Genomic DNA, 140,192 nt, shown 5'->3' with positions numbered 1-140,192 from the left:
TCTACCCCAGATAGACCCTCTGGGCTGGCTGAGAGAGTTATGGGAGGGGAAGACCTCCCTGGATGGAGCTTCGGGGGTGGAAGCCGCCCTGGTTGTCCAGAGAAGGCTCACTGGGCTCATGGCCCCGGCCCGAGAGACCCTGGCGAGAGATCAAGGCCAGCGGAAGGGTGGGTGTGACCCCCGAGGACAGGCCTGTGCCAGTCGCCCTGGAGCAGGGTGGCGAGTGGACAGAGGGAAGCCAGCTCATGTGGGGCCTTGCCATGGCCGGCCTGAGTCAAGGGGAGCACCTATGTCCCCAGGGCGGGTTCCCACGCAGAGGACCCGAACTTCCCTAGGTCACGAGCGGAGTGACCCTGCTCAGTTCGCTCTCGGAGGGGGGAGAACTGTGACGTAGTGGGGGTACTTGCTGGGCTGTGGTGACCCCTGCTGTCTGGAGCAAGACCCAGCAGGGAAAACCTCGCTAGGCAGAGGTAAGGCCAAACCTGTTGAGCCAGGGGCCAGACACCCCCCATGGAGAGGAACAAAGGAAGGTGGAATGCTGCCCTGACTGGGGGGGCAGGGCTGCAAGGGAATTTAGTTAGTAGGTGGGTGGCTGTCTGGGAGGATGGATGAGACAGCCTAGGGAGAGGAGCTGGAGTTTTAGGGGCCCAGTCTCCCCCATCTCAAGGGGGCCTGAGGCATCCTAGCCCAGTTCCTGTAACCAGATTACATCTGTGCTGCGCTGTGCTGGAGGAGCAATAAACCACCCTCAATTCCACTGGCTGGTACAGTCTGTTTGTGCCATTTCGGGGTGCAGGAGACGGGGAACCCCCAACGCGCCGTCACACCCCTATAGAAAAACAATACAAATACCGTTAATTCCATTCTATTCCTCCTCTTCCCGGCCTTATTCAAGCCCTTGTCTTGCCTCCTAAAGGCAGTCTCTCATCTGCCTTTTAATAAGAGAGAATTTGTCTCCGTCATATTCCTGTGCAGCAGGGAAGGACAATTATCCCCATTTGGCAAAGTGGAAACTGAGGCACAATCTGCTCTGGAGGCTTTTCAATGCTGTGTACGGGATTCTTAATACGGAGTAATGAAACCTGGGCATCAAACCCCACCATCTGGCTTTAAAACTCCATCCCATGCGATCTGCTCAGAGCTGGGATTTTGATTCCAGAGTTCCTGATCCACCTCCTACATCTTCATCTTCAAACCATCTTTGCTCTCTCGGCCCAGCTGTGCCCAGCAGACACCTGCATCCATCCCCTTACCTGAGACAGCCGCCAGAAGGAAACAGAACCCCAGACCGATCATTGTCATTCTCCTCCACCACCTTGTGTGCTACAAAGCAGGAAACCCGCCGCCTGTTGGGGAGGCGCCCTGGCTGTTCTTTATCAGGCACTTTCCCTACTTAATTTGCATATGAGCGTGGCTACATCGGGTGACGAAAGCGCGGCTTTGCCCGGAAGTGCAAATAAACGGCCTCAGAATCTGGAGGGACACAGCCACGGAGGAGGCCAGAGCAGAGCTATGGAATCTGGGCCCCGATCTAGGACAACATGGAAGCTACTGTGACCTCAGCGAGGCGTCCGTGGGAGCTAAGGGACAATTGGTGAAGCTGAATGTTACGGTGCCCTGTGGCGGGTTGTCACAATGTCACACCCAGTGGATGTGAAACTGACACAACACAGAGTCCAGTAATGTGTAAACACGGGCACTCTCCAGTGGGGAAATCTACCTGTGAGCGGTGATCTTAGATCTTCCAAGGGGCGCTGGGCACCGAACTCGTGCTGAATGGGAAGGGATTAGGCTGCGTAGAGCCTCGCGCTCAAGATCCAGCCCAGCCTGCAGAGCTGAAGCCAATAATTCCTGGTGATTATTCCCCGATTCAGTCTCTGGGCAGAAACGTTTCCGAAGCGACCGTGACACTTTGCTGCCCCCGTGCGGATCTGTCCCTTCAGTAACCACAGAAACGATCCCCCCTCTTCGTCCTTTTAGCTTCGTGTCACTTGGTCACTTGTGTCTCCTGCAGGGCCTGGAGAAGGGGGAGGGGGTTTAATTTGCAGGCTACTTCAGTTTATCGCTGTATCCAAGGCCACTCACTAACCCGCTCAATGTCTGTCTAGCTTCATAGTCTCTCTTCCAAGTGCCCCTCCCCCTCCCCACCCTACCCCGTTCTCTGGCAGCTCGCTGCTGCGGGGAGGGTGGCTGGGAAGTCACCAAGAGCGGTTCCGAGGAACATTCAGTGCGCATGTCTGACCCCGACAGAGGGGGAGACTAGCTGGTTGTGACGTGGGACCTGGACCTGGGCTGTAGGAATCCAGGGAACAATTCACTGAGTGTCTGGCAATGTGTGTGCGCGCCCTGTGACGTGATAGACACACAAATCAATGTCACCGCTGACTGAGCGTGTCCGCTTGTCTGTTACTTGGGCAGGCTCCGAATTTCAGAGCCAGGGAAGTGAGTTGGATCCCAAATGGAGCCTCCAGCTGCTGTAGTTGAAGGGGGAGGAGGGAAAATCTCACTCTTCATCGCGAGGAGGTGCCCGCCTTTCTCTGCTTTGCTCTCAGGGGTTTCCTGTAACTGTGAGTCTCTGGCACAGTAATAGCGGGCGGTGTCCTCGGGCTCCAGGCCGGTCATTTGCAGGTGCAGCAGGTTGTTGGGATTGTCCGTGGAGACGGTGAAGTGCCCTTTGGCCGACTCTATAAAGAACATTTTCTCCGAATCACACTGCAGCGAGTTCCCGGGAACCTGGCGCATCCAGCGCTGCTGGAGGTGAGCCCAGAGGCTTTGCAGGGTCTCAGGGACTCTCCGGGATTCTAGACTCCACCCCAGACGCCACCAGCTCCACCTCGCACCGGGCACCTACGAACACAAAACACCCCAAACACTTACTGAGCGCAAACACTTCGGAGCTGGCGGCGAGCGAGGGAAGGAATCTTCCTGCGCAGAACATGGCGAGGGCCGAAGGGCGAAGGGCAACAGACCCAGCAGGGGCTGCGGGGCGAGGGCCGTTTGGGAAGTGTCTCTCGGCGCCTGGGCTTTGAACAGGTAGCGTCCGCCCGGAATGTGCCTAGCTCGTTCGCGGTGTAGAAAGGGCCCCTGGGCTGGGGGCTGGGGGCTGGATCACACCCACAATTATTGCCCTGCACGGGGGGTTGTTTCTGTTGCGCCTTGTCAAGCCGAAGATTGAATCAGACCCCTTGTCAGGAACCGGACGGAGGGTGCACGCGCTGCCCGGCTCCTCAGCCTGGACGGTTCTGCAGGGAGCGGGGTGGAAAAGGTGTAACGTGCACTGGGGAGTCAGTGGGCCAGCCAGGCTGAGAGTCTCAGACCGGTACCGTTCTCTGGCCTCTGCCATGCAGCAGCTCAGACCGGGCCCTTCATTCTCTGACCCTACGAGAGTGTCCTAAGGGGGTTAGGAACAGACATTTCATTTCTTTCTGCTTTCCTGCAATTTGGACACCTAACTCTCGGGTTATGTACCAGCCCGGGGCCTTTACGTATCGGGGCCCATTTACTGTAACTACTGAGGCTGATAAAGAAGCAGGTTTGTGCTTAGTGGGATTTTCAAGAACGCTGGCACACCCAGCCTGCACTGAGATCTATGGGATTTAGGCACCCAAGTGATTCTGGAAGCTTCACCAAGGAGCTTGCGAACAGGTGATTGCGAACAGGGAGTTTTGAGAGGGAGTTCTCCAGGTGAAGGAGAAGCAGATACAGGACTCTTGAGGGAAGTGTGTTTTGTCATTGGGGCTTTCTTAGTGTGTGCAGAGCTTGTGTTTGTTTGGTATGTGAGGGTGTTGGTTTCCCCCCCCCTTTGAGTGAGGCTTTAGAGGGGGAGTTCTCCAGATAGAGGAGAAGTAGATACAGGAGTCTTGAGGGAAGTGGGTGTTGTGCTTCGGGCTGCTTGCTGTACGCTGAGCTTGTGTTTGTGAGTGAGGGTTGGTGTGTGTTCTTTTTTGTTTTTTGTTTGTTTGTTTTATTTATTTATTTTCCCCTGTGTTTGAGAGTGAGGCTTTTTTTTCCCCTTCCCAACCCTCCCCTTGATAGAGTTTGTGCTGTGATTGGTAGGGGCTGTGATTGGCAGGTGGAAACTGTTGGCTTCTAATTAAAGTTTGAATTCTAGAAGCCTCTGCTGATTGGCTGAGCCTTGGTAGGGGGAGGGGCTGTATAAGGCAGTGGGCAAGGGACCAAGGAGCTTGCGCTGTGATTGGTAGGGGCTGTGATTGGCAGGTGGCAACTGTTGGCTTCTAATTAAAGTTTGAATTCTAGAAGGCTCTGCTGATTGGCTGAGCCTTGGTAGGGGGAGGGGCTTTATAAGGCAGTGGGCAAGCGACCAAGGAGCTTGGGAACAGGGAGTTTTGAGAGGGAGTTCTCCAGATGAAGGAGAAGCAGATACAGGAGTCTTGAGGGAAGTGGGTGCTGTGCTTTGGGCTGCTTGCTGTATACTGAGCTTGTGTTTGTGAGTGAGGGTTGGTGTGTGTTCTTTTTTGTTTTTTGTTTGTTTGTTTGTTTGTTTGTTTATTTTATTTATTTATTTTCCCCTGTGTTTGAGAGTGAGGCTTTTTTTTCCCCCTTCCCAACCCTCCCCTTGATAGAGTTTGTGCTGTGATTGGTAGGGGCTGTGATTGGCAGGTGGAAACTGTTGGCTTCTAATTAAAGTTTGAATTCTAGAAGCCTCTGCTGATTGGCTGAGCCTTGGTAGGGGGAGGGGCTTTATAAGGCAGTGCGCAAGCGACCAGGTGATTGCTAACAGGGAGTTTTGAGAGGGAGTTCTGAAGGGGAGAGGGAAGGGCGGGAGGTTCTCTTGTCTTTCTTTTTAAATCCCTTTTCCAGGACAGCAGCGATGGTTGATGATGGGTCTGCTGTTGTTGTTACCTGCACGGCGTGTGCCATGTTTGTCTTCCTCCTGGAAGAAAGAACGGATTTCATCTGCACGAAGTGCAAGCTGGTCGAGATTTTGGAAGAAAAAATTAGAGGACTGGAGGCCCAAGTGTCGACCTTACGCTTGATCAGAGAGGATGAAGACTTCCTCGATAGAAGGCAGCAATTGATCCTTCAAGCACGGCAGGCAGAGGAGCCAGTGAGGGCAGTACGTGACCAAGAAGAGAACTGGCAGCATGTAACTTCTAGAAGGGGAAAAAGGCCAGCACGGGATTCCCCCGATGCTATAGAGGTAAGCAATCGCTTTCAAGCTCTCTCCACAGGCTCTGCAGTGCTGAAAGCTCTGGAAGGGACCTCACAAGGTAGAAACCAGAAGGGGGCACCATCTACTGAAAGGCATGGGATGCGTAGTCCTAGGGATGGGGGTTCGACGGCCACCACCCCCAAAAGGAAACGACGGGTGGTGGTGGTCGGGGACTCCCTCCTAAGAGGGACTGAGCCATCCCTCTGCCGTCCGGACCTGGAATCTCGAAAGCATTGGAATGGGTTACCTAGGGAAATAGTGGAGTCTCCATCCCTAGAGGTATTTAAGTCTCGGCTTGACAAAGCCCTGGCCGTGTTGATTTAGATGGGATTGGTCCTGCCTAGAGCGGGGGGCTGGACTTGACGACCTTCTGGGGTCTCTTCCAGTTCTATGATTCTATAAGGGGATGGTTGGATGAAATAACATGATCTTGGTAACTAATTGACCATTCATTATCAGTTGGAAATAGGTCAATGGAGGGATGATAGGAGTTGCTATAGGGAACTTTCTGGGTGTCTGGCTGGTGAGTCTTGCCCACATGCTCAGGGTTTATCTGATCGCCATATTTGGGGTCGGGAAGGAATTTTCCTCCAGGGTAGATTGGCAGAGGCCCTGGAGGTTTTTCGCCCTACTCTGTAGCATTGGGCACAGATTACAGCTGAAGGACTCTCTGCATGTTGGGTCCTTCAAAGTATTTGAATGCTTCAATATCTTTGATATAGGTGAGAGGATTATTCTAAGAGGGGTGGTTGAGATTCTGTGGCCTGCACTGTGCAGGGTGCAGACTAGATGATCATAATGGTCCCTTCTGACCTTAAAGTCTATGAGTCTATGAGAAATCCCACCCGGTGCCTGTTTGATTCCCCAGTCAGCTACGGACAAGAGTTTCAAGTATTTGGACAAAGAGTTCCCAGGTGACCTGGCATCGCTGCATTCGGCGGTGCGAGGCCCGATCGATGGAGAAGTCTGAATCTCCTGCTCTAATCCCGCGAGACCTGGTGCCATCCGCCCTGGCGAGAGAGCTGCAGTTTGCCTTCTACGGAAAGGAGCGATCCCGGCCCCGGGGCCTCAGGGACAGGAAGACCAATCGGTGCTTGAGGGGCTGCGATTTGGAGTCCATGGATCCGGGCAATTATCCAGGCTGAGCTCCGACTGGGCGAGTCCCAACTTCTGTGTCACTGACAGAAAAGGCCTCAGGCCAATGGGGTAGATAAAGAAGCAGGTTTGTGCAGGCAGAGTCCCTGCCACGATCTGTGCCTCTGTCCCCCCCCCCCTCCGCCCCTTTCCTTACATAGGGGAGGGGAGTTGCTGGGGAGGAAAGATGGCTCCGAAAGGGCCCAGCTGGGTTCAAAGCGAGACCCTCATGTGAACAAAGACTGGGATGTTTCAAAGGCTGCTAAGGCTTTTGTTCAGCTTTGCAACTCCCCTCCCCTGCATAAGGAAAGGGGGAAATAGAGGCACAGACCGTGGCAGGGGCTCTGTCAGCAACCAGTGAGTGACAGAGCCAGGGACCAAATCCCTGCGTCTGACTCCCAGCCAGCAGCCTCACTCCCCGTGCGCATCGTGGGATCCCAAGCAGCCCCGCCCCGCCCCGCCCCGCCCCGGTACAAAGCAGAGCGAGTTAGTTCTATTGGCATCGTCTGGATTTTCATGTGTAGCGGGGACCGGGCGGTTTCCCAGACCCCTTATATCCCGCGGGAAGAAAGACCCGGGACTCAGACTATCCCTGCGCTCTGTGTTCTCCTCTGACAGACAATCGCCCCGCTCCGGTCACTGCCCGACAGGAGCGTGTGGGCTGTTCGCATCCATCCCCGAGTGTGTCCTGATCTCTGAGGGGCCCCGCTCGCCCTGCTCGTCTGGCCACGGCATGCGGCTTGGAAACCGCTTCTCCTTTTTGTGCTGGGCCTTGCGTTGCGCTGTGTCACTGTGTCTCTGGCGCAGTAATAGGTGCCGCTGTCTGCAGCTGTCAGCGAGCGGAGTTGCAGCGAGACCTGGTTCTTGGCGGTGTCCCCAGAAATGGTGACTCGGCCTTGGAGAGACGGGGCGTAGCCTGTGCTCCCATCATATGGATACGCGTTCCCCACCCACTCCAGTCCTTTCCTGGGGGGCTGCCGGTTCCAGTGCCAGTAGTAGTACTGATGGAGTAGTAGATGGAGAACCCGGAGACAGCGCAGCTCAGGGTGAGGGTCTCTCCGGGCTTCACCGCCGCCGGGCCGGACTGAACCAGCTGCACCTGAGCGAGGACACCAGGGGAAAGGAAACAAATCCAGGAAGGAATTAGCCGCTGAATGTGTGTGGGACCCTAAACCCCTCCCTGCCCCAGGAACACTCAGAGCGGGGGGCGGCGAGCAGGGCGAGGAAAAGCAGCAGAGGTTCCATTCTCGTTCCCAGGCACTGAGGGAAACTCCCCAGAGAGCAGGGCAGAGCAGGTCTGTGTCTGGACAGAGACTGAGGTTCCGAGACGCAGGGCTCCGTATTTAACCGCTCAGGAATTTACATGCGGGTTCCTCAGGCGGGTATAAAGTGCTATGGGGGTGAGAGCTCGGCACGTGGCGATGTCCCCGCGGGGACAGGTCTCTCCTTTACACTAGAGAGACGCTCCGCTCAGCTCAGCGCACGCCGCACTGCAGGCGAGGCTGGGGCAGGGCGGGTGTGAGTGCAGAGGGCCGGGCACTGGACTGGGGCGCAGCAGAGCCCGCTGCGTCAGGGATTTGCAGGCGGGTGTGAGCAAACGGAGATAAACCACCGAGGAAGGACCGACGTCCGGTGGATTGGTGCTCAGGGGACGCCTAGAGTCATCCTTCGGCTTTTCGCCGTGCTAGCTTTGCGAGGATAAATGTCCCTGGCTGGCACCTCTGGGGATGTGGGCCTAGAAGTTGGGGTCTATTGACACCAACTGGGGAACTCGCTCATTCACACCCCCTGCTCCTGCTGTGGCCAGGGTGGGATCACTGCTCACTGACCGCCACCATGTCCCACGGCAGGAGTTATATGGAGTTTGATCCAAAATTACCTCCCGCTTGGTCTCTCGGGTGCCTTGAAATGCTCGTCTGCAGCAGCTCCCCGTCCGGTCACTCCCAGCGAGCAGACAAGTAGGAACTGAGCATGTGTGATTGACAGCCCTGGTTTAGCAACCCCCCCTGCAGCAGCCTGCTTGGTACCTCCCACCGTGCTCTTGTCTCCACCAGCCTTGGTTATCACTAGCCAAGGGTTCTCTATGCCCTTCCAGCCTGAATTCCCCCAACCGGCCTGCCATGAACCGTTCAGCTTCCTCCACAGCCCCAGGTTGGTTGGTTTAGGTTGAAATAAACCAAGTTTATTAACAGTGGATTGCAGGTTAAATGATGCCAAGTGAAGGGAAACCAGGCCAGGTATGGTAACAGGGAAATCACGGTGAACACCTGCAGCTGAAAGGCTAAAACTCGATGTAGCAAGGCCCAGCTAGCGTTGTAGATGGGTTCGCTCTCCAGCCTGTCCCCCTAGTTCTCGGTCAGAACCTTGAACCCAAGTGTGAGGTGCTGGTTTCCCGTGTCCCTTTGGAGGAAGGAATGGAAGGGTTCACGGCCCCTCCTCGTCCCGCCCAGGGGCACAGGTCTCTCTGTGCGCACTGAGCCTGCATCAAGAAGCAGAAAGGTCTCCTGGGGCTGCCATCCACCCTCCTCCCCACTACCGCTAAGGGAGTCCTCACCGCCTCTCCTTACAGGCTTGATGGTTTTGTTTATTGCCCATCTGCATCCTAATCAAGACCTGGCCCCACCTGGCGGGACTGAGGCGGGACGGATGAGAGTTTTGCGGGGCCCAGGACAGCACAATTTCCCGGGCTCCCCTTTGGAGAAAAAATAGAAAAAAAAAGTGTCAAATGAGCAAATTGAAGCTTTTTTCATATTACATGTGAATTGGGTAAATTTTATAGAAACTTAATTTAGTTGGATAATTTTTATTTTAATTCTATTGTGATTCATTGTTAAACAAACTTCTACATTAATAATTAAACATTTCCATTGGTATTCAAGTCTGTTACAGCTGTCTAGCTCTTTTGGCAGCTGGGTCTCTAACAGCCGGTGGGAAAAGGCTTCTCCCCAGCATCAGCCCCTTCTCCAGACCCAAACACGGAAGCAGCGAGGCGCCCGCGGAGCAGGGAAATCCTGACCCGGTTTAGAAGGGGCTGGCTGCTGTGTCCGAGCCAGCAGACCCTCAGGAGCCTGCAGAGCAGCTGGAGGGAAAGGAGCCGGCACCTCAGGCTCCATACAGGGTCAGAGGAGGGGCCATAGAGGCTGCCCCGACTGGCCCCTGCCGAGAAAGGGAGCTTGGACACAGCAAACGAGCCTGCCACTGTTGCCCCCCCCCCCCCGACAGCTGGCTCCCTTCTGGCGGGGGGCAACCGCCTGGCTCAGTCTCCCTGTGTCCGCACCAAGGCAGCTGTATGGGCCCCCGCTGTCCGGCTGCTGCGGCGCATTGCTCTAGGACTGGGTGCCGGGGGCAGGAAGGGAACAGCCCCCGATGCGCAGACCCCGCCCAGGCACCGACCAGCTAGTGTGGGGCTCACGGGGCTCCCCCACACCGAGACCACCCCTTCCCATGCTGGGGCAGAGGACTCTGGCTGCAGGATCCGGCGGTAGCTGGGGGGCAGGAGATGTGTGGTGGGGCGGCGTTAGGCACAGCGCCGCGCTGAAGGCTCCTGCGCCTCTCAGGAGAGTCGCCCCCAGGGCCAGGCTGCAGAAGCTGCCGCTTTACTCTTTCAAGGAGTTGGCCTGGTGTCTGGGTCTGCGGAGCTGGGGAAAGGCGCCGCACGGTACCCACCCGCCAGCAGAGACCCCCCCTTCCGCCAGCGCCTGCGGGCCGGCCGGGCTGCTCTAGAGACAGAACTGCAAAGGCTGGGGGACGCTCTGTGGGACAGGGCCCTGAGAGCGCTGCCCACACGCTCCGACATCTCCCTGCTCGGCTCCCACCCGCTCCCAGGATTACCTGGCTTTCGTGTGAGGCGCGGGGCATCGGCGCCCTCTAGTGGCGAAAGCTAGAAAGTGACAGCGCTGGCGCGGGGTCTATTGAAGCGCGGGGCCCGGGGCACCCGCCCCGCTCCTCCTGCCCTATATCCGCCGCAGAGGCTGAGAGAGGCCCGAGAATCCGGTGAGAATCCGCCTCCCCTTTTTGGGTGCCCGCAGCGCTCAGATCTAGTTTTTGGAGGAGCCAAGGGAGACAGTGACCCGGGCTCTGGAAGGAGGAGCTGTTCTCTGTGTGCCCGGTGGAACCGTCCTAATATTCCTCTCCCAGCCCACTGCAGCCCTGTCTCGGGAGCTGCCGCCCCTCAAGGCGGAGGGCTGAGAACGACAGTGAAAGGGATTTGCTGTTCCCAGCCTCTCTCTGAACTCGGTTTCATTTCCATGCACGGAGCTTGGGCGCCCCCAGCGCCAAACGGCTTCGCTGCTCACTGTAAGGGGAGGCTTGTGTCTGGGCTCAGACCGGCTTCTCCTCGCTGTGTCTCTCGCACAGTAATAGCGGGCGGTGTCCTCGGGCTTCAGGCCGGTCATTTGCAGGTGCAGCAGGTTGTTGGAGTTGTTCCTGGAGATGGTGAATCGGCCTTTCACGGAATCCGCCTATGCGTTCCATAAACTGGGGTAGAATGTACCAACATCGTCGAAGAGGATAGCAGCGACCCAGTCCAGCCCCTTTCCGGGAGCCTGCCGGACCCAGTTCATGGGGTAGCTGCTGAAGGTGAAGCCGGAGGCTTTGCAGGAGAGGCGCAGAGAGTCTCCGGTTTTCTTCAAACAGCTTATCAATACCTCTGTCAAAGGAGCCATATTTCTACTAACTCCGCCAGTTATTCAGAAATAGAAAAAACCTTCCAAAGCCGCTACAGCGACACATAAGAGCAGCAAAAATCCCATTGTCCCTGGCGCTGGCGGGGAAAGTTCTCAGGGGACTGGCTGGTCGCTGCCCAGACCCAGGGGCTGCGGGTGCAGGCTGCGTGGAGGGACGGACAAATTTAAACTGGAAACTGGTTTCCTCGTTTGCATACTTGACTCCCTAAACCCGCCCTGCTCCTGCCAGAGATCTCAGAGGCTCGACCCCGGGCTGCAGTTGCAGGAGTCAGACCAGAGCGGCCTGCGTGTCTGTGCAGCGCCGGACACGGGGCGCTGGGACGCTCCTGACACTTTCGGACCTGGAGGAGGAGCAGCTCCCTGCAGTGACTGTGATTCCTCGCGCAGGGACTAAGGGGCTGGTGACTCAGGTGATGCGGGGAGGGAAGCGATCTCTGGAGCCCCTCCCATGCTCACGAGGGCCACGCAGCGCCGGTCACAGCTTCCCATTTACACTGGGGTTGCGGGCGGAGAGAGCTCTCACGGGCTGTGCCGCTACCGGGCCTAGGATAATGGGATCCTAGATTGTGACCAGAGACCCTGGGCGCTGGGACCGCTACCCCCAACTGCTCCGCCCTCGTTGGGCGTCATCTTCCAGCTCATTTACTGAGTTCAGTATTAACCAGCCGCAAAGCGGAGACAGAAGGTTTCCCCGTGTCGGGTTTAAAGCGCTTGTGAGGTAGTAAACCTGCAGCTTTCAGAGCCCAGCCCCGTGGTGCGACATGGCAGGATTCAATTGGTACTAACTATTCATCATCATCATCATTCCATGCCCATTCCCAGGCACTGGAACCAGCCTCGCTGCGGACACATTTCTGTTCCCACCGCCCCTGCCACGCCTGTTCCATTCCACACCCCCCCCCATTACTCCCATTCACATACAGGCTGATGCTCCCTTCACATTCCTGCTCCTGTTCATATTCCCTTTCCTGTATCCCGCACACTCCCGATCACATTTGCCACCCCATTCTTGTTCCTGTTCCCCTTCCCGCTCCCGTTCGCATGGACACTCCCGCTCCATTCCCGGCGCACCAACGCCGGCCGGAGCCTAAGGCCCGGGGTTCATTCCCGGCGCTAGCAGCATCCGGGCGTGGTGGGAGTGTCCGCAGCGGGCTGTCGGTCAGGGCAGAGGTCACACGGGGGAGCACAGTGGGCGGGGGGGGGGAGGGCACAGTAGGTTGGGGAGGGGGAGGAGGACGGGAAGAGCCGGTCAGTGTCTGAGATGGAACCGCTGGATTCGTACGGCTCGTTCTCACTCGCGGGCCTGGGGCGCCACCTGGCGGAGCAGCCCAGCGCTGCTGCCGAGGAAGGGTTTTGTCTCAGCTCCGGCTGGTTTGCACTCGCAGTGGCGGCTGCGCAGTGACACCGGGCGGGGTCCTCGGGAATTTACGAATCCCAGCATTCTGTAAGTTCAGCATAACGGAGTGTAGCTAACCCTAGCAAGACACTGTTGCACGCCCATTCTTAGGCAGCTTCACAGAAGAGCCCAAAACTTAGCAGCGCAGTTTCTGCCTCCGAATATCCTGACTACATGAACGCCACTAACTCAGCATTGTCCAATAGAGCTATTACTAGCCAGACTCCGTTTCACACAAATTCTTATATGGCTTCAAGACATTTGCTACATACCGGCCTCATGGGCAGGAAGACTGCAGAACTACATTCGAACACGAGATTGCCTTGCGACGTTCTCACATGCACGAAAATCATCGAATCGTTCGACTAGCACTGTAAAGACATGATTTACTAATGCAATCCTGTTATCAAAGCCCCCCACCTCTCCGTATACATCAAGTTTCTTTGAAACAGAACGGAGCGCATTCTATGCTGCTTGTGCTCCTTAGAGTGGGCAATGCTGAGCTATTGGTTTAAAAGTAGGATCGCATTCTAACGCAGATGTAGTTTGGACTGTGCTGCGTTACGCCTGAGAGGATAAGTGCTCTTTGAGGGGGCATTGAAAACAAGCATCAAGCTTGGAGAGCATGTCTTTAGAGAACTAATGAAGGAGTAGGTGCTTTTCCTTCATGTAAGAACGTCCCAAGCAAATGGGGTGTGCGAATGTACTTCTGCAGTCGTCCAGTTCGTGTGTCCCGGTTTTAGGCGCATTTCTGAAGCCATATAAGAATTGGTGTGAAACAGTGTCAGCTAGTAATACCTACATTCGGCAATGTGGTGCGCGAAGCGTCCTAGCATTCTGACGCACATACAGCATAAACTGCGCTGCCTTTTTTAAAGGAAACTTGATTGTTGAGGCGTCATTGAAACGGGGCTCAATGTTGTAAAAGAAGACTTTATAGAACTAGAGATCGATTAGGGTTTTTTTCCCCATGCAGGTAAGAACGTCGGAAAGACACCTCGTGTGCGAAAGTAGTTGTGTAGTTCTCGACTACGCGTGGCAGGTTTTTAGCGCATTTCAGAGATCATATCGGAATTCGGCGAGACTAATGCCTCGGTAGGAATGCTGACATGGGGCAATGCTGACATAGTGGTGTACAAGTTGCGAGGACATTCTAAAGCACCTACCCCATAATACTGCTGCACTTTACTGCAAAAGAAGCGTGCAGTTCGCGGGTTGGGCGGAGTCATTGAGATCAGGAGTCAATTTTCTACAAAAAAATGCCTCTAAACAGCTAATGAACGAGTCGGGTTTTTTTCCTGCACGTGAACACTTCCCAAGCAAATCAAGTGTACGCCTCGAATTTTAAAGTCCTCCGGTATCATTCGATGGTAGTTAGCGCACCTTTGAGGCAAGATAAGTCCTCTAAAACCGTGTTTTGCTAGGATTACTGATATTGGTCAAGACGGTGATCGGGGTCTACAAGTATTGGTAACAATTTACGAATCACAGCATTCTGTAAGCTCAGCATAACCGAGTGTAGCTAACCCTAGCTAGACACTGTTGCACGCCCATTCTTAGGCAGCTTCACAGAAGAGCCTTCTACTGTCCCAAAACTTAGCAGCGCAGTTTCTGCCTCCGAATATCCTAACTACATGAACGCCACTAACTCAGCATTGTCCAATAGAGCTATTACTAGCCAGACTCCGTTTCTCACAAATTCTTATATGGCTTCAGACATTTGCTACATACCGTGCTCAGGGGCAGGAAGCCTGCAGAACTACATTCGCACACGAGATTGCCTTGCGACGTTCTCACAGGCACGAAAATTACCGAATCGTTCGACTAGCACTGTAAAGACATGATTTACTAATGCAATCCTGTTATCAAAGCCCCCCCCACCTCTCCGTATACATCAACTTTCTTTGAAACAGAATGGAGCGCATTCTATGCTGCTTTTGCTCCTTAGAGTGGGCAATGCTGAGCTATTTGTTTGAAAGTAGGATCGCATTGTAACGCAGATGTAGTTTGGACTGTGCTGCGTTACGCCTGAGAGGATAAGTGCTCTTTGAGGGGGCATTGAAAACAAGCATCAAGCTTGGAGAGCATGTCTTTAGAGAACTAATGAAGGATTAGGTGCTTTTCCTTCATGTAAGGATGTCCCAAGCAAATGGGGTGTGCGAATGTACTTCTGCAGTCGTCCAGTCCGTGGGTCCCGGTTTTAGGCGTATTACTGAAGCCATATAAGAATTGGTGTGAAACAGTGTCAGCTAATGATACTTACATTCTGCAATGTGGCGCCCGAAGCGTCCTAGCATTCTGCCGCACATACAGCATAAACTGCGCTGCGTTTTTTAAAGGAAACTTGATTGTTGAGGCGTCATTGAAACGGGGCTCAATGTTGTAAAAGATGACTTTATAGAACTAGAGAACGATTAGGGTTTTTTTCCCATGCATGTAAGAACGTCGGAAAGACATCTCGTGTGTGAAAGTAGTTGTGTAGTTCTCGACTACGCGTGGCAGGTTTTTAGCGCATTTCAGAGATCATATCGGAATTCCGCGAGGGTAATGCCTCGGTAGGAATCCTGACATGGGGCAATGCTGACATAGTGGTGTACAAGTTGCGAGGACATTCTAAAGCACCTACCCCATAATACTGCTGCACTTTACTGCAAAAGAAGCGTGCAGTTCGCGGGTTGGGCGGAGTCATTGAGATCAGGAATCAATTTTCTATAAAAAGCCTCTAAACAGCTAATGAGTGATTGGGCGTTTTTTTCCTGCACGTGAACACTATCCAAGCAAATCAAGTGTACGATTCGAATTATAAAGTCCTCCGGTATCATTCGATGGTAGTTAGCGCTCCTTTGAGGCCAGATAAGAAATCCTCTAAAACCTTGTTTTGCTAGGATTACTGATATTAGTCAAGACGGTAATCGGGGTCTAAAAGTATTGGTAACAATTTACGAATCACAGCATTCTGTAAGCTCAGCATAACCGAGTTTAGCTATCCCTAGTTAGACACCGTTGCACGCCCATTCTTAGGCAGCTTCACAGAAGAGCCTTCTACTGTCCCAAAACTTAGCAGCGCAGTTTCTGCCTCCGAATATCCTAACTACATGAACGCCACTAACTCAGCATTGCCCAATAGAGCTATTACTAGCCAGACTCCGTTTCTCACAAATTCTTATATGGCTTCAGACATTTGCTACATACCGGCCTCAGGGGCTGGAAGACTGCAGAACTATATTCGCACACGAGATTGCCTTGGGACGTTCTCACATGCACGAAAATCGCCGATTCGTTCGACTAGGACTGTAAGGACATGATTTACTAATGCAATCCTGTTATCAAAGCCCCGCACCTCTCCGTATACAGCAAGTTTCTTTTGAAGCGGAACGGAGCGCATTCTATGCTGCTTCTGTTCCTTAGAGTGGGCAACGCTCAGCTATTTGTTTGAAAGTAGGATCGCATTCTAACGCAGATGTAGTTTGGACTGTGCTCCGTTACGCCTGAGAGGATAAGTGCTCTTTGAGGGGGCATTGAAAACAAGCATCAAGCTTGGAGAGCATGTCTTTAGAGAACTAATGAAGGAGTAGGTGCTTTTCCTTCATGTAAGGACGTCCCAAGCAAATGGGGTGTGCGAATGTACTTCTGCAGTCGTCCAGTCCGTGGGTCCCGGTTTTAGGCGCATTTCTGAAGCCATATAAGAATAGTTGTGAAACAGTGTCAGCTAGTAATACTTACATTCGTCAATGTGGTGCCCGAAGCGTCCTAGCATTCTGACGCACATACAGCATAAACTGCGCTGCCTTTTTTAAAGGAAACTTGATTGTTGAGGCGTCATTGAAACGGGGCTCAATGTTGTAAAAGAAGACTTTGTAGAACTAGAGATCGATTAGGGTTTTTTTCCCCATGCAGGTAAGAACGTCAGAAAGACACCTCGTGTGCGAAAGTAGTTGTGTAGTTCTCGACTACGCGTGGCAGGTTTTTAGCGCATTTCAGAGGCCATATAAGAAGTTGGCGAGACTAATGCCTCGGTAGGAATCCTGACATGGGGCAATGCTGACATAGTGGTGTACAAGTTGCGACGACATTCTAAAGCACCTACCCCGTAATACTGCTGCCCTTTACTGCAAAAGAAACGTGAAGTTCGCGGGTTGGGCGGAGTCATTGAGGTCAGGAATCAATTTTCTATAAAAAAGCCTCTAAACAGCTAATGAGTGATTGGGCGTTTTTTTCCTGCACGTGAACACTTTCCAAGCAAATGAAGTGTACGATTCGAATTATAAAGTCCTCCGGTATCTTTCGATGGTAGTTAGCGCACCTTTGAGGCCAGATAAGAAATCCTCTAAAACCGTGTTTTGCTAGGATTACTGATATTGGTCAAGACGGTAATCGGGGTCTAAAAGTATTGGTAACAATTTAGGAATCACAGCATTCTGTAAGCTCAGCATAACCGAGTTTAGCTATCCCTAGCTAGACACTGTTGCACGCCCATTCTTAGGCAGCTTCACAGAAGAGCCTTCTACTGTCCCAAAACTTAGCAGCGCAGTTTCTGCCTCCGAATATCCTAACTACATGAACGCCTCTAACTCAGCATTGTCCAATAGAGCTATTACTAGCCAGACTCCGTTTCTCACAAATTCTTATATGGCTTCAGACATTTGCTACATACCGGCCTCAGGGGCTGGAAGCCTGCAGAACTACATTCGCACACGAGATTGCCTTGCGACGTTCTCACATGCACGAAAATTACCGAATCGTTCGACTAGCACTGTAAAGACATGATTTACTAATACAAACCTGTTATCAAAGCCCCCCACCTCTCCGTATACATCAACTTTCTTTGAAACAGAATGGAGCGCATTCTATGCTGCTTCTGTTCCTGAGAGTGGGCAATGCTGAGCTATTGGTTTGAAAGTAGGATCGCATTGTAACGCAGATGTAGTTTGGACTGTGCTCCGTTACGCCTGAGAGGATAAGTGCTCTTTGAGGGGGCATTGAAAACAAGCATCAAGCTTGGAGAGCATGTCTTTAGAGAACTAATGAAGGAGTAGGTGCTTTTCCTTCATGTAAGGACGTCCCAAGCAAATGGGGTGTGCGAATGTACTTCTGCAGTCGTCCAGTCCGTGGGTCCCGGTTTTAGGCGCATTTCTGAAGCCATATAAGAATAGGTGTGAAACAGTGTCAGCTAGTAATACTTACATTCGTCAATGTGGTGCCCGAAGCGTCCTAGCATTCTGACGCACATACAGCATAAACTGCGCTGCCTTTTTTAAAGGAAACTTGATTGTTGAGGCGTCATTGAAACGGGGCTCAATGTTGTAAAAGAAGACTTTATAGAACTAGAGATCGATTAGGGTTTTTTTCCCCATGCAGGTAAGAACGTCGGAAAGACACCTCGTGTGGGAAAGTAGTTGTGTAGCTCTCGACTACGCGTGGCAGGTTGTTAGCGCATTTCAAAGGCCATATAAGAATTTGGCGAGACTAATGCCTCGGTGGGAATCCTGACATGGGGCAATGCTGACATAGTGGTGTACAAGTTGCGAGCACATTCTAAAGTACCAGCCCCGTAATACTGCTGCACTTTACTGCAAAAGAAGCGTGCAGTTCGCGGGTTGGGCGGAGTCATTGAGATCAGGAGTCAATTTTCTACAAAAAAAATGCCTCTGAACAGCTAATGAACGAGTCGGGTTTTTTTCCTGCACGTGAACACTTCCGAAGCAAATCAAGTGTACGCCTCGAATTTTAAAGTCCTCCGGTTTCATTCGATGGTAGTTAGCGCACCTTTGAGGCCAGATAAGTCCTCTAAAACCGTGTTTTGCTAGGATTACTGATATTGGTCAAGACGGTGATCGGGGTCTACAAGTATTGGTAACAATTTACGAATAACAGCATTCTGTAAGCTCAGCATAACCGAGTGTAGCTAACCCTAGCTAGACACTGTTGCACGCCCATTCTTAGGCAGCTTCACAGAAGAGCCTTCTACTGTCCCAAAACTTAGCAGCGCAGTTTCTGCCTCCGAATATCCTAACTACATGAACGCCACTAACTCAGCATTGTCCAATAGAGCTATTACTAGCCAGACTCCGTTTCTCACAAATTCTTATATGGCTTCAGACATTTGCTACATACCGTGCTCAGGGGCAGGAAGCCTGCAGAACTACATTCGCACACGAGATTGCCTTGCGACGTTCTCACAGACACGAAAATTACCGAATCGTTCGACTAGCACTGTAAAGACATGATTTACTAATGCAATCCTGTTATCAAAGCCCCCCCCACCTCTCCGTATACATCAACTTTCTTTGAAACAGAATGGAGCGCATTCTATGCTGCTTTTGCTCCTTAGAGTGGGCAATGCTGAGCTATTTGTTTGAAAGTAGGATCGCATTGTAACGCAGATGTAGTTTGGACTGTGCTGCGTTACGCCTGAGAGGATAAGTGCTCTTTGAGGGGGCATTGAAAACAAGCATCAAGCTTGGAGAGCATGTCTTTAGAGAACTAATGAAGGATTAGGTGCTTTTCCTTCATGTAAGGATGTCCCAAGCAAATGGGGTGTGCGAATGTACTTCTGCAGTCGTCCAGTCCGTGGGTCCCGGTTTTAGGCGTATTACTGAAGCCATATAAGAATTGGTGTGAAACAGTGTCAGCTAATGATACTTACATTCTGCAATGTGGCGCCCGAAGCGTCCTAGCATTCTGCCGCACATACAGCATAAACTGCGCTGCGTTTTTTAAAGGAAACTTGATTGTTGAGGCGTCATTGAAACGGGGCTCAATGTTGTAAAAGATGACTTTATAGAACTAGAGAACGATTAGGGTTTTTTTCCCATGCATGTAAGAACGTCGGAAAGACATCTCGTGTGTGAAAGTAGTTGTGTAGTTCTCGACTACGCGTGGCAGGTTTTTAGCGCATTTCAGAGATCATATCGGAATTCCGCGAGAGTAATGCCTCGGTAGGAATCCTGACATGGGGCAATGCTGACATAGTGGTGTACAAGTTGCGAGGACATTCTAAAGCACCTACCCCATAATACTGCTGCACTTTACTGCAAAAGAAGCGTGCAGTTCGCGGGTTGGGCGGAGTCATTGAGATCAGGAATCAATTTTCTATAAAAAGCCTCTAAACAGCTAATGAGTGATTGGGCGTTTTTTTCCTGCACGTGAACACTATCCAAGCAAATCAAGTGTACGATTCGAATTATAAAGTCCTCCGGTATCATTCGATGGTAGTTAGCGCTCCTTTGAGGCCAGATAAGAAATCCTCTAAAACCTTGTTTTGCTAGGATTACTGATATTAGTCAAGACGGTAATCGGGGTCTAAAAGTATTGGTAACAATTTACGAATCACAGCATTCTGTAAGCTCAGCATAACCGAGTTTAGCTATCCCTAGTTAGACACCGTTGCACGCCCATTCTTAGGCAGCTTCACAGAAGAGCCTTCTACTGTCCCAAAACTTAGCAGCGCAGTTTCTGCCTCCGAATATCCTAACTACATGAACGCCACTAACTCAGCATTGTCCAATAGAGCTATTACTAGCCAGACTCCGTTTCTCACAAATTCTTATATGGCTTCAGACATTTGCTACATACCGGCCTCAGGGGCTGGAAGACTGCACAACTACATTCGCACACGAGATTGCCTTGCGACGTTCTCACATGCACGAAAATTACCGAATCCTTCGACTAGCACTGTAAATACATGATTTACTAATACAATCCTGTTATCAAAGCCCCCCACCTCTCCGTATACATCAAGTTTCTTTTGAGGCGGAACGGAGCGCATTCTATGCTGCTTCTGTTCCTGAGAGTGGGCAATGCTGAGCTATTGGTTTAAAAGTAGGATCGCATTCTAACGCAGATGTAGTTTGGACTGTGCTCCGTTACGACTGAGAGGATAAGTGCTCTTTGAGGGGGCATTGAAAACAAGCATCAAGCTTGGAGAGCATGTCTTTAGAGAGCTAATGAAGGATTAGGTGATTTTCCTTCATGTACCAACGTCCCATGCAAATGGGGTGTGCGAATGTACTTCTGCAGTCGTCCAGTCCGTGGGTCCCGGTTTTAGGCGCATTTCTGAAGCCATATAAGAATAGGTGTGAAACAGTGTCAGCTAGTAATACTTACATTCGGCAATGTGGTGCCCGAAGCGTCCTAGCATTCTGACGCACATACAGCATAAACTGCGCTGCCTTTTTTAAAGGAAACTTGATTGTTGAGGCGTCATTGAAACGGGGCTCAATGTTGTAAAAGATGACTTTATAGAACTAGAGAACGATTAGGGTTTTTTTCCCATGCCTGTAAGAACGTCGGAAAGACATCTCGTGTGTGAAAGTAGTTGTGTAGTTCTCGACTACGCGTGGCAGGTTTTTAGCGCATTTCAGAGATCATATCGGAATTCGGCGAGACTAATGCCTCGGTAGGAATGCTGACATGGGGCAATGCTGACATAGTGGTGTACAAGTTGCGAGGACATTCTAAAGCACCTACCCCATAATACTGCTGCACTTTACTGCAAAAGAAGCGTGCAGTTCGCGGGTTGGGCGGAGTCATTGAGATCAGGAGTCAATTTTCTACAAAAAAATGCCTCTAAACAGCTAATGAACGAGTCGGGTTTTTTTCCTGCACGTGAACACTTCCCAAGCAAATCAAGTGTACGCCTCGAATTTTAAAGTCCTCCGGTATCATTCGATGGTAGTTAGCGCACCTTTGAGGCCAGATAAGAAGTCCTCTAAAACCGTGTTTTGCTAGGATTACTGATATTGGTCAAGACGGTGATCGGGGTCTACAAGTATTGGTAACACTTGTCACAACCCACTTCACCGTATTCACCTCAGCCTCCTTGGGTACGGTGATCACAGAGCTAGGCGGCTTACCAAAGCCACCGCACCGCCGAGAATGGGGCGGGTACCACCTGCGAAAGGGAGTTAGGTACGGAGCTCCAGTTGGGATTCACAGCCTTGGAGGTAAGCTGATAATAGCGCCCCCAAATCCCTTGACCACAGAAGGAGTTGATGGTGCTTCCTATTGCCTAGTGGTTAGATCACGTGCCTAGCAAATGATACAGCCAAGATCATCCCTCCTCAGCCTGATGTGGGAGCAGGGATTTGACACCCCATCCTCCACCGTGTAAAGGGAGGGTGACATGGGGGTGCCGACACCCCCTTATTTTTTCAGACTTCATGGGTATTAGCTTCAACAGGAGATACTGAAAGATTCTCCCCCCAAGTCTCCCGTTGTCTGGCATTCACGACATTTGCTCAGGGATGTTTTGTTGCTGTCACAAGTGACACAGGGGCCTAATTCATACTTTGAAAAGTGACTTAGCGCTTCAGCCAGAAAACTCTCGTTGCCATGCGACTTAAGTGAGTCACGGGGCTATGAAGTTTGGGGCGAAATTATCCCAGGCTGTTGACCCGAGCAAACGCTCTCTGGAGGGACTAAAGCTGCAGCCAGGCCGTGCTTCCAGAATTGTCCCTGGTGATGGTGAGTCGCCCTTGGAAGGCCGGGGTTAGGGTTAGGGTTAGGGTGAGCTGGACTTGTGAATAAAAAGCGACACAAATTCAGTGAACTCTATTCGTCCTCCTTCTGCCTTTCGGGCCCACTCCAATGGAGAAAATCTGCCTGTGAGCGGTGCTAGGCGAACTTCCAAGGGCATCGAACTCGTACTGACTGGGAAGCGATTAGGCTGGGCAGAGCCTCGCGCTGCGGTTCCATCCCAGCCTGCAGAGCTAAGGCCGAACATTCAGTCTCCGAAGCGAACGTGACACTTTGCTGCCCCGGAGCGGATCTCTCCCTTCAGTAACCACAGAAACGATTCTCCCTCGTCGTCCTTTTAGCCTCAGAAAAGGGGAGGAGACGTGAGTGTGTCCGAGTCTCTCTGTGTCTGAGTGACTGTGTTTGATTTGTTTGTGTGTCTCCGCTGTGTGTTACTGTGTGTGCGGTTCGAGTGTGTGTGTCCTGTCCCAGCTGCGGACAATCACTCCTGTTCTGTAACAGGCACAGGGGCGCACCTGGACTCAAGTCCCCGTCTGCTGTCCTAAATAGACCAGCCGCTCTTGCTTCCTAAGGGCTCTGATAACTGACTGTGGCCTGTTTGCGTGTTTCCTTCCGTCACCCTCCGCCCCCCGGGCTCTGGCACAGAGCCGAGGGGCAGAAGGAACCGCTGCCACCTCTCTGCGTGACTTGCTGCAGAGCGCAGGCCACGGGGGACCTTCTCTCCCGGGCCGGGTGGCTCCGAGGAAGCTGGACCCGGGTCTCTGTGGGGGAAGGGGAGCGCAGGAGCCACGTTGGAAGGAGTCCAATGAATCCCGGTTTACATCAGTGAAAGTGCCCGATCAGCAAGCCGAGCCGGGCCGGGGGAACAGGGCTCCCGCCTCAACGGGACTGGCTGAGGCAGCCGGCGATGTCTGCCGCGCAGGCCCAGGGGAACACCGTGATGCAAACGGGAGGAGAGGGGGCGTTTCTAGGCAACGAAAGGGTTAAAATCTCCCCGCGGGTTTGTATTTCATCCACCGAAGTTTGTTCTCGGTTCTGTGCGCAGCGCCCGGTTGTTTGTGTCTCTGCTGCCCCCGCGTGGCGGCCGCGGGTTCTGCAGCCTGGGTTTTTGCAGGCGCATCACTAGGTTTCGTGTCGCTGTGTGTCTCGCACAGTAATAGCGGGCGGTGTCCTCGGGCTTCAGGCCGGTCATTGGCAGGTGCAGCAGGTTGTTGGGGTTGTCCCTGGAGATGGTGAATCGGCCCCCAAGTGCATCAGAGTAGAACGTGCTGCTCCCACTGCCGGTGCTGATAGCAGCCACCCACTCCAGGACCTTCCCGGGAGCCTGCCGGAGCCAGTCCATCCCGGAGCTGCTGAAGGTGAAGCCGGAGGCTTTGCAGGAGAGGCGCAGAGAGTCTCCGGGCTTCTTCACATCCCCTCCGGACTCCACCAGCTGCACCTGGCACCGGGCACCTGGGAATAAAGGGATGTTAGAAGAACCGGCATAAAACCAGCGAGAATTGTCTGGGCTCTGCCACTTGATCGGGGAACTAAATACCTTCCAGAGCTGCTAGGATGAAAACAGCTGCGACCCAAAGTCTCATTGTCTCTGCTGCTGGCGGGGAAAGTTCTCCGGGGACTGGCTGGTCCCTGCTCTGAGCCAAGGGGCTGCGGATTGTCCCTGCGGGTGCAGGCTGGGCAGAGAGAGGCACAGATTTAAACAGGAACCTCTCTCCCCTATTTGCATGGCCCGCTGCTTATAACGGACCCAGGCTCCTTCCCTTAACTCTGAATCGCTGGCTCGGGGCTCAGGGCGGAGTCAGACTCTGCCCCGCTGTGTCTGTGCAGCTCCCAGCTCCAGGGAGGTGGGTTAAAGGGGAGAAGCAGCTGCCGGGTTCGAGCCCGGTTCCCCGGTATTGAATTTAGGGCCCGATTGTCACGTAGTTATCCCGTTACGTGGAGGTGTCCGAGGTCCTGTCCATGCGGACAGCGGGTCAGGAGGTCGGTGCCTGGAAGGGGCGGGGTCACAGGGTTGCACGGGGCTGGGTCACTCACTGGAAGGCTACAAGTAAGGGGCTGGGGAGCGCGGTGAGTCCGGCAGCCTCTCCCCGGGCGGGGAATGAGGATTTGGAATCAGTCCGGGGGGTGACCCAGGCTCACACAAACCGAAGGCGAAGGAGACAAAGGATTCGTCACCGGAGCGGGGATTTGTGCAAAGGGGGCTCGGGGCGGGAGACTGGGGGCCGGCTCCCCCTGGCTGGGTCTGTGCAGCCGAGAGGCCGCCCCGTGTGACCGGCAGAGCGAGCCAGGCTGGATTTGCCCCAGTCACAGCAGCGAACAGCGGGAGGGAGGGAAGTTGGGAGGCTGGAAAGTTCTGGGCTGTAGCCGAAGGAGGCCTGGGTTTGTGGCAGGTCGGGAGCGGGGCTGGGACACACAGCGGCGTGGGGGGAGCTTTGGGCGGGGGTGTTAAACCTCGTCCCGCAGGGCTCGCACCAGGGACAGCGCTCAGGGATTCAGGAGGCGAATTAACGACCAACTCTGCCCCTAGAGCCACAGTCCGAATGACCAGGGACATAGAGAGACCCGGATAAATATTTATATTTATATCGAATATATTATAACTTATATCGCCCAGGCCCAGATTAAGAAAGGTGCTTCCGTGGCTGTCCTGGGCGGGCGGGGGAGGGGGGGTGAGAAGAGACATTACCCGGCCACTACAAGTGCAGATCTTTTTGCAGGCGGCCCTTATCCTGGGGCCCTGGGCTGCAGCCACTAACCCCTAGAGCGCGTGACAGGGCTGGAGCCGCATCCCCGAGCGCCAAGCTAGCGGGGTCCCCTCTCTGCCCTCACCTGCAGGCTCCGCCCTCAAAGCGCCCATTGGCTGGGACTCATGGAGCTCTCGCGTGAATCACCTGGCTCCCCAGCTCCCTATCCCAGCCCTGAGCCCCCTCCCGCACTGCCCCGTTTGGAGCTGGAACTCGGCATGTCCGGTGAATTCCCCGGACAATAATATCTATTGTTATGATCAGTTTCCATGGTTACTAGGCTTGGGAGGGGCGAGTAGGTCCTAGCGTCTCAGGCCTCCACTCTCAGACCCAGGTCCGAGCACCGTGCAACCCTGTGAGCCGCTCCCTCCCCAAGCACTGACTGTGACGTAGTGGGGCGTACCTTGCTGGTTGCTATGCTGGGCAGTGGGTTCTGAGTGACCTCCACTGGCTGCCGTCTGCAGCACGGCCCAGCAGGGCAGGGTATGAGTCATTATGCAAGGGGGCTTCGAAACTCTTCAGACAGGTGGAACAATGGGAAGAAGGGGAGTGGAGCCCTGGCTGGGGGCAGGGCTGGAGGTGAGGGGGTTAGTTTCTGTCTGGGAGCATGGAGGAGACAGCCTAGGGAAAGGGAATGGAGTTTAGGGGCCCAGTCTCCCCCATCTCAAGGGGGGCTGAGGCATCCTAGGCCTGCCCTGGAACCAGATTACATCTGTGCTGTGCTGTATCCTGGAGAAGCAATAAACACCCTTTATTCTACTGGCTGGTGGAGTCTATCCATGCCATTACGGGGGTGCAGGAGACAGGAAAACCCTGACGACATGCCATCACACATGGAGAGCAGGGAGGTTGCACTGCCGTGGTCCCCATTTACCAAAAAAAAGGGACACCCAGGTGCTAAGATCCTTTAGTCTGGCCTGCAGCCCCACAGGACTCATGCCTGCCCTCCTGGATATGGAGCTGACTGATCTGTGATGTCAAACAGGGCTGGCCTTACCATCAGTGGAACTGAGATGGCAGTCTCAGGTGCCAGACTGGGTGGGCCACTAGGACCCAGTGTATAGAAAATTGTGTCTGCTGCTGGTATTCTCTCTGCTCTAGATGCATAGAGATGGTGGAGTGCTGTGCTGGAGGAAGGAGGGCACAAAGAACAGGAAAAAGGCAGTATTGAGACCTTACAAAGTTTTGGCCAAAGCGACGGAGCATGGGGGCGTCATTTGAGCTCCCTGCTTCACATGCCAAAATGTTGTGGGTCGGCCCTGACACCCAACCACCAGGTTGGGGCTCAGGAGACGTCCATGCGGTTCCTGGTTTTGTCCCTGACCTGCCGGGTGACAGCAGCCAGGTCCCTTCTGCTCCCTGAACTTCATTTTCCCAATCTGTGACCTCTCTTTAGATGGAGCATCCACATCTGATGAGAAGCAGGGACTGCCAGGAACAGACACGTTTCCGGTGTTTGTCCATGAACACACGGGTAAGGTAAATACACCTTGTAGCTTCCTGTCTCTTGTAACTTGATGGAGCCCAGAGGTGGGCAAATACTGGCCCGGGGGCCGGATTCCGATAGTCAGAGTTAGCTCCTGATCGGCCCCCACATGCCGTATTTACCTGCGCCTCCACAGGTACGGGGATCACAGCTCCTGTTGGCTATGTGGAGAGTTAGGAGCCTGGGTCCCCTCGCGGGGTTTTTGAACGGCGGTAGCTGCGGTTTGTGTCACTGTGCACCGAGCACAGTAATACGTGGCAGTGTCATCGGCTCGCAGGCTGCCCAGCTGCAGCCAGGTCGAACTTATGGAGTTCTCCCTGGTGATGGTGAATCGCCCCTGGAAATTTTGGGCATAGCCTGTTTCACTATCTCTGGGATCAATGTATCCTATCCACTCCAGGCCTTTCCCGGGAGCCTGCCGGACCCAGCTAAGGTAATTGCTGGTAAATGTGTAGCCGGAGGTTTTACATGTCAGCTTCACGGACTCTCCAGGCTTTTTGATTTCTACCCCAGACTGAGTCAGCTGGATCTGGGAGCTGGCACCTGTCAATAAAAAAAAATACCGTTAATTCCATTCTATTCCTCCTCTTCCCAACCTTATCCAAGTACCCTTCCCTGCCTTATCACAGGGTCTGATCTGCCTTTTAATAATAAAGAATTTGTCCATGGCATATTCCTGTTCAGAAGAAGTACAGTTATCCTTCTTGCAGAGGGGAAACTGAGGTATAACTGGGCTGGAGGTTTTTCAGAGCTGCGTACGGCATTCCTACTACAGAGTAATGAAAATTGGGCATCAGAATACCCTATTTGGGTTTAAAATTCCAGCGTGTGCGATTTCCTCAGAGCTGCGATTCCTTAGAATCCCGAGTTCCTGATCCACCTCCTACGTCTTCATCTTCAAACCATCTTTGCTCCCCCAGCCCAGCTGTGCCCGGCAGACACCGGCGTCCATCCCCTTACCTGAGACAGCCGCCAGAAGGAAACAGAACCCCAGAGCGATCATTGCCATTCTCCTCTCCCACCTTGTGTGCTGCAAAGCAGGAAACCAGCCGCCTGTTGGCGAGCCCCCCTGGCTGTTCTTTATCAGGCACATTTCCCCCCACATTTGCATGTGGGCGTGGCTACATGGTATGACAAAACCTCGGCTTTGCCCGCCTTTACTCATGAATGGCCTCCGAATCTGGAGGGACGCAGCCACGGAGGCGGCAAGAGCAGGTCTATGGAATTTGGGCCCCGATCTAGGACAAAACGAAAGCTACTGTGATGTCGGCGGGCCGTCCGTGTGAGTAAAGGACAATTGGTGAATGTCAAGGTGCCCAGTGTCGGGCTATGACAATGTGACAGCAAATGGGTGTCAAACTGACATAACACAGAATCCAGGGATGTGTGAACACGAGCGCGCTCCTGTGGGGAAATCTCCCTGGGAGCGGTGATCTTCCAAGGGGCTCTGGGCACCGAACTCGTGCTGATTGGGAAGGGATTAGGCTGGGGATAGCCTCGCGCTGAAGATCCAGCCCAGCCTGCAGAGCTGAAGCCAATAATTCCTGGTGCTTATTCTTCTATTCGGTTTCTGAAGCGAACGTGACACTTTGCTGCCTCCGTGCGGATCTGTCCCTTCAGTAACCACAGAAACGATCCCCCCTCTTTGTCCTTTTAGCTTCGTGTCGCTTGGTCACTTGTGTCCGCAGGGGCTGGAGAAGGGAGGGGGGGCTGTTACACTCTTGCCCTTCACAGTGTCCTGTGACAGAGGGTGACACAGGCTGACTGGGTGCTGGGTGATGATGCTTCGTTGTGTTTGTTTGGAGCTCGCTGGCTGGTCACCCCATGTGCTGAGCAAAGCTCCGAAGCAATGAAGGTAACTTCATAGAAGGTGCTCAGGGAGGCGCCTCCCTCTGGCAGTGACTCCTAGGCGGGTGGTGCAGGGGGTCTCAGAGTACCGCTGCCTGCAGGCTCTGCCCCTGAAGCTAGTTCCCAGCCAATGAGAGTGCGGAGTTGGTGCTGGGAGGGGGCAGCCCGCAGAGACATCCCACCCCCAGATGCCGCAGGGACGGTGCTGGCTGCTTCCATGTGTGGAGGGTGCTGTCAGCAGGAGCGGCTGGGGGGCCCTAGGCCCTTTAAAATTGTCAAGGCCCTTGGGAAATTGCCCCGTCCCCCCGCCCCATAGGCAGGCCGGTCTGAAGATCATGCAGGGGCACATGGAGCCCTCCTAAAGATAAGGGCAGGGTGGGGGGTCGGCTGATAGATTGGGACGATTCCAGGAAACCAAGGTAAAGGTTGAATCCGCATCAACTTTTTACCGCCTGCCGCTGCCTCAGATGTGTAGCAACACTGCCCCCTAGTGCCTCCGCGCGAAGCCTGATCCACACCGGCGCCATTCCAGCTGGGAATGGGCGATTCTATGTTTGGCTCAGCTGTTGGGATCTGCTCAAGAGTTGGAGACCGAGAATATGCAAATATGCAAATTAACTGTTACCGGTCTGCTAAAAGTTTGTGAATGGGTTTGCGGTCCCTGGTATTAAAAAGTTTGCTCTAGTCTTACCTGCAACCCCGCACGGTCACGTCCGCATTGCTGGATATGGAGCATACTAATCTGCGAGGACAAAGAACCAGGCTGGGACTCAAGAGACGTGAATGCGGTTCCTTGCTTTGCTCCTGGGTGCTGGGGGACTGCGGGCAAGTCCCTTCTGCTTCCTGTACCTCAGTTTCCCCCTCTGTGAAACGGGGCATAATAGCACTGACCGCTCCTTAGAAAGAGCTTCCGAGACTGATGAGAAACAGGTACGAGGGCTTCTGGGAACAGACATGTACGTGGAGTTTGTCAATGGATACCCGGGCGAGATAAATATCCCACGTGCAGTCACTTGTGACTGGCTGTAAACCAGCGATGGACAAATACTGGCCCACAGGCCGAATTCCATCTGCCAGGGGTAGCCCCTGGCGAGCCCCCGCATCACCTTATTTAACTGCGACTCCCCAGGTACGGGGGATCACACCTCCTGTTCGCTGTGCGGAGTGCTGGGGGCTAGTAGGAGGGCTACAAAAGGCAGCAAACTGGGTAGTAGGGCTGTCTGGTGCAGCTTCTAGTTTTAGCAAATGCGGAGGAGGGGTCCCACCTGTGAAAGGGAGTTAAGTATCTAACTGCATTTGGGATTCACAGCCCTGTCCTAAAGGTAGGTGCTTCAGATGATACTTAATAACGCTCCCAAGCCCCTTGTGCCAGGGAAGGAGTCGGTGGGGTTTCCTATAGTGGTTAGAGCACTTACCTAGGAAATGAAACAGCCAGGATCATCCCTCCTGAGCCTGATGTGGGAGCAGGAATTTGAGACTCCACTGTCAAAGGGAGGTTGACATGGGCTACAGGCACCCCTCTTCTCTTTCAGTCCAGTATTTTTTTATTCACTGAGGAACACCTTCAAGCAGAGATATTGAAAACCCCTCCTTCAAATCTCCTATCGTATATCACTCAGGGCATTCGATCCGGGCTGTTTTGCTGATGACACAGATGACTGTCACAGAAGCCTGTTCTGAAAACTGATTTAACGCTGCAGCCAGAAATAACTAAACAACTGACCGTGACGGGCCTATGAAATTTGGGACAAATGACCCCGGCTTGTTGATCTGGGCAAATGCTCGCCGGAGGGACTAAAGGCTCCAGGGTTGGCAGGACACCTGGGTTCTCTCACTGGGGTTTTTGAAGGGCTGTTGTTTTGGTTTGTGTCACCGTGTGCCGAGCGCAGTAATACGTGGCGGTGTCATCGGCTCGCAGGCTGCCCAGCTGCAGCCAGGCCGTGGTTATGGAGTTGGCCCTGGTCATGGTGACTCGCCCCTGGAAGGCCGGGGAGTAGCTAGTGCCACCATTACCGGGATAGATGTATCCCAGCCACTCCAGGCTTTCCCCGGGAGCCTGCCGGACCCAGCTAATGTAATAGTCGGTAAAGCTGTAGCCGCAGGTTTTACATGAGACCTTCACGGACTCTCCGGGCTTCTTGATTTCTGCCCCAGACTGGATCAGCTGGATTTGGGAGCTGGCCCCTGTAGAAAAACAATACAAATACCGTTAATTCCATTCTATTCCTCCTCTTCCCGGCCTTATTCAAGCCCTTGTCTTGCCTCCTAAAGGCAGTCTCTGATCTGCCTTTTAATAAGAGAGAATTTGTCTCCGTCATATTCCTGTGCAGCAGGGAAGGACAATTATCCCCATTTGGCAAAGTGGAAACTGAGGCACAATCTGCTCTGGAGGCTTTTCAATGCTGTGTACGGGATTCTTAATACGGAGTAATGAAACCTGGGCATCAAACCCCACCATCTGGCTTTAAAACTCCATCCCATGCGATCTGCTCAGAGCTGGGATTTTGATTCCAGAGTTCCTGATCCACCTCCTACATCTTCATCTTCAAACCATCTTTGCTCTCTCGGCCCAGCTGTGCCCAGCAGACACCTGCATCCATCCCCTTACCTGAGACAGCCGCCAGAAGGAAACAGAACCCCAGACCGATCATTGTCATTCTCCTCCACCACCTTGTGTGCTACAAAGCAGGAAACCCGCCGCCTGTTGGCGAGGCGCCCTGGCTGTTCTTTATCAGGCACTTTCCCTACTTAATTTGCATATGAGCGTGGCTACATCGGGTGACGAAAGCGCGGCTTTGCCCGGAAGTGCAAATAAACGGCCTCAGAATCTGGAGGGACACAGCCACGGAGGAGGCCAGAGCAGAGCTATGGAATCTGGGCCCCGATCTAGGACAACATGGAAGCTACTGTGACCTCAGCGAGGCGTCCGTGGGAGCTAAGGGACAATTGGTGAAGCTGAATGTTACGGTGCCCTGTGGAGGGTTGTCACAATGTCACACCCAGTGGATGTGAAACTGACATAACACAGAGTCCAGTAATGTGTAAACACGGGCACTCTCCAGTGGGGAAATCTACCTGTGAGCGGTGATCTTAGATCTTCCAAGGGGCGCTGGGCACCGAACTCGTGCTGAATGGGAGGGGATTAGGCTGCGTAGAGCCTCGCGCTCAAGATCCAGCCCAGCCTGCAGAGCTGAAGCCAATAATTCCTGGTGATTATTCCCCGATTCAGTCTCTGGGCAGAAACGTTTCCGAAGCGACCGTGACACTTTGCTGCCCCCGTGCGGATCTGTCCCTTCAGTAACCACAGAAACGATCCCCCCTCTTCGTCCTTTTAGCTTCGTGTCACTTGGTCACTTGTGTCCCTGCAGGGCCTGGAGAAGGGGGAGGGGGTTTAATTTGCAGGCTACTTCAGTTTATCGCTGTATCCAAGGCCACTCACTAACCCGCTCAATGTCTGTCTAGCTTCAAAGTCTCTCTTCCAAGTGCCCCTCCCCCTCCCCACCCTACCCCGTTCTCTGGCAGCTCGCTGCTGCGGGGAGGGTGGGTGGGAAGTCACCAAGAGCGGTTCCGAGGAACATTCAGTGCGCATGTCTGACCCCGACAGAGGGGGAGACTAGCTGGTTGTGACGTGGGACCTGGACCTGGGCTGTAGGAATCCAGGGAACAATTCACTGAGTGTCTGGCAATGTGTGTGCGCGCCCTGTGACGTGATAGACACACAAATCAATGTCACCGCTGACTGAGCGTGTCCGCTTGTCTGTTACTTGGGCAGGCTCCGAATTTCAGAGCCAGGGAAGTGAGTTGGATCCCAAATGGAGCCTCCAGCTGCTGTAGTTGAAGGGGGAGGAGGGAAAATCTCACTCTTCATCGCGAGGAGGTGCCCGCCTTTCTCTGCTTTGCTCTCAGGGGTTTCCTGTAACTGTGAGTCTCTGGCACAGTAATAGCGGGCGGTGTCCTCGGGCTCCAGGCCGGTCATTTGCAGGTGCAGCAGGTTGTTGGGATTGTCCGTGGAGACGGTGAAGTGCCCTTTGGCCGACTCTATAAAGAACATTTTCTCCGAATCACACTGCAGCGAGTTCCCGGGAACCTGGCGCATCCAGCGCTGCTGGAGGTGAGCCCAGAGGCTTTGCAGGGTCTCAGGGACTCTCCGGGATTCTAGACTCCACCCCAGACGCCACCAGCTCCACCTCGCACCGGGCACCTACGAACACAAAACACCCCAAACACTTACTGAGCGCAAACACTTCGGAGCTGGCGGCGAGCGAGGGAAGGAATCTTCCTGCGCAGAACATGGCGAGGGCCGAAGGGCGAAGGGCAACAGACCCAGCAGGGGCTGCGGGGCGAGGGCCGTTTGGGAAGTGTCTCTCGGCGCCTGGGCTTTGAACAGGTAGCGTCCGCCCGGAATGTGCCTAGCTCGTTCGCGGTGTAGAAAGGGCCCCTGGGCTGGGGGCTGGGGGCTGGATCACACCCACAATTATTGCCCTGCACGGGGGGTTGTTTCTGTTGCGCCTTGTCAAGCCGAAGATTGAATCAGACCCCTTGTCAGGAACCGGACGGAGGGTGCACGCGCTGCCCGGCTCCTCAGCCTGGACGGTTCTGCAGGGAGCGGGGTGGAAAAGGTGTAACGTGCACTGGGGAGTCAGTGGGCCAGCCAGGCTGAGAGTCTCAGACCGGTACCGTTCTCTGGCCTCTGCCATGCAGCAGCTCAGACCGGGCCCTTCATTCTCTGACCCTACGAGAGTGTCCTAAGGGGGTTAGGAACAGACATTTCATTTCTTTCTGCTTTCCTGCAATTTGGACACCTAACTCTCGGGTTATGTACCAGCCCGGGGCCTTTACGTATCGCGGCCCATTTACTGTAACTACTGAGGCTGATAAAGAAGCAGGTTTGTGCTTAGTGGGATTTTCAAGAACGCTGGCACACCCAGCCTGCACTGAGATCTATGGGATTTAGGCACCCAAGTGATTCTGGAAGCTTCACCAAGGAGCTTGCGAACAGGTGATTGCGAACAGGGAGTTTTGAGAGGGAGTTCTCCAGGTGAAGGAGAAGCAGATACAGGACTCTTGAGGGAAGTGTGTTTTGTCATTGGGGCTTTCTTAGTGTGTGCAGAGCTTGTGTTTGTTTGGTATGTGAGGGTGTTGGTTTCCCCCCCTCCCCTTTGAGTGAGGCTTTAGAGGGGGAGTTCTCCAGATAGAGAAGTAGATACAGGAGTCTTGAGGGAAGTGGGTGCTGTGCTTCGGGCTGCTTGCTGTACGCTGAGCTTGTGTTTGTGAGTGAGGGTTGGTGTGTGTTCTTTTTTGTTTTTTGTTTGTTTGTTTTATTTATTTATTTTCCCGTGTTTGAGAGTGAGGCTTTTTTTTCCCCTTCCCAACCCTCCCCTTGATAGAGTTTGTGCTGTGATTGGTAGGGGCTGTGATTGGCAGGTGGAAACTGTTGGCTTCTAATTAAAGTTTGAATTCTAGAAGCCTCTGCTGATTGGCTGAGCCTTGGTAGGGGGAGGGGCTGTATAAGGCAGTGGGCAAGGGACCAAGGAGCTTGCGCTGTGATTGGTAGGGGCTGTGATTGGCAGGTGGCAACTGTTGGCTTCTAATTAAAGTTTGAATTCTAGAAGGCTCTGCTGATTGGCTGAGCCTTGGTAGGGGGAGGGGCTTTATAAGGCAGTGGGCAAGCGACCAAGGAGCTTGGGAACAGGGAGTTTTGAGAGGGAGTTCTCCAGATGAAGGAGAAGCAGATACAGGAGTCTTGAGGGAAGTGGGTGTTGTGCTTTGGGCTGCTTGCTGTATACTGAGCTTGTGTTTGTGAGTGAGGGTTGGTGTGTGTTCTTTTTTGTTTTTTGTTTGTTTGTTTGTTTGTTTATTTTATTTATTTATTTTCCCCTGTGTTTGAGAGTGAGGCTTTTTTTTCCCCCTTCCCAACCCTCCCCTTGATAGAGTTTGTGCTGTGATTGGTAGGGGCTGTGATTGGCAGGTGGAAACTGTTGGCTTCTAATTAAAGTTTGAATTCTAGAAGCCTCTGCTGATTGGCTGAGCCTTGGTAGGGGGAGGGGCTTTATAAGGCAGTGCGCAAGCGACCAGGTGATTGCTAACAGGGAGTTTTGAGAGGGAGTTCTGAAGGGGAGAGGGAAGGGCGGGAGGTTCTCTTGTCTTTCTTTTTAAATCCCTTTTCCAGGACAGCAGCGATGGTTGATGATGGGTCTGCTGCTGTTGTTACCTGCACGGCGTGTGCCATGTTTGTCTTCCTCCTGGAAGAAAGAACGGATTTCATCTGCACGAAGTGCAAGCTGGTCGAGATTTTGGAAGAAAAAATTAGAGGACTGGAGGCCCAAGTGTCGACCTTACGCTTGATCAGAGAGGATGAAGACTTCCTCGATAGAAGGCAGCAATTGATCCTTCAAGCACGGCAGGCAGAGGAGCCAGTGAGGGCAGTACGTGACCAAGAAGAGAACTGGCAGCATGTAACTTCTAGAAGGGGAAAAAGGCCAGCACGGGATTCCCCCGATGCTATAGAGGTAAGCAATTGCTTTCAAGCTCTCTCCACAGGCTCTGCAGTGCTGAAAGCTCTGGAAGGGACCTCACAAGGTAGAAACCAGAAGGGGGCACCATCTACTGAAAGGCATGGGATGCGTAGTCCTAGGGATGGGGGTTCGACGGCCACCACCCCCAAAAGGAAACGACGGGTGGTGGTGGTCGGGGACTCCCTCCTAAGAGGGACTGAGCCATCCCTCTGCCGTCCGGACCTGGAATCTCGAAAGCATTGGAATGGGTTACCTAGGGAAATAGTGGAGTCTCCATCCCTAGAGGTATTTAAGTCTCGGCTTGACAAAGCCCTGGCCGTGTTGATTTAGATGGGATTGGTCCTGCCTAGAGCGGGGGGCTGGACTTGACGACCTTCTGGGGTCTCTTCCAGTTCTATGATTCTATAAGGGGATGGTTGGATGAAATAACATGATCTTGGTAACTAATTGACCATTCATTATCAGTTGGAAATAGGTCAATGGAGGGATGATAGGAGTTGCTATAGGGAACTTTCTGGGTGTCTGGCTGGTGAGTCTTGCCCACATGCTCAGGGTTTATCTGATCGCCATATTTGGGGTCGGGAAGGAATTTTCCTCCAGGGTAGATTGGCAGAGGCCCTGGAGGTTTTTCGCCCTACTCTGTAGCATTGGGCACAGATTACAGCTGAAGGACTCTCTGCATGTTGGGTCCTTCAAAGTATTTGAATGCTTCAATATCTTTGATATAGGTGAGAGGATTATTCTAAGAGGGGTGGTTGAGATTCTGTGGCCTGCACTGTGCAGGGTGCAGACTAGATGATCATAATGGTCCCTTCTGACCTTAAAGTCTATGAGTCTATGAGAAATCCCACCCGGTGTGTGCTGCCTGTTTGATTCCCCAGTCAGCTACGGACAAGAGTTTCAAGTATTTGGACAAAGAGTTCCCAGGTGACCTGGCATCGCTGCATTCGGCGGTGCGAGGCCCGATCGATGGAGAAGTCTGAATCTCCTGCTCTAATCCCGCGAGACCTGGTGCCATCCGCCCTGGCGAGAGAGCTGCAGTTTGCCTCCTACGGAAAGGAGCGATCCCGGCCCCGGGGCCTCAGGGACAGGAAGACCAATCGGTGCTTGAGGGGCTGCGATTTGGAGTCCATGGATCCGGGCAATTATCCAGGCTGAGCTCCGACTGGGCGAGTCCCAACTTCTGTGTCACTGACAGAAAAGGCCTCAGGCCAATGGGGTAGATAAAGAAGCAGGTTTGTGCAGGCAGAGTCCCTGCCACGATCTGTGCCTCTGTCCCCCCCCCCCGCCCCTTTCCTTACATAGGGGAGGGGAGTTGCTGGGGAGGAAAGATGGCTCCGAAAGGGCCCAGCTGGGTTCAAAGCGAGACCCTCATGTGAACAAAGACTGTGATGTTTCAAAGGCTGCTAAGGCTTTTGTTCAGCTTTGCAACTCCCCTCCCCTGCATAAGGAAAGGGGGAAATAGAGGCACAGACCGTGGCAGGGGCTCTGTCAGCAACCAGTGAGTGACAGAGCCAGGGACCAAATCCCTGCGTCTGACTCCCAGCCAGCAGCCTCACTCCCCGTGCGCATCGTGGGATCCCAAGCAGCCCCGCCCCGCCCCGCCCCGCCCCGGTACAAAGCAGAGCGAGTTAGTTCTATTGGCATCGTCTGGATTTTCATGTGTAGCGGGGACCGGGCGGTTTCCCAGACCCCTTATATCCCGCGGGAAGAAAGACCCGGGACTCAGACTATCCCTGCGCTCTGTGTTCTCCTCTGACAGACAATCGCCCCGCTCCGGTCACTGCCCGACAGGAGCGTGTGGGCTGTTCGCATCCATCCCCGAGTGTGTCCTGATCTCTGAGGGGCCCCGCTCGCCCTGCTCGTCTGGCCACGGCATGCGGCTTGGAAACCGCTTCTCCTTTTTGTGCTGGGCCTTGCGTTGCGCTGTGTCACTGTCTCTGGCGCAGTAATAGGTGCCGCTGTCTGCAGCTGTCAGCGAGCGGAGTTGCAGCGAGACCTGGTTCTTGGCGGTGTCCCCAGAAATGGTGACTCAGCCTTGGAGAGACGGGGCGTAGCCTGTGCTCCCATCATATGGATACGCGTTCCCCACCCACTCCAGTCCTTTCCTGGGGGGCTGCCGGTTCCAGTGCCAGTAGTAGTACTGATGGAGTAGTAGATGGAGAACCCGGAGACAGCGCAGCTCAGGGTGAGGGTCTCTCCGGGCTTCACCGCCGCCGGGCCGGACTGAACCAGCTGCACCTGAGCGAGGACACCAGGGGAAAGGAAACAAATCCAGGAAGGAATTAGCCGCTGAATGTGTGTGGGACCCTAAACCCCTCACTGCCCCAGGAACACTCAGAGCGGGGGGCGGCGAGCAGGGCGAGGAAAAGCAGCAGAGGTTCCATTCTCGTTCCCAGGCACTGAGGGAAACTCCCCAGAGAGCAGGGCAGAGCAGGTCTGTGTCTGGACAGAGACTGAGGTTCCGAGACGCAGGGCTCCGTATTTAACCGCTCAGGAATTTACATGCGGGTTCCTCAGGCGGGTATAAAGTGCTATGGGGGTGAGAGCTCGGCACGTGGCGATGTCCCCGCGGGGACAGGTCTCTCCTTTACACTAGAGAGACGCTGCGCTCAGCTCAGCGCACGCCGCACTGCAGGCGAGGCTGGGGCAGGGCGGGTGTGAGTGCAGAGGGCCGGGCACTGGACTGGGGCGCAGCAGAGCCCGCTGCGTCAGGGATTTGCAGGCGGGTGTGAGCAAACGGAGATAAACCACCGAGGAAGGACCGACGTCCGGTGGATTGGTGCTCAGGGACGCCTAGAGTCATCCTTCGGCTTTTCGCCGTGCTAGCTTTGCGAGGATAAATGTCCCTGGCTGGCACCTCTGGGGATGTGGGCCTAGAAGTTGGGGTCTATTGACACCAACTGGGGAACTCGCTCATTCACACCCCCTGCTCCTGCTGTGGCCAGGGTGGGATCACTGCTCACTGACCGCCACCATGTCCCACGGCAGGAGTTATATGGAGTTTGATCCAAAATTACCTCCCGCTTGGTCTCTCGGGTGCCTTGAAATGCTCGTCTGCAGCAGCTCCCCGTCCGGTCACTCCCAGCGAGCAGACAAGTAGGAACTGAGCATGTGTGATTGACAGCCCTGGTTTAGCAACCCCCCCTGCAGCAGCCTGCTTGGTACCTCCCACCGTGCTCTTGTCTCCACCAGCCTTGGTTATCACTAGCCAAGGGTTCTCTATGCCCTTCCAGCCTGAATTCCCCCAACCGGCCTGCCATGAACCGTTCAGCTTCCTCCACAGCCCCAGGTTGGTTGGTTTAGGTTGAAATAAACCAAGTTTATTAACAGTGGATTGCAGGTTAAATGATGCCAAGTGAAGGGAAACCAGGCCAGGTATGGTAACAGGGAAATCACGGTGAACACCTGCAGCTGAAAGGCTAAAACTCGATGTAGCAAGGCCCAGCTAGCGTTGTAGATGGGTTCGCTCTCCAGCCTGTCCCCCTAGTTCTCGGTCAGAACCTTGAACCCAAGTGTGAGGTGCTGGTTTCCCGTGTCCCTTTGGAGGAAGGAATGGAAGGGTTCACGGCCCCTCCTCGTCCCGCCCAGGGGCACAGGTCTCTCTGTGTGCACTGAGCCTGCATCAAGAAGCAGAAAGGTCTCCTGGGGCTGCCATCCACCCTCCTCCCCACTACCGCTAAGGGAGTCCTCACCGCCTCTCCTTACAGGCTTGATGGTTTTGTTTATTGCCCATCTGCATCCTAATCAAGACCTGGCCCCACCTGGCGGGACTGAGGCGGGACGGATGAGAGTTTTGCGGGGCCCAGGACAGCACAATTTCCCGGGCTCCCCTTTGGAGAAAAAATAGAAAAAAAAAGTGTCAAATGAGCAAATTGAAGCTTTTTTCATATTACATGTGAATTGGGTAAATTTTATAGAAACTTAATTTAGTTGGATAATTTTTATTTTAATTCTATTGTGATTCATTGTTAAACAAACTTCTACATTAATAATTAAACATTTCCATTGGTATTTAAGTCTGTTACAGCTGTCTAGCTCTTTTGGCAGCTGGGTCTCTAACAGCCGGTGGGAAAAGGCTTCTCCCCAGCATCAGCCCCTTCTCCAGACCCAAACACGGAAGCAGCGAGGCGCCCGCGGAGCAGGGAAATCCTGACCCGGTTTAGAAGGGGCTGGCTGCTGTGTCCGAGCCAGCAGACCCTCAGGAGCCTGCAGAGCAGCTGGAGGGAAAGGAGACGGCACCTCAGGCTCCATACAGGGTCAGAGGAGGGGCCATAGAGGCTGCCCCGACTGGCCCCTGCCGAGAAAGGGAGCTTGGACACAGCAAACGAGCCTGTCACTGTTGCCCCCCCCCCCCCGACAGCTGGCTCCCTTCTGGCGGGGGGCAACCGCCTGGCTCAGTCTCCCTGTGTCCGCACCAAGGCAGCTGTATGGGCCCCCGCTGTCCGGCTGCTGCGGCGCATTGCTCTAGGACTGGGTGCCGGGGGCAGGAAGGGAACAGCCCCCGATGCGCAGACCCCGCCCAGGCACCGACCAGCTAGTGTGGGGCTCACGGGGCTCCCCCACACCGAGACCACCCCTTCCCATGCTGGGGCAGAGGACTCTGGCTGCAGGATCCGGCGGTAGCTGGGGGGCAGGAGATGTGTGGTGGGGCGGCGTTAGGCACAGCGCCGCGCTGAAGGCTCCTGCGCCTCTCAGGAGAGTCGCCCCCAGGGCCAGGCTGCAGAAACTGCCGCTTTACTCTTTCAAGGAGTTGGCCTGGTGTCTGGGTCTGCGGAGCTGGGGAAAGGCGCCTCACGGTACCCACCCGCCAGCAGAGACCCCCCCTTCCGCCAGCGCCTGCGGGCCGGCCGGGCTGCTCTAGAGACAGAACTGCAAAGGCTTTACCTGTGAGGCGCGGGGCATCGGCGCCCTCTAGTGGCGAAAGCTAGAAAGTGACAGCGCTGGCGCGGGGTCTATTGAAGCGCGGGGCCCGGGGCACCCGCCCCGCTCCTCCTGCCCTATATCCGCCGCAGAGGCTGAGAGAGGCCCGAGAATCCGGTGAGAATCCGCCTCCCCTTTTTGGGTGCCCGCAGCGCTCAGATCTAGTTTTTGGAGGAGCCAAGGGAGACAGTGACCCGGGCTCTGGAAGGAGGAGCTGTTCTCTGTGTGCCCGGTGGAACCGTCCTAATATTCCTCTCCCAGCCCACTGCAGCCCTGTCTCGGGAGCTGCCGCCCCTCAAGGCGGAGGGCTGAGAACGACAGTGAAAGGGATTTGCTGTTCCCAGCCTCTCTCTGAACTCGGTTTCATTTCCATGCACGGAGCTTGGGCGCCCCCAGCGCCAAACGGCTTCGCTGCTCACTGTAAGGGGAGGCTTGTGTCTGGGCTCAGACCGGCTTCTCCTCGCTGTGTCTCTCGCACAGTAATAGCGGGCGGTGTCCTCGGGCTTCAGGCCGGTCATTTGCAGGTGCAGCAGGTTGTTGGAGTTGTTCCTGGAGATGGTGAATCGGCCTTTCACGGAATCCGCCTATGCGTTCCATAAACTGGGGTAGAATGTACCAAGAGGATAGCAGCGACCCAGTCCAGCCCCTTTCCGGGAGCCTGCCGGACCCAGTTCATGGGGTAGCTGCTGAAGGTGAAGCCGGAGGCTTTGCAGGAGAGGCGCAGAGAGTCTCCGGTTTTCTTCAAACAGCTTATCAATACCTCTGTCAAAGGAGCCATATTTCTACTAACTCCGCCAGTTATTCAGAAATAGAAAAAACCTTCCAAAGCCGCTACAGCGACACATAAGAGCAGCAAAAATCCCATTGTCCCTGGCGCTGGCGGGGAAAGTTCTCAGGGGACTGGCTGGTCACTGCCCAGACCCAGGGGGCTGCGGGTGCAGGCTGCGTGGAGGGACTGACAAATTTAAACTGGAAACTGGTTTCCTCGTTTGCATACTTGACTCCCTAAACCCGCCCTGCTCCTGCCAGAGATCTCAGAGGCTCGACCCCGGGCTGCAGGTGCAGGAGTCAGACCGGAGCGGCCTGCGTGTCTGTGCAGCGCCGGACACGGGGCGCTGGGACGCTCCTGACACTTTCGGACCTGGAGGAGGAGCAGCTCCCTGCAGTGACTGTGATTCCTCGCGCAGGGACTAAGGGGCTGGTGACTCAGGTGATGCGGGGAGGGAAGCGATCTCTGGAGCCCCTCCCATGCTCAGGAGGGCCACGCAGCGCCGGTCAAAGCTTCCCATTTACACTGGGGTTGCGGGCGGAGAGAGCTCTCACGGGCTGTGCCGCTACCGGGCCTAGGATAATGGGATCCTAGATTGTGACCAGAGACCCTGGGCGCTGGGACCGCTACCCCCAACTGCTCCGCCCTCGTTGGGCGTCATCTTCCAGCTCATTTACTGAGTTCAGTATTAACCAGCCGCAAAGCGGAGACAGAAGGTTTCCCCGTGTCGGGTTTAAAGCGCTTGTGAGGTAGTAAACCTGCAGCTTTCAGAGCCCAGCCCCGTGGTGCGACATGGCAGGATTCAATCGGTACTAACTATTCATCATCATCATCATTCCATGCCCATTCCCAGGCACTGGAACCAGCCTCGCTGCGGACACATTTCTGTTCCCACCGCCCCTACCACGCCTGTTCCATTCCACACCCCCCCATTACTCCCATTCACATACAGGCTGATGCTCCCTTCACATTCCTGCTCCTGTTCATATTCCCTTTCCTGTATCCCGCACACTCCCGATCACATTTGCCACCCCATTCTTGTTCCTGTTCCCCTTCCCGCTCCCGTTCGCATGGACACTCCCGCTCCATTCCCGGCGCACCAATGCCGGCCGGAGCCTAAGGCCCGGGGTTCATTCCCGGCGCTAGTAGCATCCGGGCGTGGTGGGAGTGTCCCCAGCGGGCTGTCGGTCAGGGCAGAGGTCACACGGGGAAGCACAGTGGGCGGGGGGGGGGGGGGGGAGGGCACAGTAGGTTGGGGAGGGGGAGGAGGACGGGAAGAGCCGGTCAGTGTCTGAGATGGAACCGCTGGATTCGTACGGCTCGTTCTCACTCGCGGGCTAGCACTGTAAAGACATGATTTACTAATGCAATCCTGTTATCAAAGCCCCCCCACCTCTCCGTATACATCAAGTTTCTTTGAAGCGGAACGGAGCGCATTCTATGCTGCTTGTGCTCCTTAGAGTGGGCAATGCTGAGCTATTGGTTTAAAAGTAGGATCGCATTCTAACGCAGATGTAGTTTGGACTGTGCTGCGTTACGCCTGAGAGGATAAGTGCTCTTTGAGGGGGCATTGAAAACAAGCATCAAGCTTGGAGAGCATGTCTTTAGAGAGCTAATGAAGGAGTAGGTGCTTTTCCTTCATGTAAGAACGTGCCAAGCAAATGCGGTGTGCGAATGTACTTCTGCAGTCGTCCAGTCCGTGGGTCCCGGTTTTAGGCGTATTTCTGAAGCCATATAAGAATAGGTGTGAAACAGTGTCAGCAAGTAATACTTACATTCGGCAATGTGGTGCCCGAAGCGTCCTAGCATTCTGACGCACATACAGCATAAACTGCGCTGCGTTTTTTTAAAGGAAACTTGATTGTTGTGGCGTCATTGAAACGGGGCTCAATGTTGTAAAAGATGACTTTATAGAACTAGAGAACGATTAGGGTTTTTTTTTCCCCATGCCTGTAAGGACGTCGGAAAGACATCTCGTGTTCGAAAGTAGTTGTGTAGTTCTCGACTAAGCGTGGCAGGTTCTTAGCGCATTTCAGAGGCCATATAAGAATTTGGCGAGACTAATGCCTCGGTAGGAATCCTGACATGGGGTCATGCTGACATAGAGGTGTATAAGTCGCGAGCACATTCTAACACACCTACCCCATAACTATTGCTGCCCTTTACTGCAAAAGAAACGTGAAGTTCGCGGGTTGGGCGGAGTCATTGAGGTCAGGAATCAATTTTCTATAAAAAAGCCTCTAAACAGCTAATGAGTGATTGGGCGTTTTTTTCCTGCACGTGAACACTTTCCAAGCAAATGAAGTGTACGATTCGAATTATAAAGTCCTCCGGTATCTTTCGATGGTAGTTAGCGCACCTTTGAGGCCAGATAAGAAGTCCTCTAAAACCGTGTTTTGCTAGGATTACTGATATTGGTCAAGACGGTAATCGAGCTCTACAAGTATTGGTAACAATTTAGGAATCACAGCATTCTGTAAGCTCAGCATAACGGAGTGTACCTATCCCTAGCTAGACACTGTTGCACGCCCATTCTTAGGCAGCTTCACAGAAGAGCCCAAAACTTAGCAGCGCAGTTTGTGCCTCCGAATATCCTGACTACATGAACGCCACTAACTCAGCATTGTCCAATAGAGCTATTACTAGCCAGACTCCGTTTCTCACAAATTCTTATATGGCTTCAGACATTTGCTAGATACCGGCCTCAGGAGCTGGAAGACTGCAGAACTACATACGCATACGAGATTGCCTTGCGACGTTCTCACATGCACGAAAATCACCGAATCGTTCGACTAGCACTGTAAAGACATGATTTACTAATACAATCCTGTTATCAAAGCCCCCCCACCTCTCCGTATACATCAACTTTCTTTGAAACAGAATGGAGCGCATTCTATGCTGCTTTTGCTCCTTAGAGTGGGCAATGCTGAGCTATTGGTTTGAAAGTAGGATCGCATTGTAACGCAGATGTAGTTTGGACTGTGCTGCGTTACGCCTGAGAGGATAAGTGCTCTTTGAGGGGGCATTGAAAACAAGCATCAAGCTTGGAGAGCATGTCTTTAGAGAACTAATGAAGGATTAGGTGCTTTTCCTTCATGTAAGGACGTCCCAAGCAAATGGGGTGTGCGAATGTACTTCTGCAGTCGTCCAGTCCGTGGGTCCCGGTTTTAGGCGTATTACTGAAGCCATATAAGAATTGGTGTGAAACAGTGTCAGCTAATGATACTTACATTCTGCAATGTGGCGCCCGAAGCGTCCTAGCATTCTGCCGCACATACAGCATAAACTGCGCTGCGTTTTTTAAAGGAAACTTGATTGTTGAGGCGTCATTGAAACGGGGCTCAATGTTGTAAAAGATGACTTTATAGAACTAGAGAACGATTAGGGTTTTTTTCCCATGCCTGTAAGAACGTCGGAAAGACATCTCGTGTGTGAAAGTAGTTGTGTAGTTCTCGACTACGCGTGGCAGGTTTTTAGCGCATTTCAGAGATCATATGGGAATTCGGCGAGACTAATGCCTCGGTAGGAATCCTGACATGGGGCAATGCTGACATAGTGGTGTACAAGTTGCGAGGACATTCTAAAGCACCTACCCCATAATACTGCTGCACTTTACTGCAAAAGAAGCGTGCAGTTCGCCGGTTGGGCGGAGTCATTGAGATCAGGAATCAATTTTCTATAAAAAGCCTCTAAACATCTAATGAGTGATTGGGCGTTTTTTTCCTGCACGTGAACACTTTCCAAGCAAATGAAGTGTACGATTCGAATTATAAAGTCCTCCGGTATCTTTCGATGGTAGTTAGCGCACCTTTGAGGCCAGATAAGAAGTCCTCTAAAACCGTGTTTTGCTAGGATTACTGATATTGGTCAAGACGGTAATCGGGGTCTAAAAGTATTGGTAACAATTTAGGAATCACAGCATTCTGTAAGCTCAGCATAACCGAGTTTAGCTATCCCTAGCTAGACACTGTTGCACGCCCATTCTTAGGCAGCTTCACAGAAGAGCCTTCTACTGTCCCAAAACTTAGCAGCGCAGTTTCTGCCTCCGAATATCCTAACTACATGAACGCCACTAACTCAGCATTGTCCAATAGAGCTATTACTAGCCAGACTCCGTTTCTCACAAATTCTTATATGGCTTCACACATTTGCTACATACCGGCCTCAGGGGCTGGAAGACTGCACAACTACATTCGCACACGAGATTGCCTTGCGACGTTCTCACAGGCACGAAAATCACCGAATCGTTCGACTAGGACTGTAAGGACATGATTTACTAATGCAATCCTGTTATCAAAGCCCCGCACCTCTCCGTATAGAGCAAGTTTCTTTTGAAGCGGAACGGAGCGCATTCTATGCTGCTTCTGTTCCTTAGAGTGGGCAACGCTGAGCTATTGGTTTAAAAGTAGGATCGCATTCTAACGCAGATGTAGTTTGGACTGTGCTCCGTTACGCATGAGGGGATAAATGCTCTTTGAGGGGGCATTGAAAACAAGCATCAAGCTTGGAGAGCATGTCTTTAGAGAGCTAATGAAGGATTAGGTGATTTTCCTTCATGTACCAACGTCCCAAGCAAATGGGGTGTGCGAATGTACTTCTGCAGTCGTCCAGTCCGTGTGTCCCGGTTTTAGGCGCATTTCTGAAGCCATATAAGAATAGGTGTGAAACAGTGTCAGCTAGTAATACTTACATTCGTCAATGTGGCGCCCGAAGCGTCCTAGCATTCTGCCGCACATACAGCATAAACTGCGCTGCGTTTTTTAAAGGAAACTTGATTGTTGAGGCGTCATTGAAACGGGGCTCAATGTTGTAAAAGAAGACTTTATAGAACTAGAGATCAATTAGGGTTTTTTTCCCCATGCAGGTAAGAACGTCGGAAAGACATCTCGTGTGCGAAAGTAGTTGTGTAGTTCTCGACTACGCGTGGCAGGTATTTAGCGCATTTCAGAGGCCATATAAGAATTTGGCGAGACTAATGCCTCGGTAGGAATCCTGACATGGGGCAATGCTGACATAGTGGTGTACAAGTCGCGAGCACATTCTAAAGCACCAACCCCGTAATACTGCTGCACTTTGCTGCAAAAGAAGCGTGCAGTTCGCGGGTTGGGCGGAGTCATTGAGATCAGGAGTCAATTTTCTCCAAAAAAATGCCTCTAAACAGCTAATGAACGAGTCGGGTTTTTTTCCTGCACGTGAACACTTCCCAAGCAAATCAAGTGTACGCCTCGAATTTTAAAGTCCTCCGGTATCATTCGATGGTAGTTAGCGCACCTTTGAGGCCAGATAAGAAGTCCTCCAAAAACGTGTTTTGCTAGGATTACTGATATTGGTCAAGACGGTGATCGGGGTCTACAAGTATTGGTAACACTTGTCACAACCCACTTCACCGTATTCACCTCAGCCTCCTTGGGTACGGTGATCACAGAGCTAGGCGGCTTACCAAAGCCACCGCACCGCCGGAGAATGGGGCGGGTACCACCTGCGAAAGGGAGTTAGGTACGGAGCTCCAGTTGGGATTCACAGCCTTGGAGGTAAGCTGATAATAGCGCCCCCAAATCCCTTGACCACAGAAGGAGTTGATGGTGCTTCCTATTGCCTAGTGGTTAGATCACGTGCCTAGCAAATGATACAGCCAAGATCATCCCTCCTCAGCCTGATGTGGGAGCAGGGATTTGACACCCCATCCTCCACCGTGTAAAGGGAGGGTGACATGGGGGTGCCGACACCCCCTTATTTTTTCAGACTTCATGGGTATTAGCTTCAACAGGAGATACTGAAAGATTCTCCCCCCAAGTCTCCCGTTGTCTGGCATTCACGACATTTGCTCAGGGATGTTTTGTTGCTGTCACAAGTGACACAGGGGCCTAATTCATACTTTGAAAAGTGACTTAGCGCTTCAGCCAGAAAACTCTCCTTGCCATGCGACTTAAGTGAGTCACGGGGCTATGAAGTTTGGGGCGAAATTATCCCAGGCTGTTGACCCGAGCAAACGCTCTCTGGAGGGACTAAAGCTGCAGCCAGGCCGTGCTTCCAGAATTGTCCCTGGTGATGGTGAGTCGCCCTTGGAAGGCCGGGGCATAGCCAGTCCCAGACCGGGTGAGCTGGACTTGTGAATAAAAAGCGACACAAATTCAGTGAACTCTATTCGTCCTCCTTCTGCCTTTCGGGCCCACTCCAATGGAGAAAATCTGCCTGTGAGCGGTGCTAGGCGAACTTCCAAGGGCATCGAACTCGTACTGACTGGGAAGCGATTAGGCTGGGCAGAGCCTCGCGCTGCGGTTCCATCCCAGCCTGCAGAGCTAAGGCCGAACATTCAGTCTCCGAAGCGAACGTGACACCCTTCAGTAACCACAGAAACGATTCTCCCTCGTCGTCCTTTTAGCCTCAGAAAAGGGGAGGAGACGTGAGTGTGTCCGAGTGTCTCTGTGTCTGAGTGACTGTGTTTGATTTGTTTGTGTGTCTCCGCTGTGTGTTACTGTGTGTGCGGTTCGTGTGTGTGTGTCCTGTCCCAGCTGCGGACAATCACTCCTGTTCTGTAACAGGCACAGGGGCGCACCTGGACTCAAGTCCCCGTCTGCTGTCCTAAATAGACCAGCCGCTCTTGCTTCCTAAGGGCTCTGATAACTGACTGTGGCCTGTTTGCGTGTTTCCTTCCGTCACCCTCCGCCCCCCGGGCTCTGGCACAGAGCCGAGGGGCAGAAGGAACCGCTGCCACCTCTCTGCGTGACTTGCTGCAGAGCGCAGGCCACGGGGGACCTTCTCTCCCGGGCCGGGTGGCTCCGAGGAAGCTGGACCCGGGTCTCTGTGGGGGAAGGGGAGCGCAGGAGCCACGTTGGAAGGAGTCCAATGAATCCCGGTTTACATCAGTGAAAGTGCCCGATCAGCAAGCCGAGCCGGGCCGGGGGAACAGGGCTCCCGCCTCAACGGGACTGGCTGAGGCAGCCGGCGATGTCTGCCGCGCAGGCCCAGGGGAACACCGTGATGCAAACGGGAGGAGAGGGGGCGTTTCTAGGCAACGAAAGGGTTAAAATCTCCCCGCGGGTTTGTATTTCATCCACCGAAGTTTGTTCTCGGTTCTGTGCGCAGCGCCCGGTTGTTTGTGTCTCTGCTGCCCCCGCGTGGCGGCCGCGGGTTCTGCAGCCTGGGTTTTTGCAGGCGCATCACTAGGTTTCGTGTCGCTGTGTGTCTCGCACAGTAATAGCGGGCGGTGTCCTCGGGCTTCAGGCCGGTCATTGGCAGGTGCAGCAGGTTGTTGGGGTTGTCCCTGGAGATGGTGAATCGGCCCCCAAGTGCATCAGAGTAGAACGTGCTGCTCCCACTGCCGGTGCTGATAGCAGCCACCCACTCCAGGACCTTCCCGGGAGCCTGCCGGAGCCAGTCCATCCCGGAGCTGCTGAAGGTGAAGCCGGAGGCTTTGCAGGAGAGGCGCAGAGAGTCTCCGGGCTTCTTCACATCCCCTCCGGACTCCACCAGCTGCACCTGGCACCGGGCACCTGGGAATAAAGGGATGTTAGAAGAACCGGCATAAAACCAGCGAGAATTGTCTGGGCTCTGCCACTTGATCGGGGAACTAAATACCTTCCAGAGCTGCTAGAATGAAAACAGCTGCGACCCAAAGTCTCATTGTCTCTGCTGCTGGCGGGGAAAGTTCTCCGGGGACTGGCTGCTCCCTGCTCTGAGCCAAGGGGCTGCGGATTGTCCCTGCGGGTGCAGGCTGGGCAGAGAGAGGCACAGATTTAAACAGGAACCTCTCTCCCCTATTTGCATGGCCCGCTGCTTATAACGGACCCAGGCTCCTTCCCTTAACTCTGAATCGCTGGCTCGGGGCTCAGGGCGGAGTCAGACTCTGCCCCGCTGTGTCTGTGCAGCTCCCAGCTCCAGGGAGGTGGGTTAAAGGGGAGAAGCAGCTGCCGGGTTCGAGCCCGGTTCCCCGGTATTGAATTTAGGGCCCGATTGTCACGTAGTTATCCCGTTACGTGGAGGTGTCCGAGGTCCTGTCCATGCGGACAGCGGGTCAGGAGGTCGGTGCCTGGAAGGGGCGGGGTCACAGGGTTGCACGGGGCTGGGTCACTCACTGGAAGGCTACAAGTAAGGGGCTGGGGAGCGCGGTGAGTCCGGCAGCCTCTCCCCGGGCGGGGAATGAGGATTTGGAATCAGTCCGGGGGGTGACCCAGGCTCACACAAACCGAAGGCGAAGGAGACAAAGGATTCGTCACCGGAGCGGGGATTTGTGCAAAGGGGGCTCGGGGCGGGAGACTGGGGGCCGGCTCCCCCTGGCTGGGTCTGTGCAGCCGAGAGGCCGCCCCGTGTGACCGGCAGAGCGAGCCAGGCTGGATTTGCCCCAGTCACAGCAGCGAACAGCGGGAGGGAGGGAAGTTGGGAGGCTGGAAAGTTCTGGGCTGTAGCCGAAGGAGGCCTGGGTTTATGGCAGGTCGGGAGCGGGGCTGGGACACACAGCGGCGTGGGGGGAGCTTTGGGCGGGGGTGTTAAACCTCGTCCCGCAGGGCTCGCACCAGGGACAGCGCTCAGGGATTCAGGAGGCGAATTAACGACCAACTCTGCCCCTAGAGCCACAGTCCGAATGACCAGGGACATAGAGAGACCCGGATAAATATTTATATTTATATCGAATATATTATAACTTATATCGCCCAGGCCCAGATTAAGAAAGGTGCTTCCGTGGCTGTCCTGGGCGGGCGGGCGGGGGAGGGGGGGTGAGAAGAGACATTACCCGGCCACTACAAGTGCAGATCTTTTTGCAGGCGGCCCTTATCCTGGGGCCCTGGGCTGCAGCCACTAACCCCTAGAGCGCGTGACAGGGCTGGAGCCGCATCCCCGAGCGCCAAGCTAGCGGGGTCCCCTCTCTGCCCTCACCTGCAGGCTCCGCCCTCAAAGCGCCCATTGGCTGGGACTCATGGAGCTCTCGCGTGAATCACCTGGCTCCCCAGCTCCCTATCCCAGCCCTGAGCCCCCTCCCGCACTGCCCCGTTTGGAGCTGGAACTCGGCATGTCCGGTGAATTCCCCGGACAATAATATCTATTGTTATGATCAGTTTCCATGGTTACTAGGCTTGGGAGGGGCGAGTAGGTCCTAGCGTCTCAGGCCTCCACTCTCAGACCCAGGTCCGAGCACCGTGCAACCCTGTGAGCCGCTCCCTCCCCAAGCACTGACTGTGACGTAGTGGGGCGTACCTTGCTGGTTGCTATGCTGGGCAGTGGGTTCTGAGTGACCTCCACTGGCTGCCGTCTGCAGCACGGCCCAGCAGGGCAGGGTATGAGTCATTATGCAAGGGGGCTTCGAAACTCTTCAGACAGGTGGAACAATGGGAAGAAGGGGAGTGGAGCCCTGGCTGGGGGCAGGGCTGGAGGTGAGGGGGTTAGTTTCTGTCTGGGAGCATGGAGGAGACAGCCTAGGGAAAGGGAATGGAGTTTAGGGGCCCAGTCTCCCCCATCTCAAGGGGGGCTGAGGCATCCTAGGCCTGCCCTGGAACCAGATTACATCTGTGCTGTGCTGTATCCTGGAGAAGCAATAAACACCCTTTATTCTACTGGCTGGTGGAGTCTATCCATGCCATTATGGGGGTGCAGGAGACAGGAAAACCCTGACGACATGCCATCACACATGGGGATCAGGGAGGTTGCACTGCCGTGGTCCCCATTTACCAAAAAAAAGGGACACCCAGGTGCTAAGATCCTTTAGTCTGGCCTGCAGCCCCACAGGACTCATGCCTGCCCTCCTGGATATGGAGCTGACTGATCTGTGATGTCAAACAGGGCTGGCCTTACCATCAGTGGAACTGAGATGGCAGTCTCAGGTGCCAGACTGGGTGGGCCACTAGGACCCAGTGTATAGAAAATTGTGTCTGCTGCTGGTATTCTCTCTGCTCTAGATGCATAGAGATGGTGGAGTGCTGTGCTGGAGGAAGGAGGGCACAAAGAACAGGAAAAAGGCAGTATTGAGACCTTACAAAGTTTTGGCCAAAGCGACGGAGCATGGGGGCGTCATTTGAGCTCCCTGCTTCACATGCCAAAATGTTGTGGGTCGGCCCTGACACCCAACCACCAGGTTGGGGCTCAGGAGACGTCCATGCGGTTCCTGGTTTTGTCCCTGACCTGCCGGGTGACAGCAGCCAGGTCCCTTCTGCTCCCTGAACTTCATTTTCCCAATCTGTGACCTCTCTTTAGATGGAGCATCCACATCTGATGAGAAGCAGGGACTGCCAGGAACAGACACGTTTCCGGTGTTTGTCCATGAACACACGGGTAAGGTAAATACACCTTGTAGCTTCCTGTCTCTTGTAACTTGATGGAGCCCAGAGGTGGGCAAATACTGGCCCGGGGGCCGGATTCCGATAGTCAGAGTTAGCTCCTGATCGGCCCCCACATGCCGTATTTACCTGCGCCTCCACAGGTACGGGGATCACAGCTCCTGTTGGCTATGTGGAGAGTTAGGAGCCTGGGTCCCCTCGCGGGGTTTTTGAACGGCGGTAGCTGCGGTTTGTGTCACTGTGCACCGAGCACAGTAATACGTGGCAGTGTCATCGGCTCGCAGGCTGCCCAGCTGCAGCCAGGTCGTACTTATGGAGTTCTCCCTGGTGATGGTGAATCGCCCCTGGAAATTTTGGGCATAGCCTGTTTCACTATCTCTGGGATCAATGTATCCTATCCACTCCAGGCCTTTCCCGGGAGCCTGCCGGACCCAGCTAAGGTAATTGCTGGTAAATGTGTAGCCGGAGGTTTTACATGTCAGCTTCACGGACTCTCCAGGCTTTTTGATTTCTACCCCAGACTGAGTCAGCTGGATCTGGGAGCTGGCACCTGTCAATAAAAAAAAATACCGTTAATTCCATTCTATTCCTCCTCTTCCCAGCCTTATCCAAGTACCCTTCCCTGCCTTATCACAGGGTCTGATCTGCCTTTTAATAATAAAGAATTTGTCCATGGCATATTCCTGTTCAGAAGAAGTACAGTTATCCTTCTTGCAGAGGGGAAACTGAGGTATAACTGGGCTGGAGGTTTTTCAGAGCTGCGTACGGCATTCCTACTACAGAGTAATGAAAATTGGGCATCAGAATACCCTATTTGGGTTTAAAATTCCAGCGTGTGCGATTTCCTCAGAGCTGCGATTTAGAATCCCGAGTTCCTGATCCACCTCCTACGTCTTCATCTTCAAACCATCTTTGCTCCCCCAGCCCAGCTGTGCCCGGCAGACACCGGCGTCCATCCCCTTACCTGAGACAGCCGCCAGAAGGAAACAGAACCCCAGAGCGATCATTGCCATTCTCCTCTCCCACCTTGTGTGCTGCAAAGCAGGAAACCAGCCGCCTGTTGGCGAGCCCCCCTGGCTGTTCTTTATCAGGCACATTTCCCCCCACATTTGCATGTGGGCGTGGCTACATGGTATGACAAAACCTCGGCTTTGCCCGCCTTTACTCATGAATGGCCTCCGAATCTGGAGGGACGCAGCCACGGAGGCGGCAAGAGCAGGTCTATGGAATTTGGGCCCCGATCTAGGACAAAACGAAAGCTACTGTGATGTCGGCGGGCCGTCCGTGTGAGTAAAGGACAATTGGTGAATGTCAAGGTGCCCAGTGTCGGGCTATGACAATGTGACAGCAAATGGGTGTCAAACTGACATAACACAGAATCCAGGGATGTGTGAACACGAGCGCGCTCCTGTGGGGAAATCTCCCTGGGAGCGGTGATCTTCCAAGGGGCTCTGGGCACCGAACTCGTGCTGACTGGGAAGGGATTAGGCTGGGGATAGCCTCGCGCTGAAGATCCAGCCCAGCCTGCAGAGCTGAAGCCAATAATTCCTGGTGCTTATTCTTCTATTCGGTTTCTGAAGCGAACGTGACACTTTGCTGCCTCCGTGCGGATCTGTCCCTTCAGTAACCACAGAAACGATCCCCCCTCTTTGTCCTTTTAGCTTCGTGTCGCTTGGTCACTTGTGTCCGCAGGGGCTGGAGAAGGGAGGGGGGGCTGTTACACTCTTGCCCTTCACAGTGTCCTGTGACAGAGGGTGACACAGGCTGACTGGGTGCTGGGTGATGATGCTTCGTTGTGTTTGTTTGGAGCTCGCTGGCTGGTCACCCCATGTGCTGAGCAAAGCTCCGAAGCAATGAAGGTAACTTCATAGAAGGTGCTCAGGGAGGCGCCTCCCTCTGGCAGTGACTCCTAGGCGGGTGGTGCAGGGGGTCTCAGAGTACCGCTGCCTGCAGGCTCTGCCCCTGAAGCTAGTTCCCAGCCAATGAGAGTGCGGAGTTGGTGCTGGGAGGGGGCAGCCCGCAGAGACATCCCACCCCCAGATGCCGCAGGGACGGTGCTGGCTGCTTCCATGTGTGGAGGGTGCTGTCAGCAGGAGCGGCTGGGGGGCCCTAGGCCCTTTAAAATTGTCAAGGCCCTTGGGAAATTGCCCCGTCCCCCCGCCCCATAGGCAGGCCGGTCTGAAGATCATGCAGGGGCACATGGAGCCCTCCTAAAGATAAGGGCAGGGTGGGGGGTCGGCTGATAGATTGGGACGATTCCAGGAAACCAAGGTAAAGGTTGAATCCGCATCAACTTTTTACCGCCTGCCGCTGCCTCAGATGTGTAGCAACACTGCCCCCTAGTGCCTCCGCGCGAAGCCTGATCCACACCGGCGCCATTCCAGCTGGGAATGGGCGATTCTATGTTTGGCTCAGCTGTTGGGATCTGCTCAAGAGTTGGAGACCGAGAATATGCAAATATGCAAATTAACTGTTACCGGTCTGCTAAAAGTTTGTGAATGGGTTTGCGGTCCCTGGTATTAAAAAGTTTGCTCTAGTCTTACCTGCAACCCCGCACGGTCACGTCCGCATTGCTGGATATGGAGCATACTAATCTGCGAGGACAAAGAACCAGGCTGGGACTCAAGAGACGTGAATGCGGTTCCTTGCTTTGCTCCTGGGTGCTGGGGGACTGCGGGCAAGTCCCTTCTGCTTCCTGTACCTCAGTTTCCCCCTCTGTGAAACGGGGCATAATAGCACTGACCGCTCCTTAGAAAGAGCTTCCGAGACTGATGAGAAACAGGTACGAGGGCTTCTGGGAACAGACATGTACGTGGAGTTTGTCAATGGATACCCGGGCGAGATAAATATCCCACGTGCAGTCACTTGTGACTGGCTGTAAACCAGCGATGGACAAATACTGGCCCACAGGCCGAATTCCATCTGCCAGGGGTAGCCCCTGGCGGGCCCCCGCATCACCTTATTTAACTGCGACTCCCCAGGTACGGGGGATCACACCTCCTGTTCGCTGTGCGGAGTGCTGGGGGCTAGTAGGAGGGCTACAAAAGGCAGCAAACTGGGTAGTAGGGCTGTCTGGTGCAGCTTCTAGTTTTAGCAAATGCGGAGGAGGGGTCCCACCTGTGAAAGGGAGTTAAGTATCTAACTGCATTTGGGATTCACAGCCCTGTCCTAAAGGTAGGTGCTTCAGATGATACTTAATAACGCTCCCAAGCCCCTTGTGCCAGGGAAGGAGTCGGTGGGGTTTCCTATAGTGGTTAGAGCACTTACCTAGGAAATGAAACAGCCAGGATCATCCCTCCTGAGCCTGATGTGGGAGCAGGAATTTGAGACTCCACTGTCAAAGGGAGGTTGACATGGGCTACAGGCACCCCTCTTCTCTTTCAGTCCAGTATTTTTTTATTCACTGAGGAACACCTTCAAGCAGAGATATTGAAAACCCCTCCTTCAAATCTCCTATCGTATATCACTCAGGGCATTCGCTCCGGGCTGTTTTGCTGATGACACAGATGACTGTCACAGAAGCCTGTTCTGAAAACTGATTTAACGCTGCAGCCAGAAATAACTAAACAACTGACCGTGACGGGCCTATGAAATTTGGGACAAATGACCCCGGCTTGTTGATCTGGGCAAATGCTCGCCGGAGGGACTAAAGGCTCCAGGGTTGGCAGGACACCTGGGTTCTCTCACTGGGGTTTTTGAAGGGCTGTTGTTTTGGTTTGTGTCACCGTGTGCCGAGCGCAGTAATACGTGGCGGTGTCATCGGCTCGCAGGCTGCCCAGCTGCAGCCAGGCCGTGGTTATGGAGTTGGCCCTGGTCATGGTGACTCGCCCCTGGAAGGCCGGGGAGTAGCTAGTGCCACCATTACCGGGATAGATGTATCCCAGCCACTCCAGGCTTTCCCCGGGAGCCTGCCGGACCCAGCTAATGTAATAGTCGGTAAAGCTGTAGCCGGAGGTTTTACATGAGACCTTCACGGACTCTCCGGGCTTCTTGATTTCTGCCCCAGACTGGATCAGCTGGATTTGGGAGCTGGCCCCTGTAGAAAAACAATACAAATACCGTTAATTCCATTCTATTCCTCCTCTTCCCGGCCTTATTCAAGCCCTTGTCTTGCCTCCTAAAGGCAGTCTCTGATCTGCCTTTTAATAAGAGAGAATTTGTCTCCGTCATATTCCTGTGCAGCAGGGAAGGACAATTATCCCCATTTGGCAAAGTGGAAACTGAGGCACAATCTGCTCTGGAGGCTTTTCAATGCTGTGTACGGGATTCTTAATACGGAGTAATGAAACCTGGGCATCAAACCCCACCATCTGGCTTTAAAACTCCATCCCATGCGATCTGCTCAGAGCTGGGATTTTGATTCCAGAGTTCCTGATCCACCTCCTACATCTTCATCTTCAAACCATCTTTGCTCTCTCGGCCCAGCTGTGCCCAGCAGACACCTGCATCCATCCCCTTACCTGAGACAGCCGCCAGAAGGAAACAGAACCCCAGACCGATCATTGTCATTCTCCTCCACCACCTTGTGTGCTACAAAGCAGGAAACCCGCCGCCTGTTGGCGAGGCGCCCTGGCTGTTCTTTATCAGGCACTTTCCCTACTTAATTTGCATATGAGCGTGGCTACATCGGGTGACGAAAGCGCGGCTTTGCCCGGAAGTGCAAATAAACGGCCTCAGAATCTGGAGGGACACAGCCACGGAGGAGGCCAGAGCAGAGCTATGGAATCTGGGCCCCGATCTAGGACAACATGGAAGCTACTGTGACCTCAGCGAGGCGTCCGTGGGAGCTAAGGGACAATTGGTGAAGCTGAATGTTACGGTGCCCTGTGGCGGGTTGTCACAATGTCACACCCAGTGGATGTGAAACTGACACAACACAGAGTCCAGTAATGTGTAAACACGGGCACTCTCCAGTGGGGAAATCTACCTGTGAGCGGTGATCTTAGATCTTCCAAGGGGCGCTGGGCACCGAACTCGTGCTGAATGGGAAGGGATTAGGCTGCGTAGAGCCTCGCGCTCAAGATCCAGCCCAGCCTGCAGAGCTGAAGCCAATAATTCCTGGTGATTATTCCCCGATTCAGTCTCTGGGCAGAAACGTTTCCGAAGCGACCGTGACACTTTGCTGCCCCCGTGCGGATCTGTCCCTTCAGTAACCACAGAAACGATCCCCCCTCTTCGTCCTTTTAGCTTCGTGTCACTTGGTCACTTGTGTCTCCTGCAGGGCCTGGAGAAGGGGGAGGGGGTTTAATTTGCAGGCTACTTCAGTTTATCGCTGTATCCAAGGCCACTCACTAACCCGCTCAATGTCTGTCTAGCTTCATAGTCTCTCTTCCAAGTGCCCCTCCCCCTCCCCACCCTACCCCGTTCTCTGGCAGCTCGCTGCTGCGGGGAGGGTGGGTGGGAAGTCACCAAGAGCGGTTCCGAGGAACATTCAGTGCGCATGTCTGACCCCGACAGAGGGGGAGACTAGCTGGTTGTGACGTGGGACCTGGACCTGGGCTGTAGGAATCCAGGGAACAATTCACTGAGTGTCTGGCAATGTGTGTGCGCGCCCTGTGACGTGATAGACACACAAATCAATGTCACCGCTGACTGAGCGTGTCCGCTTGTCTGTTACTTGGGCAGGCTCCGAATTTCAGAGCCAGGGAAGTGAGTTGGATCCCAAATGGAGCCTCCAGCTGCTGTAGTTGAAGGGGGAGGAGGGAAAATCTCACTCTTCATCGCGAGGAGGTGCCCGCCTTTCTCTGCTTTGCCCTCAGGGGTTTCCTGTAACTGTGAGTCTCTGGCACAGTAATAGCGGGCGGTGTCCTCGGGCTCCAGGCCGGTCATTTGCAGGTGCAGCAGGTTGTTGGGATTGTCCGTGGAGACGGTGAAGTGCCCTTTGGCCGACTCTATAAAGAACATTTTCTCCGAATCACACTGCAGCGAGTTCCCGGGAACCTGGCGCATCCAGCGCTGCTGGAGGTGAGCCCAGAGGCTTTGCAGGGTCTCAGGGACTCTCCGGGATTCTAGACTCCACCCCAGACGCCACCAGCTCCACCTCGCACCGGGCACCTACGAACACAAAACACCCCAAACACTTACTGAGCGCAAACACTTCGGAGCTGGCGGCGAGCGAGGGAAGGAATCTTCCTGCGCAGAACATGGCGAGGGCCGAAGGGCGAAGGGCAACAGACCCAGCAGGGGCTGCGGGGCGAGGGCCGTTTGGGAAGTGTCTCTCGGCGCCTGGGCTTTGAACAGGTAGCGTCCGCCCGGAATGTGCCTAGCTCGTTCGCGGTGTAGAAAGGGCCCCTGGGCTGGGGGCTGGGGGCTGGATCACACCCACAATTATTGCCCTGCACGGGGGGTTGTTTCTGTTGCGCCTTGTCAAGCCGAAGATTGAATCAGACCCCTTGTCAGGAACCGGACGGAGGGTGCACGCGCTGCCCGGCACCTCAGCCTGGACGGTTCTGCAGGGAGCGGGGTGGAAAAGGTGTAACGTGCACTGGGGAGTCAGTGGGCCAGCCAGGCTGAGAGTCTCAGACCGGTACCGTTCTCTGGCCTCTGCCATGCAGCAGCTCAGACCGGGCCCTTCATTCTCTGACCCTACGAGAGTGTCCTAAGGGGGTTAGGAACAGACATTTCATTTCTTTCTGCTTTCCTGCAATTTGGACACCTAACTCTCGGGTTATGTACCAGCCCGGGGCCTTTACGTATCGGGGCCCATTTACTGTAACTACTGAGGCTGATAAAGATGCAGGTTTGTGCTTAGTGGGATTTTCAAGAACGCTGGCACACCCAGCCTGCACTGAGATCTATGGGATTTAGGCACCCAAGTGATTCTGGAAGCTTCACCAAGGAGCTTGCGAACAGGTGATTGCGAACAGGGAGTTTTGAGAGGGAGTTCTCCAGGTGAAGGAGAAGCAGATACAGGACTCTTGAGGGAAGTGTGTTTTGTCATTGGGGCTTTCTTAGTGCGTGCAGAGCTTGTGTTTGTTTGGTATGTGAGGGTGTTGGTTTCCCCCCCCCCCCCTTTGAGTGAGGCTTTAGAGGGGGAGTTCTCCAGATAGAGAAGTAGATACAGGAGTCTTGAGGGAAGTGGGTGTTGTGCTTCGGGCTGCTTGCTGTATACTGAGCTTGTGTTTGTGAGTGAGGGTTGGTGTGTGTTCTTTTTTGTTTTTTGTTTGTTTGTTTGTTTGTTTATTTTCCCCTGTGTTTGAGAGTGAGGCTTTTTTTTCCCCTTTCCAACCCTCCCCTTGATAGAGTTTGTGCTGTGATTGGTAGGGGCTGTGATTGGCAGGTGGAAACTGTTGGCTTCTAATTAAAGTTTGAATTCTAGAAGCCTCTGCTGATTGGCTGAGCCTTGGTAGGGGGAGGGGCTGTATAAGGCAGTGGGCAAGGGACCAAGGAGCTTGCGCTGTGATTGGTAGGGGCTGTGATTGGCAGGTGGCAACTGTTGGCTTCTAATTAAAGTTTGAATTCTAGAAGGCTCTGCTGATTGGCTGAGCCTTGGTAGGGGGAGGGGCTTTATAAGGCAGTGGGCAAGCGACCAAGGAGCTTGGGAACAGGGAGTTTTGAGAGGGAGTTCTCCAGATGAAGGAGAAGCAGATACAGGAGTCTTGAGGGAAGTGGGTGCTGTGCTTTGGGCTGCTTGCTGTATACTGAGCTTGTGTTTGTGAGTGAGGGTTGGTGTGTGTTCTTTTTTGTTTTTTGTTTGTTTGTTTGTTTGTTTATTTTATTTATTTATTTTCCCCTGTGTTTGAGAGTGAGGCTTTTTTTTCCCCCTTCCCAACCCTCCCCTTGATAGAGTTTGTGCTGTGATTGGTAGGGGCTGTGATTGGCAGGTGGAAACTGTTGGCTTCTAATTAAAGTTTGAATTCTAGAAGCCTCTGCTGATTGGCTGAGCCTTGGTAGGGGGAGGGGCTTTATAAGGCAGTGCGCAAGCGACCAGGTGATTGCTAACAGGGAGTTTTGAGAGGGAGTTCTGAAGGGGAGAGGGAAGGGCGGGAGGTTCTCTTGTCTTTCTTTTTAAATCCCTTTTCCAGGACAGCAGCGATGGTTGATGATGGGTCTGCTGCTGTTGTTACCTGCACGGCGTGTGCCATGTTTGTCTTCCTCCTGGAAGAAAGAACGGATTTCATCTGCACGAAGTGCAAGCTGGTCGAGATTTTGGAAGAAAAAATTAGAGGACTGGAGGCCCAAGTGTCGACCTTACGCTTGATCAGAGAGGATGAAGACTTCCTCGATAGAAGGCAGCAATTGATCCTTCAAGCACGGCAGGCAGAGGAGCCAGTGAGGGCAGTACGTGACCAAGAAGAGAACTGGCAGCATGTAACTTCTAGAAGGGGAAAAAGGCCAGCACGGGATTCCCCCGATGCTATAGAGCAGGGGTCTCCAAACTACGGCCCGGGGGCCGGATGCGGCCCGCGAGGCCCTCTCATCCGGCCCGTCGAGACCTTTTTGGATTCAAAGGCAGAAGAAGTGAGATTGTTTCAAAACCCATTTGAAGCAGATGTGGCCAGTTGCCCAGATGAACTGCAGCTGGAAGTCATTGAGTTGCAAGCAAATGACCTCCTTAGGGACAAGTTCAACATAGGACTGGTGGGTTTTTACCAGTTTTTGCCCAAGGAAGACTTTCCTAATGTCAAAACTTTTGCATCAAGGTACCTTTCAATCTTTGGAACAACATACCTGTGTGAACAAACATTTTCAAGAATGAAATACGTGAAGAACAATTTGAGAACAAACTTGTCCGATGATAATCTCAGGTCACTGTTGATGTTAGGGACAACAAATCTAAAGCCAGAAATGTCTGCTATTTTGGCATCCAGGAAACAATTTCACCATTCACACTAATACAGGTGTTCATGTGTAGTGTATGAATGTGTTATTAAATAATAACTGAATAAAATAATATTAAATAAATAATTAAAAACAACATCCATGTTTTGATTGTTTTTTATTTGGACCTCAAGTGTGTAGTCGGCCCCCGAACTGCTGTTTGATAGTTAATGCGGCCCTCGGGCTGAAAAGTTTGGAGACCCCTGCTATAGAGGTAAGCAATCGCTTTCAAGCTCTCTCCACAGGCTCTGCAGTGCTGAAAGCTCTGGAAGGGACCTCACAAGGTAGAAACCAGAAGGGGGCACCATCTACTGAAAGGCATGGGATGCGTAGTCCTAGGGATGGGGGTTCGACGGCCACCACCCCCAAAAGGAAACGACGGGTGGTGGTGGTCGGGGACTCCCTCCTAAGAGGGACTGAGCCATCCCTCTGCCGTCCGGACCTGGAATCTCGAAAGCATTGGAATGGGTTACCTAGGGAAATAGTGGAGTCTCCATCCCTAGAGGTATTTAAGTCTCAGCTTGACAAAGCCCTGGCCGTGTTGATTTAGATGGGATTGGTCCTGCCTAGAGCGGGGGGCTGGACTTGACGACCTTCTGGGGTCTCTTCCAGTTCTATGATTCTATAAGGGGATGGTTGGATGAAATAACATGATCTTGGTAACTAATTGACCATTCATTATCAGTTGGAAATAGGTCAATGGAGGGATGATAGGAGTTGCTATAGGGAACTTTCTGGGTGTCTGGCTGGTGAGTCTTGCCCACATGCTCAGGGTTTATCTGATCGCCATATTTGGGGTCGGGAAGGAATTTTCCTCCAGGGTAGATTGGCAGAGGCCCTGGAGGTTTTTCGCCCTACTCTGTAGCATTGGGCACAGATTACAGCTGAAGGACTCTCTGCATGTTGGGTCCTTCAAAGTATTTGAATGCTTCAATATCTTTGATATAGGTGAGAGGATTATTCTAAGAGGGGTGGTTGAGATTCTGTGGCCTGCACTGTGCAGGGTGCAGACTAGATGATCATAATGGTCCCTTCTGACCTTAAAGTCTATGAGTCTATGAGAAATCCCACCCGGTGCCTGTTTGATTCCCCAGTCAGCTACGGACAAGAGTTTCAAGTATTTGGACAAAGAGTTCCCAGGTGACCTGGCATCGCTGCATTCGGCAGTGCGAGGCCCGATCGATGGAGAAGTCTGAATCTCCTGCTCTAATCCCGCGAGACCTGGTGCCATCCGCCCTGGCGAGAGAGCTGCAGTTTGCCTCCTACGGAAAGGAGCGATCCCGGCCCCGGGGCCTCAGGGACAGGAAGACCAATCGGTGCTTGAGGGGCTGCGATTTGGAGTCCATGGATCCGGGCAATTATCCAGGCTGAGCTCCGACTGGGCGAGTCCCAACTTCTGTGTCACTGACAGAAAAGGCCTCAGGCCAATGGGGTAGATAAAGAAGCAGGTTTGTGCAGGCAGAGTCCCTGCCACGATCTGTGCCTCTGTCCCCCCCCCCCCCGCCCCTTTCCTTACATAGGGGAGGGGAGTTGCTGGGGAGGAAAGATGGCTCCGAAAGGGCCCAGCTGGGTTCAAAGCGAGACCCTTATGTGAACAAAGACTGGGATGTTTCAAAGGCTGCTAAGGCTTTTGTTCAGCTTTGCAACTCCCCTCCCCTGCATAAGGAAAGGGGGAAATAGAGGCACAGACCGTGGCAGGGGCTCTGTCAGCAACCAGTGAGTGACAGAGCCAGGGACCAAATCCCTGCGTCTGACTCCCAGCCAGCAGCCTCACTCCCCGTGCGCATCGTGGGATCCCAAGCAGCCCCGCCCCGCCCCGCCCCGCCCCGGTACAAAGCAGAGCGAGTTAGTTCTATTGGCATCGTCTGGATTTTCATGTGTAGCGGGGACCGGGCGGTTTCCCAGACCCCCTATATCCCGCGGGAAGAAAGACCCGGGACTCAGACTATCCCTGCGCTCTGTGTTCTCCTCTGACAGACAATCGCCCCGCTCCGGTCACTGCCCGACAGGAGCGTGTGGGCTGTTCGCATCCATCCCCGAGTGTGTCCTGATCTCTGAGGGGCCCCGCTCGCCCTGCTCGTCTGGCCACGGCATGCGGCTTGGAAACCGCTTCTCCTTTTTGTGCTGGGCCTTGCGTTGCGCTGTGTCACTGTGTCTCTGGCGCAGTAATAGGTGCCGCTGTCTGCAGCTGTCAGCGAGCGGAGTTGCAGCGAGACCTGGTTCTTGGCGGTGTCCCCAGAAATGGTGACTCAGCCTTGGAGAGACGGGGCGTAGCCTGTGCTCCCATCATATGGATACGCGTTCCCCACCCACTCCAGTCCTTTCCTCAGAGCGGGGGGCGGCGAGCAGGGCGAGGAAAAGCAGCAGAGGTTCCATTCTCGTTCCCAGGCACTGAGGGAAACTCCCCAGAGAGCAGGGCAGAGCAGGTCTGTGTCTGGACAGAGACTGAGGTTCCGAGACGCAGGGCTCCGTATTTAACCGCTCAAGAATTTACATGCGGGTTCCTCAGGCGGGTATAAAGTGCTATGGGGGTGAGAGCTCGGCACGTGGCGATGTCCCCGCGGGGACAGGTCTCTCCTTTACACTAGAGAGACGCTCCGCTCAGCTCAGCGCACGCCGCACTGCAGGCGAGGCTGGGGCAGGGCGGGTGTGAGTGCAGAGGGCCGGGCACTGGACTGGGGCGCAGCAGAGCCCGCTGCGTCAGGGATTTGCAGGCGGGTGTGAGCAAACGGAGATAAACCACCGAGGAAGGACCGACGTCCGGTGGATTGGTGCTCAGGGACGCCTAGAGTCATCCTTCAGCTTTTCGCCGTGCTAGCTTTGCGAGGATAAATGTCCCTGGCTGGCACCTCTGGGGATGTGGGCCTAGAAGTTGGGGTCTATTGACACCAACTGGGGAACTCGCTCATTCACACCCCCTGCTCCTGCTGTGGCCAGGGTGGGATCACTGCTCACTGACCGCCACCATGTCCCACGGCAGGAGTTATATGGAGTTTGATCCAAAATTACCTCCCGCTTGGTCTCTCGGGTGCCTTGAAATGCTCGTCTGCAGCAGCTCCCCGTCCGGTCACTCCCAGCGAGCAGACAAGTAGGAACTGAGCATGTGTGATTGACAGCCCTGGTTTAGCAACCCCCCCTGCAGCAGCCTGCTTGGTACCTCCCACCGTGCTCTTGTCTCCACCAGCCTTGGTTATCACTAGCCAAGGGTTCTCTATGCCCTTCCAGCCTGAATTCCCCCAACCGGCCTGCCATGAACCGTTCAGCTTCCTCCACAGCCCCAGGTTGGTTGGTTTAGGTTGAAATAAACCAAGTTTATTAACAGTGGATTGCAGGTTAAATGATGCCAAGTGAAGGGAAACCAGGCCAGGTATGGTAACAGGGAAATCACGGTGAACACCTGCAGCTGAAAGGCTAAAACTCGATGTAGCAAGGCCCAGCTAGCGTTGTAGATGGGTTCGCTCTCCAGCCTGTCCCCCTAGTTCTCGGTCAGAACCTTGAACCCAAGTGTGAGGTGCTGGTTTCCCGTGTCCCTTTGGAGGAAGGAATGGAAGGGTTCACGGCCCCTCCTCGTCCCGCCCAGGGGCACAGGTCTCTCTGTGTGCACTGAGCCTGCATCAAGAAGCAGAAAGGTCTCCTGGGGCTGCCATCCACCCTCCTCCCCACTACCGCTAAGGGAGTCCTCACCGCCTCTCCTTACAGGCTTGATGGTTTTGTTTATTGCCCATCTGCATCCTAATCAAGACCTGGCCCCACCTGGCGGGACTGAGGCGGGACGGATGAGAGTTTTGCGGGGCCCAGGACAGCACAATTTCCCGGGCTCCCCTTTGGAGAAAAAATAGAAAAAAAAAGTGTCAAATGAGCAAATTGAAGCTTTTTTCATATTACATGTGAATTGGGTAAATTTTATAGAAACTTAATTTAGTTGGATAATTTTTATTTTAATTCTATTGTGATTCATTGTTAAACAAACTTCTACATTAATAATTAAACATTTCCATTGGTATTTAAGTCTGTTACAGCTGTCTAGCTCTTTTGGCAGCTGGGTCTCTAACAGCCGGTGGGAAAAGGCTTCTCCCCAGCATCAGCCCCTTCTCCAGACCCAAACACGGAAGCAGCGAGGCGCCCGCGGAGCAGGGAAATCCTGACCCGGTTTAGAAGGGGCTGGCTGCTGTGTCCGAGCCAGCAGACCCTCAGGAGCCTGCAGAGCAGCTGGAGGGAAAGGAGACGGCACCTCAGGCTCCATACAGGGTCAGAGGAGGGGCCATAGAGGCTGCCCCGACTGGCTCCTGCCGAGAAAGGGAGCTTGGACACAGCAAACGAGCCTGCCACTGTTGCCCCCCCCCCCCCGACAGCTGGCTCCCTTCTGGCGGGGGGCAACCGCCTGGCTCAGTCTCCCTGTGTCCGCACCAAGGCAGCTGTATGGGCCCCCGCTGTCCGGCTGCTGCGGCGCATTGCTCTAGGACTGGGTGCCGGGGGCAGGAAGGGAACAGCCCCCGATGCGCAGACCCCGCCCAGGCACCGACCAGCTAGTGTGGGGCTCACGGGGCTCCCCCACACCGAGACCACCCCTTCCCATGCTGGGGCAGAGGACTCTGGCTGCAGGATCCGGCGGTAGCTGGGGGGCAGGAGATGTGTGGTGGGGCGGCGTTAGGCACAGCGCCGCGCTGAAGGCTCCTGCGCCTCTCAGGAGAGTCGCCCCCAGGGCCAGGCTGCAGAAGCTGCCGCTTTACTCTTTCAAGGAGTTGGCCTGGTGTCTGGGTCTGCGGAGCTGGGGAAAGGCGCCGCACGGTACCCACCCGCCAGCAGAGACCCCCCCTTCCGCCAGCGCCTGCGGGCCGGCCGGGCTGCTCTAGAGACAGAACTGCAAAGGCTGGGGGACGCTCTGTGGGACAGGGCCCTGAGAGCGCTGCCCACACGCTCCGACATCTCCCTGCTCGGCTCCCACCCGCTCCCAGGATTACCTGGCTTTCGTGTGAGGCGCGGGGCATCGGCGCCCTCTAGTGGCGAAAGCTAGAAAGTGACAGCGCTGGCGCGGGGTCTATTGAAGCGCGGGGCCCGGGGCACCCGCCCCGCTCCTCCTGCCCTATATCCGCCGCAGAGGCTGAGAGAGGCCCGAGAATCCGGTGAGAATCCGCCTCCCCTTTTTGGGTGCCCGCAGCGCTCAGATCTAGTTTTTGGAGGAGCCAAGGGAGACAGTGACCCGGGCTCTGGAAGGAGGAGCTGTTCTCTGTGTGCCCGGTGGAACCGTCCTAATATTCCTCTCCCAGCCCACTGCAGCCCTGTCTCGGGAGCTGCCGCCCCTCAAGGCGGAGGGCTGAGAACGACAGTGAAAGGGATTTGCTGTTCCCAGCCTCTCTCTGAACTCGGTTTCATTTCCATGCACGGAGCTTGGGCGCCCCCAGCGCCAAACGGCTTCGCTGCTCACTGTAAGGGGAGGCTTGTGTCTGGGCTCAGACCGGCTTCTCCTCGCTGTGTCTCTCGCACAGTAATAGCGGGCGGTGTCCTCGGGCTTCAGGCCGGTCATTTGCAGGTGCAGCAGGTTGTTGGAGTTGTTCCTGGAGATGGTGAATCGGCCTTTCACGGAATCCGCCTATGCGTTCCATAAACTGGGGTAGAATGTACCAAGAGGATAGCAGCGACCCAGTCCAGCCCCTTTCCGGGAGCCTGCCGGACCCAGTTCATGGGGTAGCTGCTGAAGGTGAAGCCGGAGGCTTTGCAGGAGAGGCGCAGAGAGTCTCCGGTTTTCTTCAAACAGCTTATCAATACCTCTGTCAAAGGAGCCATATTTCTACTAACTCCGCCAGTTATTCAGAAATAGAAAAAACCTTCCAAAGCCGCTACAGCGACACATAAGAGCAGCAAAAATCCCATTGTCCCTGGCGCTGGCGGGGAAAGTTCTCAGGGGACTGGCTGGTCACTGCCCAGACCCAGGGGGCTGCGGGTGCAGGCTGCGTGGAGGGACTGACAAATTTAAACTGGAAACTGGTTTCCTCGTTTGCATACTTGACTCCCTAAACCCGCCCTGCTCCTGCCAGAGATCTCAGAGGCTCGACCCCGGGCTGCAGGTGCAGGAGTCAGACCGGAGCGGCCTGCGTGTCTGTGCAGCGCCGGACACGGGGCGCTGGGACGCTCCTGACACTTTCGGACCTGGAGGAGGAGCAGCTCCCTGCAGTGACTGTGATTCCTCGCGCAGGGACTAAGGGGCTGGTGACTCAGGTGATGCGGGGAGGGAAGCGATCTCTGGAGCCCCTCCCATGCTCAGGAGGGCCACGCAGCGCCGGTCAAAGCTTCCCATTTACACTGGGGTTGCGGGCGGAGAGAGCTCTCACGGGCTGTGCCGCTACCGGGCCTAGGATAATGGGATCCTAGATTGTGACCAGAGACCCTGGGCGCTGGGACCGCTACCCCCAACTGCTCCGCCCTCGTTGGGCGTCATCTTCCAGCTCATTTACTGAGTTCAGTATTAACCAGCCGCAAAGCGGAGACAGAAGGTTTCCCCGTGTCGGGTTTAAAGCGCTTGTGAGGTAGTAAACCTGCAGCTTTCAGAGCCCAGCCCCGTGGTGCGACATGGCAGGATTCAATCGGTACTAACTATTCATCATCATCATCATTCCATGCCCATTCCCAGGCACTGGAACCAGCCTCGCTGCGGACACATTTCTGTTCCCACCGCCCCTACCACGCCTGTTCCATTCCACACCCCCCCATTACTCCCATTCACATACAGGCTGATGCTCCCTTCACATTCCTGCTCCTGTTCATATTCCCTTTCCTGTATCCCGCACACTCCCGATCACATTTGCCACCCCATTCTTGTTCCTGTTCCCCTTCCCGCTCCCGTTCGCATGGACACTCCCGCTCCCTTCCCGGCGCACCAATGCCGGCCGGAGCCTAAGGCCCGGGGTTCATTCCCGGCGCTAGCAGCATCCGGGCGTGGTGGGAGTGTCCCCAGCGGGCTGTCGGTCAGGGCAGAGGTCACACGGGGGAGCACAGTGGGCGGGGGGGGGGAGGGCACAGTAGGTTGGGGAGGGGGAGGAGGACGGGAAGAGCCGGTCAGTGTCTGAGATGGAACCGCTGGATTCGTACGGCTCGTTCTCACTCGCGGGCCTGGGGCGCCACCTGGCGGAGCAGCCCAGCGCTGCTGCCGAGGAAGGGTTTTGTCTCAGCTCCGGCTGGTTTGCACTCGCAGTGGCGGCTGCGCAGTGACACCGGGCGGGGTCCTCGGGAATTTACGAATCCCAGCATTCTGTAAGTTCAGCATAACGGAGTGTAGCTAACCCTAGCTAGACACTGTTGCACGCCGATTCTTAGGCAGCTTCACAGAAGAGTCTTCTACTGTCCCAAAACTTAGCAGCGCAGTTTCTGCCTCCGAATATCCTGACTACATGAACGCCACTAACTCAGCATTGTCCAATAGAGCTATTACTAGCCAGACTCCGTTTCTCACAAATTCTTATATGGCTTCAAGACATTTGCTACATACCGGCCTCATGGGCAGGAAGACTGCAGAACTACATTCGAACACGAGATTGCCTTGCGACGTTCTCACATGCACGAAAATCATCGAATCGTTCGACTAGCACTGTAAAGACATGATTTACTAATGCAATCCTGTTATCAAAGCCCCCCACCTCTCCGTATACATCAAGTTTCTTGGAAACAGAACGGAGCACATTCTATGCTGCTTCTGCTCCTTAGAGTGGGCAATGCTGAGCTATTGGTTTAAAAGTAGGATCGCATTCTAACGCAGATGTAGTTTGGACTGTGCTGCGTTACGCCTGAGAGGATAAGTGCTCTTTGAGGGGGCATTGAAAACAAGCATCAAGCTTGGAGAGCATGTCTTTAGAGAGCTAATGAAGGATTAGGTGCTTTTCCTTCATGTAAGAACGTCCCAAGCAAATGGGGTGTGCGAATGTACTTCTGCAGTCGTCCAGTCCGTGGGTCCCGGTTTTAGGCGCATTTCTGAAGCCATATAAGAATTGGTGTGAAACAGTGTCAGCTAGTAATACCTACATTCGGCAATGTGGTGCCCGAAGCGTCCTAGCATTCTGACGCACATACAGCATAAACTGCGCTGCGTTTTTTTAAAGGAAACTTGATTGTTCAGGCTTACTTGAAACGGGGCTCAATGTTGTAAAAGATGACTTTATAGAACTAGAGAACGATTAGGGTTTTATTTTCCCATGCCTGTAAGAACGTCGGAAAGACATCTCGTGTTCGAAAGTAGTTGTGTAGTTCTCGACTACGCGTGGCAGGTTCTTAGCGCATTTCAGAGGCCATATAAGAATTTGGCGAGACTAATGCCTCGGTAGGAATCCTGACATGGGGTCATGCTGACATAGAGGTGTATAAGTCGCGAGCACATTCTAACACACCTACCCCATAACTATTGCTGCCCTTTACTGCAAAAGAAACGTGAAGTTCGGGGGTTGGGCGGAGTCATTGAGAACAGGAATCAATTTTGTAAAAAAAAAAATACCTCTAAACAGCTAATGAACGAGTCGGGTCTTTTTCCTGCACGTGAACACTTCCCAAGCAAATCAAGTGTACGACTCGAATTTTAAAGTCCTCCGGTATCATTCGATGGTAGTTAGCGCACCTTTGAGGCAAGATAAGAAGTCTTCTAAAACCGTGTTTTGCTAGGATTACTGATATTGGTCAAGACGGTGATCGGGGTCTACAAGTATTGGTAACAATTTACGAATCACAGCATTCTGTAAGCTCAGCATAACCGAGTGTAGCTAACCCTAGCTAGAAACTGTTGCACGCCCATTCTTAGGCAGCTTCACAGAAGAGCCCAAAACTTAGCAGCGCAGTTTGTGCCTCCGAATATCCTGACTACATGAACGCCACTAACTCAGCATTGTCCAATAGAGCTATTACTAGCCAGACTCCGTTTCTCACAAATTCTTATATGGCTTCAGACATTTGCTACATACCGGCCTCAGGGGCTGGAAGACTGCACAACTACATTCGCACACGAGATTGCCTTGCGACGTTCTCACATGCACGAAAATCACCGAATCGTTCGACTAGCACTGTAAAGACATGATTTACTAATGCAATCCTGTTATCAAAGCCCCCCACCTCTCCGTATACATCAAGTTTCTTTGAAGCGGAACGGAGCGCATTCTATGCTGCTTGTCCTCCTTAGAGTGGGCAATGCTGAGCTATTGGTTTAAAAGTAGGATCGCATTCTAACGCAGATGTAGTTTGGACTGTGCTGCGTTACGCCTGAGAGGATAAGTGCTCTTTGAGGGGGCATTGAAAACAAGCATGAAGCTTGGAGAGCATGTCTTTAGAGAGCTAATGAAGGAGTAGGTGCTTTTCCTTCATGTAAGAACGTGCCAAGCAAATGCGGTGTGCCAATGTACTTCTGCAGTCGTCCAGTCCGTGGGTCCCGGTTTTAGGCGTATTTCTGAAGCCATATAAGAATTGGTGTGAAACAGTGTCAGCTAATGATACTTACATTCTGCAATGTGGCGCCCGAAGCGTCCTAGCATTCTGCCGCACATACAGCATAAACTGCGCTGCGTTTTTTAAAGGAAACTTGATTGTTGAGGCGTCATTGAAACGGGGCTCAATGTTGTAAAAGATGACTTTATAGAACTAGAGAACGATTAGGGTTTTTTTCCCATGCATGTAAGAACGTCGGAAAGACATCTCGTGTGTGAAAGTAGTTGTGTAGTTCTCGATTACGCGTGGCAGGTTTTTAGCGCATTTCAGAGATCATATCGGAATTCGGCGAGACTAATGCCTCGGTAGGAATCCTGACATGGGGCAATGCTGACATAGTGGTTGCGAGGATAGTGTCCTCGCATAGTGGTTGCGAGGACATTCTAAAGCACCTACCCCGTAATACTGCTGCACTTTACTGCAAAAGAAGCGTGCAGTTCGCGGGTTGGGCGGAGTCATTGAGATCAGGAATCAATTTTCTATAAAAAGCCTCTAAACAGCTAATGAGTGATTGGGCGTTTTTTTCCTGCACGTGAACACTTTCCAAGCAAATGAAGTGTACGATTCGAATTATAAAGTCCTCCGGTATCTTTCGATGGTAGTTAGCGCACCTTTGAGGCCAGATAAGAAGTCCTCTAAAACCGTGTTTTGCTAGGATTACTGATATTGGTCAAGACGGTAATCGGGGTCTAAAAGTATTGGTAACAATTTAGGAATCACAGCATTCTGTAAGCTCAGCATAACCGAGTTTAGCTATCCCTAGCTAGACACTGTTGCACGCCCATTCTTAGGCAGCTTCACAGAAGAGCCTTCTACTGTCCCAAAACTTAGCAGCGCAGTTTCTGCCTCCGAATATCCTAACTACATGAACGACACTAACTCAGCAAAGTCCAATAGAGCTATTACTAGCCAGACTCCGTTTCTCACAAATTCTTATATGGCTTCAGACATTTGCTACATACCGGCCTCAGGGGCTGGAAGACTGCACAACTACATTCGCACACGAGATTGCCTTGCGACGTTCTCACATGCACGAAAATCACCGAATCATTCGACTAGCACTGTAAAGACATGATTTACTAATACAATCCTGTTATCAAAGCCCCCCACCTCTCCGTATACATCAACTTTCTTGGAAACAGAATGGAGCGCATTCTATGCTGCTTTTGCTCCTTAGAGTGGGCAATGCTGAGCTATTTGTTTTAAAGTAGGATCGCATTGTAACGCAGATGTAGTTTGGACTGTGCTGCGTTACGCCTGAGAGGATAAGTGCTCTTTGAGGGGGCATTGAAAACAAGCATCAAGCTTGGAGAGCATGTCTTTAGAGAACTAATGAAGGATTAGGTGCTTTTCCTTCATGTAAGGACGTCCCAAGCAAATGGGGTGTACGAATGTACTTCTGCAGTCGTCCAGTCCGTGGGTCCCGGTTTTAGGCGTATTACTGAAGCCATATAAGAATTGGTGTGAAACAGTGTCAGCTAATGATACTTACATTCTGCAATGTGGCGCCCGAAGCGTCCTAGCATTCTGCCGCACATACAGCATAAACTGCGCTGCCTTTTTAAAGGAAACTTGATTGTTGAGGCGTCATTGAAACGGGGCTCAATGTTGTAAAAGATGACTTTATAGAACTAGAGAACGATTAGGGTTTTTTTCCCATGCCTGTAAGAACGTCGGAAAGACATCTCGTGTGTGAAAGTAGTTGTGTAGTTCTCGACTACGCGTGGCAGGTTTTTAGCGCATTTCAGAGATCATATCGGAATTCGGCGAGACTAATGCCTCGGTAGGAATGCTGACATGGGGCAATGCTGACATAGTGGTGTACAAGTTGCGAGGACATTCTAAAGCACCTACCCCATAATACTGCTGCACTTTACTGCAAAAGAAGCGTGCAGTTCGCGGGTTGGGCGGAGTCATTGAGATCAGGAGTCAATTTTCTACAAAAAAATGCCTCTAAACAGCTAATGAACGAGTCGGGTTTTTTTCCTGCACGTGAACACTTCCCAAGCAAATCAAGTGTACGCCTCGAATTTTAAAGTCCTCCGGTATCATTCGATGGTAGTTAGCGCACCTTTGAGGCCAGATAAGAAGTCCTCTAAAACCGTGTTTTGCTAGGATTACTGATATTGGTCAAGACGGTGATCGGGGTCTACAAGTATTGGTAACACTTGTCACAACCCACTTCACCGTATTCACCTCAGCCTCCTTGGGTACGGTGATCACAGAGCTAGGCGGCTTACCAAAGCCACCGCACCGCCGAGAATGGGGCGGGTACCACCTGCGAAAGGGAGTTAGGTACGGAGCTCCAGTTGGGATTCACAGCCTTGGAGGTAAGCTGATAATAGCGCCCCCAAATCCCTTGACCACAGAAGGAGTTGATGGTGCTTCTTATTGCCTAGTGGTTAGATCACGTGCCTAGCAAATGATACAGCCAAGATCATCCCTCCTCAGCCTGATGTGGGAGCAGGGATTTGACACCCCATCCTCCACCGTGTAAAGGGAGGGTGACATGGGGGTGCCGACACCCCCTTATTTTTTCAGACTTCATGGGTATTAGCTTCAACAGGAGATACTGAAAGATTCTCCCCCCAAGTCTCCCGTTGTCTGGCATTCACGACATTTGCTCAGGGATGTTTTGTTGCTGTCACAAGTGACACAGGGGCCTAATTCATACTTTGAAAAGTGACTTAGCGCTTCAGCCAGAAAACTCTCGTTGCCATGCGACTTAAGTGAGTCACGGGGCTATGAAGTTTGGGGCGAAATTATCCCAGGCTGTTGACCCGAGCAAACGCTCTCTGGAGGGACTAAAGCTGCAGCCAGGCCGTGCTTCCAGAATTGTCCCTGGTGATGGTGAGTCGCCCTTGGAAGGCCGGGGCATAGCCAGTCCCAGACCGGGTGAGCTGGACTTGTGAATAAAAAGCGACACAAATTCAGTGAACTCTATTCGTCCTCCTTCTGCCTTTCGGGCCCACTCCAATGGAGAAAATCTGCCTGTGAGCGGTGCTAGGCGAACTTCCAAGGGGCACCGGGCATCGAACTCGTACTGACTGGGAAGCGATTAGGCTGGGCAGAGCCTCGCGCTGCGGTTCCATCCCAGCCTGCAGAGCTAAGGCCGAACATTCAGTCTCCGAAGCGAACGTGACACTTTGCTGCCCCGAGCGGATCTCTCCCTTCAGTAACCACAGAAACGATTCTCCCTCGTCGTCCTTTTAGCCTCAGAAAAGGGGAGGAGACGTGAGTGTGTCCGAGTGTCTCTGTGTCTGAGTGACTGTGTTTGATTTGTTTGTGTGTCTGCGGTGTGTGTTACTGTGTGTGTGGTTTGTGTGTGTGTGTCCTGTCCCAGCTGCGGACAATCACTCCTGTTCTGTAACAGGCACAGGGGCGCACCTGGACTCAAGTCCCCGTCTGCTGTCCTAAATAGACCAGCCGCTCTTGCTTCCTAAGGGCTCTGATAACTGACTGTGGCCTGTTTGCGTGTTTCCTTCCGTCACCCTCCGCCCCCCGGGCTCTGGCACAGAGCCGAGGGGCAGAAGGAACCGCTGCCACCTCTCTGCGTGACTTGCTGCAGAGCGCAGGCCACGGGGGACCTTCTCTCCCGGGCCGGGTGGCTCCGAGGAAGCTGGACCCGGGTCTCTGTGGGGGAAGGGGAGCGCAGGAGCCACGTTGGAAGGAGTCCAATGAATTCCGGTTTACATCAGTGAAAGTGCCCGATCAGCAAGCCGAGCCGGGCCGGGGGAACAGGGCTCCCGCCTCAACGGGACTGGCTGAGGCAGCCGGCGATGTCTGCCGCGCAGGCCCAGGGGAGCACCGTGATGCAAACGGGAGGAGAGGGGGCGTTTCTAGGCAACGAAAGGGTTAAAATCTCCCCGCGGGTTTGTATTTCATCCACCGAAGTTTGTTCTCGGTTCTGTGCGCAGCGCCCGGTTGTTTGTGTCTCTGCTGCCCCCGCGTGGCGGCCGCGGGTTCTGCAGCCTGGGTTTTTGCAGGCGCATCACTAGGTTTCGTGTCGCTGTGTGTCTCGCACAGTAATAGCGGGCGGTGTCCTCGGGCTTCAGGCCGGTCATTGGCAGGTGCAGCAGGTTGTTGGGGTTGTCCCTGGAGATGGTGAATCGGCCCCCAAGTGCATCAGAGTAGAACGTGCTGCTCCCACTGCCGGTGCTGATAGCAGCCACCCACTCCAGGACCTTCCCGGGAGCCTGCCGGAGCCAGTCCATCCCGGAGCTGCTGAAGGTGAAGCCGGAGGCTTTGCAGGAGAGGCGCAGAGAGTCTCCGGGCTTCTTCACATCCCCTCCGGACTCCACCAGCTGCACCTGGCACCGGGCACCTGGGAATAAAGGGATGTTAGAAGAACCGGCATAAAACCAGCGAGAATTGTCTGGGCTCTGCCACTTGATCGGGGAACTAAATACCTTCCAGAGCTGCTAGAATGAAAACAGCTGCGACCCAAAGTCTCATTGTCTCTGCTGCTGGCGGGGAAAGTTCTCCGGGGACTGGCTGCTCCCTGCTCTGAGCCAAGGGGCTGCGGATTGTCCCTGCGGGTGCAGGCTGGGCAGAGAGAGGCACAGATTTAAACAGGAACCTCTCTCCCCTATTTGCATGGCCCGCTGCTTATAACGGACCCAGGCTCCTTCCCTTAACTCTGAATCGCTGGCTCGGGGCTCAGGGCGGAGTCAGACTCTGCCCCGCTGTGTCTGTGCAGCTCCCAGCTCCAGGGAGGTGGGTTAAAGGGGAGAAGCAGCTGCCGGGTTCGAGCCCGGTTCCCCGGTATTGAATTTAGGGCCCGATTGTCACGTAGTTATCCCGTTACGTGGAGGTGTCCGAGGTCCTGTCCATGCGGACAGCGGGTCAGGAGGTCGGTGCCTGGAAGGGGCGGGGTCACAGGGTTGCACGGGGCTGGGTCACTCACTGGAAGGCTACAAGTAAGGGGCTGGGGAGCGCGGTGAGTCCGGCAGCCTCTCCCCGGGCGGGGAATGAGGATTTGGAATCAGTCCGGGGGGTGACCCAGGCTCACACAAACCGAAGGCGAAGGAGACAAAGGATTCGTCACCGGAGCGGGGATTTGTGCAAAGGGGGCTCGGGGCGGGAGACTGGGGGCCGGCTCCCCCTGGCTGGGTCTGTGCAGCCGAGAGGCCGCCCCGTGTGACCGGCAGAGCGAGCCAGGCTGGATTTGCCCCAGTCACAGCAGCGAACAGCGGGAGGGAGGGAAGTTGGGAGGCTGGAAAGTTCTGGGCTGTAGCCGAAGGAGGCCTGGGTTTGTGGCAGGTCGGGAGCGGGGCTGGGACACACAGCGGCGTGGGGGGAGCTTTGGGCGGGGGTGTTAAACCTCGTCCCGCAGGGCTCGCACCAGGGACAGCGCTCAGGGATTCAGGAGGCGAATTAACGACCAACTCTGCCCCTAGAGCCACAGTCCGAATGACCAGGGACATAGAGAGACCCGGATAAATATTTATATTTATATCGAATATATTATAACTTATATCGCCCAGGCCCAGATTAAGAAAGGTGCTTCCGTGGCTGTCCTGGGCGGGCGGGGGAGGGGGGGTGAGAAGAGACATTACCCGGCCACTACAAGTGCAGATCTTTTTGCAGGCGGCCCTTATCCTGGGGCCCTGGGCTGCAGCCACTAACCCCTAGAGCGCGTGACAGGGCTGGAGCCGCATCCCCGAGCGCCAAGCTAGCGGGGTCCCCTCTCTGCCCTCACCTGCAGGCTCCGCCCTCAAAGCGCCCATTGGCTGGGACTCATGGAGCTCTCGCGTGAATCACCTGGCTCCCCAGCTCCCTATCCCAGCCCTGAGCCCCCTCCCGCACTGCCCCGTTTGGAGCTGGAACTCGGCATGTCCGGTGAATTCCCCGGACAATAATATCTATTGTTATGATCAGTTTCCATGGTTACTAGGCTTGGGAGGGGCGAGTAGGTCCTAGCGTCTCAGGCCTCCACTCTAAGACCCAGGTCCGAGCACCGTGCAATCCTGTGAGCCGCTCCCTCCCCAAGCACTGACTGTGACGTAGTGGGGCGTACCTTGCTGGTTGCTATGCTGGGCAGTGGGTTCTGAGTGACCTCCACTGGCTGCCGTCTGCAGCACGGCCCAGCAGGGCAGGGTATGAGTCATTATGCAAGGGGGCTTCGAAACTCTTCAGACAGGTGGAACAATGGGAAGAAGGGGAGTGGAGCCCTGGCTGGGGGCAGGGCTGGAGGTGAGGGGGTTAGTTTCTGTCTGGGAGCATGGAGGAGACAGCCTAGGGAAAGGGAATGGAGTTTAGGGGCCCAGTCTCCCCCATCTCAAGGGGGGCTGAGGCATCCTAGGCCTGCCCTGGAACCAGATTACATCTGTGCTGTGCTGTATCCTGGAGAAGCAATAAACACCCTTTATTCTACTGGCTGGTGGAGTCTATCCATGCCATTATGGGGGTGCAGGAGACAGGAAAACCCTGACGACATGCCATCACACATGGGGAGCAGGGAGGTTGCACTGCCGTGGTCCCCATTTACCAAAAAAAAGGGACACCCAGGTGCTAAGATCCTTTAGTCTGGCCTGCAGCCCCACAGGACTCATGCCTGCCCTCCTGGATATGGAGCTGACTGATCTGTGATGTCAAACAGGGCTGGCCTTACCATCAGTGGAACTGAGATGGCAGTCTCAGGTGCCAGACTGGGTGGGCCACTAGGACCCAGTGTATAGAAAATTGTGTCTGCTGCTGGTATTCTCTCTGCTCTAGATGCATAGAGATGGTGGAGTGCTGTGCTGGAGGAAGGAGGGCACAAAGAACAGGAAAAAGGCAGTATTGAGACCTTACAAAGTTTTGGCCAAAGCGACGGAGCATGGGGGCGTCATTTGAGCTCCCTGCTTCACATACCAAAATGTTGTGGGTCGGCCCTGACACCCAACCACCAGGTTGGGGCTCAGGAGACGTCCATGCGGTTCCTGGTTTTGTCCCTGACCTGCCGGGTGACAGCAGCCAGGTCCCTTCTGCTCCCTGAACTTCATTTTCCCAATCTGTGACCTCTCTTTAGATGGAGCATCCACATCTGATGAGAAGCAGGGACTGCCAGGAACAGACACGTTTCCGGTGTTTGTCCATGAACACACGGGTAAGGTAAATACACCTTGTAGCTTCCTGTCTCTTGTAACTTGATGGAGCCCAGAGGTGGGCAAATACTGGCCCGGGGGCCGGATTCCGATAGTCAGAGTTAGCTCCTGATCGGCCCCCACATGCCGTATTTACCTGCGCCTCCACAGGTACGGGGATCACAGCTCCTGTTGGCTATGTGGAGAGTTAGGAGCCTGGGTCCCCTCGCGGGGTTTTTGAACGGCGGTAGCTGCGGTTTGTGTCACTGTGCACCGAGCACAGTAATACGTGGCAGTGTCATCGGCTCGCAGGCTGCCCAGCTGCAGCCAGGTCGAACTTATGGAGTTCTCCCTGGTGATGGTGAATCGCCCCTGGAAATTTTGGGCATAGCCCGTTTCACTATCTCTGGGATCAATGTATCCTATCCACTCCAGGCCTTTCCCGGGAGCCTGCCGGACCCAGCTAAGGTAATTGCTGGTAAATGTGTAGCCGGAGGTTTTACATGTCAGCTTCACGGACTCTCCAGGCTTTTTGATTTCTACCCCAGACTGAGTCAGCTGGATCTGGGAGCTGGCACCTGTCAATAAAAAAAAATACCGTTAATTCCATTCTATTCCTCCTCTTCCCAGCCTTATCCAAGTACCCTTCCCTGCCTTATCACAGGGTCTGATCTGCCTTTTAATAATAAAGAATTTGTCCATGGCATATTCCTGTTCAGAAGAAGTACAGTTATCCTTCTTGCAGAGGGGAAACTGAGGTATAACTGGGCTGGAGGTTTTTCAGAGCTGCGTACGGCATTCCTACTACAGAGTAATGAAAATTGGGCATCAGAATACCCTATTTGGGTTTAAAATTCCAGCGTGTGCGATTTCCTCAGAGCTGCGATTTAGAATCCCGAGTTCCTGATCCACCTCCTACGTCTTCATCTTCAAACCATCTTTGCTCCCCCAGCCCAGCTGTGCCCGGCAGACACCGGCGTCCATCCCCTTACCTGAGACAGCCGCCAGAAGGAAACAGAACCCCAGAGCGATCATTGCCATTCTCCTCTCCCACCTTGTGTGCTGCAAAGCAGGAAACCAGCCGCCTGTTGGCGAGCCCCCCTGGCTGTTCTTTATCAGGCACATTTCCCCCCACATTTGCATGTGGGCGTGGCTACATGGTATGACAAAACCTCGGCTTTGCCCGCCTTTACTCATGAATGGCCTCCGAATCTGGAGGGACGCAGCCACGGAGGCGGCAAGAGCAGGTCTATGGAATTTGGGCCCCGATCTAGGACAAAACGAAAGCTACTGTGATGTCGGCGGGCCGTCCGTGTGAGTAAAGGACAATTGGTGAATGTCAAGGTGCCCAGTGTCGGGCTATGACAATGTGACAGCAAATGGGTGTCAAACTGACATAACACAGAATCCAGGGATGTGTGAACACGAGCGCGCTCCTGTGGGGAAATCTCCCTGGGAGCGGTGATCTTCCAAGGGGCTCTGGGCACCGAACTCGTGCTGATTGGGAAGGGATTAGGCTGGGGATAGCCTCGCGCTGAAGATCCAGCCCAGCCTGCAGAGCTGAAGCCAATAATTCCTGGTGCTTATTCTTCTATTCGGTTTCTGAAGCGAACGTGACACTTTGCTGCCTCCGTGCGGATCTGTCCCTTCAGTAACCACAGAAACGATCCCCCCTCTTTGTCCTATTAGCTTCGTGTCGCTTGGTCACTTGTGTCCGCAGGGGCTGGAGAAGGGAGAGGGGGGCTGTTACACTCTTGCCCTTCACAGTGTCCTGTGACAGAGGGTGACACAGGCTGACTGGGTGCTGGGTGATGATGCTTCGTTGTGTTTGTTTGGAGCTCGCTGGCTGGTCACCCCATGTGCTGAGCAAAGCTCCGAAGCAATGAAGGTAACTTCATAGAAGGTGCTCAGGGAGGCGCCTCCCTCTGGCAGTGACTCCTAGGCGGGTGGTGCAGGGGGTCTCAGAGTACCGCTGCCTGCAGGCTCTGCCCCTGAAGCTAGTTCCCAGCCAATGAGAGTGCGGAGTTGGTGCTGGGAGGGGGCAGCCCGCAGAGACATCCCACCCCCAGATGCCGCAGGGACGGTGCTGGCTGCTTCCATGTGTGGAGGGTGCTGTCAGCAGGAGCGGCTGGGGGGCCCTAGGCCCTTTAAAATTGTCAAGGCCCTTGGGAAATTGCCCCGTCCCCCCGCCCCATAGGCAGGCCGGTCTGAAGATCATGCAGGGGCACATGGAGCCCTCCTAAAGATAAGGGCAGGGTGGGGGGTCGGCTGATAGATTGGGACGATTCCAGGAAACCAAGGTAAAGGTTGAATCCGCGTCAACTTTTTACCGCCTGCCGCTGCCTCAGATGTGTAGCAACACTGCCCCCTAGTGCCTCCGCGCGAAGCCTGATCCACACCGGCGCCATTCCAGCTGGGAATGGGCGATTCTATGTTTGGCTCAGCTGTTGGGATCTGCTCAAGAGTTGGAGACCGAGAATATGCAAATATGCAAATTAACTGTTACCGGTCTGCTAAAAGTTTGTGAATGGGTTTGCGGTCCCTGGTATTAAAAAGTTTGCTCTAGTCTTACCTGCAACCCCGCACGGTCACGTCCGCATTGCTGGATATGGAGCATACTAATCTGCGAGGACAAAGAACCAGGCTGGGACTCAAGAGACGTGAATGCGGTTCCTTGCTTTGCTCCTGGGTGCTGGGGGACTGCGGGCAAGTCCCTTCTGCTTCCTGTACCTCAGTTTCCCCCTCTGTGAAACGGGGCATAATAGCACTGACCGCTCCTTAGAAAGAGCTTCCGAGACTGATGAGAAACAGGTACGAGGGCTTCTGGGAACAGACATGTACGTGGAGTTTGTCAATGGATACCCGGGCGAGATAAATATCCCACGTGCAGTCACTTGTGACTGGCTGTAAACCAGCGATGGACAAATACTGGCCCACAGGCCGAATTCCATCTGCCAGGGGTAGCCCCTGGCGGGCCCCCGCATCACCTTATTTAACTGCGACTCCCCAGGTACGGGGGATCACACCTCCTGTTCGCTGTGCGGAGTGCTGGGGGCTAGTAGGAGGGCTACAAAAGGCTGCAAACTGGGTAGTAGGGCTGTCTGGTGCAGCTTCTAGTTTTAGCAAATGCGGAGGAGGGGTCCCACCTGTGAAAGGGAGTTAAGTATCTAACTGCATTTGGGATTCACAGCCCTGTCCTAAAGGTAGGTGCTTCAGATGATACTTAATAACGCTCCCAAGCCCCTTGTGCCAGGGAAGGAGTCGGTGGGGTTTCCTATAGTGGTTAGAGCACTTACCTAGGAAATGAAACAGCCAGGATCATCCCTCCTGAGCCTGATGTGGGAGCAGGAATTTGAGACTCCACTGTCAAAGGGAGGTTGACATGGGCTACAGGCACCCCTCTTCTCTTTCAGTCCAGTATTTATTTATTCACTGAGGAACACCTTCAAGCAGAGATATTGAAAACCCCTCCTTCAAATCTCCTATCGTATATCACTCAGGGCATTCGCTCCGGGCTGTTTTGCTGATGACACAGATGACTGTCACAGAAGCCTGTTCTGAAAACTGATTTAACGCTGCAGCCAGAAATAACTAAACAACTGACCGTGACGGGCCTATGAAATTTGGGACAAATGACCCCGGCTTGTTGATCTGGGCAAATGCTCGCCGGAGGGACTAAAGGCTCCAGGGTTGGCAGGACACCTGGGTTCTCTCACTGGGGTTTTTGAAGGGCTGTTGTTTTGGTTTGTGTCACCGTGTGCCGAGCGCAGTAATACGTGGCGGTGTCATCGGCTCGCAGGCTGCCCAGCTGCAGCCAGGCCGTGGTTATGGAGTTGGCCCTGGTCATGGTGACTCGCCCCTGGAAGGCCGGGGAGTAGCTAGTGCCACCATTACCGGGATAGATGTATCCCAGCCACTCCAGGCTTTCCCCGGGAGCCTGCCGGACCCAGCTAATGTAATAGTCGGTAAAGCTGTAGCCGGAGGTTTTACATGAGACCTTCACGGACTCTCCGGGCTTCTTGATTTCTGCCCCAGACTGGATCAGCTGGATTTGGGAGCTGGCCCCTGTAGAAAAACAATACAAATACCGTTAATTCCATTCTATTCCTCCTCTTCCCGGCCTTATTCAAGCCCTTGTCTTGCCTCCTAAAGGCAGTCTCTGATCTGCCTTTTAATAAGAGAGAATTTGTCTCCGTCATATTCCTGTGCAGCAGGGAAGGACAATTATCCCCATTTGGCAAAGTGGAAACTGAGGCACAATCTGCTCTGGAGGCTTTTCAATGCTGTGTACGGGATTCTTAATACGGAGTAATGAAACCTGGGCATCAAACCCCACCATCTGGCTTTAAAACTCCATCCCATGCGATCTGCTCAGAGCTGGGATTTTGATTCCAGAGTTCCTGATCCACCTCCTACATCTTCATCTTCAAACCATCTTTGCTCTCTCGGCCCAGCTGTGCCCAGCAGACACCTGCATCCATCCCCTTACCTGAGACAGCCGCCAGAAGGAAACAGAACCCCAGACCGATCATTGTCATTCTCCTCCACCACCTTGTGTGCTACAAAGCAGGAAACCCGCCGCCTGTTGGCGAGGCGCCCTGGCTGTTCTTTATCAGGCACTTTCCCTACTTAATTTGCATATGAGCGTGGCTACATCGGGTGACGAAAGCGCGGCTTTGCCCGGAAGTGCAAATAAACGGCCTCAGAATCTGGAGGGACACAGCCACGGAGGAGGCCAGAGCAGAGCTATGGAATCTGGGCCCCGATCTAGGACAACATGGAAGCTACTGTGACCTCAGCGAGGCGTCCGTGGGAGCTAAGGGACAATTGGTGAAGCTGAATGTTACGGTGCCCTGTGGCGGGTTGTCACAATGTCACACCCAGTGGATGTGAAACTGACACAACACAGAGTCCAGTAATGTGTAAACACGGGCACTCTCCAGTGGGGAAATCTACCTGTGAGCGGTGATCTTAGATCTTCCAAGGGGCGCTGGGCACCGAACTCGTGCTGAATGGGAAGGGATTAGGCTGCGTAGAGCCTCGCGCTCAAGATCCAGCCCAGCCTGCAGAGCTGAAGCCAATAATTCCTGGTGATTATTCCCCGATTCAGTCTCTGGGCAGAAACGTTTCCGAAGCGACCGTGACACTTTGCTGCCCCCGTGCGGATCTGTCCCTTCAGTAACCACAGAAACGATCCCCCCTCTTCGTCCTTTTAGCTTCGTGTCACTTGGTCACTTGTGTCTCCTGCAGGGCCTGGAGAAGGGGGAGGGGGTTTAATTTGCAGGCTACTTCAGTTTATTGCTGTATCCAAGGCCACTCACTAACCCGCTCAATGTCTGTCTAGCTTCATAGTCTCTCTTCCAAGTGCCCCTCCCCCTCCCCACCCTACCCCGTTCTCTGGCAGCTCGCTGCTGCGGGGAGGGTGGGTGGGAAGTCACCAAGAGCGGTTCCGAGGAACATTCAGTGCGCATGTCTGACCCCGACAGAGGGGGAGACTAGCTGGTTGTGACGTGGGACCTGGACCTGGGCTGTAGGAATCCAGGGAACAATTCACTGAGTGTCTGGCAATGTGTGTGCGCGCCCTGTGACGTGATAGACACACAAATCAATGTCACCGCTGACTGAGCGTGTCCGCTTGTCTGTTACTTGGGCAGGCTCCGAATTTCAGAGCCAGGGAAGTGAGTTGGATCCCAAATGGAGCCTCCAGCTGCTGTAGTTGAAGGGGGAGGAGGGAAAATCTCACTCTTCATCGCGAGGAGGTGCCCGCCTTTCTCTGCTTTGCTCTCAGGGGTTTCCTGTAACTGTGAGTCTCTGGCACAGTAATAGCGGGCGGTGTCCTCGGGCTCCAGGCCGGTCATTTGCAGGTGCAGCAGGTTGTTGGGATTGTCCGTGGAGACGGTGAAGTGCCCTTTGGCCGACTCTATAAAGAACATTTTCTCCGAATCACACTGCAGCGAGTTCCCGGGAACCTGGCGCATCCAGCGCTGCTGGAGGTGAGCCCAGAGGCTTTGCAGGGTCTCAGGGACTCTCCGGGATTCTAGACTCCACCCCAGACGTCACCAGCTCCACCTCGCACCGGGCACCTACGAACACAAAACACCCCAAACACTTACTGAGCGCAAACACTTCGGAGCTGGCGGCGAGCGAGGGAAGGAATCTTCCTGCGCAGAACATGGCGAGGGCCGAAGGGCGAAGGGCAACAGACCCAGCAGGGGCTGCGGGGCGAGGGCCGTTTGGGAAGTGTCTCTCGGCGCCTGGGCTTTGAACAGGTAGCGTCCGCCCGGAATGTGCCTAGCTCGTTCGCGGTGTAGAAAGGGCCCCTGGGCTGGGGGCTGGGGGCTGGATCACACCCACAATTATTGCCCTGCACGGGGGGTTGTTTCTGTTGCGCCTTGTCAAGCCGAAGATTGAATCAGACCCCTTGTCAGGAACCGGACGGAGGGTGCACGCGCTGCCCGGCTCCTCAGCCTGGACGGTTCTGCAGGGAGCGGGGTGGAAAAGGTGTAACGTGCACTGGGGAGTCAGTGGACCAGCCAGGCTGAGAGTCTCAGACCGGTACCGTTCTCTGGCCTCTGCCATGCAGCAGCTCAGACCGGGCCCTTCATTCTCTGACCCTACGAGAGTGTCCTAAGGGGGTTAGGAACAGACATTTCATTTCTTTCTGCTTTCCTGCAATTTGGACACCTAACTCTCGGGTTATGTACCAGCCCGGGGCCTTTACGTATCGGGGCCCATTTACTGTAACTACTGAGGCTGATAAAGAAGCAGGTTTGTGCTTAGTGGGATTTTCAAGAACGCTGGCACACCCAGCCTGCACTGAGATCTATGGGATTTAGGCACCCAAGTGATTCTGGAAGCTTCACCAAGGAGCTTGCGAACAGGTGATTGCGAACAGGGAGTTTTGAGAGGGAGTTCTCCAGGTGAAGGAGAAGCAGATACAGGACTCTTGAGGGAAGTGTGTTTTGTCATTGGGGCTTTCTTAGTGTGTGCAGAGCTTGTGTTTGTTTGGTATGTGAGGGTGTTGGTTTCCCCCCCCCCCCTTTGAGTGAGGCTTTAGAGGGGGAGTTCTCCAGATAGAGAAGTAGATACAGGAGTCTTGAGGGAAGTGGGTGTTGTGCTTCGGGCTGCTTGCTGTACGCTGAGCTTGTGTTTGTGAGTGAGGGTTGGTGTGTGTTCTTTTTTGTTTTTTGTTTGTTTGTTTTATTTATTTATTTTCCCCTGTGTTTGAGAGTGAGGCTTTTTTTTCCCCTTCCCAACCCTCCCCTTGATAGAGTTTGTGCTGTGATTGGTAGGGGCTGTGATTGGCAGGTGGAAACTGTTGGCTTCTAATTAAAGTTTGAATTCTAGAAGCCTCTGCTGATTGGCTGAGCCTTGGTAGGGGGAGGGGCTGTATAAGGCAGTGGGCAAGGGACCAAGGAGCTTGCGCTGTGATTGGTAGGGGCTGTGATTGGCAGGTGGCAACTGTTGGCTTCTAATTAAAGTTTGAATTCTAGAAGGCTCTGCTGATTGGCTGAGCCTTGGTAGGGGGAGGGGCTTTATAAGGCAGTGGGCAAGCGACCAAGGAGCTTGGGAACAGGGAGTTTTGAGAGGGAGTTCTCCAGATGAAGGAGAAGCAGATACAGGAGTCTTGAGGGAAGTGGGTGCTGTGCTTTGGGCTGCTTGCTGTATACTGAGCTTGTGTTTGTGAGTGAGGGTTGGTGTGTGTTCTTTTTTGTTTTTTGTTTGTTTGTTTGTTTGTTTATTTTATTTATTTATTTTCCCCTGTGTTTGAGAGTGAGGCTTTTTTTTCCCCCTTCCCAACCCTCCCCTTGATAGAGTTTGTGCTGTGATTGGTAGGGGCTGTGATTGGCAGGTGGAAACTGTTGGCTTCTAATTAAAGTTTGAATTCTAGAAGCCTCTGCTGATTGGCTGAGCCTTGGTAGGGGGAGGGGCTTTATAAGGCAGTGCGCAAGCGACCAGGTGATTGCTAACAGGGAGTTTTGAGAGGGAGTTCTGAAGGGGAGAGGGAAGGGCGGGAGGTTCTCTTGTCTTTCTTTTTAAATCCCTTTTCCAGGACAGCAGCGATGGTTGATGATGGGTCTGCTGCTGTTGTTACCTGCACGGCGTGTGCCATGTTTGTCTTCCTCCTGGAAGAAAGAACGGATTTCATCTGCACGAAGTGCAAGCTGGTTGAGATTTTGGAAGAAAAAATTAGAGGACTGGAGGCCCAAGTGTCGACCTTACGCTTGATCAGAGAGGATGAAGACTTCCTCGATAGAAGGCAGCAATTGATCCTTCAAGCACGGCAGGCAGAGGAGCCAGTGAGGGCAGTACGTGACCAAGAAGAGAACTGGCAGCATGTAACTTCTAGAAGGGGAAAAAGGCCAGCACGGGATTCCCCCGATGCTATAGAGGTAAGCAATCGCTTTCAAGCTCTCTCCACAGGCTCTGCAGTGCTGAAAGCTCTGGAAGGGACCTCACAAGGTAGAAACCAGAAGGGGGCACCATCTACTGAAAGGCATGGGATGCGTAGTCCTAGGGATGGGGGTTCGACGGCCACCACCCCCAAAAGGAAACGACGGGTGGTGGTGGTCGGGGACTCCCTCCTAAGAGGGACTGAGCCATCCCTCTGCCGTCCGGACCTGGAATCTCGAAAGCATTGGAATGGGTTACCTAGGGAAATAGTGGAGTCTCCATCCCTAGAGGTATTTAAGTCTCAGCTTGACAAAGCCCTGGCCGTGTTGATTTAGATGGGATTGGTCCTGCCTAGAGCGGGGGGCTGGACTTGACGACCTTCTGGGGTCTCTTCCAGTTCTATGATTCTATAAGGGGATGGTTGGATGAAATAACATGATCTTGGTAACTAATTGACCATTCATTATCAGTTGGAAATAGGTCAATGGAGGGATGATAGGAGTTGCTATAGGGAACTTTCTGGGTGTCTGGCTGGTGAGTCTTGCCCACATGCTCAGGGTTTATCTGATCGCCATATTTGGGGTCGGGAAGGAATTTTCCTCCAGGGTAGATTGGCAGAGGCCCTGGAGGTTTTTCGCCCTACTCTGTAGCATTGGGCACAGATTACAGCTGAAGGACTCTCTGCATGTTGGGTCCTTCAAAGTATTTGAATGCTTCAATATCTTTGATATAGGTGAGAGGATTATTCTAAGAGGGGTGGTTGAGATTCTGTGGCCTGCACTGTGCAGGGTGCAGACTAGATGATCATAATGGTCCCTTCTGACCTTAAAGTCTATGAGTCTATGAGAAATCCCACCCGGTGCCTGTTTGATTCCCCAGTCAGCTACGGACAAGAGTTTCAAGTATTTGGACAAAGAGTTCCCAGGTGACCTGGCATCGCTGCATTCGGCGGTGCGAGGCCCGATCGATGGAGAAGTCTGAATCTCCTGCTCTAATCCCGCGAGACCTGGTGCCATCCGCCCTGGCGAGAGAGCTGCAGTTTGCCTCCTACGGAAAGGAGCGATCCCGGCCCCGGGGCCTCAGGGACAGGAAGACCAATCGGTGCTTGAGGGGCTGCGATTTGGAGTCCATGGATCCGGGCAATTATCCAGGCTGAGCTCCGACTGGGCGAGTCCCAACTTCTGTGTCACTGACAGAAAAGGCCTCAGGCCAATGGGGTAGATAAAGAAGCAGGTTTGTGCAGGCAGAGTCCCTGCCACGATCTGTGCCTCTGTCCCCCCCCCCCCTCCGCCCCTTTCCTTACATAGGGGAGGGGAGTTGCTGGGGAGGAAAGATGGCTCCGAAAGGGCCCAGCTGGGTTCAAAGCGAGACCCTTATGTGAACAAAGACTGTGATGTTTCAAAGGCTGCTAAGGCTTTTGTTCAGCTTTGCAACTCCCCTCCCCTGCATAAGGAAAGGGGGAAATAGAGGCACAGACCGTGGCAGGGGCTCTGTCAGCAACCAGTGAGTGACAGAGCCAGGGACCAAATCCCTGCGTCTGACTCCCAGCCAGCAGCCTCACTCCCCGTGCGCATCGTGGGATCCCAAGCAGCCCCGCCCCGCCCCGCCCCGCCCCGGTACAAAGCAGAGCGAGTTAGTTCTATTGGCATCGTCTGGATTTTCATGTGTAGCGGGGACCGGGCGGTTTCCCAGACCCCCTATATCCCGCGGGAAGAAAGACCCGGGACTCAGACTATCCCTGCGCTCTGTGTTCTCCTCTGACAGACAATCGCCCCGCTCCGGTCACTGCCCGACAGGAGCGTGTGGGCTGTTCGCATCCATCCCCGAGTGTGTCCTGATCTCTGAGGGGCCCCGCTCGCCCTGCTCGTCTGGCCACGGCATGCGGCTTGGAAACCGCTTCTCCTTTTTGTGCTGGGCCTTGCGTTGCGCTGTGTCACTGTGTCTCTGGCGCAGTAATAGGTGCCGCTGTCTGCAGCTGTCAGCGAGCGGAGTTGCAGCGAGACCTGGTTCTTGGCGGTGTCCCCAGAAATGGTGACTCGGCCTTGGAGAGACGGGGCGTAGCCTGTGCTCCCATCATATGGATACGCGTTCCCCACCCACTCCAGTCCTTTCCTGGGGGGCTGCCGGTTCCAGTGCCAGTAGTAGTACTGATGGAGTAGTAGATGGAGAACCCGGAGATAGCGCAGCTCAGGGTGAGGGTCTCTCCGGGCTTCACCGCCGCCGGGCCGGACTGAACCAGCTGCACCTGAGCGAGGACACCAGGGGAAAGGAAACAAATCCAGGAAGGAATTAGCCGCTGAATGTGTGTGGGACCCTGAACCCCTCACTGCCCCAGGAACACTCAGAGCGGGGGGCGGCGAGCAGGGCGAGGAAAAGCAGCAGAGGTTCCATTCTCGTTCCCAGGCACTGAGGGAAACTCCCCAGAGAGCAGGGCAGAGCAGGTCTGTGTCTGGACAGAGACTGAGGTTCCGAGACGCAGGGCTCCGTATTTAACCGCTCAGGAATTTACATGCGGGTTCCTCAGGCGGGTATAAAGTGCTATGGGGGTGAGAGCTCGGCACGTGGCGATGTCCCCGCGGGGACAGGTCTCTCCTTTACACTAGAGAGACGCTGCGCTCAGCTCAGCGCACGCCGCACTGCAGGCGAGGCTGGGGCAGGGCGGGTGTGAGTGCAGAGGGCCGGGCACTGGACTGGGGCGCAGCAGAGCCCGCTGCGTCAGGGATTTACAGGCGGGTGTGAGCAAACGGAGATAAACCACCGAGGAAGGACCGACGTCCGGTGGATTGGTGCTCAGGGACGCCTAGAGTCATCCTTCGGCTTTTCGCCGTGCTAGCTTTGCGAGGATAAATGTCCCTGGCTGGCACCTCTGGGGATGTGGGCCTAGAAGTTGGGGTCTATTGACACCAACTGGGGAACTCGCTCATTCACACCCCCTGCTCCTGCTGTGGCCAGGGTGGGATCACTGCTCACTGACCGCCACCATGTCCCACGGCAGGAGTTATATGGAGTTTGATCCAAAATTACCTCCCGCTTGGTCTCTCGGGTGCCTTGAAATGCTCGTCTGCAGCAGCTCCCCGTCCGGTCACTCCCAGCGAGCAGACAAGTAGGAACTGAGCATGTGTGATTGACAGCCCTGGTTTAGCAACCCCCCCTGCAGCAGCCTGCTTGGTACCTCCCACCGTGCTCTTGTCTCCACCAGCCTTGGTTATCACTAGCCAAGGGTTCTCTATGCCCTTCCAGCCTGAATTCCCCCAACCGGCCTGCCATGAACCGTTCAGCTTCCTCCACAGCCCCAGGTTGGTTGGTTTAGGTTGAAATAAACCAAGTTTATTAACAGTGGATTGCAGGTTAAATGATGCCAAGTGAAGGGAAACCAGGCCAGGTATGGTAACAGGGAAATCACGGTGAACACCTGCAGCTGAAAGGCTAAAACTCGATGTAGCAAGGCCCAGCTAGCGTTGTAGATGGGTTCGCTCTCCAGCCTGTCCCCCTAGTTCTCGGTCAGAACCTTGAACCCAAGTGTGAGGTGCTGGTTTCCCGTGTCCCTTTGGAGGAAGGAATGGAAGGGTTCACGGCCCCTCCTCGTCCCGCCCAGGGGCACAGGTCTCTCTGTGTGCACTGAGCCTGCATCAAGAAGCAGAAAGGTCTCCTGGGGCTGCCATCCACCCTCCTCCCCACTACCGCTAAGGGAGTCCTCACCGCCTCTCCTTACAGGCTTGATGGTTTTGTTTATTGCCCATCTGCATCCTAATCAAGACCTGGCCCCACCTGGCGGGACTGAGGCGGGACGGATGAGAGTTTTGCGGGGCCCAGGACAGCACAATTTCCCGGGCTCCCCTTTGGAGAAAAAATAGAAAAAAAAAGTGTCAAATGAGCAAATTGAAGCTTTTTTCATATTACATGTGAATTGGGTAAATTTTATAGAAACTTAATTTAGTTGGATAATTTTTATTTTAATTCTATTGTGATTCATTGTTAAACAAACTTCTACATTAATAATTAAACATTTCCATTGGTATTTAAGTCTGTTACAGCTGTCTAGCTCTTTTGGCAGCTGGGTCTCTAACAGCCGGTGGGAAAAGGCTTCTCCCCAGCATCAGCCCCTTCTCCAGACCCAAACACGGAAGCAGCGAGGCGCCCGCGGAGCAGGGAAATCCTGACCCGGTTTAGAAGGGGCTGGCTGCTGTGTCCGAGCCAGCAGACCCTCAGGAGCCTGCAGAGCAGCTGGAGGGAAAGGAGACGGCACCTCAGGCTCCATACAGGGTCAGAGGAGGGGCCATAGAGGCTGCCCCGACTGGCTCCTGCCGAGAAAGGGAGCTTGGACACAGCAAACGAGCCTGCCACTGTTTCCCCCCCCCCCCCCCCCGACAGCTGGCTCCCTTCTGGCGGGGGGCAACCGCCTGGCTCAGTCTCCCTGTGTCCGCACCAAGGCAGCTGTATGGGCCCCCGCTGTCCGGCTGCTGCGGCGCATTGCTCTAGGACTGGGTGCCGGGGGCAGGAAGGGAACAGCCCCCGATGCGCAGACCCCGCCCAGGCACCGACCAGCTAGTGTGGGGCTCACGGGGCTCCCCCACACCGAGACCACCCCTTCCCATGCTGGGGCAGAGGACTCTGGCTGCAGGATCCGGCGGTAGCTGGGGGGCAGGAGATGTGTGGTGGGGCGGCGTTAGGCACAGCGCCGCGCTGAAGGCTCCTGCGCCTCTCAGGAGAGTCGCCCCCAGGGCCAGGCTGCAGAAACTGCCGCTTTACTCTTTCAAGGAGTTGGCCTGGTGTCTGGGTCTGCGGAGCTGGGGAAAGGCGCCTCACGGTACCCACCCGCCAGCAGAGACCCCCCCTTCCGCCAGCGCCTGCGGGCCGGCCGGGCTGCTCTAGAGACAGAACTGCAAAGGCTTTACCTGTGAGGCGCGGGGCAGCGGCGCCCTCTAGTGGCGAAAGCTAGAAAGTGACAGCGCAGGCGCGGGGTCTATTGAAGCGCGGGGCCCGGGGCACCCGCCCCGCTCCTCCTGCCCTATATCCGCCGCAGAGGCTGAGAGAGGCCCGAGAATCCGGTGAGAATCCGCCTCCCCTTTTGGGTGCCCGCAGCGCTCAGATCTAGTTTTTGGAGGAGCCAAGGGAGACAGTGACCCGGGCTCTGGAAGGAGGAGCTGTTCTCTGTGTGCCCGGTGGAACCGTCCTAATATTCCTCTCCCAGCCCACTGCAGCCCTGTCTCGGGAGCTGCCGCCCCTCAAGGCGGAGGGCTGAGAACGACAGTGAAAGGGATTTGCTGTTCCCAGCCTCTCTCTGAACTCGGTTTCATTTCCATGCACGGAGCTTGGGCGCCCCCAGCGCCAAACGGCTTCGCTGCTCACTGTAAGGGGAGGCTTGTGTCTGGGCTCAGACCGGCTTCTCCTCGCTGTGTCTCTCGCACAGTAATAGCGGGCGGTGTCCTCGGGCTTCAGGCCGGTCATTTGCAGGTGCAGCAGGTTGTTGGAGTTGTTCCTGGAGATGGTGAATCGGCCTTTCACGGAATCCGCCTATGCGTTCCATAAACTGGGGTAGAATGTACCAACATCTTCGAAGAGGATAGCAGCGACCCAGTCCAGCCCCTTTCCGGGAGCCTGCCGGACCCAGTTCATGGGGTAGCTGCTGAAGGTGAAGCCGGAGGCTTTGCAGGAGAGGCGCAGAGAGTCTCCGGTTTTCTTCAAACAGCTTATCAATACCTCTGTCAAAGGAGCCATATTTCTACTAACTCCGCCAGTTATTCAGAAATAGAAAAAACCTTCCAAAGCCGCTACAGCGACACATAAGAGCAGCAAAAATCCCATTGTCCCTGGCGCTGGCGGGGAAAGTTCTCAGGGGACTGGCTGGTCACTGCCCAGACCCAGGGGGCTGCGGGTACAGGCTGCGTGGAGGGACTGACAAATTTAAACTGGAAACTGGTTTCCTCGTTTGCATACTTGACTCCCTAAACCCGCCCTGCTCCTGCCAGAGATCTCAGAGGCTCGACCCCGGGCTGCTGGTGCAGGAGTCAGACCGGAGCGGCCTGCGTGTCTGTGCAGCGCCGGACACGGGGCGCTGGGACGCTCCTGACACTTTCGGACCTGGAGGAGGAGCAGCTCCCTGCAGTGACTGTGATTCCTCGCGCAGGGACTAAGGGGCTGGTGACTCAGGTGATGCGGGGAGGGAAGCGATCTCTGGAGCCCCTCCCATGCTCAGGAGGGCCACGCAGCGCCGGTCAAAGCTTCCCATTTACACTGGGGTTGCGGGCGGAGAGAGCTCTCACGGGCTGTGCCGCTACCGGGCCTAGGATAATGGGATCCTAGATTGTGACCACAGACCCTGGGCGCTGGGACCGCTACCCCCAACTGCTCCGCCCTCGTTGGGCGTCATCTTCCAGCTCATTTACTGAGTTCAGTATTAACCAGCCGCAAAGCGGAGACAGAAGGTTTCCCCGTGTCGGGTTTAAAGCGCTTGTGAGGTAGTAAACCTGCAGCTTTCAGAGCCCAGCCCCGTGGTGCGACATGGCAGGATTCAATCGGTACTAACTATTCATCATCATCATCATTCCATGCCCATTCCCAGGCACTGGAACCAGCCTCGCTGCGGACACATTTCTGTTCCCACCGCCCCTACCACGCCTGTTCCATTCCACACCCCCCCATTACTCCCATTCACATACAGGCTGATGCTCCCTTCACATTCCTGCTCCTGTTCATATTCCCTTTCCTGTATCCCGCACACTCCCGATCACATTTGCCACCCCATTCTTGTTCCTGTTCCCCTTCCCGCTCCCGTTCGCATGGACACTCCCGCTCCATTCCCGGCGCACCAATGCCGGCCGGAGCCTAAGGCCCGGGGTTCATTCCCGGCGCTAGCAGCATCCGGGCGTGGTGGGAGTGTCCCCAGCGGGCTGTCGGTCAGGGCAGAGGTCACACGGGGGAGCACAGTGGGCGGGGGGGGGGGGAGGGCACAGTAGGTTGGGGAGGGGGAGGAGGACGGGAAGAGCCGGTCAGTGTCTGAGATGGAACCGCTGGATTCGTACGGCTCGTTCTCACTCGCGGGCCTGGGGCGCCACCTGGCGGAGCAGCCCAGCGCTGCTGCCGAGGAAGGGTTTTGTCTCAGCTCCGGCTGGTTTGCACTCGCAGTGGCGGCTGCGCAGTGACACCGGGCGGGGTCCTCGGGAATTTACGAATCCCAGCATTCTGTAAGTTCAGCATAACGGAGTGTAGCTAACCCTAGCTAGACACTGTTGCACGCCGATTCTTAGGCAGCTTCACAGAAGAGTCTTCTACTGTCCCAAAACTTAGCAGCGCAGTTTCTGCCTCCGAATATCCTGACTACATGAACGCCACTAACTCAGCATTGTCCAATAGAGCTATTACTAGCCAGACTCCGTTTCTCACAAATTCTTATATGGCTTCAAGACATTTGCTACATACCGGCCTCATGGGCAGGAAGACTGCAGAACTACATTCGCACACGAGATTGCCTTGCGACGTTCTCACATGCACGAAAATCATCGAATCGTTCGACTAGCACCGTAAAGACATGATTTACTAATGCAATCCTGTTATCAAAGCCCCCCACCTCTCCGTATACATCAAGTTTCTTTGAAACAGAACGGAGCACATTCTATGCTGCTTCTGTTCCTTAGAGTGGGCAATACTGAGCTATTGGTTTAAAAGTAGGATCGCATTCTAACGCAGATGTAGTTTGGACTGTGCTGCGTTACGCCTGAGAGGATAAGTGCTCTTTGAGGGGGCATTGAAAACAAGCATCAAGCTTGGAGAGCATGTCTTTAGAGAGCTAATGAAGGAGTAGGTGCTTTTCCTTCATGTAAGAACGTCCCAAGCAAATGGGGTGTGCGAATGTACTTCTGCAGTCGTCCAGTCCGTGGGTCCCGGTTTTAGGCGCATTTCTGAAGCCATATAAGAATTGGTGTGAAGCAGTGTCAGCTAGTAATACCTACATTCGGCAATGTGGTGCCCGAAGCGTCCTAGCATTCTGACGCACATACAGCATAAACTGCGCTGCGTTTTTTTAAAGGAAACTTGATGGTTGAGGCGTCATTGAAACGGGGCTCAATGTTGTAAAAGATGACTTTATAGAAATAGAGAACGATTAGGGTTTTTTTTCCCATGCATGTAAGAACGTCGGAAAGACACCTCGTGTGCGAAAGTAGTTGTGTAGTTCTCGACTACGCGTGGCAGGTTTTTAGCGCATTTCAGAGGCCATATCGGAATTTGGCGAGACTAATGCCTCGGTAGGAATCCTGACATGGGGCAATGCTTTCATAGTGGTGTACAAGTTGCGAAGACATTCTAAAGCACCTACCCCGTAATACTGCTGCCTTTTACTGCAAAAGAAACGTGAAGTTCGCGGGTTCGGCGGAGTCATTGAGGTCAGGAATCAATTTTCTATAAAAAAGCCTCTAAACAGCTAATGAGTGATTGGGCGTTTTTTTCCTGCACGTGAACACTTTCCAAGCAAATGAAGTGTACGATTCGAATTATAAAGTCCTCCGGTATCTTTCGATGGTAGTTAGCGCACCTTTGAGGCCAGATAAGAAGTCCTCTAAAACCGTGTTTTGCTAGGATTACTGATATTGGTCAAGACGGTAATCGAGCTCTACAAGTATTGGTAACAATTTAGGAATCACAGCATTCTGTAAGCTCAGCATAACGGAGTGTACCTATCCCTAGCTAGACACTGTTGCACGCCCATTCTTAGGCAGCTTCACAGAAGAGCCTTCTACTGTCCCAAAACAGAAGCGCAGTTTCTGCCTCGAATATCCTGACTACATGAACGCCACTAACTCAGCATTGTCCAATAGAGCTATTACTAGCCAGACTCCGTTTCTCACAAATTCTTATATGGCTTCAGACATTTGCTAGATACCGGCCTCAGGAGCTGGAAGACTGCAGAACTACATACGCATACGAGATTTCCTTGCGACGTTCTCACATGCACGAAAATCACCGAATCGTTCGACTAGCACTGTAAAGACATGATTTACTAATACAATCCTGTTATCAAAGCCCCCCCACCTCTCCGTATACATCAACTTTCTTTGAAACAGAATGGAGCGCATTCTATGCTGCTTCTGTTCCTTAGAGTGGGCAATGCTGAGCTATTTGTTTGAAAGTAGGATCGCATTGTAACGCAGATGTAGTTTGGACTGTGCTGCGTTACGCCTGAGAGGATAAGTGCTCTTTGAGGGGGCATTGAAAACAAGCATCAAGCTTGGAGAGCATGTCTTTAGAGAACTAATGAAGGATTAGGTGCTTTTCCTTCATGTAAGGACGTCCCAAGCAAATGGGGTGTGCGAATGTACTTCTGCAGTCGTCCAGTCCGTGGGTCCCGGTTTTAGGCGTATTACTGAAGCCATATAAGAATTGGTGTGAAACAGTGTCAGCTAATGATACTTACATTCTGCAATGTGGCGCCCGAAGCGTCCTAGCATTCTGCCGCACATACAGCATAAACTGCGCTGCGTTTTTTAAAGGAAACTTGATTGTTGAGGCGTCATTGAAACGGGGCTCAATGTTGTAAAAGATGACTTTATAGAACTAGAGAACGATTAGGGTTTTTTTCCCATGCCTGTAAGAACGTCGGAAAGACATCTCGTGTGTGAAAGTAGTTGTGTAGTTCTCGACTACGCGTGGCAGGTTTTTAGCGCATTTCAGAGATCATATGGGAATTCGGCGAGACTAATGCCTCGGTAGGAATGCTGACATGGGGCAATGCTGACATAGTGGTGTACAAGTTGCGAGGACATTCTAAAGCACCTACCCCATAACTATTGCTGCCCTTTACTGCAAAAGAAACGTGAAGTTCGGGGGTTGGGCGGAGTCATTGAGAACAGGAATCAATTTTGTAAAAAAAAAAAAACCTCTAAACAGCTAATGAACGAGTCGGGTCTTTTTCCTGCACGTGAACACTTCCCAAGCAAATCAAGTGTACGACTCGAATTTTAAAGTCCTCCGGTATCATTCGATGGTAGTTAGCGCACCTTTGAGGCCAGATAAGAAGTCCTCTAAAACCGTGTTTTGCTAGGATTACTGATATTGGTCAAGACGGTGATCGGGGTCTACAAGTATTGGTAACAATTTACGAATCACAGCATTCTGTAAGCTCAGCATAACCGAGTGTAGCTAACCCTAGCTAGAAACTGTTGCACGCCCATTCTTAGGCAGCTTCACAGAAGAGCCCAAAACTTAGCAGCGCAGTTTGTGCCTCCGAATATCCTGACTACATGAACGCCACTAACTCAGCATTGTCCAATAGAGCTATTACTAGCCAGACTCCGTTTCTCTCAAATTCTTATATGGCTTCAGACATTTGCTACATACCGGCCTCAGGGGCTGGAAGACTGCACAACTACATTCGCACACGAGATTGCCTTGCGACGTTCTCACATGCACGAAAATCACCGAATCGTTCGACTAGCACTGTAAAGACATGATTTACTAATGCAATCCTGTTATGAAAGCCCCCACGTCTCCGTATACATCAAGTTTCTTTGAAGCGGAACGGAGCGCATTCTATGCTGCTTGTCCTCCTTAGAGTGGGCAATGCTGAGCTATTGGTTTAAAAGTAGGATCGCATTGTAACGCAGATGTAGTTTGGACTGTGCTGCGTTACGCCTGAGAGGATAAGTGCTCTTTGAGGGGGCATTGAAAACAAGCATCAAGCTTGGAGAGCATGTCTTTAGAGAGCTAATGAAGGATTAGGTGATTTTCCTTCATGTACCAACGTCCCAAGCAAATGGGGTGTGCGAATGTACTTCTGCAGTCGTCCAGTCCGTGGGTCCCGGTTTTAGGCGCATTTCTGAAGCCATATAAGAATTGGTGTGAAACATTGTCAGGTAGTAATACTTACATTCGTCAATGTGGTGCCCGAAGAGTCCTAGCATTCTGACGCACATACAGCATAAACTGCGCTGCCTTTTTTAAAGGAAACTTGATTGTTGAGGCGTCATTGAAACGGGGCTCAATGTTGTAAAAGAAGACTTTATAGAACTAGAGATCAATTAGGGTTTTTTTCCCCATGCAGGTAAGAACGTCGGAAAGACATCTCGTGTGCGAAAGTAGTTGTGTAGTTCTCGACTACGCGTGGCAGGTATTTAGCGCATTTCAGAGGCCATATAAGAATTTGGCGAGACTAATGCCTCGGTAGGAATCCTGACATGGGGCAATGCTGACATAGTGGTGTACAAGTCGCGAGCACATTCTAAAGCACCAACCCCGTAATACTGCTACACTTTGCTGCAAAAGAAGCGTGCAGTTCGCGGGTTGGGCGGAGTCATTGAGATCAGGAGTCAATTTTCTCCAAAAAAATGCCTCTAAACAGCTAATGAACGAGTCGGGTTTTTTTCCTGCACGTGAACACTTCCCAAGCAAATCAAGTGTACGCCTCGAATTTTAAAGTCCTCCGGTATCATTCGATGGTAGTTAGCGCACCTTTGAGGTCAGATAAGAAGTCCTCCAAAAACGTGTTTTGCTAGGATTACTGATATCGGTCAAGACGGTGATCGGGGTCTACAAGTATTGGTAACACTTGTTACAACCCACTTCACCGTATTCACCTCAGCCTCCTTGGGTACGGTGATCACAGAGCTAGGCGGCTTACCAAAGCCACCGCACCGCCGGAGAATGGGGCGGGTACCACCTGCGAAAGGGAGTTAGGTACGGAGCTCCAGTTGGGATTCACAGCCTTGGAGGTAAGCTGATAATAGCGCCCCCAAATCCCTTGACCACAGAAGGAGTTGATGGTGCTTCCTATTGCCTAGTGGTTAGATCACGTGCCTAGCAAATGATACAGCCAAGATCATCCCTCCTCAGCCTGATGTGGGAGCAGGGATTTGACACCCCATCCTCCACCGTGTAAAGGAAGGGTGACATGGGGGTGCCGACACCCCCTTATTTTTTCAGACTTCATGGGTATTAGCTTCAACAGGAGATACTGAAAGATTCTCCCCCCAAGTCTCCCGTTGTCTGGCATTCACGACATTTGCTCAGGGATGTTTTGTTGCTGTCACAAGTGACACAGGGTCCTAATTCATACTTTGAAAAGTGACTTAGCGCTTCAGCCAGAAAACTCTCGTTGCCATGCGACTTAAGTGAGTCACGGGGCTATGAAGTTTGGGGCGAAATTATCCCAGGCTGTTGACCCGAGCAAACGCTCTCTGGAGGGACTAAAGCTGCAGCCAGGCCGTGCTTCCAGAATTGTCCCTGGTGGTGGTGAGTCGCCCTTGGAAGGCCGGGGCATAGCCAGTCCCAGACCGGGTGAGCTGGACTTGTGAATAAAAAGCGACACAAATTCAGTGAACTCTATTCGTCCTCCTTCTGCCTTTCGGGCCCACTCCAATGGAGAAAATCTGCCTGTGAGCGGTGCTAGGCGAACTTCCAAGGGGCACCGGGCATCGAACTCGTACTGACTGGGAAGCGATTAGGCTGGGCAGAGCCTCGCGCTGCGGTTCCATCCCAGCCTGCAGAGCTAAGGCCGAACATTCAGTCTCCGAAGCGAACGTGACACTTTGCTGCCCCGGAGCGGATCTCTCCCTTCAGTAACCACAGAAACGATTCTCCCTCGTCGTCCTTTTAGCCTCAGAAAAGGGGAGGAGACGTGAGTGTGTCCGAGTGTCTCTGTGTCTGAGTGACTGTGTTTGATTTGTTTGTGTGTCTGCGCTGTGTGTTACTGTGTGTGCGGTTCGTGTGTGTGTGTCCTGTCCCAGCTGCGGACAATCACTCCTGTTCTGTAACAGGCACAGGGGCGCACCTGGACTCAAGTCCCCGTCTGCTGTCCTAAATAGACCAGCCGCTCTTGCTTCCTAAGGGCTCTGATAACTGACTGTGGCCTGTTTGCGTGTTTCCTTCCGTCACCCTCCGCCCCCCGGGCTCTGGCACAGAGCCGAGGGGCAGAAGGAACCGCTGCCACCTCTCTGCGTGACTTGCTGCAGAGCGCAGGCCACGGGGGACCTTCTCTCCCGGGCCGGGTGGCTCCGAGGAAGCTGGACCCGGGTCTCTGTGGGGGAAGGGGAGCGCAGGAGCCACGTTGGAAGGAGTCCAATGAATCCCGGTTTACATCAGTGAAAGTGCCCGATCAGCAAGCCGAGCCGGGCCGGGGGAACAGGGCTCCCGCCTCAACGGGACTGGCTGAGGCAGCCGGCGATGTCTGCCGCGCAGGCCCAGGGGAACACCGTGATGCAAACGGGAGGAGAGGGGGCGTTTATAGGCAACGAAAGGGTTAAAATCTCCCCGCGGGTTTGTATTTCATCCACCGAAGTTTGTTCTCGGTTCTGTGCGCAGCGCCCGGTTGTTTGTGTCTCTGCTGCCCCCGCGTGGCGGCCGCGGGTTCTGCAGCCTGGGTTTTTGCAGGCGCATCACTAGGTTTCGTGTCGCTGTGTGTCTCGCACAGTAATAGCGGGCGGTGTCCTCGGGCTTCAGGCCGGTCATTGGCAGGTGCAGCAGGTTGTTGGGGTTGTCCCTGGAGATGGTGAATCGGCCCCCAAGTGCATCAGAGTAGAACGTGCTGCTCCCACTGCCGGTGCTGATAGCAGCCACCCACTCCAGGACCTTCCCGGGAGCCTGCCGGAGCCAGTCCATCCCGGAGCTGCTGAAGGTGAAGCCGGAGGCTTTGCAGGAGAGGCGCAGAGAGTCTCCGGGCTTCTTCACATCCCCTCCGGACTCCACCAGCTGCACCTGGCACCGGGCACCTGGGAATAAAGGGATGTTAGAAGAACCGGCATAAAACCAGCGAGAATTGTCTGGGCTCTGCCACTTGATCGGGGAACTAAATACCTTCCAGAGCTGCTAGGATGAAAACAGCTGCGACCCAAAGTCTCATTGTCTCTGCTGCTGGCGGGGAAAGTTCTCCGGGGACTGGCTGCTCCCTGCTCTGAGCCAAGGGGCTGCGGATTGTCCCTGCGGGTGCAGGCTGGGCAGAGAGAGGCACAGATTTAAACAGGAACCTCTCTCCCCTATTTGCATGGCCCGCTGCTTATAACGGACCCAGGCTCCTTCCCTTAACTCTGAATCGCTGGCTCGGGGCTCAGGGCGGAGTCAGACTCTGCCCCGCTGTGTCTGTGCAGCTCCCAGCTCCAGGGAGGTGGGTTAAAGGGGAGAAGCAGCTGCCGGGTTCGAGCCCGGTTCCCCGGTATTGAATTTAGGGCCCGATTGTCACGTAGTTATCCCGTTACGTGGAGGTGTCCGAGGTCCTGTCCATGCGGACAGCGGGTCAGGAGGTCGGTGCCTGGAAGGGGCGGGGTCACAGGGTTGCACGGGGCTGGGTCACTCACTGGAAGGCTACAAGTAAGGGGCTGGGGAGCGCGGTGAGTCCGGCAGCCTCTCCCCGGGCGGGGAATGAGGATTTGGAATCAGTCCGGGGGGTGACCCAGGCTCACACAAACCGAAGGCGAAGGAGACAAAGGATTCGTCACCGGAGCGGGGATTTGTGCAAAGGGGGCTCGGGGCGGGAGACTGGGGGCCGGCTCCCCCTGGCTGGGTCTGTGCAGCCGAGAGGCCGCCCCGTGTGACCGGCAGAGCGAGCCAGGCTGGATTTGCCTCAGTCACAGCAGCGAACAGCGGGAGGGAGGGAAGTTGGGAGGCTGGAAAGTTCTGGGCTGTAGCCGAAGGAGGCCTGGGTTTGTGGCAGGTCGGGAGCGGGGCTGGGACACACAGCGGCGTGGGGGGAGCTTTGGGCGGGGGTGTTAAACCTCGTCCCGCAGGGCTCGCACCAGGGACAGCGCTCAGGGATTCAGGAGGCGAATTAACGACCAACTCTGCCCCTAGAGCCACAGTCCGAATGACCAGGGACATAGAGAGACCCGGATAAATATTTATATTTATATCGAATATATTATAACTTATATCGCCCAGGCCCAGATTAAGAAAGGTGCTTCCGTGGCTGTCCTGGGCGGGCGGGGGAGGGGGGGTGAGAAGAGACATTACCCGGCCACTACAAGTGCAGATCTTTTTGCAGGCGGCCCTTATCCTGGGGCCCTGGGCTGCAGCCACTAACCCCTAGAGCGCGTGACAGGGCTGGAGCCGCATCCCCGAGCGCCAAGCTAGCGGGGTCCCCTCTCTGCCCTCACCTGCAGGCTCCGCCCTCAAAGCGCCCATTGGCTGGGACTCATGGAGCTCTCGCGTGAATCACCTGGCTCCCCAGCTCCCTATCCCAGCCCTGAGCCCCCTCCCGCACTGCCCCGTTTGGAGCTGGAACTCGGCATGTCCGGTGAATTCCCCGGACAATAATATCTATTGTTATGATCAGTTTCCATGGTTACTAGGCTTGGGAGGGGCGAGTAGGTCCTAGCGTCTCAGGCCTCCACTCTCAGACCCAGGTCCGAGCACCGTGCAACCCTGTGAGCCGCTCCCTCCCCAAGCACTGACTGTGACGTAGTGGGGCGTACCTTGCTGGTTGCTATGCTGGGCAGTGGGTTCTGAGTGACCTCCACTGGCTGCCGTCTGCAGCACGGCCCAGCAGGGCAGGGTATGAGTCATTATGCAAGGGGGCTTCGAAACTCTTCAGACAGGTGGAACAATGGGAAGAAGGGGAGTGGAGCCCTGGCTGGGGGCAGGGCTGGAGGTGAGGGGGTTAGTTTCTGTCTGGGAGCATGGAGGAGACAGCCTAGGGAAAGGGAATGGAGTTTAGGGGCCCAGTCTCCCCCATCTCAAGGGGGGCTGAGGCATCCTAGGCCTGCCCTGGAACCAGATTACATCTGTGCTGTGCTGTATCCTGGAGAAGCAATAAACACCCTTTATTCTACTGGCTGGTGGAGTCTATCCATGCCATTACGGGGGTGCAGGAGACAGGAAAACCCTGACGACATGCCATCACACATGGGGAGCAGGGAGGTTGCACTGCCGTGGTCCCCATTTACCAAAAAAAAGGGACACCCAGGTGCTAAGATCCTTTAGTCTGGCCTGCAGCCCCACAGGACTCATGCCTGCCCTCCTGGATATGGAGCTGACTGGTCTGTGATGTCAAACAGGGCTGGCCTTACCATCAGTGGAACTGAGATGGCAGTCTCAGGTGCCAGACTGGGTGGGCCACTAGGACCCAGTGTATAGAAAATTGTGTCTGCTGCTGGTATTCTCTCTGCTCTAGATGCATAGAGATGGTGGAGTGCTGTGCTGGAGGAAGGAGGGCACAAAGAACAGGAAAAAGGCAGTATTGAGACCTTACAAAGTTTTGGCCAAAGCGACGGAGCATGGGGGCGTCATTTGAGCTCCCTGCTTCACATGCCAAAATGTTGTGGGTCGGCCCTGACACCCAACCACCAGGTTGGGGCTCAGGAGACGTCCATGCGGTTCCTGGTTTTGTCCCTGACCTGCCGGGTGACAGCAGCCAGGTCCCTTCTGCTCCCTGAACTTCATTTTCCCAATCTGTGACCTCTCTTTAGATGGAGCATCCACATCTGATGAGAAGCAGGGACTGCCAGGAACAGACACGTTTCCGGTGTTTGTCCATGAACACACGGGTAAGGTAAATACACCTTGTAGCTTCCTGTCTCTTGTAACTTGATGGAGCCCAGAGGTGGGCAAATACTGGCCCGGGGGCCGGATTCCGATAGTCAGAGTTAGCTCCTGATCGGCCCCCACTTGCCGTATTTACCTGCGCCTCCACAGGTACGGGTGTGACGTAGTGGGGGTACCTGGCTGGTTTCTAGGCTGCTGGCTCTGGGGGAACCCCCACTGGCTGCTGTGGGTACCACGACCCAGCAAAACAGGATGAGTCACTATGCAAACCAGTGGCCAGACACCCCCCATGGAGAGGAACAAAGGAAGGTGGAATGCTGCCGTGGCTGGGGGGCAGGGCTGGAAGTGGGTTAGTTGGTTGCTGGCTGTCGGAGGGCATGGATGAGACAGCCTAGGGAGAGGAGCTGGAGTTTAGGGGCCCAGTCTCCCCCATCTCAAGGGGGCCTGAGGCATCCTAGCCCAGTTCCTGTGACCAGATTACATCTGTGCTGCGCTGTGCTGGAGGAGCAATAAACCACCCTCAATTCCACTGGCTGGTGCAGTCTGTTTGTGCCATTTCGGGGTGCAGGAGACGGGGAACCCCCAACGCGCCGTCACACTGGTGTCAGAAGTGGGATGCACTGCACCCCGTGGATGAAGCTCCCAGCGGCAAGCGACAAGGCGCAGTAGAAGCAAGAGCCCTGGAGCCAGGCATGCTGGAGACAGAGTGAAGTGGTTCCTGGGAATCGTGGGGCGCTGCAGCACTAGACTGGTGAGTCTGCACCGAGGGGCCCAGCGGGCAGATGGCCTACGCCCGACTCTTGAAGGCAGAGCTGGTGGGGCTGTGCAGAGAGAGGGGCTTGCCTGTGCGGAAAGCAACCAAGGCCCAGCTGATTACCCAGCTGGAAGAGAATGACCAGCCACAGGGCCAGGATCTTGTCCCCAGGGGAAGCAGCCAGACCCCCCCTGAGAGTGTGTCAGGCTCAGAGAGGGGGAGGAGCGCTGGAACCCAACGGAGAGATGAGACAGCGTCTCCCGGGAGGCCTGCAAGCCGTAGCCCATCTAGGGCAGGGGCCAGCCCAGCGGAGCTGCGGCGGCTGGAGATCCAGCTGCGGATCAGGGAATTGGAAGTAGAGGACCGAGAGAAGGAGCGCCAAGATCGAGAGAGGCAGCGACAGCATGAGCTGGCCATGGCAGAGCGGAGAACCGGCGGGGCACCGGCTGCGCCAAGTGCGGGTGGGCCCCAAGGTCCCAGGGCTGCCAGCCACTTGGAGAGGCTCGTGGTGGCCCAATTGAAGGACATGGGCGACATAGACGGGTTCCTCAGCTCCTTTGAGAGGGCCTGTGGACTGCAACGGGTTCCCCCAGCTGACTGGCTGCAGGAGCTCATCCCCGCACTGAGCCAGGAGGCGGCCGGAGTGCTCAGTCAGCTGGAGGACCTACAGCCAGGGGATTACAACCGAGTCAAGGAGGCCCTGCTGCACAAGTTCGGGCTGACCCCCGAGATATACAGGAAGAAGTTCCGGGGGGTACAGAAAGGGCCACGGGAGACCTATGTGGACCTGGCCTCCCGCCTGGCGCAATACTGCCGCAAGTGGGTGTCTGGAGTTGGAGCCCAGACCGCAGAGGAGCTGCTCAAGCTGGTCATGATGGAGCAGTTCTATGAAGCGTGCCCACCCAAACTGAGGCTGTGGCTCAAGGACCGGAGACCAGAGAACCCCCAGGAGGCCGGGAGACTGGCGGATGAGTTCACGGAGAGCCGGTCCGGGTGTGAACGGGAGTCCCGGAGAGAGAGGGAACCGCGCAGAGACCGGATCTCGGCTGAGCGACGGAGGGAGTCAACTACGGGGCGAGACCAAGGAACAGGTCGTCTGCGCCCCAGAGAACCAGCCAGGGCCTGGACAGAGACAGCCCAAAGCCTAACTTGCCATCGCTGTGGGCAAAAAGGCCACAAGAGGGCTCAGTGCACCAGGTCCCAGGACCGGGGACTGTCCAGGGTTAACTGGCTGGGGCGGGAGGAAGGGCAGACTGCCCCAGAGGCAGGGGCTGGCAGGCAAACCTCAGCTCAGAGAGAGGGGAAGGATGCTCAGTGCACCTCCCCTGGGAGGTCTGATTCTCAGGAGGCGGATTCCTCCGTGTACCGGGTGGGGGCAGGACGGCCCCTGCGGAGCGAGTGCCTCATACCCCTGGAGGTGGATGGTAGGAAGGTGACGGGCTTCTGGGACACGGGGGCGGAGGTGACTCTGGCCCGATCTGACATAGTGGCCCAGGAGCGGATACTACCCCACGCGCAGCTGACCCTGAAGGGCATAGACGGGTCCCCGTTTAAGGTGCCTGTAGCCAGGGTGCATCTGAAATGGGGGGCGAAGGAAGGCCTCAAGGAAGTGGGGGTGCACCCGCACTTGCCCACCGAGGTGCTGATGGGGAACGACCTAGAGGAGTGGCCCCATGAATCCCAGCGGGCTCTAGTCACTACCCGGAGCCAGAGCCAGCGGGGGGCTGACAACGTGGGTCCAGGGAAGGACTCCTGGCAGCGTCCTCAGGGTCCCATCCCAGTGGACACGGGGTCCAGCCAGGCTGGGACTCCGGACCTAGGCAGAGGTGGGGAACAGGTCCCGATCCCTGCCTCAGCAGCTGAATTCCAGGCTGAGGTGCAGGCAGACCCCTCCTTGCAGAGGCTGAGGGACCAGGCTGGCCTCCGTGCAGCTCAGCCCCGGGGGAGAGGTGGCCAGGAGAGATTCCTGCGGGAGCGTGGGCTCCTGTTCCGTGAGTGGCTCCCCCCCAGGAAGGTGAGGGCATGGAGGGTAGAGCGGCAGCTGGTCGTCCCCCGAAAGTATCGCCTCAAGCTGCTGTATTTGGCCCACGATGTCCCCGTTGGGGGCCACCGGGGGATCCGGAGCACCCGGCTGAAGCTGCTCCAGCACTTCTATTGGCCGGGAATCTTTACAGCCGTGCAGCGGTACTGCCGGTCCTGTGACTCCTGCCAGAGGGGCGGGAAGGCCCAAGACAGGAGGAACGCGGCTTGGGGGTCTCTACCCCAGATAGAGGACCCTCTGGGCTTGCTGAGAGAGTTATGGGAGGGGAAGTCCTCCCTGGATGGAGCATCGGGGGTGGAAGCCGCCCTGGCTGTCCAGAGAAGGCTCGCTGGGCTCATGGCCCTGGCCCGAGAGACCCCGGCCAGAGATCAAGGCCAGCGGAAGGGTGGGTGTGACCCCCGAGGACAGGCCTGGGCCAGTTACCCTGGAGCGGGGCGGCGAGTGGACAGAGGGAAGCCAATTCATGTGGGGCCTCGCCACGGCCGGCCCGAGTCAAGGGGAGCACCCATGTCCCCAGGGCGGGTTCCCACGCAGAGGACCCGAACTTCCCTAGGTCACGAGCGGAGTGACCCTGCTCAGTTCGCTCTCGGAGGGGGGAGAACTGTGACGTAGTGGGGGTACCTGGCTGGTTTCTATGCTGCTGGCTCTGGGGGAACCCCCACTGGCTGCTGTGGGTACCACGACCCAGCAAAACAGGATGAGTCACTATGCAAACCAGTGGCCAGACACCCCCCATGGAGAGGAACAAAGGAAGGTGGAATGCTGCCGTGGCTGGGGGGCAGGGCTGGAAGTGGGTTAGTTGGTTGCTGGCTGTCGGAGGGCATGGATGAGACAGCCTAGGGAGAGGAGCTGGAGTTTAGGGGCCCAGTCTCCCCCATCTCAAGGGGGCCTGAGGCATCCTAGCCCAGTTCCTGTGACCAGATTACATCTGTGCTGCGCTGTGCTGGAGGAGCAATAAACCACCCTCAATTCCACTGGCTGGTGCAGTCTGTTTGTGCCATTTCGGGGTGCAGGAGACGGGGAACCCCCAACGCGCCGTCACAACGGGGATCACAGCTCCTGTTGGCTATGTGGAGAGTTAGGAGCCTGGGTCCCCTCGCGGGGTTTTTGAACGGCGGTAGCTGCGGTTTGTGTCACTGTGCACCGAGCACAGTAATACGTGGCAGTGTCATCGGCTCGCAGGCTGCCCAGCTGCAGCCAGGTCGTACTTATGGAGTTCTCCCTGGTGATGGTGAATCGCCCCTGGAAATTTTGGGCATAGCCTGTTTCACTATCTCTGGGATCAATGTATCCTATCCACTCCAGGCCTTTCCCGGGAGCCTGCCGGACCCAGCTAAGGTAATTGCTGGTAAATGTGTAGCCGGAGGTTTTACATGTCAGCTTCACGGACTCTCCAGGCTTTTTGATTTCTACCCCAGACTGAGTCAGCTGGATCTGGGAGCTGGCACCTGTCAATAAAAAAAAATACCGTTAATTCCATTCTATTCCTCCTCTTCCCAGCCTTATCCAAGTACCCTTCCCTGCCTTATCACAGGGTCTGATCTGCCTTTTAATAATAAAGAATTTGTCCATGGCATATTCCTGTTCAGAAGAAGTACAGTTATCCTTCTTGCAGAGGGGAAACTGAGGTATAACTGGGCTGGAGGTTTTTCAGAGCTGCGTACGGCATTCCTACTACAGAGTAATGAAAATTGGGCATCAGAATACCCTATTTGGGTTTAAAATTCCAGCGTGTGCGATTTCCTCAGAGCTGCGATTTAGAATCCCGAGTTCCTGATCCACCTCCTACGTCTTCATCTTCAAACCATCTTTGCTCCCCCAGCCCAGCTGTGCCCGGCAGACACCGGCGTCCATCCCCTTACCTGAGACAGCCGCCAGAAGGAAACAGAACCCCAGAGCGATCATTGCCATTCTCCTCTCCCACCTTGTGTGCTGCAAAGCAGGAAACCAGCCGCCTGTTGGCGAGCCCCCCTGGCTGTTCTTTATCAGGCACATTTCCCCCCACATTTGCATGTGGGCGTGGCTACATGGTATGACAAAACCTCGGCTTTGCCCGCCTTTACTCATGAATGGCCTCCGAATCTGGAGGGACGCAGCCACGGAGGCGGCAAGAGCAGGTCTATGGAATTTGGGCCCCGATCTAGGACAAAACGAAAGCTACTGTGATGTCGGCGGGCCGTCCGTGTGAGTAAAGGACAATTGGTGAATGTCAAGGTGCCCAGTGTCGGGCTATGACAATGTGACAGCAAATGGGTGTCAAACTGACATAACACAGAATCCAGGGATGTGTGAACACGAGCGCGCTCCTGTGGGGAAATCTCCCTGGGAGCGGTGATCTTCCAAGGGGCTCTGGGCACCGAACTCGTGCTGATTGGGAAGGGATTAGGCTGGGGATAGCCTCGCGCTGAAGATCCAGCCCAGCCTGCAGAGCTGAAGCCAATAATTCCTGGTGCTTATTCTTCTATTCGGTTTCTGAAGCGAACGTGACACTTTGCTGCCCCCGTGCGGATCTGTCCCTTCAGTAACCACAGAAACGATCCCCCCTCTTTGTCCTTTTAGCTTCGTGTCGCTTGGTCACTTGTGTCCGCAGGGGCTGGAGAAGGGAGAGGGGGGCTGTTACACTCTTGCCCTTCACAGTGTCCTGTGACAGAGGGTGACACAGGCTGACTGGGTGCTGGGTGATGATGCTTCGTTGTGTTTGTTTGGAGCTCGCTGGCTGGTCACCCCATGTGCTGAGCAAAGCTCCGAAGCAATGAAGGTAACTTCATAGAAGGTGCTCAGGGAGGCGCCTCCCTCTGGCAGTGACTCCTAGGCGGGTGGTGCAGGGGGTCTCAGAGTACCGCTGCCTGCAGGCTCTGCCCCTGAAGCTAGTTCCCAACCAATGAGAGTGCGGAGTTGGTGCTGGGAGGGGGCAGCCCGCAGAGACATCCCACCCTCAGATGCCGCAGGGACGGTGCTGGCTGCTTCCGTGTGTGGAGGGTGCTGTCAGCAGGAGCGGCTGGGGGGCCCTGGGCCCTTTAAAATTGTCAAGGCCCTTGGGAAATTGCCCCGTCCCCCCGCCCCATAGGCAGGCCGGTCTGAAGATCATGCAGGGGCACATGGAGCCCTCCTAAAGATAAGGGCAGGGTGGGGGGTCGGCTGATAGATTGGGACGATTCCAGGAAACCAAGGTAAAGGTTGAATCCGCATCAACTTCTTACCGCCTGCCGCTGCCTCAGATGTGTAGCAACACTGCCCCCTAGTGCCTCCGCGCGAAGCCTGATCCACACCGGCGCCATTCCAGCTGGGAATGGGCGATTCTATGTTTGGCTCAGCTGTTGGGATCTGCTCAAGAGTTGGAGACCGAGAATATGCAAATATGCAAATTAACTGTTACCGGTCTGCTAAAAGTTTGTGAATGGGTTTGCGGTCCCTGGTATTAAAAAGTTTGCTCTAGTCTTACCTGCAACCCCGCACGGTCACGTCCGCACTGCTGGATATGGAGCATACTAGTCTGCGAGGACAAAGAACCAGGCTGGGACTCAGGAAACGTGAATGCGGTTCCTTGCTTTGCTCCTGGGTGCTGGGGGACTGCGGGCAAGTCCCTTCTGCTTCCTGTACCTCCGTTTCCCCCTCTGTGAAACGGGGCATAATAGCACTGACCGCTCCTTAGAAAGAGCTTCCGAGACTGATGAGAAACAGGTACGAGGGCTTCTGGGAACAGACATGTACGTGGAGTTTGTCAATGGATACCCGGGCGAGATAAATATCCCACGTGCAGTCACTTGTGACTGGCTGTAAACCAGCGATGGACAAATACTGGCCCACAGGCCGAATTCCATCTGCCAGGGGTAGCCCCTGGCGGGCCCCCGCATCACCTTATTTAACTGCGACTCCCCAGGTACGGGGGATCACACCTCCTGTTCGCTGTGCGGAGTGCTGGGGGCTAGTAGGAGGGCTACAAAAGGCAGCAAACTGGGTAGTAGGGCTGTCTGGTGCAGCTTCTAGTTTTAGCAAATGCGGAGGAGGGGTCCCACCTGTGAAAGGGAGTTAAGTATCTAACTGCATTTGGGATTCACAGCCCTGTCCTAAAGGTAGGTGCTTCAGATGATACTTAATAACGCTCCCAAGCCCCTTGTGCCAGGGAAGGAGTCGGTGGGGTTTCCTATAGTGGTTAGAGCACTTACCTAGGAAATGAAACAGCCAGGATCATCCCTCCTGAGCCTGATGTGGGAGCAGGAATTTGAGACTCCACTGTCAAAGGGAGGTTGACATGGGCTACAGGCACCCCTCTTCTCTTTCAGTCCAGTATTTAGTTATTCACTGAGGAACACCTTCAAGCAGAGATATTGAAAACCCCTCCTTCAAATCTCCTATCGTATATCACTCAGGGCATTCGCTCCGGGCTGTTTTGCTGATGACACAGATGACTGTCACAGAAGCCTGTTCTGAAAACTGATTTAACGCTGCAGCCAGAAATAACTAAACAACTGACCGTGACGGGCCTATGAAATTTGGGACAAATGACCCCGGCTTGTTGATCTGGGCAAATGCTCGCCGGAGGGACTAAAGGCTCCAGGGTTGGCAGGACACCTGGGTTCTCTCACTGGGGTTTTTGAAGGGCTGTTGTTTTGGTTTGTGTCACCGTGTGCCGAGCGCAGTAATACGTGGCGGTGTCATCGGCTCGCAGGCTGCCCAGCTGCAGCCAGGCCGTGGTTATGGAGTTGGCCCTGGTCATGGTGACTCGCCCCTGGAAGGCCGGGGAGTAGCTAGTGCCACCATTACCGGGATAGATGTATCCCAGCCACTCCAGGCTTTCCCCGGGAGCCTGCCGGACCCAGCTAATGTAATAGTCGGTAAAGCTGTAGCCGGAGGTTTTACATGAGACCTTCACGGACTCTCCGGGCTTCTTGATTTCTGCCCCAGACTGGATCAGCTGGATTTGGGAGCTGGCCCCTGTAGAAAAACAATACAAATACCGTTAATTCCATTCTATTCCTCCTCTTCCCGGCCTTATTCAAGCCCTTGTCTTGCCTCCTAAAGGCAGTCTCTGATCTGCCTTTTAATAAGAGAGAATTTGTCTCCGTCATATTCCTGTGCAGCAGGGAAGGACAATTATCCCCATTTGGCAAAGTGGAAACTGAGGCACAATCTGCTCTGGAGGCTTTTCAATGCTGTGTACGGGATTCTTAATACGGAGTAATGAAACCTGGGCATCAAACCCCACCATCTGGCTTTAAAACTCCATCCCATGCGATCTGCTCAGAGCTGGGATTTTGATTCCAGAGTTCCTGATCCACCTCCTACATCTTCATCTTCAAACCATCTTTGCTCTCTCGGCCCAGCTGTGCCCAGCAGACACCTGCATCCATCCCCTTACCTGAGACAGCCGCCAGAAGGAAACAGAACCCCAGACCGATCATTGTCATTCTCCTCCACCACCTTGTGTGCTACAAAGCAGGAAACCCGCCGCCTGTTGGCGAGGCGCCCTGGCTGTTCTTTATCAGGCACTTTCCCTACTTAATATGCATATGAGCGTGGCTACATCGGGTGACGAAAGCGCGGCTTTGCCCGGAAGTGCAAATAAACGGCCTCAGAATCTGGAGGGACACAGCCACGGAGGAGGCCAGAGCAGAGCTATGGAATCTGGGCCCCGATCTAGGACAACATGGAAGCTACTGTGACCTCAGCGAGGCGTCCGTGGGAGCTAAGGGACAATTGGTGAAGCTGAATGTTACGGTGCCCTGTGGCGGGTTGTCACAATGTCACACCCAGTGGATGTGAAACTGACACAACACAGAGTCCAGTAATGTGTAAACACGGGCACTCTCCAGTGGGGAAATCTACCTGTGAGCGGTGATCTTAGATCTTCCAAGGGGCGCTGGGCACCGAAGGGAAGGGATTAGGCTGCGTAGAGCCTCGCGCTCAAGATCCAGCCCAGCCTGCAGAGCTGAGGCCAATAATTCCTGGTGATTATTCCCCGATTCAGTCTCTGGGCAGAAACGTTTCCGAAGCGACCGTGACACTTTGCTGCCCCCGTGCGGATCTGTCCCTTCAGTAACCACAGAAACGATCCCCCCTCTTCGTCCTTTTAGCTTCGTGTCACTTGGTCACTTGTGTCCCTGCAGGGCCTGGAGAAGGGGGAGGGGGTTTAATTTGCAGGCTACTTCAGTTTATCGCTGTATCCAAGGCCACTCACTAACCCGCTCAATGTCTGTCTAGCTTCATAGTCTCTCTTCCAAGTGCCCCTCCCCCTCCCCACCCTACCCCGTTCTCTGGCAGCTCGCTGCTGCGGGGAGGGTGGCTGGGAAGTCACCAAGAGCGGTTCCGAGGAACATTCAGTGCGCATGTCTGACCCCGACAGAGGGGGAGACTAGCTGGTTGTGACGTGGGACCTGGACCTGGGCTGTAGGAATCCAGGGAACAATTCACTGAGTGTCTGGCAATGTGTGTGCGCGCCCTGTGACGTGATAGACACACAAATCAATGTCACCGCTGACTGAGCGTGTCCGCTTGTCTGTTACTTGGGCAGGCTCCGAATTTCAGAGCCAGGGAAGTGAGTTGGATCCCAAATGGAGCCTCCAGCTGCTGTAGTTGAAGGGGGAGGAGGGAAAATCTCACTCTTCATCGCGAGGAGGTGCCCGCCTTTCTCTGCTTTGCCCTCAGGGGTTTCCTGTAACTGTGAGTCTCTGGCACAGTAATAGCGAGCGGTGTCCTCGGGCTCCAGGCCGGTCATTTGCAGGTGCAGCAGGTTGTTGGGATTGTCCGTGGAGACGGTGAAGTGCCCTTTGGCCGACTCTATAAAGAACATTTTCTCCGAATCACACTGCAGCGAGTTCCCGGGATCCTGGCGCATCCAGCGCTGCTGGAGGTGAGCCCAGAGGCTTTGCAGGGTCTCAGGGACTCTCCGGGATTCTAGACTCCACCCCAGACGCCACCAGCTCCACCTCGCACCGGGCACCTACGAACACAAAACACCCGAATGTGCCTGGCTCGTTCGCGGTGTAGAAAGGGCCCCTGGGCTGGGGGCTGGATCACATCCACAATTATTGCCCTGCACGGGGGGTTGTTTCTGTTGCGCCTTGTCAAGCCGAAGATTGAATCAGACCCCTTGTCAGGAACCGGACGGAGGGTGCACGCGCTGCCCGGCACCTCAGCCTGGACGGTTCCGCATCACTGCAGGGAGCGGGGTGGAAAAGGTGTAACGTGCACTGGGGAGTCAGTGGGCCAGCCAGGCTGAGAGTCTCAGACCGGTACCGTTCTCTGGCCTCTGCCATGCAGCAGCTCAGACCGGGCCCTTCATTCTCTGACCCTACGAGAGTGTCCTAAGGGGGTTAGGAACAGACATTTCATTTCTTTCTGCTTTCCTGCAATTTGGACACCTAACTCTCGGGTTATGTACCAGCCCGGGGCCTTTACGTATCGGGGCCCATTTACTGTAACTACTGAGGCTGATAAAGAAGCAGGTTTGTGCTTAGTGGGATTTTCAAGAACGCTGGCACACCCAGCCTGCACTGAGATCTATGGGATTTAGGCACCCAAGTGATTCTGGAAGCTTCACCAAGGAGCTTGCGAACAGGTGATTGCGAACAGGGAGTTTTGAGAGGGAGTTCTCCAGGTGAAGGAGAAGCAGATACAGGACTCTTGAGGGAAGTGTGTTTTGTCATTGGGGCTTTCTTAGTGTGTGCAGAGCTTGTGTTTGTTTGGTATGTGAGGGTGTTGGTTCCCCCCCCCCCCTTTGAGTGAGGCTTTAGAGGGGGAGTTCTCCAGATAGAGAAGTAGATACAGGAGTCTTGAGGGAAGTGGGTGTTGTGCTTCGGGCTGCTTGCTGTACGCTGAGCTTGTGTTTGTGAGTGAGGGTTGGTGTGTGTTCTTTTTTGTTTTTTGTTTGTTTGTTTTATTTATTTATTTTCCCCTGTGTTTGAGAGTGAGGCTTTTTTTTCCCCTTCCCAACCCTCCCCTTGATAGAGTTTGTGCTGTGATTGGTAGGGGCTGTGATTGGCAGGTGGAAACTGTTGGCTTCTAATTAAAGTTTGAATTCTAGAAGCCTCTGCTGATTGGCTGAGCCTTGGTAGGGGGAGGGGCTGTATAAGGCAGTGGGCAAGGGATCAAGGAGCTTGCGCTGTGATTGGTAGGGGCTGTGATTGGCAGGTGGCAACTGTTGGCTTCTAATTAAAGTTTGAATTCTAGAAGGCTCTGCTGATTGGCTGAGCCTTGGTAGGGGGAGGGGCTTTATAAGGCAGTGGGCAAGCGACCAAGGAGCTTGGGAACAGGGAGTTTTGAGAGGGAGTTCTCCAGATGAAGGAGAAGCAGATACAGGAGTCTTGAGGGAAGTGGGTGCTGTGCTTTGGGCTGCTTGCTGTATACTGAGCTTGTGTTTGTGAGTGAGGGTTGGTGTGTGTTCTTTTTTGTTTTTTGTTTGTTTGTTTGTTTGTTTATTTTATTTATTTATTTTCCCCTGTGTTTGAGAGTGAGGCTTTTTTTTCCCCCTTCCCAACCCTCCCCTTGATAGAGTTTGTGCTGTGATTGGTAGGGGCTGTGATTGGCAGGTGGAAACTGTTGGCTTCTAATTAAAGTTTGAATTCTAGAAGCCTCTGCTGATTGGCTGAGCCTTGGTAGGGGGAGGGGCTTTATAAGGCAGTGCGCAAGCGACCAGGTGATTGCTAACAGGGAGTTTTGAGAGGGAGTTCTGAAGGGGAGAGGGAAGGGCGGGAGGTTCTCTTGTCTTTCTTTTTAAATCCCTTTTCCAGGACAGCAGCGATGGTTGATGATGGGTCTGCTGCTGTTGTTACCTGCACGGCGTGTGCCATGTTTGTCTTCCTCCTGGAAGAAAGAACGGATTTCATCTGCACGAAGTGCAAGCTGGTCGAGATTTTGGAAGAAAAAATTAGAGGACTGGAGGCCCAAGTGTCGACCTTACGCTTGATCAGAGAGGATGAAGACTTCCTCGATAGAAGGCAGCAATTGATCCTTCAAGCACGGCAGGCAGAGGAGCCAGTGAGGGCAGTACGTGACCAAGAAGAGAACTGGCAGCATGTAACTTCTAGAAGGGGAAAAAGGCCAGCACGGGATTCCCCCGATGCTATAGAGGTAAGCAATCGCTTTCAAGCTCTCTCCACAGGCTCTGCAGTGCTGAAAGCTCTGGAAGGGACCTCACAAGGTAGAAACCAGAAGGGGGCACCATCTACTGAAAGGCATGGGATGCGTAGTCCTAGGGATGGGGGTTCCACGGCCACCACCCCCAAAAGGAAACGACGGGTGGTGGTGGTCGGGGACTCCCTCCTAAGAGGGACTGAGCCATCCCTCTGCCGTCCGGACCTGGAATCTCGAAAGCATTGGAATGGGTTACCTAGGGAAATAGTGGAGTCTCCATCCCTAGAGGTATTTAAGTCTCGGCTTGACAAAGCCCTGGCCGTGTTGATTTAGATGGGATTGGTCCTGCCTAGAGCGGGGGGCTGGACTTGACGACCTTCTGGGGTCTCTTCCAGTTCTATGATTCTATAAGGGGATGGTTGGATGAAATAACATGATCTTGGTAACTAATTGACCATTCATTATCAGTTGGAAATAGGTTAATGGAGGGATGATAGGAGTTGCTATAGGGAACTTTCTGGGTGTCTGGCTGGTGAGTCTTGCCCACATGCTCAGGGTTTATCTGATCGCCATATTTGGGGTCGGGAAGGAATTTTCCTCCAGGGTAGATTGGCAGAGGCCCTGGAGGTTTTTCGCCCTACTCTGTAGCATTGGGCACAGATTACAGCTGAAGGACTCTCTGCATGTTGGGTCCTTCAAAGTATTTGAATGCTTCAATATCTTTGATATAGGTGAGAGGATTATTCTAAGAGGGGTGGTTGAGATTCTGTGGCCTGCACTGTGCAGGGTGCAGACTAGATGATCATAATGGTCCCTTCTGACCTTAAAGTCTATGAGTCTATGAGAAATCCCACCCGGTGCCTGTTTGATTCCCCAGTCAGCTACAGACAAGAGTTTCAAGTATTTGGACAAAGAGTTCCCAGGTGACCTGGCATCGCTGCATTCGGCGGTGCGAGGCCCGATCGATGGAGAAGTCTGAATCTCCTGCTCTAATCCCGCGAGACCTGGTGCCATCCGCCCTGGCGAGAGAGCTGCAGTTTGCCTCCTACGGAAAGGAGCGATCCCGGCCCCGGGGCCTCAGGGACAGGAAGACCAATCGGTGCTTGAGGGGCTGCGATTTGGAGTCCATGGATCCGGGCAATTATCCAGGCTGAGCTCCGACTGGGCGAGTCCCAACTTCTGTGTCACTGACAGAAAAGGCCTCAGGCCAATGGGGTAGATAAAGAAGCAGGTTTGTGCAGGCAGAGTCCCTGCCACGATCTGTGCCTCTGTCCCCCCCCCCCCCCCTCTGCCCCTTTCCTTACATAGGGGAGGGGAGTTGCTGGGGAGGAAAGATGGCTCCGAAAGGGCCCAGCTGGGTTCAAAGCGAGACCCTTATGTGAACAAAGACTGTGATGTTTCAAAGGCTGCTAAGGCTTTTGTTCAGCTTTGCAACTCCCCTCCCCTGCATAAGGAAAGGGGGAAATAGAGGCACAGACCGTGGCAGGGGCTCTGTCAGCAACCAGTGAGTGACAGAGCCAGGGACCAAATCCCTGCGTCTGACTCCCAGCCAGCAGCCTCACTCCCCGTGCGCATCGTGGGATCCCAAGCAGCCCCGCCCCGCCCCGGTACAAAGCAGAGCGAGTTAGTTCTATTGGCATCGTCTGGATTTTCATGTGTAGCGGGGACCGGGCGGTTTCCCAGACCCCTTATATCCCGCGGGAAGAAAGACCCGGGACTCAGACTATCCCTGCGCTCTGTGTTCTCCTCTGACAGACAATCGCCCCGCTCCGGTCACTGCCCGACAGGAGCGTGTGGGCTGTTCGCATCCATCCCCGAGTGTGTCCTGATCTCTGAGGGGCCCCGCTCGCCCTGCTCGTCTGGCCACGGCATGCGGCTTGGAAACCGCTTCTCCTTTTTGTGCTGGGCCTTGCGTTGCGCTGTGTCACTGTGTCTCTGGCGCAGTAATAGGTGCCGCTGTCTGCAGCTGTCAGCGAGCGGAGTTGCAGCGAGACCTGGTTCTTGGCGGTGTCCCCAGAAATGGTGACTCAGCCTTGGAGAGACGGGGCGTAGCCTGTGCTCCCATCATATGGATACGCGTTCCCCACCCACTCCAGTCCTTTCCTGGGGGGCTGCCGGTTCCAGTGCCAGTAGTAGTACTGATGGAGTAGTAGATGGAGAACCCGGAGATAGCGCAGCTCAGGGTGAGGGTCTCTCCGGGCTTCACCGCCGCCGGGCCGGACTGAACCAGCTGCACCTGAGCGAGGACACCAGGGGAAAGGAAACAAATCCAGGAAGGAATTAGCCGCTGAATGTGTGTGGGACCCTAAACCCCTCACTGCCCCAGGAACACTCAGAGCGGGGGGCGGCGAGCAGGGCGAGGAAAAGCAGCAGAGGTTCCATTCTCGTTCCCAGGCACTGAGGGAAACTCCCCAGAGAGCAGGGCAGAGCAGGTCTGTGTCTGGACAGAGACTGAGGTTCCGAGACGCAGGGCTCCGTATTTAACCGCTCAAGAATTTACATGCGGGTTCCTCAGGCGGGTATAAAGTGCTATGGGGGTGAGAGCTCGGCACGTGGCGATGTCCCCGCGGGGACAGGTCTCTCCTTTACACTAGAGAGACGCTGCGCTCAGCTCAGCGCACGCCGCACTGCAGGCGAGGCTGGGGCAGGGCGGGTGTGAGTGCAGAGGGCCGGGCACTGGACTGGGGCGCAGCAGAGCCCGCTGCGTCAGGGATTTGCAGGCGGGTGTGAGCAAACGGAGATAAACCACCGAGGAAGGACCGACGTCCGGTGGATTGGTGCTCAGGGGACGCCTAGAGTCATCCTTCGGCTTTTCGCCGTGCTAGCTTTGCGAGGATAAATGTCCCTGGCTGGCACCTCTGGGGATGTGGGCCTAGAAGTTGGGGTCTATTGACACCAACTGGGGAACTCGCTCATTCACACCCCCTGCTCCTGCTGTGGCCAGGGTGGGATCACTGCTCACTGACCGCCACCATGTCCCACGGCAGGAGTTATATGGAGTTTGATCCAAAATTACCTCCCGCTTGGTCTCTCGGGTGCCTTGAAATGCTCGTCTGCAGCAGCTCCCCATCCGGTCACTCCCAGCGAGCAGACAAGTAGGAACTGAGCATGCGTGATTGACAGCCCTGGTTTAGCAACCCCCCCTGCAGCAGCCTGCTTGGTACCTCCCACCGTGCTCTTGTCTCCACCAGCCTTGGTTATCACTAGCCAAGGGTTCTCTATGCCCTTCCAGCCTGAATTCCCCCAACCGGCCTGCCATGAACCGTTCAGCTTCCTCCACAGCCCCAGGTTGGTTGGTTTAGGTTGAAATAAACCAAGTTTATTAACAGTGGATTGCAGGTTAAATGATGCCAAGTGAAGGGAAACCAGGCCAGGTATGGTAACAGGGAAATCACGGTGAACACCTGCAGCTGAAAGGCTAAAACTCGATGTAGCAAGGCCCAGCTAGCGTTGTAGATGGGTTCGCTCTCCAGCCTGTCCCCCTAGTTCTCGGTCAGAACCTTGAACCCAAGCGTGAGGTGCTGGTTTCCCGTGTCCCTTTGGAGGAAGGAATGGAAGGGTTCACGGCCCCTCCTCGTCCCGCCCAGGGGCACAGGTCTCTCTGTGCGCACTGAGCCTGCATCAAGAAGCAGAAAGGTCTCCTGGGGCTGCCATCCACCCTCCTCCCCACTACCGCTAAGGGAGTCCTCACCGCCTTTCCTTACAGGCTTGATGGTTTTGTTTATTGCCCATCTGCATCCTAATCAAGACCTGGCCCCACCTGGCGGGACTGAGGCGGGACGGATGAGAGTTTTGCGGGGCCCAGGACAGCACAATTTCGCGGGCTCCCCTTTGGAGAAAAAATAGAAAAAAAAAGTGTCAAATGAGCAAATTGAAGCTTTTTTCATATTACATGTGAATTGGGTAAATTTTATAGAAACTTAATTTAGTTGGATAATTTTTATTTTAATTCTATTGTGATTCATTGTTAAACAAACTTCTACATTAATAATTAAACATTTCCATTCGTATTTAAGTCTGTTACAGCTGTCTAGCTCTTTTGGCAGCTGGGTCTCTAACAGCCGGTGGGAAAAGGCTTCTCCCCAGCATCAGCCCCTTCTCCAGACCCAAACACGGAAGCAGCGAGGCGCCCGCGGAGCAGGGAAATCCTGACCCGGTTTAGAAGGGGCTGGCTGCTGTGTCCGAGCCAGCAGACCCTCAGGAGCCTGCAGAGCAGCTGGAGGGAAAGGAGACGGCACCTCAGGCTCCATACAGGGTCAGAGGAGGGGCCATAGAGGCTGCCCCGACTGGCCCCTGCCGAGAAAGGGAGCTTGGACACAGCAAACTAGCCTGCCACTGTTGCCCTCCCCCCCGTCGACAGCTGGCTCCCTTCTGGCTGGGGGCAACCGCCTGGCTCAGTCTCCCTGTGTCCGCACCAAGGCAGCTGTATGGGCCCCCGCTGTCCGGCTGCTCCGGCGCATTGCTCTAGGACTGGGTGCCGGGGGCAGGAAGGGAACAGCCCCCGATGCGCAGACCCCGCCCAGGCACCGACCAGCTAGTGTGGGGCTCACGGGGCTCCCCCACACCGAGACCACCCCTTCCCATGCTGGGGCAGAGGACTCTGGCTGCAGGATCCGGCGGTAGCTGGGGGGCAGGAGATGTGTGGTGGGACGGCGTTAGGCACAGCGCCGCGCTGAAGGCTCCTGCGCCTCTCAGGAGAGTCGCCCCCAGGGCCAGGCTGCAGAAGCTGCCGCTTTACTCTTTCAAGGAGTTGGCCTGGTGTCTGGGTCTGCGGAGCTGGGGAAAGGCGCCTCACGGTACCCACCCGCCAGCAGAGACCCCCCCTTCCGCCAGCGCCTGCGGGCCGGCCGGGCTGCTCTAGAGACAGAACTGCAAAGGCTGGGGGACGCTCTGTGGGACAGGGCCCTGAGAGCGCTGCCCACACGCTCCGACATCTCCCTGCTCGGCTCCCACCCGCTCCCAGGATTACCTGGCTTTCCTGTGAGGCGCGGGGCAGCGGCGCCCTCTAGTGGCGAAAGCTAGAAAGTGACAGCGCAGGCGCGGGGTCTATTGAAGCGCGGGGCCCGGGGCACCCGCCCCGCTCCTCCTGCCCTATATCCGCCGCAGAGGCTGAGAGAGGCCCGAGAATCCGGTGAGAATCCGCCTCCCCTTTTTGGGTGCCCGCAGCGCTCAGATCTAGTTTTTGGAGGAGCCAAGGGAGACAGTGACCCGGGCTCTGGAAGGAGGAGCTGTTCTCTGTGTGCCCGGTGGAACCGTCCTAATATTCCTCTCCCAGCCCACTGCAGCCCTGTCTCGGGAGCTACCGCCCCTCAAGGCGGAGGGCTGAGAACGACAGTGAAAGGGATTTGCTGTTCCCAGCCTCTCTCTGAACTCGGTTTCATTTCCATGCACGGAGCTTGGGCGCCCCCAGAGCCAAACGGCTTCGCTGCTCACTGTAAGGGGAGGCTTGTGTCTGGGCTCAGACCGGCTTCTCCTCGCTGTGTCTCTCGCACAGTAATAGCGGGCGGTGTCCTCGGGCTTCAGGCCGGTCATTTGCAGGTGCAGCAGGTTGTTGGAGTTGTTCCTGGAGATGGTGAATCGGCCTTTCACGGAATCCGCCTATGCGTTCCATAAACTGGGGTAGAATGTACCAACATCTTCGAAGAGGATAGCAGCGACCCAGTCCAGCCCCTTTCCGGGAGCCTGCCGGACCCAGTTCATGGGGTAGCTGCTGAAGGTGAAGCCGGAGGCTTTGCAGGAGAGGCGCAGAGAGTCTCCGGTTTTCTTCAAACAGCTTATCAATACCTCTGTCAAAGGAGCCATATTTCTACTAACTCCGCCAGTTATTCAGAAATAGAAAAAACCTTCCAAAGCCGCTACAGCGACACATAAGAGCAGCAAAAATCCCATTGTCCCTGGCGCTGGCGGGGAAAGTTCTCAGGGGACTGGCTGGTCACTGCCCAGACCCAGGGGGCTGCGGGTGCAGGCTGCGTGGAGGGACGGACAAATTTAAACTGGAAACTGGTTTCCTCGTTTGCATACTTGACTCCCTAAACCCGCCCTGCTCCTGCCAGAGATCTCAGAGGCTCGACCCCGGGCTGCGGGTGCAGGAGTCAGACCGGAGCGGCCTGCGTGTCTGTGCAGCGCCGGACACGGGGCGCTGGGACGCTCCTGACACTTTCGGACCTGGAGGAGGAGCAGCTCCCTGCAGTGACTGTGATTCCTCGCGCAGGGACTAAGGGGCTGGTGACTCAGGTGATGCGGGGAGGGAAGCGATCTCTGGAGCCCCTCCCATGCTCAGGAGGGCCACGCAGCGCCGGTCAAAGCTTCCCATTTACACTGGGGTTGCGGGCGGAGAGAGCTCTCACGGGCTGTGCCGCTACCGGGCCTAGGATAATGGGATCCTAGATTGTGACCAGAGACCCTGGGCGCTGGGACCGCTACCCCCAACTGCTCCGCCCTCGTTGGGCGTCATCTTCCAGCTCATTTACTGAGTTCAGTATTAACCAGCCGCAAAGCGGAGACAGAAGGTTTCCCCGTGTCGGGTTTAAAGCGCTTGTGAGGTAGTAAACCTGCAGCTTTCAGAGCCCAGCCCCGTGGTGCGACATGGCAGGATTCAATTGGTACTAACTATTCATCATCATCATCATCATTCCATGCCCATTCCCAGGCACTGGAACCAGCCTCGCTGCGGACACATTTCTGTTCCCACCGCCCCTGCCACGCCTGTTCCATTCCACACCCCCCCATTACTCCCATTCACATACAGGCTGATGCTCCCTTCACATTCCTGCTCCTGTTCATATTCCCTTTCCTGTATCCCGCACACTCCCGATCACATTTGCCACCCCATTCTTGTTCCTGTTCCCCTTCCCGCTCCCGTTCGCATGGACACTCCCGCTCCATTCCCGGCGCACCAATGCCGGCCGGAGCCTAAGGCCCGGGGTTCATTCCCGGCGCTAGCAGCATCCGGGCGTGGTGGGAGTGTCCCCAGCGGGCTGTCGGTCAGGGCAGAGGTCACACGGGGGAGCACAGTCGGCGGGGGGGGGGGGGCACAGTAGGTTGGGGAGGGGGAGGAGGACGGGAAGAGCCGGTCAGTGTCTGAGATGGAACCGCTGGATTCGTACGGCTCGTTCTCACTCGCGGGCCTGGGGCGCCACCTGGCGGAGCAGCCCAGCGCTGCTGCCGAGGAAGGGTTTTGTCTGAGCTCCGGCTGGTTTGCACTCGCTGTGGCGGCTGCGCAGTGACACCGGGCGGGGTCCTCGGGAATTTACGAATCCCAGCATTCTGTAAGCTCAGCATAACGGAGTGTAGCTAACCCTAGCTAGACACTGTTGCACGCCCATTCTTAGGCAGCTTCACAGAAGAGTCTTCTACTGTCCCAAAACTTAGCAGCGCAGTTTCTGCCTCCGAATATCCTGACTACATGAACGCCACTAACTCAGCATTGTCCAATAGAGCTATTACTAGCCAGACTCCGTTTCTCACAAATTCTGATATGGCTTCAAGACATTTGCTACATACCCGCCTCATGGGCTGGAAGACTGCACAACTACATTCGCACACGAGATTGCCTTGCGACGTTCTCACATGCACGAAAATCACCGAATCGTTCGACTAGCACTGTAAAGACATGATTTACTAATGCAATCCTGTTATCAAAGCCCCCACCTCTCCGTATACAGCAAGTTTCGTTTGAAACAGAACGGAGCGCATTCTATGCTGCTTCTGTTCCTTAGAGTGGGCAATGCTGAGCTATTGGTTTAAAAGTAGGATCGCATTCTAACGCAGATGTAGTTTGGACTGTGCTCCGTTACGCCTGAGAGGATAAGTGCTCTTTGAGGGGGCATTGAAAACAAGCATGAAGCTTGGAGAGCATGTCTTTAGAGAACTAATGAAGGATTAGGTGCTTTTCCTTCATGTAAGAACGTCCCAAGCAAATGGGGTGTGCGAATGTACTTCTGCGGTCGTCCAGTCCGTGTGTCCCGGTTTTAGGCGCATTTCTGAAGCCATATAAGAATTGGTGTGAAACAGTGTCAGATAGTAATACTTACATTCGGCAATGTGGTGCTCGAAGCGTCCTAGCATCCTGACGCACATACAGCATAAACTGCGCTGCGTTTTTTTAAAGGAAACTTGATTGCTGACGCGTCATTGAAACGGGGCTCAATGTTGTAAAGATGACTTTATAGAACTAGAGAACGATTAGGGTTTTTTTTTCCCATGCACGTAAGAACGTCGGAAAGACATCTCGTGTGCGAAAGTAGTTGTGTAGTTCTCGACTACGCGTGGCAGGTTTTTAGCGCATTTCAGAGGCCATATCGGAATTTGGCGGGACTAATGCCTCGGTAGGAATCCTGACATGGGGTAATGCTGACATAGTGGTGTACAAGTCGCGAGCACACCTTCACCGCCTCCCCCGGCTTCTTCAGTTCTGCCCCCGACTGAACCAGCTGGATCTGAGCCCTGAGCCCTGTGGAGAAAGAAGACACATGTCGAGACTCCTCCCGGCTGGTTCTGTTTGCCCCCGGCCTTCCCGGTGATATTCACCCACCTGGGAGAACTGCCAGCAAGAGAAGAAAACTGAATCCACATTTCATGGCTACTGCGCTCAGCGACCCTGGAGCAGCAGGTCACCGGCTCCCCTTCTGCTGGAGCGCGCACCGACTGAGCACCGGGCTGTGGGATTTTAAAAGGGAAGAAATTTCTTCTGCATTTGCATATGGAGATTGCACCGCCCCCAAAAACTGCCGAACCTGAGAGCCAGGAGCGAGCGTGACTGACACAGAGACCGAGTGATGAGTATGAATCCGGGAAGCACGAAACATGCTGATCTCAGGGGGACTTGGGGGGAGTTCAGAGCTGATCCGGAAGTTACAATGTGGAGATGAGTCACGCTGGGTTACCGGGATGTGATACCCCGTCGGAGCGGGGTGCAGTAACCGGAGTGATGCAGTTCCGGGCATAGGGGCTTTTCTGAGCGGTGATTCCCCAGAGATTCCAGGAGAGGGAACGATCCACCCCAGAGTTGACGGGTCACTGGTTCGGGAATATTTCTCTCCAGGCTCACACGTGGCATTTTGCTGCCCCTTTGTGGCCACGGGCGATGCTTTTGCGCTATTGCATTTTGGGGGTCTCTTGTCAGACAAAATATTCCTTTGGGGGCCGATCTAGATTGTGAACGTGACTCTGGGGATTTGTGCCAAATCAGAGAAACTCTCCCTCTGCCCCCGCCCCTGTTCTCTGTCTGTCCCCTTGTCCGGGTGTCTGTCCCCGCTGCTATTTGCCAGGGTCGCAGCGCAGAGCCGACCCTGTCCGGGAAACACAGGAAGCAGGTTTAGCGGCCCTGCCGGAGCTCGGAGGAGATGCAGGTTCCATAGAATGTGCCCCAGGAAAACCCCACTAGGGATGGGGCAGGCACCTTTCCCCGCACGGTTTGAAATCACAGCTCGGCCCGAGGCCGCTCCCAGGATGGGAACGGGCCTGGCCCAGCTGCTGACAGTGACTCCACCGGGAAGGACTCTCCTGGTTTATTTTGAGCCCATCTCCGGCGCTGCGTCACCCTGGCCACAGGCCACCTGCCAGCAAAGACCGGGCAAGTAACGTTCCCAGCGCAGAACCGAGCTAGAGCGAGTCTCACTCTGGGTCTGGGTCTCACTGGCCAGCAGCAGATCAGCCCAAGGGAGAGAGGTGGGGGGAGGGGCAGCAGGATCCCAGAGTAGGAGCCGCTAGTCATGGCGATGCCGGGTAAAAAATGGGCGGGGGGGGGGGGCGCTGCAGGGGGGCAGTGGTGGCTCTAGAATAGCTGCCAGCAATTGGCGCCCTAAGCGAACCATGCAATTTGTGCCACCAGCTCCAAACCCCTCAATCATATTGCGCTTGAATTTGGCGCCCCATTTAACTTGGCGCTCTAGGCCGACCGCCTACTTTGCCTATATGGACTGGCCAGCCCTTGGAAGGGGGAGGAGTGGTTGAGAAAGTGTTGGTTGGTCTCAGACTCTAAGGAGCAGGCTGGAAATGCTGGAAGTGATGGGGCTGGTTTGCTTGGTTCTGTGTTGGGAGGTCAGTGTCGCATGGAGATAGGACAGACGATCAGTGTTTGCTGCGCTTCTCCCTCCCCCCGAACCTACCAAATCCCAGGCAAGGCCAAATTTCTCCTGGGGAACGAGCCAGAACGTACCTGTCCAGGTGCCCCAACCGGCAGATTCCTAAGCGCGTGTTGTTGCAATGACAGGGGGACATGGAGGTTACTTCTCCACACAGGAAGCACAGGTGGTGATCGTAGCGGGAATTGAACCCACGGCTGAGTTCGGAGACCAGAACACCCAATGAGGGACCAGGCAGGCCCTGGAGTTAGATCACTCGGCAGTTTCTTTCGACCTTCGTTTTCTTAAATGTTTGCGTTACTCGGGGAAGGCCAACATCCAAGCTGGGCCCGGCCGGGAGTGGGGGTGGGGAGCTTGCAGCTTGGACCAGAACTTCCCAGAGTGGGTAGGAGAAACACGCGGTTTTGGTCAGACCATTCTCCTACCGACAAGGGCGAGACAAAAGAACAGAAACGAGCAACGAACCCAACCCAGCGGGGAAATAAACTGATGATGCTTCACAGGAACGATAAACTGAACCTCGAACGCAACTGCTAAAGCAGAGAGAACACAGCCCCGGTTTACACAGTTCACCAGAATTAGGCCTTGGGAGAATTTATCTCACCCTACTTATCTGCATGAGTACGGACTAAATAAACGCCGCTCACAACGTTTTAACTGTCTATTACCAGAATAAGATGACCTTTCTTTTAACAACAATGCCAGGCGAAAGCGCGCACGCAGCCCCCCACTACCACAAATTGTGCAATCGAGTTTCCCTTATTTGAAGAAATCGCAGGGGTCAGCGCACCCGCAGTGCAATAGATAGGCCTCATCCTGGGTAAACCACCTACCTGAGCGTGGTACTTCCCCTGCCAGGTAAGTATAAACTCTTGTCCCAGAGCCCCCCGCCAGCCCTCAAGCGCCCCTAACTCTAACATCACGGTGGTTCCCACCTCCGCCTCCAAACAACCCCGCCGGCACCGCTTCCCGCTGCTGTCAGCTGCCCCACCCCTGTCCCCAGACCTCACCCAGAGCCCCGCTTCCAAATTAGGGCCCCGCTCGTCAGTTTGCTCCCACTCCCACAGTGCTCCGCTCGCGCACACATCTGCATACGTGCTCACGCGGCTCCGCCCCTAACCCTAACCCAGGGCCCCGCCCCTCACTGCCGTTCGTCCACGCTCTCCCCTGTAGGTCCAGACTCTGCTCTTCAGCTGCTCAGCGCCCGATAGACAGAGCCCAGGACCCGCTCTCAAGTGCTGCCTGAGGGGCGGGAGGACAAAGGGGCACCGCAGGTGAGGGTGTTGGTGTTGGTGGCGAGGGGGGGGGGGCTGCTGCTGCGGGTGCCTTGTGGGTGGCCCCCACATATCGGCCCCTACAGACCAGCCTCCCCAGCTCCCCAGTCCCAGAGAGTGTCCTTAGCACCGGGCTGTGGGGTGAGTCGCTCTCTTGCTCTCTCTGGCCCAGCACGTATGGCAGCCAGGCAGTGGGGATTTCCGTGCCTACAGGCTGCAGGTTTGAGGCTGCTGTAACCGCGCTCGGGGGCATGAGTTGGTGGGTTTGTATCTGCTGCCTTCAGACAGCGATTGTCTGCCCTGGTAGCGGGACCGGCCCTGGGACAGACCCACATGTCCTGCCACATCCAGCTTCTTCGGCGGCTGCGATGGCTCCGGTCCCCTCCAGCTGGAGCTGACTGTGTCCTAGGAACTGAGTCGTACCCTGGAAAGTGATTTAGGCACTTAGGGCTCTAAACCCCTTTTGCTGTCTCTGATTTTAAGTCACTGCGGTCAATTACCCGGGTTCACACGGGAAGCCACTGGTCAGGGTGAGTGCGGGATTAGCAGGAGCCCTGGGTTCTCTCGCTGGATGTGTGTGTCACTGTGTCCTGAGCACAGTAATACGTGGCGATGTCACTGGCCCGCAGGCTGCCCAGCTGCAGCCAGGCCAAGCTCATGGAGTTGTCCCTGGTGATGATGAATCGGCCCTGGAAGGCTGGGACGTAGCCAGTGCTACCATCGCTAGGACAGATGTATCCCACTCACTCCAGGCCTTTCAAGGGAGCCTGCTGTACCCACTTGATGCAACAGCTAGTAAATGTGTAGCTGGATTCAGCTTCACAGACTCTCCAGACTGGATCAGCTGGATCTGGGACCTGTCACCTGTTAATCATAAAAACACAGTTAATTCCCGTCTGTCCCCACCTTCCCAGGTTTATCCAAGTCCCACGGTTACCCTCCTCACAGCAGAAGCTGATCAGCTTGTGTGTCAAAAAGAATTTATCCGCAAAATCCTCCTGTGCTGTAGGGAGGGGCAGTTATCCCCATTTTGAAGAGGGGAAACTGAGGCAGTGTGGGAGTTTTTAGACACCCAGTTCCCATTACAAACGATGAATGTGGGTATTAAAATCTTTATGGCGGTTTCAAAATCCCAATTTATGGTATTTGTTCCGCACCCATCTCTGTTCCAACCCACATGACTGATGCGTCCCAAACTCAATCGTTATTGATTTTTGACGTCTACTTATTGTGAAAGCAGGCTCTTTGCTGGCCAGGCCTCTCGCGCGTATTGCCATCCAAGCAAAAGGTCAACTTCCCCTTGATGAAAACCCTTACACTATGTAACTTAAAGATCAGCGACGAACAGGAACCAAAACCAGACCCAAAAAGTTCATGTAAAGTTCGTGCTGGTTGTGCTGACTGTGCCATGCCCGATAAGGCAGAAGAGGAAAAACAGGAAACCATCTCACTCCCTTACTCCTGTCACTTAACAGACAGGGTCTGCTAGCCTATCACAAAAAGCGCGCAAAAGCTTTCTCTATAAAACAGCTTCCCCTCCTGTATCAAATTGAGGAATCCCGAATAAACATTGGATGGCGGAATATGAGCCAGGTCTGAGGACTGATCACCCGAGGGCCACCTCCTGCTCACCGAACCAAACAAGTTCCTGTAGAGCGTAACGTATACCAAACATAACAAATACCAAATATGTTGTTGTTGTAGTTTGTGTGTCTGTTAAATGTAAGTATTGTTATCTGAAATTGTTTAGAGGTATTAAGTAGTAGTGTTAAAAGTTTTAGATAAATGATTAGTCTTATAAGTAAGACTGATGCAAATGTAACTATTAATAAACCCTAGTCCCTTGTTAACAACTATTGGGATTTAGAGAAACCTCAAGGAGTTTTCTTTACTGTATTGCATTTTGCATATTGGACAGTCTAATAATTATTTGGTGCCTACGTATGTAAGAAATTGATAAAAATCATAATTTATACATAGAAACCCTTTAATAAAAGTTTAAAAGATATTTAGTAATAGTTTGCCTGTTTCTGCGCCTCCCTGGGACTAGCCACATTTCCAAACCTTCTACTTTAAACCACACTTATGGGTTATTGATAATGGATTGGAGGCTGTGACGTAGTGTTGGTACCTTGCTGGTTGCTGGGCTGTGGGTAACCCCCACTGGCTGGAGCTGTGGGTGCCCTCATTGGCTGCTCTTTGTAGCACGGCCCAGCAGGACAAGGGATGAGTCATTATGCAAGGGGCCCCAACCTGTCCAATCAGTTGCCTCCCAGGGGGAGAGAAAAAGGAAAGAGGGCAAAGTCAGCCCCTGGCTGGGGGGCAGGGCTGGAAGAGAGTGGATAGTTTCTGTCTGGTATGTGGAGGAAGCAGCCTAAGCAAAGGGCTGGGATATAGGGGCCCAGTCTCCCCCATCTCAAGGGGGGCTGAGGCATCCTAGGCCTGCCCTGTAACCAGATTACATCTGTGCTGTGCTGTATCCTGGAGAAGCAATAAACTCCCTCTGTTCTACTGGCTGGCAGAGTCTGTTCATGCCACTATGGGGGTGCAGGAGGCGGGGAACCCCGAGGCGCCACCACAGAGGTATAGGTAGGTAGCTAGGTAGGCGGTTAGGTGTCCCTATTGCCTTGTTTAGGGAGGGCCTTGGCACCCAGATTCCCTAGAGATCTTAGCAAATCTCAGCCCGATGTTCCCAAGGACAAGGGGCTCTGTTTCTGGAAGGGTTTTGGCCGAGGCTCTTTTCCCGATAACCACACGCTGGCGGGAGGGTTTGTGACACGTTAACTGGGCTCCGAGCGCTTTCATTGCACTCTCTGGAGGTGGGTCATGTTGGGTGGACGGAGCAGGGGTATAACCGCGAACTGGCTCCAGGATCTCGGCTCCAGTCCCTGGCCTGACAGCTCAGTTTTGAAGGTGACCTGAATTAATGTGGGTTTCCCCCCCCCCCCCCGGATTCCAGCTTCGTGGTCAAATGTGACACTTTCCTGCCCCGTGTGGTTCTGTCCCATTGGTGAGCATGGGGACTATTTCTATCGCTTTGTCCTTAAGGTTCATGCAACTTGGCCATTGTTTTGCCCGCAGTGCGGCATCGGGGACAGGTGGTTTGAAGACAGTTTCCAGGATTGTCCCTGCACCGCACAAACTGCATCTTTCTTCCCTCTCAGAATGGGGGGAAATGTGGAGCGTATTGAGGACAGGAAAGAGTTAATCCGTGACGTCAGAGCGTTGCATCCTGGCGGGCCCCAGGCCGGGCTGTTCTGCGCGTGTCTCTGCTGCCCCCGTGCGGCAGACGCGGGAAGTTCCGCAGCTCTGGTGTGTGCACGAGCAGCCGCAGGGTTCGTGTCACTGTATCTCTCGCACAGTAATAGCGGGCGGCGTCCTCGGGCTTCAGGCCGGTCATTTGCAGGTGCAGCAGGTTGTTGGGATTGTCCCTGGAGATGGTGAAGCGGCCCTTGAAGGCCTGGGCATAGTTGATGGAAGAGGAACTTGGGTGTATTTCCCCGATCCACTCCAGCCCCTTCCCCGGAGCCTGACGGACCCAGTGCATCCAGTAGCCAGTGAAGGTGAAGCCGGAGGCTTTGCAGGAGAGGCGCAGAGAGTCTCCGGGCTTCTTCACATCCCCTCCGGACTCCACCAGCTCCTGGGACCGGGCACCTGCGAATAAAGGGATGTTAGAAGAACCGGTATAAAACCAGCGAGAATTGTCTGGGCTCCTGGCTCTGCTATTTGATCGGGGAACTAAATACCTTCCAAAGTAGCTACAATGAAAACAGCTGCGACCCAAAGTCTCATTGTCCCTGGTGCTGGCGCGGAAAGTTCTCCGAGAACTGGCTGGTCACTGCCTAGACTCAGGGAGCTGCGGATTGTCCCTTCGGGTTCGGTCTGGGCTGAAGGACTCACAGATTTAAACAGGAACCTCTCTCCCCTATTTGCATGACCCGCTGCTTATAACGGACCCAACTTCCTTCCTTTAAAACTGGATTTCTAGCTCAGGGAGGAGTCAGACCCTCCCTCGCCGTGTCTGTGCAGCGCCCAGCCCCGGGGCGGGGGGTTAAAAGGGAGAGAAGCAGCTGCCGGGTGTGAGCCCAGTTCCCCGGTATTGACTGAGGAGCCCGACTGTCACCTACTTATCCCGTCGTGAGGAGGGGCTCCGGGCCCTGCCCCTGCGGACACTGGGTCAGGGGGTCAGTGCCAGGGGAGGGGTCTGGTCACAGGGTGGCTCGGGGCTGGACACTCACCGGAGGGTTACAAGTCCCGGGCTGGCGAGCGCGGTGTGTCCCGCAGCCTCTCCCCAGGTGCGCGCGGGGAATGAAGATTTGGAGTCAGTCCTGGGGGGTGACCCGGGCTCACACAAACCGCGGGAGAAGGCAGCGAAGGAGAAGCGTCAAGAGCCGGTTAGTGGAGCGGGGATTTGTCCCAAAGGGAGCTCGGTGCGGTGGGTGGGGGCCGGCTCCCCCTGACTGGGTCTGTCCAGCCGAGAGGCCGCCCCGTGACCGGCAGAGGGAGACCGGCTGGATTCGCCCCAGTCAGAGCAGCAAACAGCGGGAGGGAGGGAAGTTGGGAGGCGGGAAATTTCTGGGCTGTAGCCAAAGGACACCTGGGTTTGTGGTAGGTGACGAGCGAAACTGCCCCGGGAGGAAGGCAGCGCCGCGCTCTGCAGCCAGCGCCCAGCAGGGCTCTGTGACCGATGCTTGTCAGAGTTACCCCTGGGAGACCTGAGCTCGGTGTGTTACAAGGAGCTGCGTTGGAGATTTTTTTGTTCTTTCCGTTTCCCCCTTCGGCCGGTGTCTCCCCCTCAGACTGAGTGTGACCGGGCCCCAGTGACTCCAGACAACCCGCCTCCCCTTGTGCATCAGCCCCGCTGCGCTCTGTGTCCCAAGAGCAGTAATACGGGGCGGTGTCTGAAGCTGCAGGGAGACTTGGTTTCTTGGCCGTGTCTGCAGAGATGCTGGTCCCGGTTTGGAACGAGCAGCCCCGGTGGGAGGGGAAATTCCTGAGCTTCTCTCTGCAGTCTCTAGCCGTGGCCGCCTGATTCCCGCAGCGCCGAGCTCCGATTATTCGGCCTGTCCCCAGCCCTTGTTTCCTCCCAGAGGAGCAACAGCTCCCAGCCCCGCCCTGGTGCGGTCCGTAGGGTGAGCGGCACCCACTGGTATCAGGGCTGGGGTGGGGCTGGGCTACCTATGGGCAGCGTTAAACGCTCGCCGCAAGGGCTGAGGTGGCTGCTGTCAGATGTGCTCGCCTCTGGTGCCACCAAGCAAGGAGATTTTACTAATTTAAGGTCACTCTCCAAGGTGCTGAGCGCTGCATAGACTCACACTGGTGGGAAAAAATTCATGTGCCAATGAGCTAACGAGCTGTGACGTAGTGGGGGTACCTGGCTGGTTTCTGTGCTGCTGGCTCTGGGGTAACCCCCACTGGCTGCTGTGGGTACCACGACCCACCAACCAGGATGAGTCACTATGCAAAGGGATCTCTCAACCCGTATGGCCAGACACCCCCCATGGAGAGGAACAAAGGAAGGTGGAGGCTGCCCTGGCTGGGGGGCAGGGCTGGAAGAGTGTTGGTTAGTTGCTGTCTGGGAGCATGGAGGAAGCAGCCTAGGGAAAGGGGCTGGAGTTTAGGGGCCCAGTCTCCCCCATCTCAAGGGGGCCTGAGGCATCCTAGCCCAGCTCTGTGACCAGATTACATCTGTGCTGTGCTGTACCCTGGAGAGGCAATAAACTTCCTCTATTCCACCGGCTGGTGCAGTCTGTTTGTGCCATTTCGGGGTGCAGGAGATGGGGACCCCCAACGCACCGTCACACTGGTTTCAGGAGCGGGATCCACTGCACCCCGTGGATGGAGCTCCCAATGGCAAGCGACAAGGCGCCGTAGAAGCAAGAGCCCTGGAGCAGGCATGCTGGAGACAGAGCAAAGCGGTTCTTGGGAATCGTGGGGCGCAGCAGCACAAGACTGGTGAGTCTGCACCGAGGGGGACCAGCAGGCCGATAGCCTACGCCTGACTCTTGAAGGCAGAGCTGGTGGGGCTGTGCAGAGAGAGGGGCTTGCCTGTGCAGAAAGCAACCAAGGCCCAGCTGATTGCCCAGCTAGAAGAGAATGACCACCACAGGGCCAGGATCTTGTCCCCAGGGGAAGCAGCCAGACCCCCCCTGAGAGTGTGTCAGACTCAGAGAGGGGGAGGAGCGCTGGAACCCAACGGAGAGATGAGACAGCGTCTCCCGGGAGGCCTGCAAGCCGTAGCCCATCTAGGGCAGGGGCCAGCCCAGCGGAGCTGTGGCGGCTGGAGATCCAGCTGCGGATAAAGGAATTGGAAGCAGAGGACCGAGAGAGGGACCGCCAGGACCGAGAGAAGGAGCGCCAAGATCGAGAAAGGGACCGCCAGGACCGAGAGAGGCAGCGACAGCATGAGCTGGCCATGACAGAGCGGAGAACCGGCAGGGCACCAGCTGCGCCAAGTGCGGATGGGTCCCAGGGTCCCGGGACTGCCAGACTCTTGGAGAGGCTTGTGGTGGCCCAATTGAAGGACATGGGTGACATAGACGGGTTCCTCAGCTCCTTTGAGAGGGCCTGTGGACTGCAACGGGTCCCCCCAGCTGACTGGCTGCAGGAGCTCGTCCCCGCACTGAGCCAGGAAGCAGTCGGAGTGCTCAGTCAGCCGGAGGACCTACAGCCAGGGGATTACAACCGAGTCAAGGAGGCCCTGCTGCACAAGTTCGGGCTGACCCCCGAGATGTACAGGAAGAAGTTCCGGGGGGTACAGAAAAGGCCACGGGAGACCTATGTGGATCTGGCCTCCGGCCTGTCGAAATACGGCCACAAATGGGTGTCTGGAGTCAGAGCCCAGACGCAGAGGAGATGCTCAAGCTGGTCCTGATGGAGCAATTCTATGAAGCATGCCCACCCAAACTGAGGCTTTGGCTCAAGGACCGGAGACCAGAGTCCCCCCAGGAGGCCGGGAGACTGGCAGATGAGTTCACGGAGAGCCGGTCCGGGTGTGAACGGGAGTCCCGGAGAGAAAGAGAATCGCGCAGAGACCGGATCTCGGCTGAGCGACGGAGGGAGTCAACTACGAGGCGAGCCCAAGGAACAGTTCACCTGTGCCCCAGAGAACCAGCCAGGGCCTGGACAGAGACAGCCCAAAGCCCAACTTGCCATCACTGTGGGCAACGAGGCCACAAGAGGGCTCAGTGCACCAGGTCCCAGGACCGGGGACTTTCGAGGGTTAACTGGCTGGGGCGGGAGGAAGGGCAGGCTGCCCCAGAGGCAGGGGCTGGCAGGCAAACCTCAGCTCAGAGAGAGGGGAAGGATGCTCAGTGCACCTCCCCTGGGAGGTCTGACCCTTGGGAGGCGGATTTCTCCATGTACCGGGTGGGGGCAGGATGGCCCCTGCGGAGCGAGTGCATCATACCCCTGGAGGTGGATGGTAGGAAGGTGACGGGCTTCTGGGACACGGGGGCAGAGGTGATGCTGGCCCAATCCGACATAGTTACCCCAGAGTGGATACTACCCCACACCCAGCTGACCCTGAAGTGCATAGAGGGGTCCCCGTTTAAGGTGCCTGTAGCCAGGGTGCATCTGAAATGGGGGGCCAAGGAAGGTCTCAAGGAAGTGGAGGTGCTGACGGGGAATGACCTAGCGGAGTGGCCCCATGAATCCCAGCGGGCTCTAGTCACCACCTGGGGCTGGCAACCTGGGTCCAGGGAAGGACTCCCGGCAGAGTCCTCAGGGTCCCATCCCAGTGGACACGGGGTCCAGCCAGGCTAGGACGCCAGACCTAGGCAAGGGTGGGGAACAGGTCCCGATCCCTGCCTCAGCAGCTGAATTCCAGGCTGAGGTGCAGGCAGACCCCTCCTTGCAGAGGCTGAGGGACCAGGCTGGCCTCCGTGCAGCTCAGCCCCTGGGGGGAGGTGGCCAGGAGAGATTCCTGTGGGAGCGGGGATTCCTGTTCCAGGAATGGCTTCCCCCCAGGAAGGTGAGGGCATGGGGGGGGGGGTCCAGCAGCAGCTGGTCGTCCCCCAAAAGCATCGCCTCAAGGTGCTGTATTTGGCCCACGATGTCCCCATTGCGGGCCACCGGGGGATATGGAGCACCCAGCTGAGGCTGCTCTAACACCTCTCCTGGCCGGGGATATTTGCAGCAGTGCAACGGTACTGCCGGTCCTGCAACTCCTGCCAGAGGGGCAGGAAGGCCCAAGACAGGAGGAAAGCGGCTTGGGGGCCCCTACCACATATAGAGGAGCCTCTGGGCTTGCTGAGAGAGTTATGGGAGGGGAAGGCCTCCCTGGATGGAGCGTCGGGGGTGGAAGCCGCCCTGGCTGTCCAGAGAAGGCTCACTGGGCTCATGGCTCCGGCCCAAGAGACCCTGGGCAGAGACCAAGGCCAGCAGAAGGGTGGGTGTGACCACAGGGGACAGGCCTGTGCCAGTGCCCCTGGAGTGGTGCGGCGAGTGGACAGAGGGAAGCCAATTCATGGGGGGCCTCGCCGCGGCTGGCCTGAGTCAAGGGGAGCACCCATGGCCCCAGGGCGGGTTCCCATGCAGAGGACCCGAACTTCTCTAGGTCAGGAGCGGAGTGACCCTGCTCAGTTTGCTCTCACAGGGGGGAGAACTGTGACGTAGTTGGGGTAACTTGCTGGGGCTGTGGTAACCTCTGCTGTCTGTACCACTGTCCAGCAAGACAAGGGATGAGACATTATGCAAAGAGTGTCTGTCAACCTGTCTGACCAGCTTTCCCCCAGGGAGAGGAACAAAGGAAAGTGAATGCTGCCCTGGCTGGGGGCAGGGCTGGAAGAGAGTTGGTTAGTTTCTGTCTGAGAGCATGGAGGAAGCAGCAGCAGCAACAGGCTGGGGGGGGGGGGGGGGTTAGCAGCCGAGACCCCTCCCATCTCAAGGGGGGCTGAGCGACCTTTCAAATCGGGCGTGTTTTTAGAGATAATTTCCAATCACATCTGCAACAAACTGCAGCTTTTAAAAAACTGATTTTGATAACGTTTAGGAAAAATCTTGTTAGGACATGACATGACCGTGCTGCCTCAGATAACGCTGTGTGCTGATGGCAACTGCTGAGTTGTTTAGTGTTAGGGGAAAGTAGCCATTGGAAGGAGATCTCTAGTGGGGCTCCCCAGGATTTATTCTGTCAGGTGCTTTTTATTATCTTAGCAATGACCTCGATGTAGCAATAAGAACATAAACCAGTATAAAATGAAAGGTGCCATTTGTCACAGAAAACGGTTTATAACACTAGAAAACCTGAGTTTCCACAAAACAGCAAAAATGAGAGGTTACCTTAGAGCTTTCGGTACAAAGCTCTACATTAAACCAGAAGAAACCATGGAAAGAATTTAGAAAAATAAAGTCAAGTGATATAACGAATAAGTAACACTGGCACAAACACGGAAAATTCTACTTCTTTCTCTTATTGAACAAAGTCGCCCAGCCTCCGCAGAGACCACCAAAAATTGCCGGTGCTGACTATATTGCAAGTCGTCACGGCGGGGTATTGGGAAAAGTTTTCAATTAGCAATAATCGCGCCTTGGATTGACCTCATCGGCTACCATATTGCCACTGCGCAAAGATAATGAAACACTCCCCCGGCGCCGTCACCCCGGCCGGCCACGGGCTCCCAGCTTAGGGCGAGGCCCGGTACCGTGGCGGGAAGCCGGGTACGAAGTGCCCCAGCACCGCTGCCTCCGGAGCCCCGGCAGCTCAGCCAGACCCAGCGGGCTTGCGGGGTTCAGCGCTTCTGTGCCGCTCAGAACCCTCCGCTGGCCAGTTCCCATCGACCCGCCTTTGACCAACGCCCCTTTCCCATCCCCAGCGCACCTGGCCAGCGAGTGACCGAGGGAGCGGTTCTCGGGAATGGTGTTTATAGGGAGGCGATGCAGCATTTGTGAGTTGTGGGGGGTGCGCAGAATGCACGAGCCTGTTTGTGTCTGCGAGTATCTGGGAGGAAATAAATAAATAGACACCAAACCTCCCTCGTTCTCGGCATTCCCTGGAATGTGACCCTGCTCCGCCAGCACCGCCCAGCACAGAATCCGAACACAACTCCTGCAACCCACCTGCAGATCCAAACCAGGCCACGCTGAGTGCAAGTCTCCTGTCCACTCCCAACGGGTCGGATAGTGCTCGTGAATTATATAATACAGACTCCTTGGCAGAGACCCACAGTCCATTTCCCGCAAGTGTCTCTGCATTGGAAATGACTAGAGAGAGAACAGCCACAAAGGGGTGTGTGACCGGGTGGGGTCATTTATGCGGGGATGCCCTGTTCACACCTCTGCACCATTGAACTGTTCACTCCACCTGCTCCCCAGAGGGGCTTTAGAAGTCGGAGAGTTCGGGTTAGTGGCAGCTGAACAGAGTCAGGGACATTCGCGTGACAGGTTAGGAGAGAGTCACGGGCACTTCTGCAAATATTAGGAAGCAAGGTCGCCGTTTTCTTACTTGCCGCTATTCAGGAACAGCTGCCCAGTTGCGTTTCTTCCGCTTTCCTTTTTCTTCCCGTTGACAGGGACGTTGGTTGGGGAAATCTCTTTGCTCTGAGCTGATCTGGCCTCTCTGTACTGTTAGGAATCCTCTTCCCCTTTTTGTGTGAGTCCCTACTGGGCTTAGTGTCACTGTGCAGCCTGATGCAGTAATAGATGCTACTGTCTCGGGCTTCCAGGCTTCTCATTTCCAAATACACCTCGCCCTTCGACGTGTTCCTGGAGATGCTCAAGCGGCTTTTCAGGGACGCGTTGTAGTTAATTTGTCATCATCCCAGAACACAGTGGACAACCACTCCAGGCCTTTCCCCGGGGGCTGTCGGATCCAGCCCACTCCAATGCCGCTAGTGGTGAGAGAGAATCCGGACACGGAGCAGGTGAGGCTCAGGGTCTGCGAAGGCTTCACCTGGGCGGCTCCGGGCTGCCGCAGTGTCACCTGGGAGCGGCCACCTGCAAAGAGCCAGGAGAAACCTCAGCCAGAGCGCGGGGCGCGGCGGGCTCCGCGGGGCAGAGACAGCTCGCGCCGAGGCACTTACCTGCCGCCAGGGCACAGAGCAGGAGAGACGGGAGCAGGAATTTCATCTCCCCGCTGGGCAGCCGGACAGACACAGGCACCGAGACCCGGAGGGAGCGACACGGGCTGGGCGTTGGGAGGGGCCGAGGGACTAGAGGACGTAAATAGTCTGTGCTGGAGAGGAAACAAACCCCTCATTTGCATAGCGCGCGCGGCATGCAAAGCAGGGGCCGGTTCGTTCGCTCTTTAGTGCCCAGAGATGTGATGGAGAAACCAGGGACTCTCTGGGGAACGAGCCACAGGTGCCCTGAACCGGCAGATTCCTAAGCGCGTGTCCTTGCAATGACAGGGGGACATGGACATGCGGTTACTTCTCCGCACAGGAAGCAAAGGCGGTGCCCGGAGCGGGATTTGAACCCACGGCTGAGTTCGGAGACCAGAACACCCATGAGCGGACAGAGAGGCCCTGGAGTGGGCCGCTTTGTTTGATCACTCCGCGGCCTGACAGCGGCCCGGGCAGTTTCTTTCCACCTTCGTTTTCCTCAAAGCCAGGCCCACAGATGAGTGGGGGTGGGGAGCTTGCAGCTTGGATCAGAACTTCCCAGAGGGTCGGAGTACCACGCGGTTTCGGTCAGACCATTGTCCTACCGACAAGAGAGATACTAAGGAACAGAAACAAGCAACGAGCCCAACCCAGCAAGGAAATAAACTGATGATGGCTAATAGGGATGATAAACCGAACCTCGAGTGCAAGTTTCAAAGCGAAAAGAACACAACCCCCAGCAGTAAACACCGCCCCGCTTTACACATTCCCACAGAGCTAGCCTTCGGGGAAATCTATTTTACAGTATTTATCTGCAAGCGTGCAGAATAAATAAGAATAGTTCTTCTCGATTTAATCCTGTATTCTCATAACAAGATAATCTTTTTTTCTATAACTAAACCAGGGGAAAGCGCGCACGCAGTCCCCCACTACCACAAATTGTGCAGTCGAGTTTTCTCTATTTGAGAAAATCGCAGGGGTCAGGACACCCGCAGTGCAATGGATGGGCCTCACCCTAGGAAAACCACCTTCTTGAACGTGGCATTTCCCCTGCCAGGTAAGTATAAACTCTTGTCCCAGAGCCCCCGCCCAGCCTCAAGCGCCCCGAACTCTCACATTACGGTGGCTCCCACTTCCACCTCCAAACAACCCCGCCGGCACCGCTTTCCGCTGCTGCCAGCTGCCTCCCCCGCCGCCCCATTCCCCTGACCCCACCCAGAGCCCCGCTTGCAAATTAGGGCCCCGCTCGTCAGCGTGCTCCCACTCCCACAGTGCTCCGCTCGCGCACACATTTGCATACGTGCACACGAGGCTCCGCCCCTCCGGATGGGCCACGCCCCTGACTGCCCCTGGTCCTCACTCTCCAGTCCAGCCAGACCCGGCTCTTCAGCTGCTCAGCGCCCGATAGACAGACCCAAGGACCTTCTCTCAAGTGCTGCCCGAGGGGCGGGGGTTAAGGGAAAGTAGCAGGGCGGGGGACAAAGGGGCGCAGCAGGAGAGGGTGCACCTGGCCACACGCCCGGGCGCTCACTGTCACCGGCGGGGAAGCCACGTGGCCGCAGGTTTCCCGCCGGTGTGGTCCTGTCCCCTCCCCGGTACGAACCATCAGAAGAGCAGATGGAGCCGGGGGCGTGTTGCTCTGCTGCTCCCACCGCGGCCAGTGAGTGGTGGCGGGAGGGGGGAGGTGCTACGGGTGCCAGGCCCATCCTGCAGTTACCGGGCCGTTCAGGGATTCGGGGCCGGCTGGCTGCTGTCAGATTCAGACTCCTAAATTTTAGCTAATTGTGAAAATTGGACTTAATCACCTGCTCCGGTCACAGGCGGGGTGTGACGCAGCATCGCGCTGTTCTGTCTCCTGGCAGGGGGGTTCCAGAGTCCGGCTGGGCACAGAATGTCCGGCCGCTGTTTGCTCCGCCCGCCGGCCAATGGGCAGATGCAGTAACTGAATGGAGAGAGCCCGTCTCTCTCTGTGTGTGTGTGTGTGTGTGTGTGTCACAGATCCTATGACACAGAACATGGGAGCAGATACGCGGTGCGAGTGTTTGATTTCGCGAATCTTTCCCTGACTGGTCTGTGACATAGTGGGGGTACTTGCTGGGCTGTGGTGACCTCAGCTGTCTGGAGCAAGACCCAGCAGGGAAAACCTCATTATGCAAAGGTGACTCAAAAACCTGTCTGACCTGCGGGCCCCCATGGGGAGAAACAAAGGGAGGTGAATGCTGCCCTGGCTGGGGGCAGGGCTGGAAGAGGGGGAGTTAGTTCCTGGCTGGAAGGCAGGGAAGAAGGAGCTGGGGAGGGGGGCTGGGACTCCCCTATCTCAAGGGGGGCACTTAGGCCTCTTAGCCCCAGTTCCTGTAACCAGATTACATCTGTGCTGCGCTGTGATGGAGGAACAATAAACAACCTCCATTCTATTGGCTGGTGAAGTCTGTTCATGCCATTTCGGGGTGCAGGAGATGGGAAAATCCCGATGCGTGGTCACACGGTCCAACAACCAGGGCCGGATTAAGACGGGTGAATTATCCCGGCGTGTCCGATTCCCCCTTAAGAACCGAATTCTCCAAACGGCTCGGAGCCAGGTCCCGCAGGGTTCACGCCCCACAGCGGCGGCCAGACCTACACAAATCTGCGCTCTTATGTCCCCACCTGACCGAGGGCCGGAGCTCAGCCATGTCTCAGCACCACAGCAGCTCCCCTTGTCACCGCCAGAGTCAGATTTACCCAGCAGCCCAGCCCCGACACGCTGCAGTCAATTCCAAACCAGTTCTGTGTGTGAACGGAAGGCTGGCGGCTCTTTCCCAGATCTAACCCGGATTAAGAGTTTTGCTAGTTCCAGCCCAAATGCGGCAACGGGCACCTGTCAGGGACGGTGTCGATAACACTGATCCCTCTCGAGTGCAGGCGTCTGGTCAGGATTTCCGCTCTGGGCCCCTTCCAGTCCCATGAGTCTATGTCCTAAGGAACAGGGGATTTAAATCAGGGAGGTCCCATTCCGGTATCCTCCTCGTGCCACTGGGTGGGTGGGTTCTTGCTGCTCCCTGCCGGAGGGACCCAACCCAGGCAGTGTCCCTGTGGGGAGGGGAAGGGCTCCCCGCTGCTCTGGCTTCACTACCCTGCTCTGAATCCGCTTCCCCTTTTTGTGCTAGTCCCTGCTTTGCTCTGTGTCACTGTGTGTCTGGCACAGAAATACGTGGCGGTGTCTGCAGCTGTCAGCGAGCTGAGCCGCAGATAATACTTGGTGCTGGAGGAATCCACGGTGATGGTGCTGCGGTCTTGCAGGGACGGGTTGTAAAATATGTATGAACTCCCGCTCCATACTGCCATCCACTCCAGCCCCTGGCCCGGAGCCTGGCGTATCCAGTTCCACCCATAGCTGCTGGTGACGGTGCCCCCGGTGACAGAGCAGGTGAGTGTGAGGGTCTCTCCGGGCTTCACCGCGCTCGGGCCGGACTCCTTGAGCTGGAGCTGGGACAGGACACCTGGGAAAAGCAGGGATCGGTCAGATCCAACCCACCTGCCCCCTCTGCCCCAACCCGCGCCGCCTCCCGCCGCCTCCCTCCGATACTCACCTGGGGCCAGGAGGAGCAGCGGGAGGAGCGGAGAGTTCATGGTGCATGAGGAGGGAACAGTGAAGGACTCTCGAGGGCTTGGGAACACTGTGGCTGTGGGCGCCCTGGGGGCCGCTACTTCAGCCCAGACACCCGGAGAGGCGATTTGCAGAAGGAGGGAGTGCCCAGAGCAGGGGCGATAAAGAGCAGATGAAAAGGGCCCTCTGCCTCCCAGTCGCCCTGGCCGACTTAATGTGTCACACACACACACAGAGGCTATGTCTAGACTGCAGGCTTCTTTCAAAAGAGGCTCTTTCGAAAGATCGCGTCTAGACTGCAGGCAGATCTTTCGAAAGAGAAATCCGCTTTTTCGAAAGAGAGCACCCAGCGAGTCTGGATGCTCTCTTTCGAAGACGGCCTCTTTACATTGAAGAACGCCTTCTTTCGAAAGAGGAACTTTCGAAGGAAGGCGTTCTTCCTCATGAAACGAAGTTTACCGCCATCGAAAGAAAAGCTGCGTTCTTTCGAAATAATTTCAAAAGAACGCGGCTTGAGTCTGGACGCAGGGGAAGTTTTTTCGGGAAAAGGCTACTTTTCCCGAAAAAAACCCTGAGTCTGGACACAGCCAGAGAGAGAGAGAGAGAGAGAGAGAGAGAGAGAGAGAGAGAGAGAGAGAGAGAGAGAGAGAGAGAGACTTTGTTCCTTTCGTGCAAAGGAGGGAAACACAAAACCCCTCAGTGAATTAAACTCTCTCACCCACTGCTGCCTGTCTCATTTGTTTCTGGGGTCCAAGTCATTCATGTAAACAAAGCAGGTGCCGAAGAAATCAAATTTTGGACCCTGGAACTCCAGATATTCCGCACCCATCCATGTTCCACATCCCCAAACAGTTATGCCTTATGAGTCCCAAACTCAACCATTATTGATTGTTGACATCTGCTTATTACTTATCGATTATTAATTGGAAGCTCAGGTCGGTAGCTAGGTAGGCGGTTTGGTGTCTCTATTGCCTTATTAAGGGGGAAATTCAAGTTAAGATCTCGAGAGATCTGGCAAATCTCGGCCTGATATTCCCAAGGACAAGGGTTCTGTTTCTGGAGGGGTTTTGGCAGCTGCTCTTTCCCCCATAACTACACGTTGGCAGTAGGGTTTGTGACCATTTAAATGGGCTCCGAGCGCTTTCATTGCGGGCACCTGGAGAGGGTTCAGGTTGGATGGGCGGAGAAGGGGTGTAACCTTGAACTGGCACCGGTATCTGGGCTCCAGCCCCTGGCCTGATACCCCCGTTTTGAAAGTGACATAAATAAATGGGATTTCCATCTTCTTCCTCAAACGTGACACTTTGCTGCCCTCTTGTGGCTCTGTCCGATTGGTGAGCATGGGAACTATTTCCCTCTCTTTTTCCTTGACAACATAAGCTGCCAAATCAAAAGGTCATTTGGCTGCACATCCAGTAGTTTGATCTATGCCAGTAAACACCAGCAATGCCCCGCTGCTCTATATATTGGACAAACTGGATGGTCCCTACAGCAAAGAATCAATGGACAAAAATCAGATATATGTAAAGGGAACATAGAGAAACCTGTTGGGGAACATGTGACGTAGTGGGGGTACTTGCTGGACTGTGGTGACCTCTGCTGTCCGGAGCAAGACCCATCAGGGAAAACCTTATTATTCAAAGGTACCATACCGGTTGAACCAGCTACCCCCCATGGGGAGAAACAAAGGGAGGTGTGACGGCGCGTTGGGGGTTCCCCGTC

At 54.8% G+C, this 140,192-nt stretch overlaps 3 non-coding genes, 7 pseudogenes and 2 gene segments (V, D, J or C); all 12 read right to left on the bottom strand.

Annotated features, from left to right (window-relative positions):
- Positions 1 to 26,240: 26,240 nt before the first annotated feature.
- LOC149521203 (immunoglobulin heavy variable 1-46 pseudogene) lies at positions 26,241 to 27,104 on the bottom strand (annotated as a pseudogene).
- Positions 27,105 to 29,774: 2,670 nt separating this feature from the next.
- LOC149521202 (immunoglobulin heavy variable 1-3 pseudogene) lies at positions 29,775 to 30,594 on the bottom strand (annotated as a pseudogene).
- A 16,580-nt stretch (positions 30,595 to 47,174) lies between these two features.
- LOC149521201 (Ig heavy chain V region 3-like) lies at positions 47,175 to 49,305 on the bottom strand. The segment is given in 3 exon segments: positions 47,175 to 47,643; positions 47,729 to 47,864; positions 49,025 to 49,305. Coding segments are annotated over 2 exon segments (489 nt in total).
- A 1,265-nt stretch (positions 49,306 to 50,570) lies between these two features.
- On the bottom strand, positions 50,571 to 51,431 carry LOC149521200 (immunoglobulin heavy variable 1-46 pseudogene; annotated as a pseudogene).
- A 2,670-nt stretch (positions 51,432 to 54,101) lies between these two features.
- Positions 54,102 to 54,921, bottom strand: LOC149521199 (immunoglobulin heavy variable 1-3 pseudogene; annotated as a pseudogene).
- A 17,628-nt stretch (positions 54,922 to 72,549) lies between these two features.
- On the bottom strand, positions 72,550 to 74,600 carry LOC149521198 (Ig heavy chain V region 3-like). The segment is given in 3 exon segments: positions 72,550 to 73,018; positions 73,104 to 73,239; positions 74,396 to 74,600. Coding segments are annotated over 2 exon segments (489 nt in total).
- A 1,341-nt stretch (positions 74,601 to 75,941) lies between these two features.
- LOC149521197 (immunoglobulin heavy variable 1-46 pseudogene) lies at positions 75,942 to 76,802 on the bottom strand (annotated as a pseudogene).
- Positions 76,803 to 79,473: 2,671 nt separating this feature from the next.
- Positions 79,474 to 80,293, bottom strand: LOC149521196 (immunoglobulin heavy variable 1-3 pseudogene; annotated as a pseudogene).
- Positions 80,294 to 104,461: 24,168 nt separating this feature from the next.
- Positions 104,462 to 105,322, bottom strand: LOC149521195 (immunoglobulin heavy variable 1-46 pseudogene; annotated as a pseudogene).
- Positions 105,323 to 123,270: 17,948 nt separating this feature from the next.
- LOC142821406 (U1 spliceosomal RNA) lies at positions 123,271 to 123,434 on the bottom strand. The gene has a single exon (XR_012898180.2). It is a non-coding gene; the product is annotated as a U1 spliceosomal RNA (small nuclear RNA).
- A 9,841-nt stretch (positions 123,435 to 133,275) lies between these two features.
- Positions 133,276 to 133,416, bottom strand: LOC149521194 (U4 spliceosomal RNA). Its single transcript, XR_016348116.1, has one exon. It is a non-coding gene; the product is annotated as a U4 spliceosomal RNA (small nuclear RNA).
- A 2,369-nt stretch (positions 133,417 to 135,785) lies between these two features.
- On the bottom strand, positions 135,786 to 135,949 carry LOC149521193 (U1 spliceosomal RNA). The gene has a single exon (XR_016348124.1). It is a non-coding gene; the product is annotated as a U1 spliceosomal RNA (small nuclear RNA).
- Between the last annotated feature and the right edge of the window lie 4,243 nt (positions 135,950 to 140,192).

Source organism: Pelodiscus sinensis, chromosome 30, assembly GCF_052426305.1.
Source record: "Pelodiscus sinensis isolate ZL-2025 chromosome 30, ASM5242630v1, whole genome shotgun sequence".
NCBI classification, from domain to species: Eukaryota; Metazoa; Chordata; order Testudines; family Trionychidae; genus Pelodiscus; species Pelodiscus sinensis.
This window is presented reverse-complemented; position numbering and strand designations above follow the sequence as displayed.